General features: G+C 50.4%; 6 protein-coding genes, 2 long non-coding RNA genes and 4 other non-coding genes across 18 annotated transcripts; 4 read left to right on the top strand and 8 right to left on the bottom strand.

Annotated features, from left to right (window-relative positions):
- Positions 1–15122: 15122 nt before the first annotated feature.
- SMIM47 (small integral membrane protein 47) lies at positions 15123–15590 on the bottom strand. The gene is made up of 3 exons (XM_058426035.1): positions 15486–15590; positions 15335–15394; positions 15123–15218 (listed from the first exon to the last, which is right to left on the bottom strand). The coding sequence occupies exons 1-3, from the start codon at positions 15498–15500 to the stop codon at positions 15207–15209; spliced, it is 87 nt and encodes a 28-aa protein (XP_058282018.1). The 5' UTR covers positions 15501–15590; the 3' UTR covers positions 15123–15206.
- Positions 15591–19951: 4361 nt separating this feature from the next.
- ACP4 (acid phosphatase 4) lies at positions 19952–25006 on the top strand. Its single transcript, XM_032169038.3, has 11 exons — positions 19952–20245; positions 20314–20418; positions 20504–20590; positions 21378–21524; positions 21790–21888; positions 21961–22056; positions 23418–23550; positions 23623–23705; positions 24196–24320; positions 24525–24703; positions 24782–25006. Exons 1-11 carry the CDS (start codon positions 20135–20137, stop codon positions 24895–24897), a joined length of 1281 nt encoding a protein of 426 aa, XP_032024929.1. The 5' UTR covers positions 19952–20134; the 3' UTR covers positions 24898–25006.
- A 2121-nt stretch (positions 25007–27127) lies between these two features.
- On the bottom strand, positions 27128–33863 carry LOC116478155 (uncharacterized). Its single transcript, XR_009209141.1, has 4 exons — positions 33461–33863; positions 31033–31073; positions 28723–28786; positions 27128–28384 (listed from the first exon to the last, which is right to left on the bottom strand). It is a non-coding gene; the product is annotated as an uncharacterized LOC116478155 (transcript).
- LOC116479801 (small nucleolar RNA SNORD88) lies at positions 28459–28549 on the bottom strand. Its single transcript, XR_004251107.1, has one exon. It is a non-coding gene; the product is annotated as a small nucleolar RNA SNORD88 (small nucleolar RNA).
- Positions 28871–28963, bottom strand: LOC116479800 (small nucleolar RNA SNORD88). Its single transcript, XR_004251105.1, has one exon. It is a non-coding gene; the product is annotated as a small nucleolar RNA SNORD88 (small nucleolar RNA).
- Positions 31144–31234, bottom strand: LOC116479799 (small nucleolar RNA SNORD88). Its single transcript, XR_004251104.1, has one exon. It is a non-coding gene; the product is annotated as a small nucleolar RNA SNORD88 (small nucleolar RNA).
- Positions 33864–46024: 12161 nt separating the features above from the next.
- On the top strand, positions 46025–47823 carry LOC116478162 (uncharacterized). Of its 2 annotated transcripts, none has more exons than XR_009209147.1 (3): positions 46025–46470; positions 46845–46974; positions 47627–47823. It is a non-coding gene; the product is annotated as an uncharacterized LOC116478162 (long non-coding RNA). The 2 variants fall into 2 exon arrangements; XR_004250732.2 differs by lacking the exon at positions 47627–47823 and adding an exon at positions 47145–47172.
- Positions 47824–48121: 298 nt separating this feature from the next.
- Positions 48122–52860, bottom strand: KLK1 (kallikrein 1). The gene is made up of 5 exons (XM_032169069.2): positions 52776–52860; positions 50793–50952; positions 49249–49535; positions 48875–49011; positions 48122–48325 (listed from the first exon to the last, which is right to left on the bottom strand). Exons 1-5 carry the CDS (start codon positions 52819–52821, stop codon positions 48170–48172), a joined length of 786 nt encoding a protein of 261 aa, XP_032024960.1. The 5' UTR covers positions 52822–52860; the 3' UTR covers positions 48122–48169.
- A 1494-nt stretch (positions 52861–54354) lies between these two features.
- On the bottom strand, positions 54355–62531 carry KLK15 (kallikrein related peptidase 15). 3 transcript variants are annotated; one of them, XM_032169076.2, is made up of 6 exons: positions 62484–62531; positions 60401–60474; positions 56761–56914; positions 55983–56266; positions 55726–55862; positions 54355–55011 (listed from the first exon to the last, which is right to left on the bottom strand). In XM_032169076.2, the coding sequence occupies exons 2-6, from the start codon at positions 60441–60443 to the stop codon at positions 54859–54861; spliced, it is 771 nt and encodes a 256-aa protein (XP_032024967.1). In that variant the 5' UTR covers positions 60444–60474; positions 62484–62531; the 3' UTR covers positions 54355–54858. The 3 variants fall into 3 exon arrangements, with proteins under 3 accessions (XP_032024967.1, XP_032024969.1, XP_032024970.1); XM_032169078.2 differs by having other exon boundaries at positions 56761–56911; XM_032169079.2 differs by lacking the exon at positions 55726–55862 and having other exon boundaries at positions 56761–56911.
- On the top strand, positions 59476–72714 carry LOC116478166 (uncharacterized). Its single transcript, XR_004250736.1, has 3 exons — positions 59476–59510; positions 60044–60238; positions 72480–72714. It is a non-coding gene; the product is annotated as an uncharacterized LOC116478166 (long non-coding RNA).
- Positions 72715–76512: 3798 nt separating this feature from the next.
- KLK3 (kallikrein related peptidase 3) lies at positions 76513–82230 on the top strand. Of its 4 annotated transcripts, XM_058426028.1 has the most exons (6): positions 76554–76599; positions 77843–78002; positions 79621–79678; positions 79736–79925; positions 80171–80307; positions 81700–82230. In XM_058426028.1, exons 1-6 carry the CDS (start codon positions 76554–76556, stop codon positions 81853–81855), a joined length of 747 nt encoding a protein of 248 aa, XP_058282011.1. In that variant the 3' UTR covers positions 81856–82230. The 4 variants fall into 4 exon arrangements, with proteins under 4 accessions (XP_032024956.1, XP_032024957.1, XP_058282011.1 ...); XM_032169065.2 differs by having other exon boundaries at positions 76513–76599; positions 79621–79907; XM_032169066.2 differs by having other exon boundaries at positions 76513–76599; positions 79621–79907; positions 81253–82230.
- Positions 82231–104879: 22649 nt separating this feature from the next.
- Positions 104880–108311, bottom strand: KLK4 (kallikrein related peptidase 4). The gene is made up of 5 exons (XM_032169074.2): positions 108251–108311; positions 106829–106991; positions 106124–106374; positions 105904–106040; positions 104880–105204 (listed from the first exon to the last, which is right to left on the bottom strand). Exons 1-5 carry the CDS (start codon positions 108309–108311, stop codon positions 105052–105054), a joined length of 765 nt encoding a protein of 254 aa, XP_032024965.1. The 3' UTR covers positions 104880–105051.
- Between the last annotated feature and the right edge of the window lie 30898 nt (positions 108312–139209).

Genomic DNA, 139209 nt, shown 5'->3' with positions numbered 1-139209 from the left:
AGTCGGCGCAGGTAGGAGGTCACGATATTTTACCTATTAATTCTTTAGCCTGTATCTTCTAAGAACAAGGGCATTTTCCCTGTAAAATTATAATATTATTATCTCCCTCGAGAGCTTTACCATTGGTGTTATCTAATAAACAGGCCATATTCAAATTTCCTAACTGTTCCAATAATAAACTGCAGAGCAATTTTTCTTTTTGAGTCAGGGTCTTGCTTTGTTGGCCAGGCGGGAGTAGAGTGGCATGGTCATAGCTCCCTGCAGCCTTGAATTCTTGGGCTCCAGCAATCCTCCTGCCTTGGCCTCCCAAGTAGCTGGGACGACAGGCATGTGCTATCATGCCCTCGTTAAATTTTTTTTTGTAGAGACAGAATCTTGCTATGTTGCCCAGGCTGGTCTTGAATTCCTGGCCTCAAGCAATCCTCCTGCTTCAGCCTCCCAAAGTGTTGAGATTACACATGTGAACCACTGCCCTTGGCATGGAGCATTTTTTAAAAAGCAGGATCCTGCAATGTTATTCTCTGCCTCTCCTTGCCAAAAAAAAAAAAAAAAAAGAAGAAGACTATGCATTAGGTCACAAATAAAACATAGGTTGATTCCCCAAAGCAGAAGTAATACAGGCCATATTCAAATTTAGAATTTAATAACAAAAGATGAAAAAAATGCTTCAATTGCCTTGGACATTACAAAACACCCTTCTAAATAACATCTTGGTTCAACTGATAATTAAAACTGAAGTTCTACTTCATTTAAAGCACACTACATATAAAAACTTATGGCCAGGCGTGATGGTTCATACCTGTAATCCAAGCACTTTGGGAGGCCGAGGCAGGCAGATCACCTCTGGTCAGGGGTTCGAGACCAGCCTGGCAAACATGATGAAACCCCATCTCTACTAAAAATACAAAAATTAGCCAGGTGTGGTGGTGCACGCCTGTAGTCCCAGCTACTCGGGAGGCTGAGGGAGGAGAATCGCTTGAACCCTGGAGGCAGAGGTTGCAGTGAGCTGAGATGGTGCCACTGCACTCCAGCCTGGGTGACAGAGCAAGACTCTGTCTCAAAAATAAATAAATAAATAAATATTTTTAAAAAATCTTATGAGATGGGGCCAAAGCTGTGCTCAGAAGAAAATCTATAGCTTATTTATTTGTTTTGTTGTTGTTGTTGTTCACTTGAGACAGGGTCTCACTCTGTCACCCAGACTGGAGTATGGTGCCACCATCGCTCACTGTAGCCTCAACCTTCCAGGCTTAAGTGATCCTCCCACCTCAGCCTTCCCAGTATCTCCACCATGCCCAGCGATTTGTTTTATTTATTTATTTAATTTATTGGTAGAGATGGGGTCTTGCTATGTTACCAAGGCTGATCTCAAACACCTGAGCTCAAGCCATCCTCCCACCTTGGCCTCCCAAAGTGTTGAAATTACAGGTGTGAGCCACTGCACCCAGCCTTTAATTTAATTGTAATTAGAAGAGAGAGAGAGAGAGAAAGTCCGAGAAGAAATTGGCAACGCAAACAATTCAGGAAGAGAAAAAACAACTATAAAATAGTGCACTAAAAGTTGAAAGGAAGCATTCATAGAGATTAGAGGGAATTAATTTAAAGTAAAAAATTGTGGACAATAGTAAGAAGCTGGTTATTTGGAAGGAAAAATACTCTTTTCCATGTTCTGTCTCTCTCTCATGTGTGCACACAGGTACACACACACAAAACCAACAATAATATTCTTTTACATTTTTGTTTGTGTACTTTTGTGAATGCTTCAGGAAGGCAGAAGAGTACAATGGGACACAAGTTGCTTCCACTCTCCGTGCCTCAGTTTCCACCAATGTAAAATGGGGATAACGGCAGTAGCTCCCTGAGAGGGTCGCTGTGAGGATGACTTGCGTTGCCGTGGGTGGGGCGCTTGGCTCCGTGCCTGGCACCGAGGAGGTGCGATGTGTTTGCTGTGATCAGTATCATCCTCTGTTGCATAAATTCCTCCTGGGGAACTGCCGGGTTAGAGGGCGTGTTCGATGTCGCAGACGCCGCCGCGAGCGCTCTGCAAGCCTGTTTCCCACGGCTTCGCCAACGCAGCAACCGCCAAGTCAGCCTCTTTGATCTTTGCCTTCTCAGAGGAGAAAAGTGGGATCCCGCGGAGGTTTTTAATTTGCATTGATGTTCTAATGAATGCGGTTCAGCATTCTTCCAAGGAGGCTCTGCGGTTTTTAGAGCCGGCTGCAGGATCCTCCCTGGGGAGACGTGGTCTTTGCTGGGGCAGAGCCAGGCGCGGTGGTGGAGGTGGGTTTGAGTCTCGGGGAGCGCGCGGGAGCTGGGCACGGCCCCGTACTTGAAAGGATCTGGCATTTTCCTGGGCAGCCTCGGCGAGAGAGAGTCGTGGAAGGTGAGTTAAGCCTCCGGATTATACTCTGCCAAACAGTGACTAAAAATCCGTATCCAATAGAATTGCTAAGACAGCTGAAGACTGCGATTCACGCCTTCATCCCTTAAATAATGACAGCTCACAGGTATTGATCGTGACCTAAGTACCAGGCCCTGTCCAGAGCTTTCTAAACGTGTGAACTCCCAAAGTCAGCATCACAACCCCGAGGGCGGTGCTGCGATTATTCCCGTTGTACAGAGGAGGAAACTCGAGGCTCAGAGAGGTAAAGTCATTTACCGAAGGTCACACAGCTGGCTGGGTACGGTGGCTCACGCCTGTAATCCCAGCACTTTGGAAGGCTGAGGCGGGCGGATCACCTGAGGTCAGGAGTTCGAGACCAGCCTGGCCAACATGATGGAACCCCCGTCTCTGCTAAAAATACAAGCATCAGCCGGGTGTAGTGGTGCATGCCTGTAATGCCAGCTACTCTGGAGGCTGAGGCACGAGAATTGCTTGAACTCGGGAGGCTGAGGCTGCAGTGAGTCGAGATCGTGCCACTGCACTCCAGCCTGGGCGACGGAGTGAGACTCCGTCTTAAAAAAAAAAAAGGTCACAAAGCAAGTAAGTGTAGGTTGGGAACTTGACCGGTCTGACTCCATTAACCCATCCAGTTATGTTTACCGAGCGCCTGCCTGGTGAAGGTCACTGTTTTTGGCGTGGGAGAAAGGCAGAGAAGACAAAAATACCTACCTTTGAAGGACTAGCATTCTAGGGGGTAGCACTGACGTGCCAGGGGGAGGGGCTAACATTTAAGAGAGAGGGGCTAGCATTTAGGGGGAGTGGATAACTTTAGGAGGCGGGGCTAAAATTCCAAAGGGAGAAACTGATCTTCTAGGGAAAGAAATTGACAGAGGGGAGGGACTAACATCCCAGGGGGAGGAGCTAATATTCCAGGGAGGAGGAGCTAACATTTCAGGAGGAGGGGCTAATATTTTTAGTACAATTACACACTGTTAATCACTACTTCTGTTTCTAACATATTGGGGTAATTGCATGCTCTTAATCACTACCTCTGTTTCTCTCAGGCAATAAAGGAGGGGCCAACCTTTATGAGGGAGGGGGTAACATGCCAAGGGGAGGAACTGACAATCTCTAGGGAGAAATGGATCTTCTAGGGGGAGGAGCTAACAATGAGGAGGGGCTAACATCACAGGAGAGAAATTGACATTTCAGAGGGGAGTAGCTAACATCGCGGGAAAGAAATTGACATTTAAGAGGGGAGGAGCTAACATCACAGGAAAGAAATTGACATTTCAGAAGGGAGGAGCTAACATCGCAGGAGAGAAATGGACATTTCAGGGGCAGGAGCTAACATTGCAGGGGAGAAATTGACATTCAGGAGGAGGGGCTAACATTCAAATAAGGGTGCTAACATTCAGCGGGAGAGGCTAACATTGCAGGGGAGAAACTGACATTTCAGGGCAGGGCTGTCTATCCTTCAGAGCCTACAGCCTCTGCCTCCTTGCTATACCCTGTCCCTACAAGTGTTGGCTGAGCTCATAGTAGGTGCAAATCTCTGCCACCCTGGGGATTTAAACGTGCCTGAAAAGAATGGAGTCTCTGCCCTCATAGAGCTCGCAGCCTGGGGGCAGACAATTCTGAACGGAATGATTCCACAGAAAGACATTCACCTCCCAGGCAGGAGAGGTAATTACGCGCTCTTAATCACTACCTCTGTTTCTCTCAGGCAATACGGGAGGGGAGGCGGCGCCCCCATCGTGGCCTGGTTTGAGATGTTCCCAGCTGTAGGAGACAGACAGACTGTCATCAAGTTTCGGAAAATAGCTGTCATGGGAATCCTCACCTCCTGACACCTTCCCAGCCCTGTGCTCCCGAAACCCTCCCGCGTGGCTGCAGAGTTGTAGGTTCTGCTCCTGTTGACGGGCAATCCCGTAATCTCCAATGCTCACGGCAGCTCTGCTGGGGCACAGCAGCTCCTGGGGACCAAGGTCCCAGCCAGGACGTGGATGTCAGGGCCGAGATTGGAATGTAGAACCGTGGGAGTCCAGAGCCCAGGTCCTTCCCCACACACCACCAGATGTGGTGTGGGTTTCCTGGTTTCCGTTCTTGTTCACATGGAATAAAAGGAAAAGGCGGGGGAGTGACAGCCGCACCTAATGTTTCCCCACCATGGTGGGGGATTTTTGTCTGTTCCCTTTGCTGCTGTGTCCACCGTGCCTGGGATGTGCCCAGTGCTGAACGATGCCCCTTTGCACATATACAGTCTCGTGCTGATTGATCTGGGTTTACTAAGTGTCAGTGATTCACTCCTTTGAAAATGGGGGCCCCTGTGTGACTCCCATTGTGGTTGTAGGTTCTGGGGACCCCCAGAGGAGTCAGGCCCAGACCCTGATCTCAAAAACGCCTCAGAGGCTAGGTGCGGCGGCTCATGCCTGTAATCCCAGCACTTTGGGAGGCCAAGGTGGATGGATCACTTGGGGTCAGGAATTCAAGACCAGCCTGGCCAACATGGTGAAACCCCATCTCTACTAAAAATACAAAAATTAGCCAGGTGTGGTGGCACACACCTGTAATCCCAGCTACTCGGGAGGCTGAGGCAGGAGAATTGCTTGAACCCGGGAGACAGATGTTGCAGGGAGCCATGATCGTGCCACTGCACTCCTGCCTGGATGATGGAGACTCTGTGTCAAAAAAATAAATACATAAAATAAGAGCAGGGATTTTCCATCCAGTTTGTACCTGAAACAGTTTCCGGTTGAGAGTCAGTGCTCAATAAACATCGTTGACTGAATGGATGGGTGGGAGTGAGGGAGGGTCCCCATGCCCTTTGTGGTAGGTGGATTAATGGCCCCAAAATGTCCACATCCTAATCCCCAGAACCTGTGACTGTGTCATACCACATGGCAAAGGGAAATTAAAGTTACCAATGGAATTAAGGTTGCTTTCTTAACATCGGGAGATTAGCCTGGGTTATCTAAGCAGGCCTAACATAATCACAGGGCTTAAGTCAGGGGTGTCCAATCTTTTGACTTCGCTGTGCCACATTGGAAGAAGAAATGTCTTGGGCCACACATAAAATACATTAACACAATAGCTGATGAGCTAAAAAAAAATTACAAAAAAGTCTCATAATGTTTTAAGAAGCTTTACTAATTTTTCCTGGGCCACCTGCAGCCTGTGGGCCACAGATTGGACAAAGCTGCTTTAAGTAGAAGAGGGAGGCACACAGGTGAGAGTGAGGGAGAGATCTGAAGATCCTATCTAGATGGCTTTGAAGATGCAGGAAGGGGCTGGGCGCAGTGGCTAATGCCTGTAATCCCAGCACTTTGGGAGGCTGAGGTGGGCGGATCACCTGAGGTCTCAGGAGTTCGAGACCAGCTTGCACGGTGAAACCCTGTCTCCACTAAAAATACAAAAATTAGCCGGGCCTGGTGGTGCACACCTGTAATCCCACCTACTTGGGAGGCTGAGGCAGGAGAGTCACTTGAACCCAGGAAGTGTAGGTTGCAGTGAGCCGAGATCCTGCCACTGCACTCCAGCCTGGGCAACAGAGTGAGACTCCATCTCAAAAAAAAAAAAAAAAAAGAAGATACTGGAAGGGACCTCGAGCCAGGAAATGTGGGTGTCCTCTAGAACCTAGGAAAAGAAAGGAAACAGATTCTCCTTTAGAGCCAGAAAGACCTATTTAGGACTTCTGACCACTACTAAATTTAAGGTAATTTGTTACAGCAGCAAGAGGAAACTAATTACACCTATTTTATTTATTTATTTATTTATTTATTTATTTATTTATTTTTATTATTTTTTGAGATGGAGTCTCTCTCTGTCACCCAGGCTGGAGTGCAGTGGCATAATCTTGGCTGACTGCAACCTCCATCTCCTGGGTTCAAGTGATTCTCCTGCCTCAGGCCCCCGAGTAGCTGGGATTACAGGTGTGCGCCACCATGCCTCGCTAATTTTTGTATTTTTCATAGAGATGGGGTTTCACCGTATTGGCCAGGCTGGTCTCGAACTCCTGACCTCAGGTGATCCACCTGCCTCCCAAAGTGCTGGGATTACAGGCGTGTGCCCCCGCACCTGGCCTGCTCTCACAAAGTCGCTACGTTAAAGCATCGGGAGGAGGCAGGGATGCAGACAGACAACACTATACAGAAATTTCAAACAATGCAGGATCAGAAGTGCTCTGAAGGGGAGAAAAGGAGGGTTAAGGGGCGAGCAGGTGCTGAGGAGCTGCCACTTTACACCGGGTGGTCATGGAAGGCTTCTCAGAAAAGGCCTTTGGCCAAGTGCAGTGGCTCACGCCCGTAATCCCAATACTTTGGGAGGCCGAGGCGGGTGGATCACCTGAGGCCAGGAGTTTAAGACCAGCCTGGCCAACATGGTGAAAACTCATCTCTACTAAAAATACACACACACACACAAAATTAGCTGGGCGTGGTGGTGCACGCCTGTAATCCCAGCTGTTCAGGAGGCTGAGACAGGAGAATCGCTTGAACCCAGGAGGTGGAGGCTGCAGTGAACCAAGATTGCGCCATTGCACTCCAGCCTGGGTGACAGAGCGAGACTCTGTCTCAAAAAAAAAAAAAAAAAAAAAGCTGCCTTTGAGCAGAGACCTGAATGACATGAGGCAGCCAGGGGGTTCCATAAGGAAGGGTACTCCAGGTAGGTACAAAGGCTGAGAGGTGGGAGAGTGCTGGGTGTACTGAGGAACAGGGAGGAGGCCTGAGGGAGCCCGTTGGGAGGATCCAGTATGGCGATGTCTGCGGCGTGCCGTGCAGTGTTACTCACTCCCGAATTGCTGAAGGAGCCTTGGCCCCCACCTGAGAAAACTGGGCTCAGAAAACTGTGTGAGGAATTAGGTGGCACAGGGGGCTGAAGTAAGGTGAAGGCCAGAGGGTGGGCCATCTGTGGACTCCTAGTATAGTGCTCTCTCAGCAGTCCTGGCCGTCTCTACTCTGGAGAACCAGCCTGAGGTTCTGCGTCTCTTATCTTTGGGCTTTAGCCCTTCTTCCTCCTGGTCTGTCTCCAGATCATCAGCTCCCTATGCATATATGTCTGGAAGCTCCCTGCAGGCCTCCCCCTGAGCTGGGTGATACCGGGGACTCAGATATGAATCAGCCCTTGGGGGGCTCCCAGGCTGTTCATGACATACATAGGGCACATTCATTTCCAGCCTAAGGGGATCAAGGAGGTCAGGGGAGGGAAAGAGGTTGTAGGAGGACTCTACCCGGAAAGTCAAAGAGGGCTTCCTGGAGGAGGGGACATTTGAATTGGGAATTGATGTATGAGTAGGAGTTTGCCAGATGGAAATGGAAATACATTCATTCACTCATTCATTTACAGACATGTCCTCGGGCCTCGTGGGGTTTGATTGTGCAAGGATCATTCATTTATTCGTTCACTCAATATGTGTCTGGGCAGGATAATGCAACACTTAAGACTTCAGATCCTGGAGTCGGTCCACCTGGATCTCTTTCTCAGTTGTGGCCCGGTTACTTGACCCTGTTCTATGCCTCAGTTTTCCCCTTGAAAAAATGAGGACAGCAATAGTATCTTCCTCACAGTGTTCTTGGAATTAATGAAAATGGTGCATGTAAACGAGATAACACACTGCTCTGTACATAGTAGATACTTAGTTCCCACCCTTGGTGCAGGCTGAACTAACTCTTTCTCAGAGACCCTTTATACAAAGAAGGTGATACCAGACCCAGCCTGATGGGGTGATTGGTGGTTAGAGAAGGGGTTCCAGGGACGGTGGCACCCAGTAGGGTTTTGAAGGATGAGTAGGAGTTTGCTGTCTGCAGCGATGGGATAAAGCAAGCTACTCTAGGATGAAGAAACAGTAAGGACAAAGGCTGCATGTGTGCACAAGTGTGTGAAACTGTGTGGCTTGTTCTAGGAACCGCAGAGCAGAAAGAAGGGAAGTGGTAAGCTAAGAGGCTGGTGAAGGGGGCAGGGCCACAACCAGCAGGGCTGCAAATGCCAGGCAGAGGGGCTGGGACCTTATCCTGGGAGCAATGGGAAGACAGCCCTTGGGGGAATGAATGAGTCCTTCCGCTTTCAGAGGAGAAAACTGAGGTCCATGTTCAGACCCTGCTTGGCAGCCTCTCTGATCTCCAGCCAGGACTCAGCTCCCACTTCCTCTTCTCTCCACTGGGGAGCTGCCCACACAGTCCCTCTTTGGGTCTTCTGGGGAAGACCAGGCCACCAGCTCCTGCTCAGAAGCCCTTGAAGACACCTGCTCCCCATCTGCCAGTGAATTCCGGACACAAGGGAGCGGAGGCATACGCTGAGGCCCACAGACAGAGTGAGGGAACGGAGGCATAGGCTGAGGCCCACAGACAGAGTGAGGGAGTGGAGGCATACGCTGAGGCCCACAGACAGAGCAGGATCTGGGTGTGAATCCCCTGAGCTGACATCGAGCCTCTGAAGTCTCATGGATGTGAGTTTGAGTCCAGGCTTGGTCTCTGCTTTGCAGTGGGACGTGGAGCAAGTGAATCCCTCTCTCTGAACCTGAGGGGCGCAACTGTGCAGGGTAGCCACCTCATGGGGCTTTGAGGCTGAAGAATGCAGGTTTCCTGGAGGATGAAGGAGGGCAGCAGAGTTTAAGGGAGTGAGGCAGGAGAGAAGGGCTAGCTGTTTGGTGGAGGGAGACTTTGTCCAGGGGCACTGGGGAACCATGGGAAGGTTATGAGCCGAGGAGAGGCAGGTCAGCTCTGACGCCATGTGAGGGTGGACTGGAGCAGGGAGACTGGAGGCAGGGAAGCCAGGAGGAGGAGGAGGCCCAATCTGGGCCATTGTAACAGGGATAGAGGGGAGGCGACGGGGCAGAGTCAGTCGGAAGAGAAAGAATGGGGAGAGGATGGTGCCAGGGTCTGGGCGACTGATGGGGCCATCCCTGAGGCGAGGGACCTGGCCAGGTTGGGGGAATGGCAGTGGGACGGGCTAACCTGGAGGCCTGTGGGTCCCAATAGCATCGTCCAGCCATGGAGGACCCTCTGGAGACACGGCGGGTGGCACCCCTTGCAGCCCTGTGCCTGCCTTCCTCCTCCTCTCCTCCCTGGCTGCTATCACCTCGTACCTCCTGGACATGGCCAGCCACAGCCTGGTGATCTGGGCCGCAGGGCCCCTCCCGCCTCCCCCGCTGTCCGCCATCTGGTTCGGCCACCAGGCCACAGCCAACGCCATCTTCACCGCCCTCCTGCTGCTGACCCTCACCTGGACGCGCTCTGGCTGGCCCCTGGGTGGCGCCTTCTGCCACCCAGACCCCAGCCTGGCCTCCCTGACCTCGATGCCAGCGGCTGCCTGCTGACCCAGGCCGCGGCCACCTGCCACATTTCTGGGCTGTGGCTCTCCTGAGATTTGGGACAGCCAGTGCTGAAGCCAAATAGTTGTGTGCAAACAGAGCTTGCTGGTCCTCGCATGTGGGACAGAATGAGGGACAGGAGCAGGCCACCGGCTTTTCTGGTTCCTGAAGGAGTCTGTTGTGAAATATGCAAGTGCCTTCTGACCATGCGCACCAGGCCCTCTGCCCTGGGGAACGATGCGCTTCGCCTTCCTTCATTTTCAAGCTCCTGAATGTATCCAAACTGAAAGGTAAATTTGGCCCCATGTTTTGAGTCTTCGATGTATCCACAGAGCTCCCTCTGAAATGCACTCAGCTCCAAGAAGAGGAAAATCGACCTCTCCGTCTTCTGGGAACGCATTACAATGAGGGCTCGACCCTGGCTGCACAGCAGAATCTCTAGGGAGAGCTTTTAAAATAAAATCGATGCCCGGGCCCCATCCCCAGACCTTGCGGTTTAAGTGGTCCAGGGTGGAGCTCGGCTCTGGGAATTTCAAAACCTCCCCAGGGATTTCTGCGGGCAGCTGGGCTGAGACCCGTCTATCTGTGGTTGTGAAAATACAACCTTGGGGCCGGGCGCGGTGGCTCACGCCTGTAATCCCAGCACTTTGGGAGGCCGAGGCGGGCGGATCACGAGGTCAGGAGATCGAGACCATCCTGGCTAACACGGTGAAACCCCGTCTCCAGTAAAAATATTTTTAAAAAATTAGCCAGGCACGGTGGCGGGCGCTTGTGGCCCCAGCTACTCGGGAGGCTGAGGCAGGAGAATGGTGTGAACCCGGAAGCTGGAGGTTGCAGTGAGCGGAGATTGCGCCACTGCACTCTAGCCTGGGCGACGGAGCGAGACTCTGTCTCAAAATAAAAAAAAAAAAGAAAAAAAAGAAAATACAACCTTGGGCCGGGCATGGTTGCTCACGCCTATAATCCCAGCACTTTGAGAGGCCGAGGCAGGCGGATCACTTGAGGTCAGGAGTTTGAGACCAGCCTGGCCAACATGGTGAAACCCCGTCTCTACTAGAAATACAAAAGAAAAAAAAAAAAAAAAACGCGAGCATGGTGGTCAAGCCTGTTAATCCCAGCACTTTGGGAGGCCAAAGCAGGTGGATCATCTGAGTTAAGGAGATCGAGACCAGCCTGGCCAACATGGCGAAACCCTGTCTCTACTAAAAATATGGAAATTAACCGAGTGTGGTGGCGTGCACCTGTAATCCCAGCTACTTGGGAGGCTGAGGCAGGAGAATCGCTTGAACTCGGGAGGTGGAGGTTGCAGTGATCCAAGATCTCGTCACTGCACTCCAGCCTGGGTGACAAAGCAAGACTCCATTTCAAAAAAAAAAAAAAAAGAAAAGAAAAAGAAAAGAAAAGAAAAGAAAAAAAGAAATACCAAAATACCAAAAAAATTACCCAGGTGTGATGGCACCGGTAATCCCAGCTACTCAGGAGGCTGAGACAGAAGAATCACTTGAACCAGGAGGTGGAGGTTGCAGTGAGCTGAGATCGCGCCACTGCACTCCAGCCTGGGAGACAGAGAGAGATTCCGTCTTAAAAAAAAAATAAGAAAAGAAAATACAACCTTGATAGCTCCCAGAGGACTGAGAAAGGCAGCACTGAGCAGTTCAAACCCTGGGGTGCGGATGGAAATTGGGGTGAAACCGCAAAGACCAGCTTTGTTGTCAATATTCGTTAGTGGTGATGGGGGTGCTGTGGCTCATGCCTGTAATCCCAACACTTTGGGAGACCATGGTGGGGGGATTGTTTGAGACCAGGAGTTCAAGACCAGCCTGGGCAACATAGAAAGACCTCATCTCTACTAAAAATAAAAATAAAAAAAAAATTAGCCAAGCATAGTGGCATGCACCCGTGGTCCCAGCTGCTAGCGAGGCTGAGGTGGGAGGATCCCTTGAACCCAGGAGGTAGAGGCTGCTGTGAGCCATGATCCGCGCCACTGCACTCCAGCCTGTGTGACAGAGTGAGACCCTGTCTCAAAAAAAAAAAAAAAAAAAAGAAAGAAAAGAAAACTGTGAACTGTTGCACAAATGTAAGGCTTGATGTTATGTTCTTACACATACTGTCAACTCCTTAAGGGTGGGAATGGTGTCTTTTTTGTTGTTGTTGTTCCCTCCATGGCACTCCCCACCCCCACCCTGCTCTCAACACAGGACTGGGTGTAGAGATGACCTCGTAAAACACACTGCACAGTAACTTGCATGGTGGCTTAGCAAACAAGAGGTGCTTAATAAATGGTAGCTAACAACAATGAAAAAAAGTCTTTCCCAAACATTGACAGCCAAGCCCCAGCTGGGGGCTCACCAGGGGTCAGATGCTGCTCAGAGCGACCCCACCCTGAAGCTCCCTGTCACAACCAGGAAGGAGGAGAGGCAAAGTCGGGGCAGCAGACAGGAGAGACCAATTTTGCTTAGCATTCAAGGAAGCCTCAGGGGAGAGGTAGGGAAGTGACACAAAACAGACATGGGAGGCCGGGTGCAGTGGCTCCTGCCTATCATCCCAGCACTTTGGGAGGCCAAGGCGGGCAGATCACCTGAGGTCAGGAGTTCAAGACCAGCCTGGCCGACATGGTGAAACCCCGTCTCTACTAAAAATACAAAAATCAAGCTGGGTGTGGTGGTGGGCACCTGTAATCCCAGCTACTCGGGAGGCTGAGGCAGGAGAACCGTTGGAACCTGGGAGGCGGAGGTTGCAGTGAGCTAAGATCGTGCTACTGTACTCCAGCCTGGGTGAAAGAGCAAAACTCCGTCTCAAACAAACAAAGACATGGGAGAGGGCATTCCAGGCTGGGACCCAGCAGTGCAAACGCGTGGTGCTGCATTTGGGACTATTTTCGAGTTTGCTGTGGCCAAGATTACGGGCGCCCTGGTGTAATCTTGGCCACAGCAAACTCGAAAATAGTCCCAAATGCAGCACCACGCGTTTAAAGCCTGGAGGGGGTCGGGTTACATGCAGCCTCCAATGCTCAGTGGAGGGCCTGGGATTCTTATCTTGGGTGGGGGCGCAGGGCCACTGGAGGGCTGTGAGGAGAAAGGGACAGGATCAGCTCTGGGTCCAGGATGACCCCTCTGAGGACTGGAGGAGAGAGACAGAAGGCTGGGGTGAGGGTCCAATGGGGGAGGAAGCCCAGGCAGAGAGGAGGGAGGAAGCAGCCAGGACCCCCCACCCAGGTCTCAAAAAATTGTGGTTTTGAGCGAGACTCTGTCTCAAAAACAAACAAACAAACAAACAAACAAATTGTGGTTTTGCCAAAACGAACGTTTATTTCTTGCACTCAACCCTTAAGGCAACCAATTTCTGGCTGAGAAAACAGTGCAACACCGCCACTATGTGGTTATTTGGAGTTTTGCAGCCAACAACTCGAAAGTAAAGCCAGCCTCCAAATCGGGAAGCTTTTGAGAACTTCAGGAGGGCGCTATTGCCATTGACGCTAGAACATTAGCCTAAAATGTTGGTGATCCACAAAAATTCTATTAATTTGAGATAAAAGTACAGTGTGACTATGAATGTTTATTACTGAAATTTGTGGCCAAGCGCGGTGGCTCACCCCTGTAATCCCAGCACTTTGAGAGACTGAGGCAGGCAGATCACTAAGTCAGGAGTTCAAGACCAGCCTGGCCAACATAGTGAAATCCTGTCTCTACTAAAAATACAAAACTTAGCCAGGCGTGGTGGCGGGTGCCTGTAGTCCCAGCTACTTGGGAGGCTGAGGCACGATAACTGCTTGAACCTGGGAGGTGGAAGTTGCAGTGGGCCGAGATCGCACTATTGCACTCCAGCCTGAGTTTAACAGAGCGAGACTCCATCTCAAATAAAATAAAATAAAATAAAATAAAATAAAATAAAATAAAATAAAATAAAAAGAAATCTGTGAGGCCGGGCACAGTGGCTCATGCCTGTAATGCCAGTACTTTGGGAGGCCAAGACGGGTGGATCACCTGATGCTGGGAGTTCGAGACCAGCCTGACCAACATGGAGAAACCCCATCTCTACTAAAAATACAAAATTAGCTGGGTGTGGTGGCGCATGCCTGTAATCCCAGCTACTCGGGAGGCTGAGGCAGGAGAACTGCTTGAACCCGGGAGGCAGAGGTTGCAGTGAGCCGAGATTGCACCATTGCACTCCAGCCTGGGCAACAAGAGCAAAACTCCGGGAAGGAAGGAAGGAAAGAAAAGATGGAAGGGAAGGAGGGGAGGGGAGGGGAGGGGAAAGGGGAAGGGAGGGGAGGGGGCAGGGGAGGGATGGAAGGAAATTTGTTGGGCTTTTTCAAGAAAATCTAGCATGTACAGTCAACCCTACTCCAGAGCTGCCTTTTTCGACATTGAGCTGAAATGAAATTGTTTTTGACTAGATGAGAAGGTAGGTGAAATGCAACTGAAGGTGGAAGTGTCCCCTAGGGCATTGACCTGAGGATGCTGGAGATAGAGGCAGGGGGTGGGGGAAGGGCACTAAGCAAGGGGGCTGCTAGTGAACTGCCTATGGGGGCGGGTCTGCACACTTTTATAGGAAGGGACATTGCTGGTGGGTGTTGAAGGTTAAATAGGAGTTTGTTAAGAAGAGAAAAGAGGTTGAGCACAGTGGCTCACACCTGTAATTCCGACACTTTGGGAGGGTGAGGTAGATGGATTGCTTGAGGCCATGAGTTAGAGACCAGCTTGGGCAACATAGTGAGACCTTGTCTCTAAAAAAATTAAAAAGTTAGCTGGGCATGGTGGTGAACACCTACAGTCCCAGCTACTCAGGAGGCCGAGGCAGGAGGATTGCTTGAGCCCGGGAGTTCAGGGTTGCAGTGAGCTATGATCATACCACTGCACTCTAGCCTGGGCAACAGAGTGAGATCTCATCTCAAAAAGAAAAAAATAAAAAATAAAAATAAAGAGGAAGATGTGTTGATACAGCATGACAGTGATGAAGATGACGATGATAACTACAGACGCACTGAAGCTGATAAAGTGCATTCACATTTTGGATCTCAGGCTGCCCTGGCTGTGGTTTTCTGGGGCCCACTGGACGCAAATTTTCGCCTTTGTCTGATGGAGAAGAAATCGGGGGATCAAGGGAAATAACAAATCCGAAGTACACAGCAGCCTGTGTTGGTGCCGGGTGCTCAATCTGCCCTGCCTCTTCTTCCCCCTGTGTCCTTACACCAGGTTGAAATGTTCTTCCTCTTCTTGGAATGGCCCCACACAGACTCCTACTCATCCCTCAAAACCCAGCTCAGATTCTCAGCTCCTAGTCTCAAATCTGAGAGTGTGGGCCCTCACCACTCTCCTACCTCAAACCCTGGAGTCCGGACCCCCACCCCACTCCCTCTTGAAACACGGAGCCCCCAGGTGTGGTGTAGGCCCGAGGCCGGGCGCAGGGGCAGTGGGTCGGGGGAGCAGGATGTGCGGATTCAGTTACATTTATTTGGCCTCAGAGCGATGGTAGCCGGAGAGGCAGGGCCATTGGGTGGGGAGTTACTGCGTCTTCTCACTGCTGAGCCTGAGAGAGGAAAACAGGGAGATATACAGAGACATGGGAGAGAAAGAGACCAAGATGACAAAACTGGGCCAGGGAGACAGAGACTCAGCCCCCACCTCTGCCCTCCTCCCGCTCACCTTGTTGAAGAAATAGATGAAAGTCAGGATGGTAAACACGGCCATGGCCAGGGTCACATTCTCGGGGGGAGGAGATCAAAGGTCAGGACCCTTCCCCTCCCTGCCCTCTGCCCTGCCCCAGGCCTCCCTTCCCTGCCAGACCCCTCCTCACTTCCTGAAAGTTCATGGCCTTGGGACTCCAGCCACCCCTTGCTTGGTCTTCTCTCTCTTTCCTGGGCCTCTGAGCCAGAGAGGGGAGAAGCCACTGGAACCCCGAGAGGGGGTTGTCGGAGAGACCAGAATGGTGGCCATGGCAACGGGGAAAGGGCATTCTGATAGAGGGGACAGGCAGGGGCATAGGGCAGAGACAGACCCTGGTGTGGCCCGCCACGTGTGGTGTCTGAATGTGACATCGGGACATGTGAGATTGGAGAGTCTCAACCTCGAACACCACACTGAGGCGTTTGGGTTTTGCCCCAGAGGGTGCTGGGGAGCCATGGGCGGGTTGAGAGCAGGGGAGGGGCCAGGTCAGTTCTGGGTATAGAAATATCTCAAAACAGGAGCCTGCAGGCCAGGTGAACAGTTGAGAAGGCCCAGGCAAAATTTCCTCCTCCAGATGGGAGGATCACTTGAGCCCAGGGGGTGGAGGTTGCCATGAGCCAAGATCACGGCACTGCACTCCAGCCTGGGCAACAGAGTGAGATCCTGTCTCCACAACTACAACTAAAAAAACTAAAATAAAATACATGTGATACATGTGTGAGATACCTATTTACCTATCTATCTCTACCACAAAAAAGGGGACTATACGATCTGCTATTCAGGCAGCTATTTGCATTATTTGTGGCGGATATAGTCTTGCTATTTTTGGTAGTTATGTTGTACAACTGTGAACACCTATTGCGGACACACACACACACACACATATTTCCCCAATAGGTGTTCACAGTTGTATATATATATACACACACACACACACACATATTTCCCCAATAGGTGTTCACAGTTGTATATATATATACACACACACACACATTTCCCCAATAGGTGTTCACAGTTGTATATATACACACACACACACACACACACACATATTTCCCCAATAGGTGTTCACAGTTGTATACACACACACACACACACACACACACTTCCCCAATAGGTGTTCACAGTTGTATATATACACACACACACACATATTTCCCCAATAGGTGTTCACAGTTGTATATACACACACACACACACACACACACACATATATGTAGGGTTGGGTGCGGTGGCTCATGCTTATAATCCCAACACTTTGGGAAAGTGAGACAGTAGAATCGCTTGTGCCCAGGAATTTAAGACCAGCCTGGGCAACACAGTAAGACCCTATCTCTTTAAATATATATAAATATAGGCCAGGCACGGTGGCTCACACCTGTAATCCCAGCACTTTGAGAGGCCGGGGCAGGAGGATCACCTGAGGTCAGGAGTTTGAGACTAGCCTGGCCAACATGGCGAAACCCCATCTCTACTAAAACAAAAAACAAAAAAATTAGCCAGGCGTGGTGGTGCACGCCTGTAGTCCCAGATACTTGGGAGGCTGAAGCACGAGCAACACCTGAGCCCCGGGCAGAGGTGGTTACATTGAGCTGAGATTGTTCCACTGCACTCCAGCCTGGGCAACAGAGCGAGACTCCATCTCAAAATAATAATGATAATAATAATAAAAATAAATAAATAAATAGAAAAATATATACTTTTATTAATGAAGCAATGGGTCCTTATTTGTTGATTCAGTGGTCACAGTTATACAACATCACTACTATGAATAATAAGAATTGGTTGTAAAAACAATACCTCACGGCACTACCCAGAACATTCCAGAAGGCAACACATTCTGCAGAGCAAGTGGTACCATCTCTCCAACAAATCCATGCCACAATGCAAAACAAAAGCAAGTGGCCTTGCTATATTTGAAAAAATCCATTAAGAGACACAAGACCAGCTTTGATGGGTGATCCTGGACCGGGTTTTGGTTTGGACAAAACAAGTTATAAAGGCTTTTTGGGTGGGAGGCCGAGGCAGGAGGATCGCCTGAAGCCAGAAGTTTGAGACCAGCCTCGGCAGCGTGGCGAAACCCTGTCTCTACTAAAAATACAAAGATTAGCCCGGTGTGGTGGTGTGCACCTATAGTCCCAGCTACTCAGGAGGCTCAGGCACGAGAATCATCAGAACCCAGGAGGCAGAGGTTGCAGTGAGCCGAGATCGTACCACTGCACGCCAGCCTGTGTGACAGAGTGAGATCCTGTCTCAAAAAACAAAACAAAACAAAGTCTCTTTGGGGAGAAATGGAGGGACATTTGAATAGGGAGTGGGTATCAGACAAGATGAAAGCACTACTGTCACGGAGAAGAGGAGGTTACCTGAAAGACGCAGGTTACAAAATTGCAGGCTCTGTATGATCTCATTTTGGTAAGAAGTACATATATGAAAAACTGCATTTAAACATGAGGTTTCACTCTGTCATCCAGGATGGAGTGGAGTGACAGAATCAGGGCTCACTGCAGCCTCGACTTCGGGCTCAGCCGACGAGTGGCTGGGACTACAGGCATGCGCCACTACACCTGGCTAGTTTTTTGGTATTTTTAGTAGAGACGGGGTTTCACCATGTTGCCCAAGCTGGTCTCAAACTCCTGGATTCAAGTGATCTGCCCACCTTGGCCTCCCGAAGTGACAGGATTACAGGTATCAGCCACCATGCCTGGTCCAGTTATACTGATTTTAGACTTCCAACCTCCAGAACTGTAAGGGGATAAATGTGTGTCGTTTTAAGCCACTGAGTGGTAACTTGTCACAGCAGCCAATACATCAGTAGATATTAAAGTGCTGACATCTCCAGGGGCTAGAATGTGCTTTCTAGTTTCTTAACTTTGCTTCAGGGTTTTTTTCTCTTTTCTATTTTTTTTTAGAGACAGGATCTTGCTCTGTTGTCCAGGCTGTAGTGCAAAGGCACGGTTATAGCTCACTGAAGCCTCAAATTCCTGGACTCATGTGATCCTCCCATCTCAGTCTCTTGAGTAGCTGGGACTACAGGCACACACCACCATACCATGCCTGGCTAATTTTTGTTTATTTTTTATAGAGATGGAGTGGGGCGGGGTGGCAGGGGGTCTCACCATATTGGCCAGGCTGGTCTTGAACTCCTGGCCTCAAGCAATCCTCCCACCTTGGCCTCCCAAAGTGCTGGGATTACAGGTGTGAGCTGCCAGCTCCTGGTCTGGCTTAAGCCTCCAGCTCTTCTACTTCTTTATTCCAGGGGCCTCTACCCTATTTCAAGTACGAGGAGAGAGCGAGATTCACAAAACTTTTGTATCTGGTGCAGGGGCTCACGCCTGTAATCCCAGCACTTTGGGAGGCCAAGGTGGGAGGATTGCTTGAGCCCAGGAGTTTAAGACCAGTCTGGGAAACACAGCAAAACCCTGTCTGAAACAACAACAAAACAACAACAACAACAACAACCACCCAGGACAGGACTGGAGGCTGACTGTGCACAGTGAGGCAGGAGAGCCAGCCAGCCCCAGGTGGTACTTCGAAGTGTAAATTTTATTAGCATTGTGGGATGGTGAGGCCGCCTGAGCAGCAGCAGATTGCCATTGAAAGATGACTTGTTGGCTGGGCGTGGTGGCTCACGCCTATAATCCCAGCACTTTGGGAAGCCAAGGCGAGTGGATCACCTGAGGTCAGGAGTTCAAGACCAGCCTGGCCAACAGGGCGAAACCCTGTCTCCACTAAAAAAAAAATATATATATACAAAAATTAGCCGGGCATGGTGGCACGTGCCTGTAATCCCAGCTATTAGGGGGGCTGAGGCAGGAGGATCTCTTGAACCTGGGAGGTGGAGGTTGCAGCAAGCTGAGATCACGTCAGTGCACTCCAGCCTGGGCAACAGAGTAAGACTACTCTCAAAAAAAAAAAAAAAAAAAAGAAAAAAGAAAGAAAGATGACTTGTTATACTCACAGCTTCCTCAGAGGAGGGGGCATGCCACATGGGCCACATGGGGACGCACCAGGGGTGCCCAGGAGGCAGACCACGAGCAAGCAGCTTCCTTGTGTCTTCTGTGGGATAAGGTGGGGTAAAGAGTGGCTGGTTGAGCCATTTCAGCAGGCTCTGGGGCACAGGGGCTGTCCTGAGTTGTCCAGTACCCTGCCCCGAGTGACCAGGGCAGGTGTTTGGTGGCCTGGGTGGTTGGGGTGTGGGCTCTGGGTTGGCTGGTTTGTACAGGAGAGGCATGCGCTTGGGCCAGTCCCTATTTCCAGGAACTGGGAACTCTGGGAGGGGCGGTCCTTCTATGATCAGCAAGGCCCCTGGTGTCAAAGCATCAGAGTACAGAAAATCAAGCACATAGTTACTACTGTCAGCCTCTGCAACTCAGGGGGTCAAGGCTGTTGTTGAGACAAACAATGTGGGTTGGGGGTCTCTGTCCAAGTCTGCATCCAGGTTAAAGGCACCTGGGCACCTGGGTTCAAATTGCAGCTTTGTCTGAGAAATCTTAGTGTTTTCTCAGGCAAGTTAGGGAACCCTTCTGTGCCTCAGTTTCCCCATCAGCACAATGGGGATGGTGATAAGCACATCAGTGTCTCCTGGGGCAGCGGTGAAGATGAAATGAAGATGAAACGGGTTAATCCAAGGCTGGTGGAGGCACTTGGGAATGGGATCTGCGTCCCCTGGGGGAGCATGCCAGGGCCTGCTATAATGGGGGTGCTGAGTGCAGGGCTGGGACAGGCGTGGCTGCGGCCCAGACAGTGGGCTGAGCTCAGCGTCTGGGCCAGGTGGAAATGGCCGGCCTGGGGTTTTGGGGCCACCCTGCTGGACCTCTCCTGCTGCTGCTGCTGGTGGAGCTGCCACCCCGGGCCCTGCCAGAAGGACCCCTGGTGTTCGTGGCTCTGGTGAGGCGCCCCCACCCCGGCCTGCCCTCAGCTCCCCCAGGGCTAGCCCTGACCAGTCCTGTCCCCAGGTATTCCGCCATGGCGACCGGGCCCCGCTGGCCTCCTACCCCATGGACCCACACAAGGAGGTGGCCTCCACCCTGTGGCCACGAGGCCTGGGCCAGCTGACCAGGGTGAGAAGTGGGTAGGCAGTGAGGGCAAGGGTGGGAGGGGTAGGGAGGGGTAGGCTGAGGCAGGCTGAGGCTGTTCTGTCCCCAGGAGGGGGTCCGTCAGCAGCTGGAGCTGGGCCGCTTCCTGAGGAGCCGCTACGAGGCCTTCCTGAGTCCGGAGTACCGGCGGGAGGAGGTACTGCCATAGTGACCCCACCCGGCCCCCTGACCTCCCACCTTTGACCTCCACTGACTACAACGCTCTCTTTGGGCCTCCACTCTGGCCTTTGACCTCCATCAACCTGACTTGCCCTCTATCTCTAATCTCTGACCCCCGATACACTGACTAACCCACATGGACTTCTGACCCCATCTCAACCTGTCACATCTCGACCTCTGACCTCCATCAACTGACTTTATTTTCTGGCCGCCATCTCTGTTTTCTGAGTCCCACTGACTCCAATCAGACCTCTGGCCTCTGACATTTCACCCCAAACTTGATTTCGATCTTTGACCCTTGTTGACGTAACTTGCCCTCCTGACCTCTAACCTTTAACCTCTACACTTTATCAATTCTGACCTACCTTTTCTGTCTCTTCCTGTCTTCTGACATCCCCCAGTTACACAGTCCTCCTGACCTCTGAAGAACATGTATTGAACTCTGACTCCAAGTCCTCCAAGCTGCCCTCCTAAATTTGACCTCTAACCTCCAGCCTCCACCGATTCTGATCTTCCTTTTTGACCCTCATTGACTCAACTGACCCCCTAAATCCAACATGGCTGTCCAGCTTGGGACATCCAGCCCAACTGCTCCTGACATTAGCCTCTGGACCCTTGATTCCAACTTCCAACTTCGAAGGCCACATGATTCTCAATGTCTGACCCCTACTCCAAACTGAACCTGAGGCTTCTGATTTGCCACGACAGCTGACCTCTGTCCCCAACCACGACCCCCCGCGTGCCCTCTCTCCACCCCGCTCCAGGTGTACATCCGCAGCACGGACTTTGACCGCACGCTGGAGAGCGCCCAGGCCAACCTTGCCGGGCTGTTTCCCGAGGCTGCTCCCGGGAGCCCCGAGGCCCACTGGAGGCCGATCCCGGTGCACACGGTGCCCGTGGCTGAGGACAAGGTCAGGGGGCCGGACCCAGGTGTGGCGAGGGAGGGAGCGGGTGGAGAGAGAGGCAGCTCTGGGTCTGGCCGCCTCAGCTGGCTCCGAGAAGCAAGGCTGTCCTCGAGCCGGTCTGTCCAGACCAGGGTGAGCCCCGGGGCCCACACTGCTCTTCTGGATCTGGGAGAAACTGCGACAGACGCAGGGGCCGAGATCCCGGGTTCCCCCGATCCGCTGTGAGACCCAAGGCACACGGCTGTCCTCTCTGAGCCTCAGTTTTCCCCAGCTGCTGAGGTTCCCCATGCGCAGCTGTCCCCGATACCACGAGCTGCTGCGGGAGGCCACCGAGGCCGCCGAGTACCGGGAGGCCCTGGAGGGCTGGACGGTGAGCAGGGCGGCGGTGGGGGGCGGGGCGCAGGGGATGGGCCTGGGCTCACCCAGCCCCACGCGCATCCAGGGCTTCCTGACTCGCCTGGAGAACTTCACGGGACTGTCGCTGGTTGGAGAGCCATTGCGCAGGGCATGGAAGGTTCTGGACACCCTCATGTGCCAGGTGAGCCCTGCCCCTTCCCAGCCAAGGGTTTAAGGACACCTATTTCCAATCCCAGCTTGCTACTCGCTAGCCGTGTTCCCTCAGGCATTTGGTTAACCCTCTGTGCCTCAGTTTTCCCATCTGCACAGTGGGGATGGCAACACTGGTATCAACACCTCCCGAGGACGCTGTGAGGATTCGAATGGGTTAATCCGTGCACTGCGCTTACAATAGTGCCTGGTGTACAGTGAGGGCCTCGCCAGGGTTTGAGGCTACACATTTGGCAATTCCTCCCCACAGTCCTGTAATCAGAAAACCCAAAACCAGGGCAGCGGGAGCTGACCCGAAATGATGTGATGCCTTTTTTTTTTTTTTTTTTTTTTTTTGAGACAAGGTCTCACTCTGTCACCCAGGCTGGAGTGCAGTGGCATTATCATAGCTCACTGCAGCCTCCATCTCCCTGGTTATAGGAATTCTCCTGCTTCAGCCTCCCAAGTAGCTGATGCAGGCAGGTGCACACCACCATGCCTGGCTAATTAAAAAAAAAATTTTTTTTTTTTTTGCAGAGATGGGGTCTCACTATGTTGCCCAGGAACTCCTGGGCTCAAACAATCCTTTCGCCTCCCCAAGCACTGGGATTACAGGCGCAAGCCACCATACCCAGCTAGTACTCTTGCTAGTCTTTGCTCACTCCAGCTCACGGGAATGTTCCAAATCGCAGGGTGGGAGCAGCGATGTGTGTGACTAAGGGGGCTGCCCCAGCCCTTACTGTGTGTGTTCCATGCTGTGTGGTGTCAGTACCATCAGACCTTTCTAAAGTCCAGAATGTCTGAGCTGTGCAACACCTCTGGCCCCAGGGGTTTCAGATAAAGCCTTCTGGGCTGTGTAATGACGACGTCTATTATTAACTAATAATCACTGTTGGCTGGGCGTGGTGGCTCACACCTGTAGTCCCACCACTTTGGGAGGCCGAGGTGGGCGGATCACCTGAGGTCAGGAGTTCAAGGCCAGTCTGACCAACATGGTAAAACCCTGTCTCTACTAAAAATAAAAAAAATTAGCCGGGCACGGTGGCACGCACTTGTAATCACAGCTACTTGGGAGGCTGAGGCAGGAGAATCACCCGAACCTGGGAGGCAAGGGATGCAGTGAGCCAAGATTGCGCTACTGCACTCCAGCCTGGGTGATGGAGCAAGGCTCCGTCTGAAAAAAAAAAAAAAAAAAAAAAAAAAAAAAAATCACTGTTGTCCACATCATGATTTCCCAGCCAGATCCAGATCCAGCCCATGGGGGACTCAGAAGAGCAGGGGGCAGCACAGGCCTGCGGGGCCAGAGGCAAACTCGAGGGCTCACGATGGTCCGTCTGTCCTGTCTCCCCACAGCAAGCCCACGGTCTTCCACTACCAGCCTGGGCCTCCCCAGATGTCCTGCGGACTCTTGCCCAGATCTCGGCTTTGGATATTGGAGCCCACGTGGGCCCACCCCGGGCAGCAGAGAAGGCCCAGCTGACAGGGGGTGAGGTGTGGGGCCGGGAGACTGTGGTGCCTTCCTCTGGGAGATTCTAAGCTCTTTTTACCCCATCCTCAGGGATCCTGCTGAATGCTATCCTTGCCAACTTCTCCCGGGTCCAGCGCCTGGGGCTGCCCCTCAAGATGGTCATGTACTCAGCTGTGAGTCCTTGGGAAGCAGTGCCACGTGGCGCTGAGGCACAGGGATGAGGGTGACAGCAATTTAGGTGAGGACGAGCCTATGGTCCCAATGGACCCCAGCCCACTGCCTGGTGTAACCCATATCTCCAAACCCTACTCTTGGGCTGTATCATTAGTCTGGAAAGAGGTAGGTGATGGTGTTATGGGAGGAAGAACTTATGAATTAAATATAATCCCTTACTTGTTTTCATTAAGAAAAAATGATTGTACTAAGCAGTCTGTCCTTCCAGAGGAGACAGGCTGCTTAGTCGAATCATATTTTGCACCTATTGAGCAATCTTTATTAAGTGGCCGCCTGTAACTGTTGGTACTGCCTTCAGGGTGAGAGGAAGGAGGTTTGGGGGGTTGGTTCTAAGAAGCCTGGGGGACATCTGGATGCACAAGTCTAGTGTTCAGGAGAAAGGAGGCCTCCAGAGAGAAGTGCCGTCTCAGCCCTCGGGTCCACCTGCAGCATGACAGCACCCTGCTGGCCCTCCAGGGGGCCCTGGGCCTCTATGATGGACACACCCCGCCATATGCTGCCTGCCTCGGCTTTGAGTTCCGGAGGCACCTGGGGGATCCGAACGAAGATGGAGGGTGAGAATGGTTTGGTGCCCAGGGAGATGGGCGAGACAGAACTCTCAAATCAAGGGGTGATGTGCCAGGCAGAGGGCATGGCCAGGCGGGGAGCTGCATGGGATGGTGCTGGGAGGATGACAGGTGGGAGTCAGAAGCCCGTTTCTCCGGGCTTTAAGATCAATGACGGGAGGGAGGAGGTGCCACCATGTCCTCTCTCTCCAGGAATGTCACCATCTCCCTCTTCTACCGCAATGACTCCGCCCACCTGCCCCTGCCTCTCAGCCTCCCCGGGTGCCCGGCCCCCTGCCCACTAGGCCGCTTCTACCGGCTGACCGCCCCGGCCCGGCCTCCGGCCCATGGGGTCCCCTGCCATGGCCCCTATGAGGCTGCCATCCCCCCAGGTGACAGTCCTCTGTGTTGGGGTGGGAGTGGAGGGTTGCCAAGTCCTGGCACTCACACCCCGCATGTTCTCCCTGCAGCTCCAGTGGTGCCCCTGCTGGCTGGAGCTGTAGCTGTGCTGGTGGCACTCAGCTTGGGGCTAGGCCTGCTGGCCTGGAGACCAGGGTGCCTGAGGGCCTTGGGGGGCCCCGTGTGAACCAGAAACCAGGGCTTCCCTACCCCCAGCTGACACTGGACCCCAACATGTGTGCTCACTAGCTGCTCTGGCTTCTGTGACTTACTGTGCGCCTGGGTGCATGGGGAACGAGGGCTGGGTGGAGTCTGGCCTGGAAACCGGCGTGTGCATGTGCACGTCTGTGTGACGGTGGCATGAGTGTGCATGCACGCGTGTCACGTGTGAACAGTTTCTGCACTTAGACGCGTGCACAGGTGGTCTGCACGTCCATGCTGGTAAAAACATGTCTGTGACATACATTCAAGCACAAATGTGCCCACGTCCAAACAAGCAGGCATGCCTGCATGGCACTATTTTGGTAGAGACAAGGTCTTTGGGGCCCAGGCTGGAGTAGTGGCATGAGCATAGCTCACTGCAGCTTTGAACTCTGTCTCAAGTGACCCTCCTGTTTCAGCTCCTACAGGTGTGCACAATGCCTGGTTAATTTTGTTTTCTTGGCATGTTGGCCAGGCTGGTCTCAAATTCCTGGCCTCAAGCAATCCTCCTGCCCTGGCCTCCCAAAGCACTGGGATTAAAGGTGTGAGCCACCACACCCAGGTGGCATGTTTATGCACCTTTCCATATAAGAATTGCAAGCACGTGGGCTGGCTGAGGACATGGTGGACTCTGTATGTACCTCCACTTGCAGCTTGTGTGACAAGACCTTGCTCAGTGAGCCTCGATGTGGACCATGAGCCCTGTGGAGACCGGGCTCACAGGAGTTGGACCCTCAAGTCTGGTTATTTGGTGACCCCCCCACTAGCTCTCAATGCAACCATGAACTTGGGTAGAGTCAGGGGGATCTGGCAGCAGACCTGAGAAAGGTGCACGATTCAAAGCCTGGTTTCCGAGGCTGTGCGCCTCTGGGCAAGTGACAGGCCCTGATAAGTCTCACTTGGCAGAACCACGACTCTAACCCAGTGGACTCCACAACTCACAAAATTAACTTCCTGGGGACAGGCAGAGAGCAGGGAAAACCGATGACACTCTTGGCTGTGCACTGTAACTGCTGCAAGTGATGTGGAGGCGCTGGCCAATACAGTAGCCATGACCATGTGTGGCTGTTTAGGTTAAATAAAATGGAGTGTTCAGGTCCCAACCATCACACGGGCCACACGTCCACCACTACAATCATTTATCAGATGCTGATGACAGCTACTCCGCCCACTCATGCAGCAGCCACAAGGGCCACCTGCATACTGCCCTAGCCCATTTCTTCCCAGGGTCCTGAGGGCAGCCTCTCATGCAGACTGATCCCTGGGGAGTCCCCAGACCCGCCTCACTGCCCTTCCCGGCATTCCCTAGAAGAGCTGGGTGGTCACGGTCCACCCCAGATGGATGCCAGGAGCCATGACCCTGGGAAGGCTGAGGAATATACGCCCCTCACACTTTCTGGCCCTGGGAGGGAGCCTGGCTGCTTCCCTGCAGGCTCATGGAGACCCCAAGTGCCAGGTGGGGTTACCTGTGGCTGTGACCGACTCCCACCTGGTGGCAAGAACCCACTCTTTCCCGGCAGCCTGCTGGAAGGGCCCGTTCAGAGCTGGGGGCCTGCTAGTGGGCAGAGGCCTTGGTGGATCCCCCTGGACCCAGCTCAGCAGCTGAGCCCACAGAGGATTAAGCACCACAGTTTGGAGTGGTATGTCCACTGTTTAACAGGGGCCCCTGTGCCCAAAACCTCAGCTGTGAAGCCAGAACTGCCAGGGCTCAGTGAGTCCTCAGAGCTGTCACCTGTAATTCTGACCCCAACACACCCTAAACCCAGACCCAGAACTCAGACCATACAGAAGCCACACACAGCAAAACCAGACCCATCAGAAGGGACTGCCTGTCCACAGCACACAGCCAATGCATGCTTTCAGAGAGAAGGCATAGCAAGAGACCTTAAAACCCACAACAGGCCAGGCATGGTGGCTCACACCTGTAATCCCAGCACTTTGGGAGGCCAAGGCGGGTGGATCACCTGAGGTCATAAGTTCGAGACCAGCATGGCCAACATGGTGAAATCTCATCTCTACTGAAAATACAAAACTAGCAAGGCGTGGTGGCAGGTGCCTGTAATCCCAGCTACTCGGGAGGCTGAGGCAGGAAAATCACCTGGACCCAGGAGCGGGAGGTTGCAGTGAGCTGAGATTGTGCCACTGCACTCCAGCCTGGGCATCAAAAGCAAAACAGTCTCAAAAACATAAAACAAACCAATCCTACAAAAACGGAGTAAACGCTTCAACATGCTTTTATGTCAAGGGCGTGGGGTCACCCTGCTTGGCCTGCAGTGCTTTGGGGCCCCATGTGGTGGAGGGGTGGGCACACATGGTACCCACCTACCCTGCTGTCTGGGCAGAAATGTAACACGGCACATGATGCCTGGGGGATCACGCCCCCCACGGACTCATGGTAAGTGTCCACTCACGAGGCCTGCTCCCCTCATGATGTCTGGCCACTGACACCCACAGGGGAGGTTGGGAGCAGACACTCTTCTCTTCCGGGGTCCTTGAACATGGTATCAGGGTGTGGCTAGCTCGAGGAACGCCGAACGGCTCCATGGGGAGGGTAGTGCCCAAGGCTTTTTGCCTCCTCTACCATGTCCCACGCTTCCTGACTGCAGCTCAAACCAGGAGCAGCTCCCCCAGGATTTTGGCCTGCTTCACCCCTGGAGCACCAGGCCAGGTGGTGTCTGTCCTTGAGAGCCAGGCCCAGGTCTCACGGTGGCATATGGACAGCTCCTCCCCACAGGCCTGGTCACAATAGGGAAGCGGAGGTGGCTCCTCCCCTAGCCTGCAGGAAGCCCTTGGTAGCCCACTGATCCACCTTCTCCTGGGTGTGTGGCTCAGCAGCCGAGTCCCTGTGCACTGGGTTGGGTCCCAGCATGAGCCTGGTGGCCTGGCGGGCCCTGGCACCATGGAGAGCAGCCTGCTGTCAGTGATGGCCTGGATCTCCAGGACGGCCTCCAGCACTGTTATGCCCTTGACCAGCTGGCGCTGGTCCAGGACCCGGGTAACAGGCATGTCCTTGGGCGTCACTGGTTCAGGGGCAGAGGACAAGGTTGAGGAGGAAGCTGGATACCCTGTCCATGGTGGGCTGGGGCTGGAAGGGCGGCTCAGTGGCCTCGAAGTGCCGGGAGGACTCCCAGCTGGCACCAGGCCATCAGCAGCCGGGTGGGCAGTGCCGTGCTGCTGTTGCCCTCAGGGCCTTGCAGTGGTAGCTGAAGATGGCACCTTGTCAGGTTGGATCAGGTCACCCTGCAGCAGCAGCTCTCAAGAGCTGAGGCACGAGGCAGGGGCCTGGCCTTACACCTGCAGGACCCAGGAGAGCCTGTTGCGGTTCTTGCCCGAAGCGCCGAGATAGCCAGGAGCTCAGTGTCCCTGTAGCAGGAACAGTACCAGCTCCGGCCCAGGTGGGTGGGTGCCAGCACTTTCCTAGCCATGGCTGCAGCCACACCTAGGCAGGAAACAGCAGAGCGTCTGGAGGGATGCTGTCAGGGGAAGGACACAGAAAAGGCATTGAATGGGGGAAACGGCCACACCCCCACCATCATCTCCTATAGTGGGGCCCCTCAGATCCCCGGGTGTCAAAGGTCCCGGGGTGCACCGTGTCCTCAGGGGCAGTCGGAGCCCAGTGCTGGACATCATGGGGTCGCCAAGTGCAGCCCTTTCAAGAACCCTCACACTGGACATCTCACTGCAACCCAGCCCCAGCCCCCATCCCACCTCCGCCCCCCAAGACAGTTACTAAGAAGGTTAATGAGCCCAGTGCTTAGGGCAGCGCCTGACTCGGCACTTGCTGGGCACCTGTCTACGTCCGCCTTCTCACCATCGCCACGAGTAACAGGCAGCCTCCTCTGTTCTTACTGAGTGATGGTCAGGCCCTTCAGCACCTGGAGGCAGGAGGGCACAGGGGAGGGGAGAAGGTCAGTGGGGTGCAGGGCAGCCAAGATACCCACCAGCCCTCCCCAGAGCCAGGGCCCCTCAGACCCCCGGGTGTCAAAGGTCCCGGGGGGGGCACCGTGTCCTCAGTGGCAGTCAGAGCCCAGTGCTGGACATCATGGAGGCCCCAGTGCCCGCACCCCCTCCTGATGTGGGTCCCAGGACCACCTGCTGTCCTGAGGGGGACATCACAGAAGAGTGCTGAGAGATCAGGCAACAAACTGAATGACACTTGGTCCCTGGGGGTGCCAGGCTGCCCCCCCCCCCCACCCTTCCAGCTCAGTCTGGGTGTGGCTCCTTGTATGATCTAGGTGCACTGACCTCACCCCTCCCCACCCCCCAGCAGCAGTGTTTCTCTGGAAAACGGGACTAGAGATGCCTGCAGACAGGCACATCTGTGGGGTTCAGTGAGAGGACAGGGCCAAACCCTTCTGCTTGGGCCTCCCGTGCCCTAACGGGATACCCCTCAATCGCCTCTGCTGCCCCCGGCCCAGCTCTTCTAAGCTGCTCTGACTTCACCAGAACCTTCTGTGACATGGGGAAGGAGCAGCTGCCTCTCATTGGGACCCTGGCAGGATAAGTTCAGTTTATTCTTCGCAAAAGCACTAACACTGCGGGTGCTCGCTCAGTACGAGCTGCTGTTTAACAACCACAGAAACACCAAAAGTTCCATTTTGCATAGAAATATGCTTTGTACGAAGAGGGGGCTCTTATTTAAACTAATCAAGAAAAATTAAAAACCCAGCCCCCAGCCACAAACTAGCCACATTCCAGGTGTCCAAGAGCCACCTGTGGCCAGTGGCTGCCAGATTGGACAAGGCGAGGAACTTTCTATCTGGACAGTCGTAAGGAAGGCGCTGGCCCAGAATCCACAGATGCTACACGTCCCTTCTGTCTTCCCTATCCCGCACCAGCTGTCTTTTCATCTCTCACACATCCCTACCCACCTGGCACCGACCCCACTCCTTATGTCCCCAGGAATCCCCTCTAAGCCAGCCATGACAAACGCTCAGCTCCATTCACTACCCCACAGAGGATCTTGGATTAAGACCTGGCCAGGCACGGTGGCTCACGTTTGTAATCCCAGCACTTGGGGAGGCTAAGGCGGGTGGATCACGAGGTCAGGAGATCAAGACCATCCTGGCTAACACAGTGAAACCTCATTTCTACTAAAAATACCAAAAAAAAAAAAAAAAATTAGCCGGGCGTGTTGGCAGGCGACTGTAGTCCCAGCTACTCGGGAGGCTGAGGCAGGAGAATGGCGTGAACCCGGGAGATGGAGCTTGCCATGAGCCAAGATCGCACCACTGCACTCCAGTCCAGGCGACAGGGCCCGCAGAAAGATACTCAGGGGAACTGCAATCCCAGCCAACCCTGCCCAAAAGCCAGTTTCCTTGCCAGAAACAGCTGAAACCTCCAAGAACCCAGAGAACACACTTTCAGTTCTATTTCACTGCAGCCACAGTTCCAGCTCCTGACATCTAAGGAACAAATGAAAACCCTCCCAGAGCTGAGAACACCTGTCTCTTTTCTGATAACACACACTCACGCTTGTCTGATTTTGCTCTTTGAAACAATTCTCCTGATAAAGCCTGTTATTTTTATTGTAAAAATAGGAGTTCCTTGAATTGTATCAGTTTAACAGCAGTGAGGCGCAGAAGAGTGATGCCCTGGTGAATGTCTCCAAGCCTGTAAACAGCAGAGCTGGGATTTGGACCCAGTCCTGCCTGCCTAGTTTTCCACAGCTGTGAGATGGGTGTTTTTTTTTTTTTTGGAGAGGGAGTTTCACTCTTGTTGTCCAGGCTGGAGTGCAATGGCACAATCTTGGCTCACTGCAACCTCTGCTTCCCGGGATCAAGTGATTTTCCTGCCTCAGCTTCCTGAATAGCTGGGATTACAGGCATGTGCCACCACGCCTGGCTATTTTTTTGTATTTTTAGTAGAGACAGGGTTTCACCATGTTGGCTGGGCTGGTCTTGAACACCTGACCTCAGGTAATCCACCTACCTCGGCCTCCCGAAGTGCTGGAATTACAGGCATAAGTCACTGCGCCCGGCCTGAGATGGTTTTTGTATGTAAGCACTGAGTACAGTCATTGGCACATAAATTAGTTCCCAGAGATACGGTATGAAGTCAACCTAGACAGTGAGATATTTTAAACCCAGGTGAGTCAAGGAGCAGGAGCAAGGGTTCTTACCTGGATGGGCATGGTGGGTGGTCCTAAGCTGGAAGCTGCTCCTGTAACACAGAAAGACACAATGAGGGTGGGGGAGGAAATGGTCTGCAAGTCCACAAGCCATTAAAACTGGGGCCCCTCAGACCCCCAGGTGTCAAAGCTCCTGGGGTGCACTGTGTCCTCAGGGGTGATCGGAGCCCAGTGCTGGACATCATGGGAGCCCCAGCCCCTCTGCAACCAGGTCCTGAGGCCAGTTACCTTCAGGGACAGAGGCCAAGCTAACAAACAGAGCTTAAAGAATAGGAAACGCGGCTGGGCATGGTGGCTCACACCTGTAACCTCAGCACTTTGGGAAGTCGAGGCGGGCAGATCACGAAGTCAGGAGTTCGAGACCAGCCTGGCCAATATGCTGAAACCCCGTCTCTACTAAAAATACAAAATTAGCCAGGCATGGTGGCGCATGCCTGTAATCTCAGCTACTCGGGAGGCTGAGACAGGAGAATTGCTTGAACCCAGGAGGCGGAGGCTGCAGTGAGCCAAGTCGTGCCCACTGCACTCCAACCTGGGTGACAGAGCAAGACTTGTCTCAAAAAAAAAAAAAAAAGAGTAGGAAACGCAAAACCCACCCAGAAGGTAGGAATGACCAGTTTTGCTCATGGAGACACCAAGATGCCCTAACCTCCCCAGTATCACAGGTCCTCGGGGGACTGTCCTCATGGGATGGGTAGGACCCCAAAAGCACTACATGAAGATGTCCCCGGTGTTCATCCCCCACTGTTTGCAGGTTTCTTTAGCACTGGCTACACCTGCACACAACCCATAAACAGAGAAAGCTGCCAAGACACAAATCCCCTGGAAGAACTTATTGAGAAGGGAGAAGGAAGGGGGCTATTCTAGGAAGAAACAAAGCCAACTTGTAAATAATAAATAATGAGCAGAGACCCTCGACTGTGTCAGGTTTGAACATATCAGCTGTAAAAGACATTTCGAAGATGACTGAGGAAAAACAGGCAGAAAGCAGATTGTTAAATTGCAGTATTAAGGAATTAATGTCATTAAGGGTGACAACGCTAATAACATTAAGTAGAAAAATGTTACTGTAGGTACACATATTTGAGTGAAATATGAACCTTTCTTTCCTAAGAGTCTGCTCTGTTGCCCAGGCTGGAGTACAGTGGCGCGATCTTGGCTAACGGCATCCTCCACTTCCTAGGCTTAGGGGTTCCTCCCACTACCTTCATAAGTAGCTGGGACTACAGGCCCGCACCACCACGCTTGGCTCACTTTACTATTTTTTGTAGAGATGGGGTTTTGCCATGTTGCTCAGGCTAGTCTTGAACTCCTAGGGTCAAGCGACCCACCCAAAGTGCTGGGATAACAGGCATGAGCCACCGCGCCCGGCCATGAAACTTACTTTCAAAACACTAAGCACAAGGTTTTTGAATGTGGCAAGATGGTGCAAATGTTCAACTTTCCCATTTGTTGGTAGATTTTAACATTGCCAAAAGAAGACGTGCCAATGATGAATGCATGAGGAAAATACTTTCACTTGTGACATGAGCAAACTCAACGCTTTTCTAGGTGGTTGCATGAAGGAGGAAAGTCAAGTAGAGCTCCTTGCTGTGTCGTGGTGGGAGACAGGAAATCGGCTAGCTGCTTCCATGCTGAGCCTCCTTGGCAGGGGCATGGGCCCCGCTCAAGTCAGGAAACCGATGTTCAAGACCTTAACGGACCTAAGCGAATAACTAACGTTAACAAAACCCTCTCACGTGGCATGGACGGTCAGAATGACTCCCGCAGATAAACAAAGGACTCGTTTGCTTCCTTCTATATCCATTCCTACATGGTTCTCAAACCCGGCAACTCACCTAGAGACCTCACTCTCACTTCTTTGGTAACTCGATACCCTATCTGTGTCCCTATGGAACCCCCCAAAACCCTCTCCTCACCCGTTCCCTAGTCTTTGTTCAAGGTTGCACAAAAATGCCGGCCGTCCAGAATTTTAAAAGCAAGAGCGAATTCCTAAGGAAGCATCTGTAGGTAGCACGAGGATGGAAACACTCGGAAGAAACTCAATATCGCCTCCCAGGCCGCCCACCTCTCTCCCCTAACCAAACGGACAAGATGGCGGAGGCCCGCGGGGTGCGGGCGGCACAAGGGGCGAGCTCCGCAGAGGGGCAGACGGAGGGGGGTCCGCCCCAGCATCCCTGTTCGCGCCAGCTGTAAGAGTCGCCACCTTCCAAGCGCCCCAAACAGCTACCACCATCCCCGCAGAAAACTCCCAGACTCGTCCCGGAGCGCGCTCTCTGGGTCCCTGCAAACGCCCTGACCCTTTCCACGCGACTACACGACCGGTCTCATTGCAGCCTCGAGACCTTCAGGACACGTGCGTCCTTCACCCCAAAGCCCCGCCACACAGCCGGGAAAAAGTCACAACTTCCAACCTTACCCCAGCATTTCTCTCTCCAAAGCGGGAGCGGGTTGCAGCAAGCGCCCCTTTATAGCGCGCGCCGCTCGCAAGGCCGGTCCTCGGCGCCAGCCCGCGCTCGGTCCGAGGCGTCCAATACACACGCCTGTTTGGGAAACCCCATTTCATGCTTAAGGAAAGGAATACCGCATGCTTCCGCTAGAATCTTCCTGAACAAACGAGGAGGCGCTGTCTCTGGGACGGACAAAAAGGGGCCAGGATATGATGGAAACGATTGTCTTGTCACCTGCGTCCGGCAATTCTGAAGACAGCCCCAAAGATGCGCCGTGAAGAGAAAGGACCCCGAGGGCGGCCCAACCCGAGAGAGAATCCGCTGGGACTATTTGCGCGGCAGGGGCTTCAGCTGAGGCTGCAGAGGCGGGGCCCAAGCCGAAGGGCCGGAGCCAAATTAAGTCCCCGCCATGGGGCTGGAGGCGGGGCCAGTACGGAGATTGACAGGGAGCCGTCCTGGGAAAGCGCCCACGTGGCGCAGAATTAGAGGCGGAGCCTACACGGTGTGAGGCCGGGCTAGAACAGTGACGCAAGGGCCGGAAGGAGGGACCCTGGGTCTGGAGAAGCCGGGGACGGCGGCCAAGACTCCTGGGTCTGAGGGAGGAGGGGCGGGGTCTGGACTCCTGGGTCCGAGGGAGGAGGGGCTGGGAGCCTGGACTCCTGGGTCTGAGGGAGGAGGGGCTGGGAGCCTGGACTCCTGGGTCTGAGGGAGGAGGGGCTGGGGGCCTGGACTCCTGGGTCTGAGGGAGGAGGGGCTGGGGGCCTGGACTCCTGGGTCTGAGGGAGGAGGGGCTGGGGGCCTGGACTCCTGGGGCTGAGGGAGGAGGGGCTGGGGTCGTGATTCCCGTGTTTGGGAGAAGAGGGGGTTGGGAGCTGGGACTCCTGGGGCTGAGGGAGGCCTTTGGGGCTCACACCCAGTTTTGATGGTCTAAGGCCTGGGGGCCTGCATTCTTGGTAGGGTTGGAGATCTGAGGAGTGTCTTTCCGCTGATACGATTATACAGTCTTTCCACTTATATGATTATTTTGAAAATAAAAAAAATGAAACTTCTCTACTCCAAACTCACTTTCTAGGAGTTTCACTGTCAACGATTTGGTGTGGACTTTATTTATGTTTTATTTTTTTCAGATGGAGTCTTGCTCTGTTGCCCAGGCTGGAGTGCAGTGGTGTGATCTCAGCTCACTTCACCCTCTGCCTCCCGAGTTCAAGCAGTTCTCATGCCTCAGCCTCCCAAGTAGCTGGGATTACAGGTGCCCATCACCACGCCCAGCTAATTTTTTTGTATGTTTAGTAGAGACAAGGTTTCACCATGTTGGCCAGGCTGGTGTCGAACTCCTGACCTCAAGTGATCAGCCTACCTCAAACCTCCCAAAGCTCTGGGATTACAGGTGTGAGCCACCACGCCTGGCCTGGTGTGGACTACACACACACACACACACACACACACACACACACACACACACACACACAATGGATAAAGATACTTTTTTCCACTCTAATTTGTCCCATAAGTTTTTTCCCCACATGGGTACATACGGAATTATCTCATTCACTAAACAATGGCAAAGGGCTCCTTTGTGTGAATTAAACACACTTTGTTTAGCAGGTCCCTGGTCATTTGGGTTGTTTTCTTCTTTCTAGTGAGGAGACTCCTTTCATGAACCTTGTGGTCTGAAGTAAAAGGAAGAGACCTACATTCCTCTCTTAAGGAAATGAGAGACATTTATGTCACTGGCTGCTGCCTCACTTTAGCATAAAAGCAAAGTCCTCACTGTGACCCACGCAGCCCTTAGTGATCTGGCCCCTGTCCCCTCTCAGCCTGCATCTCTTTCCTCTCCTTTGGCCTCCCTGGTGCTCCTAGAACCTGCCAAGGACGTTTCTACTTCAGGGACTTTGCATGTACTGTCCTCTCTGCCTGGAACTCTTTTCCCCCATCTACATGGCTTTCTGCCTCCCTTGGTCCTGTCTCTGCTCAGATGTCATCCTGGAATGGAGTCTCCTGACCTCCTTGCTTCCACTTTATGTGACTGTGAGGCTCTCTTGTTCCCAATCCCATCTCACCTACCCTCCTATATTTTTCGTCGTAACATTCACCTCTAACTATTGTCTGCTTTATTTTATTTTATTTTATTTTTTGAGACAGCGTCTCACTCTGTCACCCAGGCTGGAATGCAGTGGCATCATCATGGCTCACTGCAGCCTCGACTTCTCAGGCTCAATCAGTCCACCCGCCTCAGCCTTCATGTAGCTAAGACTACAAGAGGACACCACCACGCCCAGATAATTTTTGTGTTTTTTGTAGAGACTGGGTTTCGCCTTGTTACCTAGGCTGGTCTTGAACTCCTGGGCTCAAGCCATCTACCCACCTCAGCCTCACAAAGTGCTGGGATTGCAGGTGTGAGCCACCATGCCCAGCCCTAACTACTTGTTTATGGCCGTATTTTGTTGCCTTGCTGAATGTCAGTTCCATAAGGATAAGGATTCGTGTCTAGTTTGATCAGTGCTATGCATCCAGTGTCTGGCATGTAGTTGCAGCTCCATCTGTGTTTAAAGACGAAATTTGCAGCGAGGAGTGGTGGTTTAATCCTATAATCCCAGCACTTTGGGAGGCCGAGGCAGGAGAATGACTTGAGCCCAGAAGTTTGAGACCAGACTGAGCAACATAGACCCCATCTCTAGAAAAAAATTTTAAAATTAGCCAGACATGGTGTCACATGCCTGTGGAGCCAGCTACTCAGGAGGCTGAGTTGGGAGGATTGCTTGAGCCCAGGAGGTTGAGGCTGCAATGAGCTGTTGCAGCACTGTACTCCAGCCTGCGTGACAGAGAGAGACCCTATCTCAAAATTAAGTAAGTAAATGAATAAATTTGGGAGCCTTTTGCAGGAGACAAGGGGGAGGATTATTGCAATAGTACAGAAAGAGCACACACTATGGGCCAGGCATTGTGCTAAATCCTACCTAGATTAAAGTACTATATTATCCTCATTTTACACATCGGTTCCACACCTTGTCTCTGGTCACAGAGCTACTAAGTGACAGAGCCTAGACTCAAAACCAGGTAGCTTAGCCACTGTATGAGAGGGAGATAGGTGGCAGCCCCAGGCCAAGGCCCTGTAGGACAATGATACGACTTTGTACTTGGCTTTCAACTCTGCCCTGTCCAGGAAATGGCTCTCTGTTAGCCCCAAACCATCTTCAAAGGGCCATTACACAGCCTTGTGCTGGGGGACTCTGGGGAAAAGAAAGACGGGGTGGTGGTAGGAGCTACTGGTAAGGGCAGGAGGTGAAGTGTGGGTGCAGGGGGATTTGCTTCCGGAAGGGTAAATTATTAAGGACTGCAAAAATAAAGGATGAAGCTAAAAGGGCTTGGGGAGAATGAGATATTCGGCAAACACTGATTAAGCACTATCTGTATGCCAGGGACCATTGGCTCGGCCTCTTTGTTGACCTTGTGCCTTGAGTCCCTTACTTAGGAATCCATTCCCTTCCCTATCCCTCTACCCCAGAGGGCCCAAAGATGGCCCCAGAGAGGGGTTTCAGTTCCACCAATGCTTCCAAGGCTCGGAGCTAAATTAAAGAATATTCTGGGCAGAAAATACAGATTATTTTAAAAGATAGATTATTAATCTGGATTGAGGTGGGTCAGAAGGGACTGAAAAAAGATGAGTCTTCATGGGATTAGGGGCCAGAGAGCAGGGTAGTCACACACTTGGCAGAGAGCTGTGGGAGCAGACCAGCGGTGGGATCATTCGCGTGTCTTAGGTCCGGATGGGCTGCAGCGCCAGGATAGACCAGAAGTACATGTAATTCAGATAGTACAAGAAGCCTTGTGGAGAGGAAGAGGGCACAGGAGATGAGACACAGAGTTCATCCGCCCAATCCCAATCACGGTCCTGTCCGCAGGCCCAATTGCATGCCCTGCTCTGCATCAAACCCCATCCCCAAACCTATTCTTAAACCCATCACCAATTCCATCCCATCCCCTAACGTATTCCCAAACCCATTCCTAAACCGAAACTCACCTTCATCCCCTACACTGTCCCTAACCCATACCCAAACTCCAACCCAGCCCCATCCCCGTTATCCAGCCCCATGTGCATCCCCAATCCCGCCTCCCACTTCAGTCACTTCCTATCTAGCCCTGTCCACAACCCCAGCCCTGTCCCAAATGCTATCCCACAAGATTCCTGTCTGCATCCCTGAACCCATGCCCAAACCCAACCTCATCCTCTCCCATACCAGTAATCAGGAAGAAGCTGGCCCAGGTCAGGTAGAAGCTGAGTGCCAGCTGGTAGGTCATGCCTTCCTGCAGGTGCTTGTGGGCCTGCAGCAGGTAGAACAGGATACCCAGCATGATGCTGGTTCCTGCATGAGCACAGGTGTTAGGAGGCTGAGAAGCAGGTATGTGAGGACTACTTCCCATAGTCATGTGGCTGCCTGGCTCTGGCTCATTATTTCCCCACTTTCTTTAACCTCCCAGACCCTGTACCTTTGCTCCTAAGCAGGAAGATGGGCTTCTGACCATGTCCTGCTAGAGGACACTGAAAGTGCAAGCCTTGGGCTTTAACCAGGCAATGGTAAGTCTGTAACCACGGGTTTTGAGGCCAACAGCAGGGATCTTCCCTGCCTCCACCTCTGGACTTAAGGCAGCCATGCCATATCTCTGAGCCTCAGTTTCCTCATCTGTAGAGTGGGCACAATCATAAGACCCATCTCCTTGGGCCGTCATGAGGAGTTACTGAGGTTGGCACATTTCCTGGTACACAGCAAGCCCTTAGGGATTGGGATTGATAATTTTCATTCTATTGGGTCTTTAGGGCTTCGGAAGAAATAGACAAGGAATTTAGTCATTCTGGATATATTGGAATGACATGAATTAAAGATAATTTGTGAATAGGAAAAGACTTTTTCCCCTGGACAGTGGAGTACTGGGTAGTTTTGTCTGATGTTATTGAAAAATAATATAGAAGGTATTTTCTGTTTAATTAAAAAGAGGAATAGACAGAAATGGTTTTCTTACAGAAAAATGTTCTGTTATAGATGGTTTAAAACGAAGGTGCTTTCTATACTTTTTAAAAAACTCATAGTTTTTTTGCACAATATTCTATACCTTGTACTTTATATTTAAACAATTAGGAAGAGCTACTAGATAAACTGGATGAACGCTTTTTTTTTTTTTTTTTTTTTTTTTTTGACAGAGTCTCAGTCTGTTGCCCAGGCTGGAGTGCAGTGGCGTGATCTTGGCTCACCACAACCTCTGCCTCCCAGGTTCAAGTGATTCTCCTGCCTCAGCCTCCCGAGTAGCTGGGACTACAAGCGTGCGCCACCACGCCTGGAAAATTTTTGTATTTTTAGTAGAGACTGGGTTTTACTATGTTAGCCAGGCTGGTCTCGAACTCCTGACCTCGTGACCCACCCACCTTGGCCTCCCAAAGTGCTGGGATTACAGGCGTGAGCCACCACACCTGGCCAAATGCTTTTTACTAACAAGGAAATAGAAAGTTGAATGTTCTCTATTCTCAACCTTATTATCACTCTGCAAGAATGTTTTCCTGAAGCAACTAAAAGTTGTGATCAATTACAAGGGACAGGAACACAATATCCCTAATCTCCAAATTAACCCCCCCGCTTAAAGTATGATTGGGCACATGCATGGAAACTAAGCTATTGTAATTTGACTATTAATTTTAAGTTATTTGGCTGGGGATGGGAGGATTATCATGATAAGAACTTGTGCACAGTTAAATAGCTACCAACGAGTACTGACATTTTCTTTTTCTTTTTTTTTTTTTTTGAGACAGGGTCTCACTCTGTTGCCCAGGCTGGAGTTCAGTGGCACAATGTTGGCTCACTGCAACCTCTGCCTTCTGGGTTCAAGGGATTCTCCCACCTCAGCCACCTCAGTAGCTGGGACTACAGGCACAGTCCACCACGCCCGGCTAATGTTTGCATTTTTTGGTAGAGATGGAGTTTCACCATGTTGGCCAAGCTGGTCTTGAACTCCTGACCTCAGCCTCCTCCGCCTCCCATAGTGCTGGTGTGAGCCACCGCACTCGGCCAAGTACTGACATTTCTAATTCAATCCTCAGTACATTTCCATGTGGTAGCAAATTTTGTCCTGATCCTACAGGTGAGAAAACTGTGGCTTGGACAGATGAAGTAGCTTGAACAAAATCACAGAGCTGCTGGTGATGGTGGGACAGGATTTGGGATGAGGTTAGAATGGGAGATAGGATTGGGTATTGGGTAGAGGTTGAAGTTTGAGTGATAGAGGACGAGGTTGAGAGTGGTGTCGGGAATGGGTTGTAGTTGGGATGGGTTGTGGTTGAAGGTGGGTCGTAGTTGGGGTGGGTTGTGGTTGGGGGTGGGTTATGGTTGGGGTGAGGATGGGTTGAAATGGGGTGGTTTGTGGTTGGGGATGGGTTGGAACAGAGATGGTCTGGTTGGGGGTGGGTTGGGGTGGGGATGGGTGTGGTTGGGGATGAGGATGGAGATGGGTTATGGTTGGAAGTGGATTGTTGTGGGGACAGGTTATGGTTGGGGGTGGGTTGTGGATGGGATGGGTTGTGGTTTGGGTTGGTTGTGGTTGGAGTGAATTGTGGTGGGGAAGGGTGGTGGTTGGGGGTAGGTTGTGATGGGAGTGGGTTGTGGATGAGGATAGGTTATGGTTGGGGATAAGAATGGATTGGATATGGGTAAGAGGATGGAATTGGGAATGGATTAGATTGAGTTTGGCATTGAAGTTCACAGGTGATAGAATTGGGTTGCATTTGAAACATACGTTGAGGATGGTTGGACATGATGCTAAGTTGGTTGTTGAGATGTTTGAAGAGGTTGGGGATGGTAATGAGACTGGTTTGGTGATTGGAAAGAATGTAGAATTGGGATGGAGTAGAGACATGAGGGAAAGGGATGTGAATGAGTTTGAGATTTGTTGGTGATGGAGATGGGAGTTGAAGTGGAGGCTGGTGCTGGGGCTGGAAATAGGGTTGGGCTGGTAGGTGACGTTTTTCACTGGAATGGGTTAGAGATTTGGAAGGATATGGGGTTGGGATTGCGGATGGTGAGGATGGCGATGGATTGGAGTGTGGTGGGGATGGGATTGGGTTTCATGATTGGCACTGGAGGAGGTACTCCTCGCCTTGGTTCCTGAGGGAAGTGCCATGCCTGTCAGGATGCTGGTGATGAAGGTGAAGAAATCCAGCATGGATGGGTTGGAGCCGGTAAAGAGGATGGTGCTTATTAGGGCCCTGCAAAGGCAGAAGCTGGTGATGCTGGAGAAGAGGAGGAAGGCCTAGGAAAGGTCCAGCAAGTCTGGGGAAGGAAGATAATCAGGAGCACTAATATTGGCCCAGGCTCTGAGCACGGGGACAAGGGTCACCAGTTGGTGTGGGAGTATTCTCAAAGCTCCTCCCTTGCAAATTACTTATTCTCATTTTGGGAAAATTTAAATTGGGCTCCAGAGAAGAGACATTGAGACTGATACTTCCAGCACTGAGGATCTACCTCTAGGTTGGTGAGGGCAGCTTCTTGGGCAGTGAGAAGTGGGGTGGGCAGTGAGGAACATTCCCAGAAGTGAGGACCACTCTAGGGCTGGGAGGACAATCCTAGGGCAGTGAGAACCCTCTGAGGCAGTGAGGACCATCCCAGGCAGTGAAGACCATCCCAGGCAGTGAGGACCATCTGAGAGAGTGAGGACCGTCCCAGAGAGTGAGGACCATCCCAGAGAGTGACGACCATCCCAGGCAGTGAGGACCATCCCACAGAGTGAGGATCATCCCAGGAAGTGAGGACCATCCCACGGAGTAAGGATCATCCCAGGCAGTGAGGACCATCCCAGGGAGTGAGGACCATCCCAGGGAGTGAGGACCATCCCAGGCAGTGAGGACCATCCCAGGCAGTGAGGACCATCTCAGGCAGGGAGGACTGTCCCAGGCAGGGAGGATCATCCCAGGCAGGGAGGGCCATCCCAGGCAGTGAGGACCGTCCCAGGCAGTGAGGACCGTCCCAGGCAGGGAGGACCGTCCCAGGCAGGGAGGACCATCCCAGGCAGTGAGGACCATCTCAGACAGGACCATCCCAGGCAGGGAGGACCATCCCAGGCAGGGAGGACCATCCCAGGCAGTGAGGACCATCCCAGAGAGTGAGGACCATCCCAGAGAGTGACGACCATCCCAGGCGGTGAGGACCATCTCAGGCAGGGAGGACCATCTCAGGCAGGGAGGACCATCCCAGGGAGTGAGGATCACCCCAGGGAAGTAAGGGCCATCTTGGGCAATGAGGACCACCCCAGGGTGGTGAGGATAATCCTGGGGCAGTAAGGATTATTCCAGGGCAGTGAGGACCATCCTGGACCAGTGAGTACTATCCCAGGGCAGTGAGAATCATTCTAGAGCTGTGAAGACTATCCCAGGCAGTGAGGATTATCCTGGGGCAGTGGGGACTATCCTATGACAATGAGTACCATCCCAGTGCTGTGAGGACCATCCTGGGGCAGTGAGGATTACTCTGGGGCAGTGAGGACCATCTCAGTCAGTGAGGATCATCCTATGGCAAGGAGGACCATCCCGTGGCTGGGAGGACCACCCTGTGGTGGTGAGAATCATAAAGTACCTGTGAAGATCATTGCAGGGAAGGAAGAAACCATTCTGTGACAGGTGGAGGGGTCCCTGGGATAAAGTGGAGAGATGGGTCCCATGAGTGGTGAGGGCAGGGCAGGCCTTCCAAGCATCCTAGTTGTACTCATTCAGGCAGGAGAGGTCAGAGCACTGCTTCTCCTCCCCCAGAAGTCTAGCTTAGAACTTGGCTTCCAGCCTGGGCCCTGTCTCATACCTGCCAGAATTGACCTCAATGGAGCTGCACAATGAGAGGTTTTGCATCTTGTCTAGAGGACTTTGGTTGAGTTCAGAGCTGAGCACACTTGCCTTCAGACTCTCCTGGGACTCCCAGGTAACTGATTCAATGCTTTTGATAGTGGGCTCGGGGCTGTAGGTAAGTGATAGGGGCACATTGACAATGGCCCGGGCTTGGAACTTGGGGGTTGGAACACTTAAATGGGCAGTCTTGGTTGTTGACAGGTAGTTTTGGCCATGATCTTTGTTGCTGGGGATAATTGATGATTAGTCAGGAGGTGAGAGCCTTGGATACTGAAGCAGTGAGCTTGGAAAATTGGTGAAGCACCTCACATACTGAAATTGTGGCTGTAGGTAATGGCTGGTGTTTCTGGGATACTGATCTGTTGACTGCTGATAGCTGGTGTAGGTTCTTGGATACTGACCTGGCGATTGTGAATAATTGACAAGGGGTCTTGGACACTCACCGGGCGATTGCTGCTGGCTGGTGGAGGCTCTTGGATACCGACCCCGTGACTGTTCCTGGCTGGTGGAGGGTCTTGGATACTGACCCGAGAATTGTAGGTTATTGGCGCCACCACGCCTGGCTAATTTTTTTGTATTTTTAGTAGAGATGGGGTTTCACCATGTTGGTCAGGCTGGTCTTGAACTCCTAACCTCAGGTGATCCACCCGCCTCCGCCTCCCAAAGTTCTGAGATTACAGGCATAAGCCATCGCTCCTGGCCCTTATTATTATTTTTTAAGGTACAGAAATCTAGAATTGTTTTATTTTCTGAGACAAAGTCTGGCTCTATCACCCAGGCTGGAGTGCAGTGGCATGAGATCTCGGCTCACTGCAACCTCCGCCTCCCAGGTTCAAGCCATCCTGTCACCTCTGCCTCCCAAGTAGTTGGGACTACAGGGGAGCACTACTATTCCCAGCTATATTTTTGTATTTTTTGGTAGAGGTGGAGTTTTTCCGTGTTGCCCAGGCTGGTCTTGAACTTGTGAGCTCAAGCAATCTGCCCACCCCAGCCTCCCAAAGAGCTGGGATTACAGGCATGAGCCACTGTGCCCAGCCTTAGAATTTTTAGGTAGTTTAATTTCTTCACCTTTGTCTCTGTGACTTTATTAATTGCTTCTTGGCTTCAGGAGGTTCTCCCTCCAGATTTTTGATGAACATTCAGTTCTGTTTTTTTAAGTTCTGTTTTTTTAAATTCTCATTGCTTATTTTTGGGTTTTGATTGTCATTTTGGAGTTCGTATGCAGGGAACATTGAATTCTGTGCTCCCTGCTGTCCTAAGGAAGGGACTTGAATTAGTCAGGAGTCTTTGGGTCACAAGTGACACAAACTCTTTTTTTTTTTTTAATTTTTTACTTTTTTAAATTTGAGATGGAGTTTCACTCTTTCACCCAGGCTGGAGTGCAGTGGCGTGATCTCGGTTCACTGCAACCTTCACCCCCCGGGTTCAAGTGATTCTCCTGCCTCAGCCTCCCGAGTGGCAGGGATTACAGGCACCCACCACCATGCCCGGCTAACTTTTGTATTTTTAGTAGAGACAGGGTTTCACCATGTTGGCCAGGCTGGTCTCAAACTCTTGACCTCAGACGATCCACCTGCCTCGGCCTCCCAAAGTGCTGGGATTACAGGTGCGAGCCATCCTGCCCAGTCACAAGTGACACAAACTCTAACTTGAACTAGCTTGAGTAAACTAGTTGTATTAGCTTGAGTGAACTAACTTGAACTAGCTAGGGGATCCTTTATGGGATCACCTGAGTGAAAAATGGCAATGGTAGGAATGCCTTCAGGCATGGCTGGATCCAGGGGCCCAAATGATAGTATCAGATATTACTGTTTTTTGGCTACTTGGATTGGCTTCATTCTCAAGGCTCTGTGTAGTGGCAAGTCAGAATCCAGTTAGGAAAATAAATCATTCCAGATTCTGGAAGCAAATACAGGGAATTGGTTCGTGAGTAACAGAGGAGCTGAGAAGCCAATAGGAAATAGTGAGGCAAACCAGGGGTTAGGAACTACAGGATGCTGCTACTTGGCCAGAAGGACAAAGGGAGGAGGTGGTATTACTACAGTCCAGAAACTGGAGCCCTCTGGAAGGCATAGGCTGATGGTTGGATTGCTCAAAAGTGGCTAGAATCAGAGAATAGATACAACTACTACTGAAGACCCACCACATGCAGAGATAGAGAGGCTGATAAATACCCTGGCTTGCCCTCTCCTCCCAGAACCAGTCTTCTGCCAGTGCCTCCCATTAGCCAAACACAGTGATAAGATGGTTAGCAAAGGAGGCTGGGAAATGTCCTTGCAGTGCCTAACAGGGCAGGGCAGGGAATGGATCTGAGAGCAGACAGACAAAAAACTGGCAGAGCTGTTAGCAACTTGGCAGAGTTGGTAATAACTGCCGAGTCCAGTAGAAAAAAGTTATCAACAGTTCTTGCAAGAGTTCTGTGTGGCTTGGGGCACATGAGCACCCCAAGCCAATTACATGGCCAGTGGAGTACAGTTGGCTGATTGGCTTATAACTGGGGCTGAGAATGGGGAATGGGCAGGAGGTGAAATGCATGGTGGGGAGGTAAGCTGCAAATGTCCATTCATTCTGACCAAATCACAGAGTGGGCTGCTCTCTGGGATGACGAGAGCCAGGGACTTGAGTGTCAGCTCAATGCTCTTTCTCTTGTCTGTTTTCCTTCTTAGTTTTACTCTCCCCATGAGGCTAGGTCCAAGGCTTAGGCAGCTTCAGGCTTGTAATCCTTGAGGAGAGACTGCTTTTCCCTGACAGCTTCCTAATGAAAAGTCTTGGGGCAGAGCTTGATTGGTTGGCTTTGGTCATGTGTCCATCTTTGGGCCAATTGCAGGGTCTGCGGCTGGGGTACTGTGATTGGCTCAGCCAGAATCACATGATTACTTCTGTGGCCCGGAGGGCAGCATATGTCAGGAGAATCCCTCAACCACGGTTATGTGAGTTGGGTGGAGGGTGTCCCCAAGAGATGTCAGGCTGCTCTTCTGGGCAGACCAAATTCACCATTCAAGGTCTTGGTTTCTGGCTTGGTGCCTTCTCCCTGACCTCTGCTTCTCGACTCTTCAATGAGCAGAAAGAACTAAGGGAACTGGCTGGGCATAGTGGCTCACACGTGTAATCCCAGCACTTTGAGAGGCCAAGGAGGGAGGATTGCTTGAGCTCAGTAATCTGAAACTAGCCTGGGTAACAGTGAGACCCCATCTCTATGAACAAAGCAAAACAAAAACAAAAAACCAAGGGGTCTGATATTTCCCTCAATTCCCAGAGTGCTGTTGCTGTTCTGTATATATGATGATCCTTTCTCTTTCTTGTTGGGTGTTAGAGATGTGCAGTTTGCCAGAAACAAAGCAGATGAGGTCTTGGCCTATTTGGCTAAAACAATTTTGCACTGTTGAAAAGTCGACAAAGTAGAAAAAGCAGGTGCCTGTAGTATCAGCTAATCAGGAGGCTGAGGTAGGAGAATTGCTTGAGCCCGAAGGCAGAGGTTGGAGTGAGCCGAGATCACACCACTGCACTCCAGCCTGGGCAACAGAGCGAGACTCCATCTCAAAAAAAAAAAAAAAAGAAAAAGAAAGAAAGAAATGATTGAGGTGATTCTGTGGGGTAGCCTTGAGGATGTGAGTGGGGTGACCTTTGGGGGGTCCTCTGTGGGGTGACCTTGGGGGTGTGTGGGATGGATTATGAGAGTGTCTGAGAATTGGGTTTGAGGTTAAGTAGGGGTGATTTGGGACAACTGTAAGGGTGTGACTGGGGGATGACTTTAGGGGTCCCTGGGGGTGACCTTGTGAGTGAGAGTGGAGTTACTTTGGGGTTTCTAGGAGGTGACTTTGGGGAGGTGAGTAGGGGTGATTTTGAGGATGTGCCAGACTTTGGGGGTGTCTTTCGGGCTGCTTGTTGGTATCAGCAGAGATGACTTTGGAGGGTGACCAAGAGGGGTGTCTGGGGGTGACTCTGGGGCCCCGTCCCCCTCTCCCCAGTTCTCATCCATATGAGCATAGGGCTTCATGTTACTGTGCCGAGTCCTCCTCCCGCCCACGGCCCTCTCCTCCCGGCCAGTGGTCCTCTGCCTGAACATGGCTGACTTCGTCTTCAGTTTCCTCTGCATCGGCATTGGTTAAGTGTTGGCTCGGGGGCGGGGGCCCTCCCTAACCCCAGCCCTGCTCTCTGGCTTTCTGGAGGTGTATCTAGACTTCCGTGCTGCTCCCCTCGGGGCCTCTGTCTTAGCATGTCTCTGGGGAGCTCTGACTCAGTTCTACTCTATCTGTGGGATGTCTCTCTCTCCCCCCCTCTCTGTTTCCCTTTCTTTTTTGTCCCCTCTCTCCAGGTATCTTTCTATCTGTTGTGAGGGCGTGTGTGTGTGTGTGTGTGTGTGTGTGTGTGTCTGCTTGTCACGGAGGGTGGGAGAGGATGCCTCAGTCCCTCTTTTCTTACTGGGGGTCACAGGGCTCACTGTCCAGCCTTCTGTCTCTGGCCCCACCCCATTGCAGGGCTCCTGATTTCTCTTCAGGCTGACGCTCTTTTCAGTTAACTGCAAGGCGGTGCACCTGAGTCCGGTGGTGTCCTAACTGGTGACCTCCTACCTGTGCCGGGACGCCAGCGACTTGATGCTGCACACCGGTGAGGGCGAGGCCTCGGGAAGCGGGTGGGGCCTAGGGTGGGACTCGGAGTAGAGCGGCCCACCTAGCCATCTCCCAGGAGCCGTGTCCTACCTAAGCCCAGTGGGCATGTGAAGCAGAGGGCAGCGCTTGAATGCGCGGCGGCTGAGCTATCGCGGGTGGGCGTTGTAGCAGGGCACAGCGAGGCGGACATCCAAACAGCGGAACTCAGACACAGACTCTGAGCACACCCTGGGCCTTCCCATTTCATACACCCTCGAGGATGAGACCCAAGCACCTCCAAGGAATAGCACCCGAGCTCTTCAGGACACTGACCGGTAGCCATGGCCAGATGCCAGGCCAACCCCTTCAGCGTGGCCACGCCCCGGATATTCGACCTCCCCTGAGGCCCCACCCCCTGATATCAGGCCACGCCCTCCGAGGGGACCAGTGGCAAACTCCAACCCTCGCTCTAGGGCCCGCCCTTTGTGGCTTTGTCCCTGCCCACTGGGTCCTCACAGTACCCCCACCCCATAAGTCCAGCATCCCCTCCCGTTCTGCAGACACTTGTCCAGCGTCCCTCTAAGCTCGGCAGTGTGGCTAGTTTGTGTGGCCCTGCCCCTGGTGCCCAGCCTTCCCAGGCCACACCCTGAAGCCACTCTTCACCCCCTCAGCCAGGGTGGTCTGCGTGGAACTTGCTTCCCGGAGTTCCAGCCTCAGCTCCGATGTCCACCCTTGTCCCCAGGTGGACACAGCACCGCCCAGCATTTGGTGCGACTCCACCCTTCTGCGGAACGGGCCCCTCCCTGGGAAGGCATGGCTTGCAATAACTTCCCTCTGTACCTTTTCTGGCTTCCCCGCCACAATAAAACACGGGCACTTGCTAACCTCTCAGCCTCAGACCCTCCGTTGCCCCCCACCTCCCCACCAGGGCAGGGTCCGTCCTAGCGTGAGTGAACTGTTCTGGCATCCCTGACTTGCCCTTTGGGATCTGAGCCTTTCCTTGCCTGTTTGTCTGCACCTGTCACAGCCCCTTCCTTTCCCCACCTGCTGGTGACCTCGGACTTCCAGGCATGAGATTGACACAGCTGGGATGGCCCCAGCCTCAGTCGAATGGGTCCAGGTGCACCACATCTGGAAAGATAGGTGATGGCAGAACGTGACACACATTGGATGCACATTTGGTTTTACTGGGGGTAGGGGACAGGGCTTGGCATTCAGGAGTTCTCGGCTATGGTGTCCTCGATCCACTTCACATAAGACAGCACTCTGACGGCGACAGAAGGCTTATTGGGGGTGCCACAAGGGACGTAGCCCCATGATGTGACACCTTGGAGCACACCATCACACATCAGCGGGCCCCCTGAATCACCCTGGGAGCACAAGGTGGGAGGGGAGAGTGAGAAAGGTCTATGGGGCCCAAATTCTGCCTGGGGAGCCCCAGCTCTCAGACAGGGCCTCCAGTGCCCACTGCCAGAGGAAGGTGGGCAGGGGTTCCCACAGAGGGGACAGGGGCTCCAGTCCTGGCCAAGGGGGAAGGGACTTCGGGGTCCAGCTCCTGCACATGGGGCAGGGTCCAGGAGGACAGTGCCTGCAGACAGGTCAGGGGGAGGAGGGGCAGGACCATCTGCAGGACGCTGCCCCTGCGGGCGCATCGCAGAGGCCACCTCTCCAGGACTACTCTCTGACTCGACAGTAACTACGCATTACCACGAGGAACGGTGAACTCTGGTGTGGGGGGTGAGATGCAGTTGTCCCTGGACGGGTGGGGGAAGGAGGGGGAGCTGGGGCACTGACAGGGCGAGTGGCTACAGCTAGCTGGGAAGCAGTGAAGCAGACGCCTGGTTAGCTCTCAGAAGCCCGTTCAGAGGCTGAGTCCCCTCCCCCAGCCCTTCCAGACCCTGGGGGCAGGGCTGCCTCACCACACAGGTGTCTTTGCCACCTTCCAGGTGTCCGACACACAGCATGAACTCTGTCACCTTCTGGGAGTGGGCTTTTTCGCACTCATCATGAGGCAGGATTTCGAGGCACACACACTGGAGATCATCTGGAAATGAGACTACGAACCCGGGAGAAAAAGGATTACGGCCCCTGTAGACCTTTCTCACTCTCCCCTCCCACCTTGTGCTCCCAGGGTGATTCAGGGGGCCCGCTGATGTGTGATGGTGTGCTCCAAGGTGTCACAGCATGGGGCTACACCTGCTTCCTGCAGTCCTTTCTGCTTCCCTGGCCCTTTCTCCCTTGGACGCAGGAGTCCCCATCCCCGCCTTGGGCTGCACAGTCTGCCCCCACATACAATTCTCTGGTTCGATGCTGCCCCAGCCGGAGGCCAAACAGGTGCTCCCCACTTCAGGTTCCTGGGTGGGCAACACCGCGACCTTCACAGCGTCTGTGATATCGGCAGGCTCCGTCAGGCGGAGCAGCATGAGGTCGTGGCTGTAGTCCTCATCTGCTTGGCTGGTGTGATTCTCCAGGAGGCTCATGTTGAAGCCAGGGTGTGGGAAGCTCTCACTGACATGAACAAACTGGGCTGTATTTTCGTCGTCAAACAAGTTGTGGCGACCCAGCCAGAGCTGGTAATTGCTGGGGAAGGATGGGAATGGAGGGATGAGAAGATGGGAAGGGGAAACGGGGATGGGGCAGGGGAGCATGGGGGAGGGTCCCCAAAGAGGGAACGGGAAAGAGAAAAACGTGGGTGGGCGGAGACAGAGGAAGAAAGATACAGTTATGGAGAAATACAGACAGCGAATGGGATGATGAAAGAGTTTGAGAGTGCAAAAGGCAAATGAGGAGACAGAGAACGAAAAAGAGCTCAAAAGGACAGAGGGGTGAGAAGGGCGGAGGTGAGGGCAGTGAGAAACAGGGTGAGCAAAAAAGAGGCCGGTGAGAAGGATAAAAGACAGGGACAGCAAGAAACAGGCCCAAGGAAGAGGGAGGAAGAGGGAACAGAACCCGGAAGGGAGTGTGAAGCAGACAAATGAAAAAGGACACGGGAAGTCAGCGAGAACTAGAAACAGAGGCAGAGAGGAAGGAGGAGTGTGGGAGAGAAAAGGGAGGGAGGCCCTGGGGGAGGGTGGGGACAGGTGGGGAGGGTGAGGGCAGGTGGGGAGGGTGGGGGCAGGTGGGGAGGGTGGGGGCAGGTGGGGAGGAGGGGAGGCCTGAGAGCGGCTCAGCTGCAGCAGCTGGGGCTGTGGTGTGGCTCCCCAGGGGCAGGTGGCCTGGCCCGAAGTCCAAGGTCGAGGCCCCCTTCCCTCCCCAGCACCCTGCCCCGCGTTTCTCGCCCCGCCTCCTCCTTCCTCCTCCCTCAGTTGCCCCACCCAGCTCCCGCTGAAACCAGCCCTTCCCTGTGTCTCTCCAGAGTGGAGGCATATCCTGTGGGGGGGCTGGACAGAGGGAGAGGCGCCCCCTCCCAGGCACACAAGTTGGGGATAAAGCCCTTCCTTTACTCTGGGGCCTCCCTAGGCCCATCTGGGTGTGTGTTTAGTAGGGATGAGGAAGCGGTGAGGTAGAGACCCAGAGAGAGAGACATGGGTAGAGAGATGGAGGGTGAGACAGTGACAGAGATGACACAGACAGACTCAGAGACAGAGACAGGGGAGATGCAGAGACAAGGAGACAGAGGACAGGAAGATAGAGACCAAAACCCAGTCACAGAGAGACACAAGCAGAACCAGATCCCAAGAGACCCGGGCAGCCTTGGGGAGGGGTGTCCAGCCCAGCTCTGCCCTGCCATGCGACCTGCGCCAGAGCCTTCCTCTCTGCCTCAGCCCCCCAGTCTTGCCTGAGGTTATCCAAGGGGAATGCCACTGGCCTGTCAATCCTGTGGCAGCATGGACTCACTCGCTGATGCAATGGGCAGCTGTGAGCACCCACTGGCGGTGCACCAGGATGCCTCCACACTGGAAGGTGCTGAAATGGTACAGAGCCGCCTGCCAGGGCTGGGAATGCTGCTTACACTCCCAGCCTCCCACAATCCGGGTCTGAATCGGGGGCGCAGCACCTGCAGAGGCGGTGCTGGGTCAGGAAGGGCAGGGTTGGCAGGAGAGGCCAGGGACAAGGCTAGGAGAGGGAGCTGGGCTGTGGGTCTGAAGGGATATTGCGGGTAGAGGACCAGGGCTGGAGGTTGGGGACATGGGCAAGGGGTGTTGGGAAGGGCTGGGACTCTGGACTGTTCCTGGGTTTTGGAGTGGTGGCTGGACCTGGTGGGGAGATTTCGTGCTCTGACAGTAGAGCAGCCTCCAGGGATCAGGGTAGGAGACATGAGACAGTCTGGAGCAGACACTGCATCTGGGCGTCAGGTCAGTTGGGGTCTGGGGCTGGGGGATGGCAGGTGGTGGGTTAGGAGAGTGGAAAGGGATTCTGGAAACCAGGGATCAAGGTGCAAAGGGTGAGACAGGATCAGAGGCTCACTGAGGAAGAATCTGGAGGGCTAAGGGGCTCCCAGGCTAGGGAAACAGGACCTAGGTTGGGTTTTGGGGGTTCAGGAAAGGATGCAGCTTTAGGGAACCGGGTCTGAGAGGTCAAGAAGAGCATCTGGACTGAAGAGTTTGGGGGTGACTTGGGGTCCCTACATTAGGGTTGGAAGGGGCCAGCTAGGCTGGGACAGTTAGATTTGAGGGCTTCCTGGTTAAAGGGTAAAAGAAAGGGCTATGGTTAAGGCTAGGGATGGGCTTCTGGGAGGTTTTGGGGTCCTCCCTATGAACCAGGAATGGCAATCCGAGGGGAGGTTGGGGCCCTGAGAACACAGTTGGGGTCAGGACTGGGACGGGGCTCAGGAGAAGGGAGGTGTGAGTGGCAGTCCTTCTCTGACAGGGTGAGGGATGGGATCTTCATTTCTCATGGGGATGGGGTTCATGGTCTGAGGGTACTGGAGGGATGTGGGGTCCTCTTGGAGGCAATCCCAGGAAGAGGATTGGAGAAGTGGTGAAAACAGGCACCAAGCAGCTGTGGGAATGCAATGCAGGACCCACTTGATGTGAGGTTGTAGAATCACATACTGGTGGACTTGGGGGAAGCCAGGGCAGAAGGGCTGGCTGAGAAGGCATTCAGAATCCTTGGGGTGTGATTCCAGAAAACCAGAGGTGTGCAGGAACAATTCAGGTGGAGAAGGGCTGGGGCCTGGGGCGGGATGGAACTTCCCCAAAGAAAGGAGCATGTGGTGGGAGGGTGTGGGTGTTTTTCCTGGGAGAGCTGGGGGTGCTGGGTGGGAAGGGACATTTGCAGACCCCCCATACCAGATGGGGGATCCCACATGCCAGTTTGGGAAGCAGGGTTGTCTGGTGAAATTTGGGGGACCCTGGAAGGATTGGGGAGACCAGATGTCAGGGTCTGGAGGACACAGTTGAGAGCGGACAGCTGAATGGAAAAAGTCACTGGAGTGTGGTGGGATTTGTAGACTCAGGAGCCAAATAGGTGGCCGCAGGGAACTAGGGGGCAGGAGGGGATGATCAGTCCTGTGGGGTGGGGGAAGCCCACGGGCGGGTTGGGGTCCTCCAGAGAGAGACAGAGATGGCCCAGAATCTGCCCCTTTGGTAAAGCAGTGGGACAGGGCGTTGGCTAGGGAAGAGGAGAAAGTACCGAGGCTTCCTGGGAGGAGCAGGAATCTGGTGTGGGAGTGAGGACTGCGACAACATGGAGGAGCTGGGGTGGAAGTTTAGGGTGGGGCCGCGCAAGATAGATAAGAGCTGGGGCATCCCGGACCAGGATAGACCGTGGGCTGGAGGGACGAGGGTGGGTTGTTGGAGGGGAAGGTCTTATCAGGGGGTTGAGGGCAGCAAGCGAATCAGGGCCCGTTCCCCCTCCCACATCCCCCCACTGTCTCACCAGTCCCCCCCAGGGACAGGGCGAGGCACAGAACCAGGAACCACATGGTGACAGAGGTGTCCAGGGGCCAGCAGGTGGAGGAGCTGGGGAACCTCCCTGGGGAGCCTTTTAAAAGCCCTTACCCCTCAGAGCCCCACCCCTGCCCTGCTGGCACCCAGATGTTGGCCAAGGCCCTTCCCCTGTTGCCTGGGGGCTGGACAATCGCCCCCCCCCCGATCTCCAGAGCTGTGGATGGGGAGGGAGAGCCAGCACCTGTTCTGCAGGCCCTGGATCACACTGGACGCATTCCTGGGGTTGAAGCCAGGTGGGGCAGGGCCTGTGGCTCTGGGGCTTTGCTCTGGGGAACAGCCAGTGAGGCAAGGGGGGAACTGAGGGGAAGCAGAAACAGGAGGGCAGAAGAATAAGTGACCCCCGGTACAAAGCCCCATATACCTAAGTCTCAATTAAGGCCCTGCACCCCAAGACCTGGTGCCCTCAAACAGCAGCAGTTAGGGCTCTGATTCCCTGCACCACTCGGAGCCAAGACACTAGCATCTCAGCTGCCAGTTCCCCCTGAAATATAAGCCTTGGCCTTCAGAATGCCCTGGTTCTTGCACTCCCAGACCCAGGACCTAGGTCCCCAAAGCTACTGTTCCTTTCATAATAAAATTTTGGGGTACACATCACCACATTCCTACTGCCTCCAGATCCAGGAATGTGAAGTTTCAGGGCTCTCCCAGGGTAAGTTCTTTAGCATTACAAAATCCAATGGCCCTCCCAAACAATGTTGGGGTCCCAGTGAGCCTCCCACTTCTTGCTCCCAGTTATGGGTGCTCAACGTCCTGCCCTCCAAAGTCCCAGAGATCTGGACAACCTTCCCTCCCAGGTCAAGATCAGGCTGACCACAGATTCCAATGACCCTCCCCCCATTCCACCAGTACAATATTTAGGTCTCACGAGCCAGGTTCATGTACTTCAACATTCAGCGACCTTGAACATCACATTTTGTGGTCTCTGAAGATAATTAGGAACTAGATTCCTGCAGCCTCAATGGCAAACCCATAGGCTTCCAACACATTATCTTGGCTTTTTGGTAAAATCAAAGCAGCTCTGAGTTCCAGCCTCTGCTGTATATCAGGGACCTGGCTAAGAAAAGGACAGTATTTGCCTTTTTGCCATGGCTACCAGGAAGCCCAGAACTAAATCTTTTTTTTTTTTTTTTCTGAGATGGAGTCTTGCTCTGTCACCAGGCTGGAGTGCAGTGGCGCAGTCTCGGCTCACTGCAACTCCTGCCTCCTAAGTTCAAGCGATCCTCCCACATCACCCTCCCAAATAGCTAGGATTACAGTCGTGTGCCACCATGCCCAGCTAAACTTTTTTTTTGTATTTTTAGTAGAGATGGGGTTTCACCATGTTGGCCAGGCCGGTCTTGAACTCCTGATCTCAAGTGAGCCGCCCGCCTTGGCCTCCCAAAGTGCTGGGATTACAGGTGTGAGCCACCATGCCCGGCCCAGAACTAAATCTTAAAGAAAAAGCCATTCTTGGTAATCTAGTGTCTGTTAGGTCCTTTGACTGGGATCCAGAGATCGAGGGTATTTACTCAGTGACAGACTATTTTAATCAGTTCAGACGAATCATCTCATTTAATCCTCAGAACAGCCCTTTGAAATCAGCAATAAGATGGTCTCATTTTACAGATGAGGAAACCAAGGCCAAGTGAGATTGGGCCTCTTGTTCAAGATCACACGGGTGGTCATGTGTGTTGAATGAATGGAGCCCTGCTTCAAGCCGCTTCTCCTTATCTAGGGATCGGGGTGGTGGGTGAAAAGGAACAGTGTACAGTGTCTCTGGGTTTCCCTTTGACCCCAGAAAAAAGTCACAGAAATTCCTACAGAGAATCTTGGATCAGTGCTTTGTTATCTTGGCGTTAAACAGGTGACCTTGAGCGCCAGCTTTGTCCTCAGGTGGGAAAGTCCTTGGCGAACATCTGGGCCTTGGACAGGGTCTTGGGTGATGGCTCCGTTCTGTTCCATGTCAGGCGGGGCTGCTGGCCAGCGGTGAGGGCTTCTGCTCAGTCAGGGGCACGGGAGATAGGCCAGAATAGTCAGTTCCTCTTCATGGTTTCCCTGATCCACTCCAAGTAGTGGCAGACTTTGGTATAGACACCAGGCTTGGTGGTGGTGTCACAAGGGACGTCACCCCAGGACACAATGCCCTGCAGGATGCCCCCACAGACCAGGGGTCCCCCAGAGTCACCCTGTGGGAAAAAGAGGAGGTCTCAGGTTGAGTGAAACCTCCTGGATTCATCCTTATCCTAATCACCATTTGCAATCTCACCCCAAACCCAATCCATCCCCATCCCAGGGAACCCCAACCCAACTCAACTCAATATAGCCCAGTTTCTCCCACACAGAGCCCCAACCCCAACCCCAATTCAACACAGCTCAATACAACTCACGCAACCTATGTCCAATCTCACCCCCATGCGACTCCAGTGCAACTGAACTAAATTAAATCCAACTCAGCCCACATCCTCACCATTCAAAATCAAAGCAAACCCATGCCCATCTCAAAATCCAATCTCAATCTTCATGTCTTCTGCATTCCAAACAAAACCTACCTCATCCCAATTCAATCCTGACATATTTCCCACCCAAAATCAAACCAGAAATTCCTACAGAGAAACTTGGATCAGCGCTTTGTTATCTTGGCGTTAAACAGGTGACGCATTCTCAACCCCAACCCATGCCATCTCAAACCAACTATCACATTATCCACCTCAAACAACACAATCCCCACCTATAACCCCAACTCCAACCTCACCCCTATTCTAACTTCTCTTCCTACTCCATCTCCAAGCCTAACCCTAGCATCTTCTCTGGCCCAAAGCAAAGAAAATCCAACCCCATCCGGACTCCCACACCTGTCCCCATCCCTCTTCTTCCGCCTGATGGCCCCTATGGGCTCTGACCTCACAGGATTCTGCGCCTCTGCCCTCCGCGCCTGCACACATCATGGTGTTCGTCAGGCGCCCTGGGTAGCTCTGGTCACAAGATGTGTCCGAGATAATGCTGATGTTGGCACAATGCAACGTATCTGGGAGACTCACTGGGGAAGACAGTGGACTTGGAGCAGATCCATAAATTCTGGCCCTTGTCCCCTCCACCCAAGAGCCCCGGAGCATAGGATTCCTTGAGGCCTAGCACCCAGCTCCATCCTTTCACGCACCTTGTGACTGGGGGCTCCCGGTGGTCCCAGGCTCGTTGTGGGACACCAGGCCCCAGCCAGACACCACACAGGCCTCCCCTTGGTGGGGGCAACGCGTGGGTAGCACCGCGGGGCGCACCTGGGGGGTCAGGCGTGCGGGCTGGACTAGACGCAGCAACATGATGTCGTGGCGGTGGCTGCGCGCTTCGTAGCGCGGGTGTGGGATGACCCGAGACGCGGTCCGTAGTTGCTCTGGGCCATCGCGCTTGCGCAGGTTGTGCTCTCCCAGGCGCACTCTCATGAAGCTGTGCGGGTGAGTGGTTTTCCCGCCAGTGGAGTGCGGGCCAGTGGTTACCCGCAAGTGGAGGACAGAAGGATCAAAGAGTGGGCAGCCCGAGGTTCCCTGACCCTTTAGAAATCTCAACATCCCTTTACCTTTTCCCAAGACCCCGAAGCCAATGGTTCCAGCCCCTGCTCCTCAAGGACAAACGAGTCTGAAGTCAGGCACGCTCCTAGAACTCCATCCCCTCCAACTACTCCCAGCCCCCTCCTGGTCTGTGCCCGAATCCAGGATGCTCACATCCCTAGAACTGAGGCTCAAAAGCTGGAACTAGTCTCCTTCCTCCTGCAGAGATGGAAGGCTTTGAAACACACACTCCCCGCTCACTCAGGGGCGTGACATCCAGCTTCCTTGTCTTTCAGAACCCAGGAGTTCTGGCGTCTGCCTCCGTCTTCCCCCGAACCTAGAAGCTCTTCCCCCCACCAGGCTCCCTCAGGACCCTGAACCCTGCCTTCATACCGGCTTTGGCAGTGGGCCGCAGACAGCACCCAGTGTGGGGAGATGAGGGAAGCGCCACAGTTAAAGCGTCCACGCTCATAGAGGGCCACTTGCCATGGCTGGGAGTGGGGTGCACACTCGTCACCTTCCAGCAACTTGTCACCATCCTGGGCTGCTAGGAGAAGGGGTAGAGGATGCCTGAGGACAGGGACGTTTGCATTGCCTCCTATACCTTCCTTGCACCCTGCCCTATCTACTATATGCTTATGCCTTTCCCTTCACTTCTCAAGACACCCTGCCCTGTTTTTTGTTTTGTTGTTGTTGTTGTTGTTTGTTTTGTTTTGTTTTGTTTTTTTGAGACGGAGTCTCACTCTTTTGCCCAGGCTGGAGTGCAGTCGCATGATCTCGGCTCACTGCAACTTCCGCCTCCTGGGTTCAAGTGATCCTCCTGCCTCAGCCTCCCGAGTAGCTGAAGTGCCCGCCACCACACCTGGCTAATTTTTGTATTTTTAGTAGAGACGAGGTCTCACCATGTTAGCCAGGGTGGTCTCAAACTTCTGACCTCCAATGCTCTGCCCGCCTCAGCCTCCCGAAGTGCTGGGATTACAGGTGTGAGCCACCACGCTCTGTCTGCCTTGTTGTTTATTTACAACCGCTGCCTGTTTTCTCCAGAACTCTAGCCCCCACCCCATTTGCTGTAAGACTCTGGGAGAGAGAGGAAGGGGAACAGACCAGAGGGCAAGAAGTCCTCTGTGGTTGGGGGTGGAGACAGGGGCACTGGATGCAGGTTCAGACAGGTGGTCACTTCAAACCAGTCATTCACGGTCACCAAATTGTCACAGATATCAAACGGATGTGGCCACTCAGTATGTGTGACACAGCCTTGGCCCCAGAGTCTGGACATGTCAGCCAAATTCAGTGTGCAGTATGAGTCCCAGATGTGGCCATACAATGTCATGGACATGCATACATGCACATCCAGCTTCCAAACTTAGGTGCAGCTATGGACAGGACTGGAAGCTGAAATTCACTTGCATGCACATGGATTGCAGCTTCAAGAATCACAGCACAATCCGGGCACAGTGGCTCATGCCTGTAATCCCAGCACTTTAGGAGGCCGAGGTGGGTGGATCACCTGAGGTCAGGAGTTCGAGACCAGCCTGGCCAATATGGTGAAATCCTGTCTCTAACAAAAATACAAAAAATTAGCTGGGCATGGTGGTGGGCACCTGTAATCCCAGCTACTCTGGAGGCTGAGGCAGGAAAATCGCTTGAACCTGGGAGGCAGAGGTTGCAGTGAGCCGAGGTTGCTCCATTGCACTCCAGCTTGGGTGACAAGAGTGAAACTCCATCTCAAAAAAAAAAAAAAAAAAAAGAATCACAGCACAGATGTTTATATGTCTATATGAATATGGATGGTTAAGACATGAATACACACATACACACACACACACACACACATACACAGAATTGGATATTGTTTAGACCTAAATTCAACATCTCTAGTGTGAGTCTTGGCATCCAGTGTCACAGACACTTGCATACAAGGTCTGGACAAAGAAGGGTCCTTAAGCCTGCGTTTGAATGTACTAGCTATGAAACTTTGAGTAAGTTTTTGACCTCTCTGTGCCTCTGTTTCCTCATCTGTAAAACGAGGATCGTTGTAAGGATGAGGTAGGAATGTGTATGTGTGTGTGTGCATGTGTGTATGTATGGTGAGTGATACACAGCCCTTGTAGCTACTTAATAAATATTAGTTGTTTTTTACAAATGACACCTGGATTTAGTCATAGGGACATACATGTGAAAGTTCAGGTCCATCCTGAAGATAGCGAAAGTAAGTCAGACATCTGCACAGACCTACATATAATAAATAGTCAAGATTGGCCAGGTGCAGTGGGTTACGCCTGCAATCCCAGCACTTTGGGAGGCCAAGGCCGAGGTGGGAGGATCACCTGAGGTCAGGAGTTTGAGACCAGCCTGGCCAACATCTTGAAAAAAAAAAAAAATTTATATATATATATACAAAATTAGTGGGGTGGTGGTGCCTGTAATTCCAGTATCGGAGTAGAGGCAATTCACAAGACATTTTGTAGAGTTAGAGCTGCAGACACTAATCCAGAAGGCCAACACTGGGATGTGGACTTGCTGTCTGGGGCAGCACCCAGACACGGGGCTGGGCCTTCAAGGTCAAAGACATGCAGCTGCAGCCAGAGGCAGCCAGGACAGGACGTGTTTATCCATCTCTAGATCAGCCCCCAAGCCAGATCTGCGGAGTCACTGATTGGGTTTCACATACGGGGATCTGGTTCATGCATGTGGAGAGGATGTGAACATACAGAGCCTTGTATACCCACTGCACACGCGCATGTACACACACACACACACACACACACACAGAATGGCATTATGCTTAAGAGCATGATTAGAGACATTCAAGGTCACAGGACCAGGACCCTCTCCACTGGGCAATGTGGATGCATCCCCTCAAGGTTGAAGCCATGCACACCCCCACCCACACAGGGGCAGGATTTGCACAGCCAGACCAAATGCCCACACTCTGCCCATCACAGGAACTGGGCCAAAGGTCCCTGTGAGACCAGGGGAATGCGGAAGTGGTGGACAAGGGGCTTAACAAACGAAGGGTGAGGTCGTCCTCCGAAGGGCGGAGGGTACAGGCTGAACAGCTGGGCACTGAGGCTGCACCTGGCCAGTCCAAGCCAGAGGAAGGTGGAGGCCCCAGCTGGGCACAGCCAGCAGGCAGGAGGCAGGTAGGTGAGTGCACAGAGAGCCGGAGGGGAGGCTGGAGGTGTGGGGGTCTGAGGGGCCCCCAGGAGTGAGGGTCATTTGTGGCAGAACGTTAATGAAAGTCTACCCCCCCAATTTCTCCAGAAGAGAGGCATCAGGTTACAATTAATTTCTTGGTGTGTGGCAGCTGAGTTCAGTCTGGAGTTTGCCTGCCACCCAGGGTGACCTTGATGTTGTGGCCGTCCCTCTGAGCCACAGCCCCTTCCCTTGTCAAATGAGGTCGGTGGTGCCCAGCACACATAGACATTGTATGTAAGCTCTAAGCACCGTGCATGGCTTGCACACCTGAATGGGCACTACCTGGATCAGGCTTATGCTTCTGCCTCACACACAACCATATTTAATCCCCTCAAAGACCCTGTAAGAGACAGGGAATGGCAGGCGTGGGACTCAAGCTGGAGTCTGTCTGTGCTCTTGGCCTTTCAGCACTTGTCTAATGCTTGCTATGTATATTACCTCTGTTATGCTATTGAGACCTCACTGTTATTGTCTCAAGCGGGTACTGTCTTATAGGGAAGGCATTCGAAGCCCAGAGAGGTGAAGCAGTTCCCTCAAGGACACACAGCAAGGAAGCGGTTGCCCCAGGACTCAGCTCAGGTTTGCGTAACCCCAGGACCGTGTTCCTTGTCATGAAAAGCGAGAGGCCCCAGGCAGCATAGCGACTCCAGAGCAGCAGCACCAGGCCCTGATGGTAAGGGCTTAGGGACATTGGCGCAGATGGAGGTGGAGGGTGATGGAAGGATCTTTAGTGGTCTCTGGGTGAGGTAGGGGCTGGCAGATCACTGGGCCCAGGCATGCTTGGGAAGGGGGCACCTGCTCCCACAGACCTGGCCCCCTCCTGGGGCCACCTCACCTGTGGATGCCAACAGGAAGGAGAGAGTGAGGAGAAGCCACATTGTGGAAGAGGGACCAGGGTTCGGCTGCAGTCTGGGGAGGGAGTGAGAGAATCCAGGTGAGGCAGGACCCTTCTGCCTCCACCAGGATCCCTCCAGAGGCAGACTTATCCCACCCACTGTTAATAAATTTCTTCTGACCACCGGCATCCCCTTCCCCCAACCCCACTCTGCGCTTCCACCTGGGTCCCCCATCTCTGGAAGGTTTACTTTTCCTCTAGGCACTGGGACAGACCCCGCCCCCCTCCTCCACCTGTCAGCCTCCAGCACCATGCCACCAGCCCCTGGATCTCTCCCCGTTACCAAGGACCCCTATCCCAACCTCGTTTTTGTTTTTTTTTTGAGAGGGAGTCTCACTTTGTCGCCCAGGCTGGAGTGCAGTGGCACGGTGTCGGCTCACTGCAAGCTCCGCCTCCTGGGTTCACGCCATTCTCCCACCTCAGCCTCCCGAGTAGCTGGGACTACAGGTGCCCACCACCACGCCCGGCTAATTTTTTGTATTTTTTTTTTTTTTTTTAGTAGAGACAGAGTTTCACCGTGTTAGCCAGGATGGTCTCAATCTCCTGACTTTGTGATCCACCCGCCTCAGCCTCCCAAAGTGCTGGGATTATAGGCATGAGCCACCATGCCTGGCCTATCTCAACCTCTTATCTGACCTTTTGGGTCCCCCTCCAGTCCAGTCCCCTCTACCAGCCTGCCCTCCACCTATGACCCCAAAGGGTCTTTCTATATCTGGAGCTGACTGTGCCCCTCCCCTGCTCACCACCCTCCATGGATCCTCAGCACCACCAGGATAAAGTCCAGCTCTTCAGCCTCACTTTCTTTTTTTTTTTCTTTCTTTCTTTTCTTTTTTTTTTTTTGAGATGGAGTCTGGCTGTGTAGCCTAGGTTGAAGTGGAGTGGTGTGTGATCTCTGCTCACTGCAACCTCTGCCTCCTGGGTTCAAGTGATTCTCCTGCCTCAGCCTCCCAAGTAGTTGGGATTACAGGTGTGTGCCACCACACCCAGCTAATTTTTGTAATTTTAGTAGAGATGGAGTTTCACCACGTTGACTAGGCTGGTCTTGAACTCCTGGCCTCAAGTGATACACCCGCATTGGCCTCCCAAAGTGCTGGGATTACAGGCATGAGTTGCCCCAGCCTCACTTTCAAGGACAAAAGTGGCTTCTTCCCTTCCAGCCCCTCTCCTGGGTCTCCCATGACCTTGTCCTAGACGCAGCCAGTGCTGCCATTTTCCCTCCTGCCATTTCATGCTCAGGTTGTTCCTCCCACCACATATCCAGCGCCATTCCCTTCCAGCCCCGCTTCCTCCTTGAGGCCTTCTCTGACCTCCCCTGACCCTCAGTGGTATCTGCCTCCCCTGCTAGACTGGCAGCTTCCCGAGGAGCTGGTCTGACTCCACTCTGGGTCTCCAGTACTGCAGGGCCTGGCCCGCGGGAGGCCTCAGGAAGCTTTGGGAGTGAATAAAAATCCTTCTTCCCCATATCTTCCAAATTCGTCTTTGTCCTCTGAGACTCTGCCCCCACCTTTTCTGGGAGGCCCCAATACCTAACAGGTGTCTCCCCTGAATCCCACAGCACCCATTCTGTCTCCATTACAGTGCAGATGCCCCATACTTGCTGAGGTCTGGCCTGTTCTTTTCTCCATCTGGGGGCCTTGAAGATGGGGCTCAGGGCAGGTTCTTTCTGTGTCCTCAGCACTGCCCCGCCTGGGGCCTGGTACACAGGAAGCCTCTGGGAGGTTGTGCTGAACTGACTTGAACCCGTGATCACTCCTGACCACGTTCTTGGCTCTGGTACAAGTGCTTCAGGGACGTCCTCCTGATCCACTCCATCCCCCTCCCTCCCCACCACTGCAGCTCCTTCTGGCCATTCCAGGACATTTTCTTGGTTCAGATTCAATTTGGGGCATTGGTAAAGGACACATGGATCTACCCATGCCCTTGACACTCAGTTCTCCAAGCATGGTCGACGTTTCCCCTTGAAACCAGGGCGCAGTGAATCTCCCCTTTGCCCCTCCCTCCAGTCTTGTCTCAAAGCTCTCACCTCCTCCAGATCCTCCAGCAGCATCTAGGGCAGCTTGGGTGCCAGAAGGGAGCAGGCACCAGGATGCCTGAATTTATAAGCTCCCAGTGCCAGCTGGGTCTGGGGGTGTGGTGGTGTAGGGTGGGGTGGGAGGTGGCTGAGAGTCAGGTTTACAGGCAGAGACGCCTTGGTGGCTGGTGGGGTGGGAGACTTGGCCTAATGAGCATTTATTAGGTTGAAGCTGTTGTCTGAGTCCACAAGGAGGAATTCTCCATCAGGAGCAGTTCCTCAAGGGGGAGGGGACAAGAGGACAAAAACAGAAATTAGGAGGAGATCAAAAGACAGAGTCTGGAATTTGGGGTCTGGAGTGTGGAAACTGGATCCTAAAGTCACTGTTCTTGGGCTTGGGGCAGAGTTCTGGATCCTGGGTTCTGGATCTGGATCTGGTTCTGGATCTGGGTCTTGGGTTCCAGATTTGAGGATCTTGAGTTGGAGATTAATGACCTGCAGTCTGGAATATGGATTTCAAAGTCTGAATTCTTGGGCCTGGGGTCTGGAATCTGGATCCTGGAATCGGGCCTTTGTCTGACAGATCTTGAACCTGGATTCTGGATCTTGGGGCATTAGAATCTAGAGACCAGAATAGGAGCCTGGAATCTGGTGTCTGGAATCTGGCACTCGAGGCTGGAAACCTTTGCACCTGCTATGAGAAGCCTGGGGCCTAGACTACAAATGGTAGACTTCGGATTTTAGATTGTGGGGTCTGGATTCTTTTTTTTTTTTTTTCTTTTTTTGAGATGAAGTTTCGCTCTTGTCACCCAGGCTGGAGTGCAATAGCGCGATCTCAGATCACTGCAACCTCCACTTCCTGGGCTCAATTGATTCTCCTGCCTCAGCCTCCTGAGTAGCTGGGATTACAGGCTCCTGCCACCATGCCCAGCTAATTTTTATATTTTTAGTAGAGACAGGGTTTCACCATGTTGGCCAGGCTGGTGTTGAACTCCTCATCTCAAGTGATACACCCTCCTCGGCCTCCCAAAATGCTGGGATTACAGGCGTGAGCCACCATGCCAGGCTTGGGGTCTGGATTCTACAGGGTGGATCTAGGCTCTGAGCTTTCAGGGGTAGACTTTGGAACATAAAGTCTGGAGTTTCAAATCTGTGTTTTGCATTTAAAAGCTGGACTGTGGCTGGGCCCAGTGACTCATGCCTTTGGGAGGCCGAGGTAGGAGGATTGCTGGAACTGAAGGGTTTGAGACCAGCCTAGGCAACATAGCAATACCTCATCTCTACAAAAAATCTAAATAAATAAATAAGTAAATAAATTTTTAAAAGGCTGAATTGAGAGACAGGGACCTGGCTTTCACGATTCTGAGATTGCTAGAATCGTGACTCTAGAGTCTGAATTTAGAGTCTGGGAACCTAGGGTCTCTATTCTGGTCCTGTAGTCTTATTTCTGGGTTCTAGAGCTTGAAATCTGGATTCTGCATTCCAAAGGCTGGAGATTGTCACTGAGATGACCCAAGGCTTTGGGTATTTGAGGCTGGCTTCCAATGTCTCAGAATCCCAGAGGGCCCCAAGCAATTGTCTAGAGTCTATTTTGGCTTAATTAATGAGGAGGTCCCGAGACAGGAGGGACTGACCTCACTCAGGTCACCCAGTGAAGGATGGGACGTGTTGTAAGCGTGGTCTCTCCCCATGTGTGTGTGGAAAGTCATCATCTTTATGGGAAGGAGTCGCATGGGATTCAGCCATTCTAGAACTATAGGCCCCTGGAATTTCTAGAATCTCAGACTTTCAGATTCTAAAAGCACAGGCCCTAAGACATTCTGGCAGTGGAGGACACTCTGGAACGTAAGATTTTAGAATAGCCTAGAACCGCAGAGCTCCAAACACTCTAGAACCTTAGAACATTGGGCACTCTGGAGTCCCCAGAAACCTCATGAATTCTAGAACGTTGGGTCTCCAGACATTCTACAAGCCCAGACAGGCAGACATAATAGATCCCCAGGTTGGAAGCTATTCTAGAACTCCTATGTCCCTTTGCCTCCCTCCCCACAAATTGATGCTCAAAGTCTGTGGGCCTCACCCTGGGCCACCGCTTCAGCTGAGCAGCCCTGTTTATGGAATGCGGCTGCAGGCCACTCCCCGGTGCCAAGTGCTCTCTTCGTAGGATCTCACTCAGGCTCCGGGCAGCCCTGTGAGGTGTTGATATTAATAACCTCATGGCTTCCTGCCGAATACGGAGGAAACTGAGGCCCAGACAGGAGGCAGCACAAGCAAGGTTCCTGCAGAAGCGAGAGGCCACGCGGGAGAGGAATCAGTGTTCCGACTCCGGAACGCCCGGTGGTCTCGTTCGCCGCCACCCCTGCAGCCGCCTCCCTCTGTTGGGGCGCGGTGGTGACGAGGGGAAGGAGCCGAGCCCCTGGGACTTCCTCGGTGCCAGGTCTGTGCTAAGCGCTTTCCGTCACGATCGCACGTGCTCCTCCTCCTAACCAGCCTAGGCAGATACTGATGAAGTACCCCTGATACAGACGGGGACACTGAGGGCGCTCCCGCCGCGCGGAACCCAGGCGCGCACCCAGTCTGCGCACCGCTCCCTGGAGGGCGCGCAGCCAGCCGCTCCCTCAGCCCCGCCCCCACCCTGTGACGTCAGCGCCCCCCCGCCCACTGTGGCTGGCTCAGGCCCGCGCGATCGATGTCCTCCTGGACGTGTCCGCGGACGTCCTTCACCTCCACCGCGGCCTGGGTCCCGCCCACCGCGGCCTGAGTCCCACTTTTGCCCCGCTCCTCCTCCTGATAACATTCCCTGGGAGTTTTTCATCAGCTCCCGTGGTTCATCCACCAATCACGCAGGTCTCCTCCATCTGACCCTGAACTCCGGCTTGGGCAGCCACCTGCTCCTGGGCGCCCCCTGCACAAATGTCCCTAGGCCGCTTTCACTTACCGAGTCCCAACTCATTGCTCTATTTCCCCAAACCCTCCTTCCCTGTTCTTCCACGTTCTCCATCTCAGGGGCAGCGTCACCGACCACCCAGGTATTCAGCCAGACGCCCTTGGCACTGACCTTGCCCCATCTCTCCCCTTATTCCCTACAGCCCATCGGTCCCCAGCCTTGTCCCTTCGGCCCCTGCCTCTCTCTGCCCCGTCCCCTCCTCTCTGTCCCCTTGGCCTGGCTCCAGCTCGGACGTCCTCCTCTTTCTCTGGACCCTCGCCCCTCCCGTCCGAGGGCACAGCCTCCTGTCGGTCACCACGTGGCCCCAGAGGGTCTCTCTGCACTTGGAGCTCACCCTGCCCCTCCCCTGCTCACAGCCTTCCCTTGCAGCTCCCCGTCACCCCTGGGCAAGGTCCCGGCTTCTCAGCCTGCAGTTCGAAGCCCTTTGAGATTCCCCCGCTGGAACAAGCCTCCCCTCAAACCCCCTTCTCGGGGGGACTGCAGACTGCCCACCTCAGGAGCAGGACTGGACTCGTGGTGCCGAAGGGCCTCCCCATGAGGTGCTGGCCCTCTTCTAACTTAGTCTCACCACGGCCTCCGTTCCTTCTGGAACCAGACAAGCTGCTGTTTCAGGGCGCTGGGTCTGGATCCAGACAGCATAGGCGCAGATCTCTGTTCCACTACTTACTATTTTGGGAGACCCTGGTAAGTGTCTTTTCTTCTCCGTGTCTGTTTCTTATCCTGAAAATCAGAGGATCCCCTCATAGAGTTTTTCGAGGAGTAGCGACTTAGTTTGTGTTAGGAGCTCAGAGCATATAGTAAATTATGACGATTCATTCATTTTACACATAAACAGACAGCAGTGCGGGGGCCATTGGTGAAGGTCACCCAGGCTGCAGAAGTGGAATCAAGAGAATGGTTCTCGGGGTCCTGGTGCCCCTTGTGAGAAGCGTCAGCTCTCTGGGTGTCAGGTGCTCATCTGTGAAGGGGTCTTCGGTTAGGGTGGGGTGGAAATGGGAGGGACCTCGCAGGAGTTGGATGAGGTCATACCCATGGAGCAGGTGTGCGAATCATAAAGTCAGGCTGACGCTTGCAAGACCGGTTAACACAGCACGTGATTCGGGTGTGGCCGCTGGAGCCAGGTGGCCCGGGTTTGAGTTCTGCCTCTGTCCCATAATACTGTGCACCCTCAGGCAAGTCACTTAGCCTCTCTGTGCCTCAGCTGCCTCATCTATAAAGTGGGGGTAATAATTGCTCCTCCCTCTTCTGTAGGAGTGTTTTGAGGTGTTCATGCTTGAAAACTGTGCCTGGCACTGAGTGAGTGCTGGGCCATTATCAGTCTGTCCTATTGCCCTTGGGAACTGAACGCTGGGGAGGGGTGGTTATGTGGGGTCTTTCTCAGATGACACAGTTGGGCAGCAGCAGATTTGGCACTGGAAGAAGCCACTGTGCTTTTTGTTTTGTTTTGTTTTCTGTTTTTTTGTTTGTTTTTTGTTTTTTTTTTGAGACGGAGTCTCCCTCTTCTTGTCCAGGCTGGAGTGCAATGGCATGATCTTGGCTCACTGCAACCTCCGCCTCCTGGGTTCAAGCAATTCTCCTGCCTCAGCCTCCTGAGTAGCTGGGATTACAGGCACCCACCACCACAGCCGGCTAATTTTTGTATTTTTAGTAGAGATGGGGTTTCACAGTGTTGGTCAGGCTGGTCTTGAACTCCTGACCTCAAGTGATTCACCCACCTTGGCCTCCCAAAGTGTTAGGATTACAGGCATGAGCCACCACGCCCAGCCAGAAGCCACTGATCTCCCAGATGTGGTATCTTTTTCTGAATCCCTGTGACCCGTTTATCAAGACCCCTGTTTTACAGATGGGGGAACTGAGGCCCAGGGAGAGGAAATGGATGTGTGAGACCCTGGTATGAGAGTTTGACGTCAAGCAAAGAGAATGTCACATGCAGACGAGTTCTCATCTGAGACTTTATTTCCTGGGCTGTGCTGGGTGAAGCTGGAGGGGAGGAGGCAGAAAAACCCACATCTTCTCTTCTTTTGTCCTGGGAGGGCCTTACCGATAGGTGGCATCAACTGTGCGTTTGTTCATAGGAGGTTTGCTCCTGGGTCTGAGAGAGGAGAGGCTGGGGGCCTGGACTCCCGGGTCTGAGGAGGGAGAGGCTGGTTCCTGGACTCCTGGGTCTGAGAGAGGAGAGGCTGGGGTCCCGGACTCCTGGGACTGAGGGAGGAGAGGCTGGGGTCCAGGACTCCTGGGTCTCAAGGAAGAAGGGCTGGGGGGTCTGAGAGAGGAGGGGGCTGGGGACTCGGACTCCTGGGTCCACGGGAGGAGGGGCTGGGGTCTGGACTCCTGTGTCTGAGGGAGGAGGGGCTGGGGTCTGGACTCCTGGGTCTGAGGAAGGAGGGGCTGGGGTCTGGACTCCTGGGTCCACGGGAGGAGGGGCTGGGGTCTGGACTCCTGGGTCTAAAGGAGGAGGGGCTGGGGAGTCTGAGGGAGGAGGGAGGTGGAGGCCCAGACTCCTGGGTCTGAGGGAGGAGAAGCTGGTGCCTGGACTCCTGGGTCTGAGAGAGGAGAGGCTGGGATCTGGGACTCCTGGGTCTGAGGGAGGAGGGGCTGGGGTCCTGGACTCCTGGGTCTGAAGGAGGAGGGGCTGGGGGGTCTGAGGGAGGAGGGAGCTGGGGAGACGTGTGTTTTCTCCCTCCCATGACTCCTGCTCACTTTCCCCATGTCTGTGTTTCTGCTCCCCTCTCCCCGTGATCCTGTCAGCTTCTTTTAGTTTTTATTTTTTAGAGTTGGAGTCTTGCTCTGTTGCCCAGGCTGGAGTGCAATGGTGCAATCACAGCTCACTGCTACCTCAAACTCCTGGGTTTAAGCGATCCTCTGGTATCAGCCTCCCGAGTAGCTGGGACTACAAGTGTGTGCCACCATGCCTGGCTAATTTTTAAGGTTTTTTTTTTGTGGAGATGGGGTCTTGATATGTTGCCCAGGCTGAGATTGTTTGTAAAAAGTCATCATGGAACACCTCACCTCCCAGTGCAGGAAAGCTGGCTGTGGTATTGCCAAGAATGATGTTTATTGCAGCACTATTCCCAATAGCTAAGATTTGGAAACAACCTAAGTGTCCATCAACAGATGAATGGATACAGAAAATGTGGTACATATACACAGTGGAACAGTATTCAGCCATCAAAAAGAATGAGAGCCTGCCATTTGCAACATGGATGGAACTGGAGGTTATGATGTTAAGTGCAATAAGTCAGGCACAGAAGATAAACTTCACAGGTTCTCATTTATTTGTGGGAGCTAAAAATTAAAACAATTAGCCGGGCACTCACACCTGTAATCCCAGCACTTTGGGAGGCTGAAGCGCGTGGATCACCTGAGGTCGGGAGTTCAAGACCAGCCTGGCCAACATGGTGAAACCCCGTCTCCGCTAAAAATACAAGAATTAGCCAGGCGCAGTGGCGCATGCCTATAATCCCAGCTACTTGGAAGACTGAGACACAGAAGTGCTTGAACCTGGGAGGAGGAGGTTGTGGTGAGCCAAGATCTCTCCAGTGCACTCCAGCGACCTGGGAGGCAGAGCGAGACTCCATCTCCATCACCATGTTGGCCAGGCTGGTCTCAAACTCCTGACCTCAGGTGATCCACCCGCCTCGGCCTCATAAAGTGCTGGGATTACAGGTGTGAACCACCATGGCTGGCACCTTTCTCACTCTTATTCTCTCACAAGCACAAGGTGGAATTTTCCAGAGCCTACATGATGTGATATTGTAGCAAATTAAACCCTGAAGCAGATATGAGAGTCCAGCTGTCTTCTATTAAGCCAAACATTTAAGAGACTTGCAAAAGTGTATAACATTTTTTCTCACTAGTTTTTTGTCTTAAAATATAGCTATTTTTCATTAAAATATGTTATGCTAACACATATTTATTATTGTTATTTAAAAATAAATTAATAACTGAATATTTTAAAGATTTCTCAGTTTTAGTATCTACTGTGGTGAGTATCAATAGATATAGTTAATATAAACAAAAACCCATGGAAGGCCCTCAGTAATTCTTTTTTTTTTTTTCCATTGAGTTTTGCTCTTATTACCCAGGCTGGAGTGCAGTGGCACAATGTTGGCTCACTGCAACCTTTGCCTTCCGGGTTAAGGTGATTCTCCTACCTCAGCCTCCTGAGTAGCTGGGATTACAGGTGCCTGCCACCACGCCTCGCTAATTTTTGTATTTTTAGTAGAGATGGGGTTTCACCCTGTTGGCCAGGCTGGTCTCAAACTCCTAACCTCAGGTGATCCACCTGCTTTTGCCTCCCAAAGTGCTGGGATTGCAGGCGTGAGCCACCGTGCCTGGCCCATTAATTCTTTTTTTCTTTTTTTGAGATGGAGTCTTGCTCTGTCACCAGGCAGGAGTGCAGTGGCATGATCTCAGTTCACTGCAATCTCCGCCTCCCAGGTTCAAGTGATTATCCTGCCTCATCCTCCCGGGTAGCTGGGATTACTGGCGTGTGCCACCACACTCAGCTAATTTTTTTGTATTTTTAGTAGAGACAGGATTTCACCATGTTGGCCAGGACGGTCTCGATCTCCTGACCTCGTGATCTGCCCGCCTCGGCCTCCCAAAGTACTGGTATTACAGGCGTGAGCCACAGCACCTGACCCCACCCCAATAATTCTTAAGAGCGTAAATGTGTCCTGAGATGGAAAATGTTTGAGAACCACCATTCTAGACGTTTTCCTGAATTCTAGAGTGTGGGAGTACAGAACCTGGAGCTTGGCTTCTGGAGCCTAGATTCTGGAATTTGAAGCTGAAATCTGAGGCCTGGCTGCAGCAGTGTGGGACTGGCTTCCAGAGCACAGATCTGACATGCTCATCTGCTGCGTGGGATTTGCTATCTGCTTTGAATCATAAAGTCTGCTCTTGAGGGGTTTGGAATCTGGAATCTATTATCTTTAGTTGAACACCTCCAGTCTGCATTCTGCTTTGCAGAGCTGGATTCTTAACCAGTGATCTGTTCTGGCATTTCAGCTTCACATAGAGTAGGCCACTTCATGGTACTGTTTTCAACCAATCAACCAAATGAATCATTAGAGCCCATTCTAATTCCCCTAGCTGCAATGTTAAAACCCAATATTTCTGTTTAGTGGGTCCATATTAATAAATTCAGCCTGATCTAACCTTATATTCCTTTCACCATTATTCCATACCCACCCTTAATATGCGTTCCCACATATATTTCCTGGATTTCTGTCTATATAATGGGTAATCCTGGCTTTGCCAGTTTCTAGTGACCTCACATCTCTGTGACTCATGTTATTCTACTTTAAAGTGGAAATAATAACAGTTCCTGTACAGAGTTTAGGGCTTCCCAAGATGACCCTCCATTGTGACATCAGTTGAGATTCCAGGAGAGTCCGAAAGATCATCCTTAAGGTTCAGTCATTTGCTAGGATGCTCACGGTTGTGGTTTATTACAGCAAAAGGGTACAGATGAATATCTGGCAAGGGAAGAAGTCAATGAGGCAAAGGCATGGAGAACTCAAAGTGCAAAGCTTCCAGTTTTCTTTTCCCAATGACATCGTGGAGAGCACTAACATCTCTGAGATGTGACAGTATTCACAGTGTATTACCTCCAGGGAACTCCACTGAGCCTCGATGTCCAGAGATTTTTTAGGGGGCTCCATCACACAGACATGTTGACCATCTTCATGGTTGACTTTTAGTATCCAGCCCCTCTAGAAATCTAGCTGATATGGTGTGGCTCAAAACCTTCAGTACAAATCACACCGTTAGACTATCTGGTGTGGCCCAAACCTTCAGGTGAACAAAGGCACTCTAATCTGGCAGGATATTCCAAAGCATTATAGATGACCTCTTGCAAAGAAAAAGAAATGGAAAAGAAAAAGAAAGAAAGAAAGAAAGAAAGAAAGAAAGAAAGAAAGAAAGAAAGAAAGAAAGAAAGAAAGAAAGAAAGAAAGAAAGAAAGAAAGAAAGAAAGAAAGAAAGAAAGAAAGAAAGAAAGAAAAAAGAGATGACCTCTCAGGCCCTGAGGGCAAAGGCCTGAGGTCTTTGGGCAAGGTCAGTCCTCTGTTGCACAGTCTCCCTCACAGGGCCATTGTGAGGATCAAACGTGGTGGCACGTATGAGGCACCAGCACATGCCTGGCTCTGGGGAGTGCCATGTAAGTGTGTGCTTGCACTGCTGAATGGCTGGGATGTGTCAGGGATTATCTTCAGCACTTACAGATGCTCATCTAATCCTCACAGCATCACTATGGGGTGGGTATTACTGGCCTCATTTGACAGAGAAAGTGGCTGTGGCTCAGAAAGTGGGGACCACTAGACCAGGGACACTCTGGATGCTGGGGACTCCAGAGACCATGACCACTCACCAACTGCAGAGAAATTAATTGTGACCTGATGTCCCTGTCCTGGAGAGGGTGGAGGTGGACCTTCGCTAACCTCCTACCTCGACCCTCTCTTTTAGGGCTCTTTCTGACCTCCACCATGATACTAGGACCCCACTGTATTCTGTACCCTCTTGCCTCTATGACTCCCACTGCCCACTGCATCCAGCTGGGTCCCCTCCTATCTCCATTCCCAGCTGGCCAGTGCAGTCTCAGTGCCCAACTGTTTGTCAGTAACTCTGAAGGGGCTGACATTTTACTGACCTGCAAACAAGCTAACTTGCCAGAGTTTCGTGAATGCTGGCAGAGTCCATGAGACTCCTGAGTGAGAGGCAAAGGGTTTTACTGCTCACAGCTCAGCAGACAGCATGAGGTTCATGTTCACATTAGTACACCTTGCCCCCCCCCGCCCAAATCTTGTAGGGTGACCAGAGCAGTCCAGGTGGATGCTGTGCACACAGGGTTTGTGCCACTGGTGAGAAACTTGAGATTAGGAATCCTCAATCTTAAACTGGGACAACTTGCAAACCTGCTCAGCCTTTGTCCCTGATGAAGACATTATCTTTATGATCTTGGATTGAAAACAGACCCACTCTGGAGGGACATATTGTATTTATTGTCCTTGACAGTAAACAAATCTGTCGTAAGAGACATTATCTTTATTATCTAGGACAGTAAGCAATCCTGGATCTGAGAGAGATATCATCTTGCAAGGATGCCTGCTTTACAAACATCCTTGAAACGACAATCCAGGAAAAAAAAAAGGTGTTGCTGTCTTTGCTCAGAAGACACACAGATACGTGACAGAACCATGGCGAATTGCCTTCCAACACTGTTCAGCCACAGCCTTCCAACTTTGTCCGCAGGACAATCTCAACGTTCCACCATTAAATACTTTTTCTATCACATCCCGCTTCTTTATGCCTAACCAAGGTTCTAGGTCCCGATCCTGACGGTGTCTGGCAGCACTCCACTGCCAAACCCAGAATAAGACAGTGCTCAGCATCCTGAAGGGGCGTGGCTGGGGATCAGAACTTCTGGGTTTGAGTGAGGAGTGGGTCCAGCCTCTTGAATTTCAAAGGAGGAAGAGGCTGGATGTGAAGGTGCTGAGGGAGGGAAAGTGTCAGTTCTGAACTCTTAGGTCAATGAGGGAGGAGACTGGTAAGGTCCCAGCTCCCGAGGTACTGATGTGGGAATGGCCTAAGAATCTCATATCCTCAGGAAGAAGGTGCTGGAATCCTGAGGGGTAGAGTTCTGGGTATATTTGTGGCTTGAGGCTCTCTTTGGCCCCTGAAGGGCAGAGGCTGGAACCATTGGGTCCAGGGTTTGGGGTGATAGTAATGTGATCTCGATTCCCCAGGAGTCCGAGGATCGTGGGTTGCTCATTCTTCCATCTTGCCACCTAATCCTTACTCCACTTGAGGGTATCACCAGCCCTTCTAGCTCCATGAAGGTGCCCCTGGGCGAGCACAATCTGAGCATGAACCATCTTCCAGAGCCCTTGGGTGTCATCCACTCATCATCCAGCGTCCACACTGTGAGGGTGTGGCCAGCGCCATGACGTCATGTTGCTGCGACTATCCCTGCACCTGCCAACTGTAGAGCTGCGCCTCTCCAGCCACCTGCCAACCGTAGAGCTGCCGACATCCTCCTGTGGTGGGAGTGGCCTGCATGGTGCCAAGCTGGGACCTAGTGTCAGATAGGGAGCCTAGAATCATAGGGATCCAGGACTTGATCCAGGACTCAAAAGTGCTAGAGAATGGCCGTATGTCGCCATCCGTGAAATCTCAAGGGCTTCTGGGTGGAGGGCACAGGGACCTGAACTTATGGGTTTTCCACAAGTCCACTGCTCTCCCAAGTGAGTCTCCCAGATACGAGGCACTGTGCCAGCATTAGCCTCATCTCCATCACATCTTGTAAAAGGGACTACCCAGGGCCCTGATGAACACCATGGTGTGTGCAGGAGTAGGGGGTGGAGGCACGGATTCGTGTGAGGTCACAGCCAGGGAGCATTATTATGGGTGGGGAGGAGGCTATGGACAGGCTTGAGAACTAGGATGTGGTTGTATTTGGTTTTCTTTGGTTAGATAAAGTGCTGGATATAGGATTGAGAGTGGAGTATGAAGACCAGTTAGAATGGAGGGTCAGTTTGGAGTTGGGTTAGAGATGGGGTAAAATTGTGCTTCGGATGAGTTTGGGATTGACACTGTGGAGGTGGTTTGGGATGGCATGGCTTTGGGATGGAAATAGATTTGTTCTGATGTTGGCTCAGAAATCCGTGGGGATTGAACTGGGGATAAGGCTGGGTTTCACTTTGGAAATAGAAGAAGTGGAAGTAGCTATCAGATTTGACAGTGGCCCTGAGTTTTGTTTGATGGGGAATCAAACAATGAGGGAAGACATCATAAGGGTTGGCTTGTTAGGTTAAGTTGCGTTGGGTTGATGGGGTCGGGGCTGTGAATAATGCAGTTGGATTGGTTTGTATTAAATTGGGTTGGGTCAGGTTTTGGTTGAGGATGAATTGAGGATACACTTGGGGACACTGGATCCATGAGGTTCTCACTGGAGTGGAGACAAACTTCCTTTCCAGGATGAATCTGGGGAAGCCTTAATTCACGTGTGGGGGAGGTCAGGCCACTGGCAAAGTATATCCTTCCACTCCAGCTCTAAGATGGTCTTAAATTGTGATTATCTGTATCCACTTCTGTCTCCCTCACTGTGCTTGGAGTTTATCTGATCACTCAACTAGAAACAGGGGAAGACTTTATCAAATTCTTTTTTTTTTTTTTTTTTTGGAGACAGAGTCTCACTCCATTGATTGCCCAGGCTGGAGTGCAATGGTGGCTGATCTTGACTCACTGCAACCTCTGCCTCCTGGGTTCAAGCGAGTCTCTTGCCTCAGCCTCCTGAGTAGCTGGGATTACAGGCGTGCACCACCATGCCTGGCTAATTTTTGTATTTTTAGTAGAGATGGGGTTTCACCAATGTTTGCCAGGCTGGTCTCGAACTCCTGACCTCATGATCCACCCGCCTCGGCCTCCCAAAGTGCTGGGATTACAGGCATCAGCCACCGTGCCCAGCCACTTTTGTCAAATTATTGAGACACAGCTCGGGCTGGATCAAGTGATCTACTCTGGTTTTATTGAACAGCTGAAATAACCAACTTCTTGGAAATTGATGAAATCTTATGGAGTTAACAGTGGAGGTACCAGGGCTCTTAAGAGTTCCCGATTCTCTTCTGAGACTACAAATTGTGATGTTGCATGCCACTTAATCCTTTTTTTTTTTTTAAATCAAGGTTTCGGTCTCATTCTGTTTCCCAGGCTGGAGTTCAATGGCGTGATCACAGCTCACTGTAGCCTTGAACTCCTGGCCTTAAGAGATTCTCCTGCTTCAGTCTCCCAGTAGTTAAGACTATAGTGGTCCACCACCATATCTAGGTAATTTTTAAATTTTGGGAGGGGCCGGGTGCAGTGGCTCACGCCTGTAATCCCAACACCATGGGAGGCCGAGTTGGGTGGATCATGAGGTCAGGAGTTCGAGACCAGCCTGACCAACAAGGCGAAACTCTGTCTCTACTAAAAAAAAAACTACAAAAATTAGCTGGGTGTGGTGGTGCGCAGCACCTGTAATCCCAGCTACTCAGGAGGCTGAGGCAGGAGAATCACTTGAACCCAGGAGGCAGAGGTTGCAGTGAGCCAAGATTGCGCCACTGCACTCCAGCCTGGGTGACAGAGTGAGACTCTGTCTCAATAAAAAAAAAAAAAAATTTTTTTTTTTTTGTAGGGATGGATCTTGCTTTGTTCCTCTGGTTGGTCTTGAACTCCTGGCTTCAAGTGATCCTCCTACCTTGGCCTTGGAAAGTGTTGGGATTACAGGCGTGAGCCACCATGCCTGACCTGTCGTTTAATCTTGAGGTACATAAACCTGGCTCCTAATGGCTAAATATTTTGCTGGAGAAGGGGCACTGGATTTTGCATGAGGATGATTCTGACCTGGGAGGGCAGGTCAGCAGGCATCTGTGTTGCACAGATAGAATGCACAGGTCTGGAGAACAAGGAGTGGAAAGTTACTGGAATTCCACATTGTTTGACGGACATTGGATTTTGAAATGCTGGGGGACTTTGGGAGACTCATATTTCTGGGCTAGAGGATCTGTGGACCACAAGATCTTTTTATGATGACAGTAGCAATGTATCTGTGGAACTGGATTCTGGGTTGGGAGTGCAAGGAAAAGAGTACTGAATGCCAAGACATCTATTTCAGGAGCATGAGAAATAAAAGTTCTAGTTTCTGGGCTCAGAGTGGTACAGGGATCAGGGAGTCTCACAATCCCCTGGGTGCTGGTGTTTTAGGGCACACTGGGTCTTGGAGTGCAAAGGATCTAGGCACGTGAGGCTTTGTATGAAGAATCAGGGATTGTACCCACCCCGTTTCTGTTTCATCCTGGGCCTGTCTCCTCTGCCTTTGTCCTGTAGATCAAGTCTCCATGAGCTAGAGGGCCTGGTGCATCCAGGGTGATCTAGTAATTGCAGAAGAGCAAGTGCTGGCTCTCCCTCCCCTTCCACAGCTCTGGGTGTAGGAGGGGGTTGTCCAGCCTCCAGCAGCATGGGGAGGGCCTTGGTCAGCCTCTGGGTGCCAGCAGGGCAGGGGCGGAGTCCTGGGGAATGAAGGTTTTATAGGGCTCCTTGGAGAGGCTCCCCAGCCCCAAGCTCACCACCTGCACCCAGAGAGCGGTGTCACCATGTGGGTCCTGGTTGTCTTCCTCACCCTGTCTGTGACGTGGATTGGTGAGAGGGGCCAGGGTTGGGGGGATGCAGGAGGGGGAGCCAGCCCTGACTCTCAAGCTGAGGCTCTTTCCCTCCCACGCAGCACCCCAGCCCAGACAGGGTACCGGGCTCTTTTCTGTCTCTCCCAGCCCCACTCCAAACCCATACCCCCAACGCCTCCATATTGCAACAGTCCTCACTCCCACACCAGGTCCCCACTCCCTCCCACTTACCCCAGAACTTTCTCCCCATTGCCCAGCCAAATCCCTGCTCCCAGCTGCTTTACTAAAGAGGAAGTTCCTGGGCATCTCTGTGTTTCCCTTTGTGGGGCTCAAAACCTCCAAGGACCTCTCTCAATGCCATTGGTTCCTTGGACCCTATCACTGGTCCGTCTCCTGAGCCCCTCAATCCTATCACAGTCTACCGAATTTTCCCATTCAGCTGTGAGTGTCCAACCCTATCCCAGAGACCTTGATGCTTGGCCTCCCAATCTTGCCCTAGGATACCCAGATGCCAACCAGACACCTCCTTCTTCCCAGCCAGGCTATCAGGCCTGAGACAACAAATGGGTCCCTCAGTCTGGCAATGGGACTCTGAGAACTCCTCATTCCCTGCCTCTTAGCCCCAGATTCTTCATTTAGTGGCCCACCTTTTCCTTAGGAAAAACATGAGCATCCCCAGCCACAACTGCCTGCTCTCTGATTCCCTAAATCTGCATCCTTTTTAAAACCTAAAAACAAAAACAAAAACAAAAACAAAAAAAAAAAAACCAACTCAGGCCAGAACTGTTTTCTCAACCTGGGACCTCCTAAACTTTCCAAAACCTTCCTCTTCCAGCAACTGAACCTCGCCATAAGGCACTTCTCCCTGGTTCCTAGCAACCCTTATCCCCTCAGAATCCACACCTTCTATCAAGTTTCCCTTCTCCCAGTCCAAGACCCCAAATCACCACAAAGGACCCGATCCCCAGACTCAAGATATGGTCTGGGCGCTGTCTTGTGTCTCCTACCCTGATCCCTGGGGTCAACTCTGCTCCCAGAGCATGAAGCCTCTCCACCAGCACCAGCCACCAACCTGCAAACCCAGGGAAGAGTGACAGAATTCCCAGCCTTTCCCAGCTCCCCCTGCCCATGTCCCAGGACTCCCAGCCCTGGTTCTCTGCCCCCATGTCTTTTGAAACCCACATCCTAAATCCGTCTCCTATCCGAGTCCCCCAGTTCCTCCTGTCAACCCTGATTCCCCTGACCTAGCACCCCCTCTGCAGGCGCTGCACCCCTCATCCTGTCTCGGATTGTGGGAGGCTGGGAGTGCGAGAAGCATTCCCAACCCTGGCAGGTGCTTGTGGCCTCTCACGGCAGGGCAGTCTGTGGGGGTGTTCTGGTGCACCCCCAGTGGATTCTCACAGCTGCCCACTGCATCAGGAAGTGAGTAGGGGCCTGGGGTCTGGGGAAGGGGTGTCTGTGTCCTAGAGGAATAACAGCTGGGCATTTTCCCCAGGATAACCTCTAAGGCGAGCCTTGGGACTGGGGGAGAGAGGGAAGGTTCTGGTTCAGGTCACATGGGGAGGCAGGGTTGGGGCTGGACCACCCTCCCCGTGGCTGCCTGGGTCTCTGTCTGTGTCCCTCTATGTCTCTCTGTGTTGCTTTCATTACGTCTCTTGGTATCTGGCTTGGGTTGTGTCTCTCCGTGTGACTATTTTGTTCTCTCTTTCCCTCTCTTCTCTGTCTTCAGTCTCCATATCTCCCCCTCTCTCTGTCCTTCTCTGGTCCCTTTCTAGCCAGTGTGTCTCACCCTCTGTCTCTCTGCCAGGCTCTCTCTCTGGGTCTCTGTCTCACCTATGTCTTCTCCCTCTGAACACACACAGGGGATGGGCCTGGGGGGACCCTGAGAAAAGGAGGGCTTTGGCTGGGTGCAGTGGCTCACACCTGTCATCCCAGCACTTTGGGAGGCCAAGGTGGGTAGATCGCCTGAGGTCAGGAGTTCAAGACCAGCCTGGCCAACTGGTGAAACCCCATCTCTACTAAAAATACAAAAAAAGTAGCCAGGCGTGGTGGCACGTGCCTGTAGTCTCAGCTACTCAGGAGGCTGAGGGAGGAGAATTGCTTGAACCTGGGAGGTGGAGGTTGCAGTGAGCCGAGACAGCGCCACTGCACTCCAGCCTGGGTGACAGAGTGAGACTCCGTCTCAAAAAAAAAAAAAGAAAGAAAGAAAGAAAAGAAAAGGAAGGGTTTTATCCCTTATGTGTGTGGGTATGAGGGTATGAGGGGGCTCCTCTCACTCCATTCCTTCTCCAGGACATCCCTCCACTCTTGGGAGACACAGAGAAGGGCTGGTTCCAGCTGGAGCTGGGAGGGGCAATTGAGGGAGGAGGAAGGAGAAGGGGGAAGGAAAACAGGGTATGGAGGAAAGGACCCTGGGGAGGGAAGTGGCGGATACAACCTTGGGCCTGCAGGCCAGGCTACCTACCCACTGGGAAACTCATGCCAAAGCCACATCTACAGCCGAGCCACTCTGAGGCCTCCCCTCCCCGGCGGTCCCTACTCAGCTCCAAAGTCTCTCTCCCTTTTCTCTCCCACACTCCATCACCCCCTGGATTCCTCTCTACTTGGCTCTCATTCTTCCTTTGACTTCCTTCTTCCCTTTCTCATTCATCTGTTTCTCACTTTCTGCCTGGTTTTGTTCTTCTCTCTCTCTTTCTCTGGACCATGTCTGTTTCTCTCTGTTTCTGTCTTTTCTTTCTCATCCTGTGTATTTTTGGCTCACCTTGTTTCTCACTGTTCTCCCCTCTGCCCTTTCATTCTCTCTGTCCTTTTACACTCTTTCTTTTTCCCTTGGTTTCTCTCAGTTTCTGTATCTGCCTTTCACTGTATCATACTGCTATTTCCCAACTCATTGCCTGTATTTTTGGCCCTAACTGTGTCTTCCCCAACCCTGTGTTTTTCTCTCTGTTTCCTTCTCTCTTTTGGAGCCTCCTCCTTGCTCCTCTGTCCCTTCTCTCTTTGCTTATCGTCCTCGCTCCTCATCCTGCATCTTCCTCCCCAGGAAAAGCGTGATCTTGCTGGGTCGGCACAGCCTGTTTCATCCTGAAGACACAGGCCAGGTATTTCAGGTCAGCCACAGCTTCCCACACCCGCTCTACAATATGAGCCTCCTGAAGAATCAATTCCTCAGGCCAGGTGATGACTCCAGCCACGACCTCATGCTGCTCCGCCTGTCAGAGCCTGCCGAGATCACGGATGCTGTGAAGGTCATGGACCTGCCCACCCAGGAGCCAGCACTGGGGAGCACCTGCTACGCCTCAGGCTGGGGCAGCGTCGAACCAGAGGAGTGTATGCCCGGGCCAGATGGTGCAGCTGGGAGCCCAGATGCCTGGGTCTGAGGGAGGAGGGGACAGGACTCCTGGGTCTGAGGGAGGAGGGGACGGGACTCCTGGGTCTGAGGGAGGAGGAGACGGGACTCCTGGGTCTGAGGGAGGAGGAGATGGGACTCCTGGGTCTGAGGGAGGAGGGATGGGACTCCTGGGTCTGAGGGAGGAGGGGCCAAGGAACCAGGTGGGGTCCAGCCCACAACAGTGTTTTTTCCTGGCCCGTAGTCTTGACCCCAAAGAAACTTCAGTGTGTGGACCTCCATATTATTTCCAATGATGTGTGTGCTCAAATTCACTCTCAGAAGGTGACCAAGTTCATGCTGTGTGCCGGACGCTGGACAGGCGGCAAAAGCACCTGCTCGGTGAGTCATCCCTACTCCCAAGATCTTGAGGGGAAAGGTGAGTGGGGACCTTAATTTTGGGCTGGGGTCGAGAAGCCAACCAGGCATTTGCCTTCCCTGCTCCCCAGCTGTAGCCACGCCCCCTCCCTGCGCTCATCTTCTTCCCTCCTTCCCTCTTCTTTGACTCCCTCAAGGCAATAGGTGATTCTTACAGCACAGTCCATCTGTTCCTGCATTCAGCACACGGTTACTAGGCACCTGCTATGCGCCCAGCACTGCCCTAGAGCCTAGAATACAGCAGTGAACAGACAAAGGGCAGCCCCTCCCTTCTGCAGCCCCCATGCCAGTGAGGGGCACAGGCAGGAACAGGGAACACAACACAGAAATGCTGGAGGGTGTCAGGAGGTGATCAGGCTCTGGGGAAGGGAGGAGGGGTGGGGAGTGTGACTGGGAGGAGACTTCCTGCAGAAGGTGGGAGTGAGCAAACACTTGCTGCAAGGGAGGGGAGAGCCCTGCGGCACCTGGGGGAGCAGGGGGAGCAGCACCTGCCCAGACTTGGGAGGAGGGGCCTGGAGGGCCTGAGGAGCAGTGAGGGGGCTGCCTGGCTGGAGTGAGGGATCGGGGCAGGGTGTGAGATGGCCTCGCACAGGGAATAAAGGACCCCTCCTGCAGGGCCTCACCTGGGCCACAGGAGGACGTTGCTTTTCCTCTGAGGAGTCAGGAGCTGTGGATGGTGCTGGACAGAAGGGGGACGGGGCCTGGCTCAGGTGTCCAGAAGCTGCCACTGGCCTCCCTATGGGATCAGATTGCAGTGAGGGAGGGCGGCAGGGGTGTGGGGGGAGTGATGATGGGGTTGACCTGGGGGTGGCTCCAGGCCTTGTCCCCACCTGGGCCCTCACCCAGCCTCCCTCACAGTCTCCTGTCCCTTAGTCTCTCCCCTCCACTCCATTCTCCACCTGGCCTCAGTGGGTCATTCTGATCACCAAACTGACCATGCCAGCCCTGCCCACGGCCCTCCATGGCTCCCCAATGCCCTGGAGAGGGGACATCTAGTCAGAGAGTAATCCTGGAGAGGTGGCCTCTGCGATGCGCCTGTGGGGGCAGCATCCTGCAGATGGTCCTGCCCCTCCTCCCACTGACCTGTCTGCAGGGACTGTCCTCCTGGACCTTGTCCCCCGTGTGGGAGCTGGACCCTGAAGTCCCTTCCACATAGGCCAGGACTGGAGCCTTGTTCCCTCTGTTGGACTCCCTGCCCATATTCTTGTGGGAGTGGGTTCTGGAGACATTTCTTTCTGTTCCTGAGAGCTGGGAATTGCTCTCAGTCATCTGCCTGCGTGGTTCTGAGAGATGCAGTTGCCTAGGCAGATATTGGGGCCAATCTTTCTCACTGGGTTTCTCCCCCTTTACCCTTAGGGTGATTCTGGGGGTCCACTTGTCTGTAATGGTGTGCTTCAAGGTATCACGTCATGGGGCCCTGAGCCATGTGCCCTGCCTGAAAAGCCTGCTGTATACACCAAGGTGGTGCATTACCGGAAGTGGATCAAGGACACCATCACGGCCAACCCCTGAGTGCCCCTGTCCCACCCCTACCTCTAGTAGGAGGACACTGCACACCATGCAGGATGACATGGGGGATGCGCTCTGGATTGGCGTGAAGAAGCAAGGACTGTTAGCGGCAGGCTTTCTAGTAACAAGACGGTGCGGTGAACTCTGATTTCCATGGGGGAATGTCATGGTCTTGCTTTACTAAGTTTTGAGACTGGCAGGTAGTGAAACTCATTAGGCTGAGAACCTTGTGGAATGCAGCTGGCCCAGCTGATAGAGGAAGTAGCCAGGTGGGAGCCTTTCCCAGTGGGTGTGGGACATATCTGGCAAGATTTTGTGGCACTCCTGGTTACAGATACTGGGGCAGCAAATAAAATTGAATCTTGTTTTCTGACCTTATACTGTGTAATTGTAAGTGGATATTTAGTAACGTATAGGGGGTCAGGGAAAGACGGGAGATAGTGAATGCATCTGTGGGACTGGTTTGGTTTTGTGATTGAGTAGCCCATGGAGTTATCTCTGCAATGATGAATTGTTTGAAAGAAACCTGATTGATTTTATATTGAATTAGAAGTTAACTTAATAAGCATGCTGAAAGATACGAGAAGATATTAGGAATATTGAGCAAGACTAACATACATAAAATACGAGAAAAAGTAGGTAGGAAATATTAGGTAGGAAAAATATGATAATTGAAAAAAGTAAAAAAAAATGGATTAATAGAATTGAATAGAGGTGAAGAACGCAATAGTGACATTTTAGACCACATTGAAGAAAAATGTCAAAGAAATAATTATGTGAGTGCTGGACATGCAGATACTGACACTAAAGACTCAGGAAGAGAGAAAAATAGGAGAAGAGGAAACACATGACTAAACACTGAAGGCAGGTTTTTTTGTTTTGTTTTGTTTTTCCCACGGAGTTTCACTCTTATCGCCCAGGCTGGAGTGCAATGGCTCAATCTTGGCTCACTGCAACCCCTGCCTCCCGGTTCAAGTGATTCTCCTGCTTCGGCCTCCCCAGTAGCTGAGATTACAGGTGCGCACCACCACACCCGGCTAATTTTGCATTTTTAGTAGAGACAGGGCTTCTCCGTGTTGGTCAGGCTAGTTGCGAACTCCTGACCTCAGGTGATCTGCCTGCCTTGGCCTCCCAAAGTGCTGGGATTGATTACAGGCATGAGCCACCACGCCCAGCCTGAAGGTAAGTTTTATGGAATTTAAAATATCTGAACAACCTCTGATCAATAGAATCCATAGAGTGTGATTGAGTCGAAAGAAGGAAAGGCTATGAAACAAAAAAGAAAACTAGAATTGTCATTGACAAAAAATGTCATTGACAAAGCCCTGGAGAGAAAGGATGGCAGAAATATGGAAGGGAAAGAATGTAGAACTAGAATATAAATTCATTTCCACAGTTTGGCAGTGTGTATAAATAGCCTTTTTTAGACAATGCAACATTCTCATACGTTGCTTAAGGGAGTATAAATTGGTATCCTCATTTTAGAAAATGATTTAGCAGTATGTGTTGCAGCTGAACATATGCATGACCTATCAGTATCAATCTTAGAAATATACCCCCTAGAAACCCTAGAAATACTTCATATTTTCATAAAAATCCTCATACCAGAAAGTTCATAGCATCCTCAAATCAGAAACCACCCAAAATGTTTATCTATAGGAGAATGGAGAAATAAATGGCATATTCATACCAACGAATAGTGTGTGTAATGAACAAGGATTATGTTTCATCCAAGACAGAGATGGGGCTTTAAAGAGACTGCCACAGGAACATAAAGAGAAAACCAGAGACGGAGAGACAGCAGGGGAAATAGAATCTGAGATAGACAGTGACAAAATTGGGAAGAGAACAAAAAGGTAGCCGGAGACACACACAGAGACACAGACAAACAGGAAGACAGCATCCCCTCGTGGTTAACATCACAGCTTCTGTTTATTAAGCACCTAATGTGTTACAACTGCACAGATCCCGTTGAACCATGGGCCCTCTCCCTCACCTCCCCAAGGAGGCAGCATGCAGGAGCTCAACCAGGCAGAGAACCCAGGAGTCCTGAGGTGGTTGCATGAATGGACAGCATACACTAGATGAAGAAATGCTAGACCTGCCCTTGTGTACTGAGCACGAGGGATTTAAAGGCTTTAGGTAATGGGAACACGATCATACATTCATCATTATGACCTGCACACCCACCCTGCGAGGCTCCAGAGGGCGCACCTTTCACTACAACAGGAGAAATGAATTTGTGAGGAGAGTACCAGCAACCTTGAAGAGCTCTGTGATCCCTCTTCTCTGTAGGTCAGAAATTATGTGGAAATGGCTGACACTGAAGTAGGAAATCTCAATTCAGTGAGGATAATTGGATACCAAGATGGTTGGGGCCAAGTGATGCTAATTTCACCAAAACATGGGCATGGTTAGTACAATAGACAGCATAGTCAACCCAGTAATCATGATAGTCTGACTTCATAGACCTATGGTGCTGGCTAGTTGATCACGGTGTTCCTGGAAGAGAAACAGATTGGAAAAGACTAAATTATTTCTATGTAATCAGAAGAATTCTTGGGTCCAGTGAACAGAAGTATAATTTGAATCATAAAAGCAAAGAATCCTGGCCCATCGTTCAATTTATAAACTTGAGTCAGTTATCAGAAGTTTTGGAGATTATTGGACACTGGTTCTTAACTGACACTAATTACAAGAGACCCAAAACACCACTGTAGTCCAACAATCAGTGTAGTGCCTGGTGGAGGTCAGGAGTTGTGGCTGAGGCCCATCTCACAGTGGGTCCCGTGGGTCTCTGAACCCACCCTTTGGGTATTTCACCAATTGCAGAATAGTGCATAACTGGGACAGGCATACTGAGAAAGTGACAGAATTTCCACATGGGCTTCCAGACCTGTGGATGAGGGATGTTACACCAGACAAGTCCAGGTGGAAGTCACTAGGACTTAGCCCCACCTAGGGAAATCATAAACTAAAAGCAAGACTGCATTCCTGCAGGGATTACGGAGGTTGGTGACACTGTCAATGACTGAAGGATGCAGGGGTGGTGGTTCCCACTACATCCACATCCAGTTCACCTATTGGCCCATGCTGAAAACAGACAGATCTTCAGGGATGATAGTGGGTTATCCTAAATATAACCAGGCAGCGAATTTCATTACAGCTCTTCATGTGGCTTCATTGTTTGAGTAAATAACACATCTCCTGGTACCTCATATGCAGCTATTGACCTGGTTAGTGTTTTGTTTCCACCTCAATATCTGTTAATAAAGGCAACCAGCAGCAGTTCGTTTTCAACTGGCAAGGCTTTATTATCAATCAATATCCTCTTAGTTCCTCAGTGACGATGCATCCACTACCGTTTCTGATCTTACTAACATGTATCTTCTGGTTTTTTGGTCTTTGTTATCCTGGCTAGAGAATTATCAATTTTATTGATCTTTTAAAATAAACAGTTGTTTTAGTTGATTTTCTCTATAGGTTACTTGCTTTTAATTTCACCAATTTCTGCCATAATTTTTATTATTTATTTTCTTAGGTTTGCTTTAGGCTTAAATTGCTCTCTGAGTCCATGGGAGGTTGGACTGGAAGCTGGGATTCAGAGTAGGAGGCTGGGAATGGGTCCAGATAGAGGGTGTGGCTGGAGGCGAGTTCTTTGGGGCTGGAGAAGATCTAGGGGCTAGGGGATGTGGCTAGCGTCTGATGGGCTGTGGGGCACCCAGGGGTCTGACCTGGTGTCTGAGGGAACAATAGATCATCTGGAGATGTGAGATAGGAAAACAAAGAGGAAGAATATGTTGGGCAGGAGAAAACACAAGGGTGGTAAAAGGAAGTTTTTTTACATAGCTGTTGGGATGAATTTGTGTCTGGAGAGATTCAGGTGGGGCCAGGAAGGTTCAGCTTCGTCCTGGTTTACACTCCCCACAAAGGAGGGATCAGGGGTTACACCAAGCCCCGGTCCTTCCTTTATCATGTGGCTGCACCCAGCTGAATCCCGTCCTAACTCTGTCTCCGGCTCTCCAGGTGCAACCTCAGTGCCCACGTGTTTGTCAAGAACTCTAAGGGGCTGACATTTTATCAACTTAGAAACAAAAAAGTTGGCCTGCCACACCTTCATGGGTATTGGCAGAACACACCAGAACCTGGTCAGAGACAAAGGACTTGATTACTTGGCACAGCAGGCAGTGTGAGGTTCATGTTCATATGGGTCCACCTTGCCCGAGTCCTATAGGATGACCAGAGCAGTCCAGGTGGATTTTGTGCTCAAAGTGGTTTATGCCACTGCAGGGGATACTGAGTTTCAGAATCCTCAGTCTTATAAGGGGGCACTAGCAAACCTGCCCAGCATTTGCCTTCTGCTTTTTGAAGAGACAATGTCTCACTCTCTTGCCCAGGTTGGAAGGGAGTGGTGGGATCATAGTCCACTGCAGCCTCAAACTCCTAGACTCAAGCAGTTCTCCCACCTCAGCCTTACGAGTAGCTGGGACTACAGGCTTGCACCATCACACCTGGCTAATGTATGTATGTATGCATGTACGTACTTATTTTGTAGAGAGGGAGTCTTGCATTGATGCCTAAGCTGGTCTTGAACTCCTGACTTCCAGCGATCCTCCCGCCTCAGCCTTGAATCTTTGTCTTTAGTGGAGATATTATCTTTATTACCCTGAACCACAAACAGAATTGCTGCACAGGGGCATATTATATTTATTGTCCTGGGCAGTAAACTAGACCATTCTGGGAAGACATTATTTTTATTATCCTGGACAGTCAACAAACCTGCTCTGATGGAGATACCATCTTGAAAGACTGCTCGTTAGCCAGACACCCTTGATAGATATTATCGAGTAAAATGGTGTTAGTACCTTTGCTCAAAAGCCATATAGAAATGTAAGAGACTCGTGGAAATTTGTCACTCACTACTCAGCTCCTGGCCTCCACCCTTCTCTGCTGGAGAGCCCCCCGCTTTCTTCCCTTCCACCTCTCATTCACTGCATGTTCCCCCAGTTCTCCCAGTGTTCTGGGCCCCGTTTATGCCCATTTTAGATAAAACAACGGTAATTCCATCTGGATGAGCAAACCCTGCCCTACTCTTCGGTGCATATGTGTGTGTGACTTTGACTTTGAAGGTCCTTTGACTTTGAAATGTCTCTGTTTGGTATCTGTGCATAGTGGAGCTCCGTGTGTGCGTGTACATGGGTGGCGGGAGTGTGAGACTCTGCCTGTCCATTACCTGCCCATATGTGTGCATTTGTCCCCAAATGCAAAACCCGATGAGTCACCTTCAACACCAAGTATCTCTGACATGGGCACTGATCCAGAGGTAGATTATTTCTTGTCCTGGCTACCTGTACCCCTAGCTATGCCTTTGAGTTTGAACGGCCAACCCTGTGTCTGGGTGCTGCCCTGGCATCTGCTCTAGTGGGTCCATATCCGAATGCTTGGCCTCTGGGTCTGTGCCTGCAACTTTCAATCACCGCTCACTGGCTTCTGCATGAATCGCAGTGTTGACCTTGACTCTCATATCCGGTCGTGTGATTATGTCTGAATTATTTTGGCCATATTTGGTTCTCAAATCTGAATATCCACAGATGCTACGTATCTCCCACCCATCTAACCTTTACAGCAACCTCCAATTTACAGATGAAATGGAGGCACAGTGAGATCAAAGAATTTTCTCAAAGTCTCAAAGCTGATATTTTTAATGCAGGTGGTCAGACTCTAGATATAATCACCATACTCATGCTTGTGAATCAGTGTCTGGGACTCTGAGTGCATATCCCTGTCTCCTCCCTTTGTAATCTTATTAAGGACCCAAATTTGTACGTCCAGACCCTGTGTGCAAGTGTGTACCCATGTGACCTTGCACACCCAGAGCCACACTGGAGGTTATGAATTTAGGTTTGAGTTCTTATGTCCAAATCTGTGTCTATGAATGTGTATGTGTGTGTGTGTGCTCACACCCATGCCTGTCCATATTTATATGCACATGTGATCACTTGGGCTGTTATTACATAAGCCACATGTACATGCATATGAATTTCTGCTTAAAGCACACTGTCTACCTATGTATCCAAGCCTGGAAACCATCTTGTGCCTGTATGTATGTCCATGACTTTGTGTGGTCACATATGTGTCCTTCCCTGGCATGCTGAGTTTGGCTTAGATCTCCAGATTCTGAGGCCAAGAATTCTACCATACAAATTGAATGGACACGTCTGTTTGAGGTCTCTGACATATCAAAGCAACCATCTGTCTAAGTCTGTATCCAGTGAACCTGTCTCCATCTCCAATCACAGAGGGGATTTTGCCCTCTGGTCCTTCATTTCCCTTCTGTCTGTCTCTCTCTGTCTCTCAGGAAACTATTGCATGTGGGGTAGGAGATGAAGGGAGAAGTTCTGGAAAAACAGGCTGCAGCTGTAAAACCTAAAGAGAAGAGAGCGCTTTAAAAATAACAGAGGCTGAGCACAATGTCTCACTCCTGTAATCCCGAGATTTTGGGAGGCCGAGGCAGGCAGATCACGAGGTCAGGAGATCGAGATCATCCTGGCTAACATGGTGAAACCCGGTCTGTACTAAAAAAAAAAAAATACAAAACATTAGCTGGGTGTGGTGGCATGCACCTGTAGTCCCAGCTACTCGGGAGGCTGAGGCAGGAGAGTTGCTTGAACCTGGGAGGCAGAGGTTGTAGTGAGCCAAGATCGCGCCACTGCACTCCAGCCTGGGTGACAGAGCAAGACTCCATCTCAAAAACAAAACAAAAAAGCAAATAAAAATAACCCCCCAAAAGCCAGAGACTTCTGGAGAAATTGTGGGGAAAGCATATGTGAATGGTTTTCACATATGTAGGTACTGCAGGGCACCGGGAAGGGTGGCCATATAGGAAAAAGTCTCTGTTCTCAGGGATCCTCTATTCCCTCCCGCAGATGCTCAGGATGGCCATGAGGAGGTGTGGGGAGGGGTGAGACAGAGACTCAAAAGACACACACACACACACACGCAGAGAGAGAGAGAGAGAGAGAGAGGCAGAGAGATGGGGACTGAGACACACAGTGACAGAGATGGCCAAGAGAGATGCAGAGAAAAACAGAGACAGGGAGACACAGAGACAAGGCGACAGAGGAGACAGCGGGAGATCAAGACCAAAACACAGCCACACAGAGATGCAGCAGAGTCATATACCAAGAGACACAGAGAGACCAGATGGACAGAGATATGGTGAGAGACCGAGGCAGTCCCGAGGAAGGTGGTCCCCACTGCCTGTTTATGCAACCTGAACCAGAACCTTCCCTGTCTCCCTCTGTCCCCAGCCTCATCTGAGGGGAAATGCCCAACTGTTATTCCTGTGGGGCACAGACACCCCTCCCCAGACCCCAGGTCCCCACTCACCCAGTGATGCAGTGAGCAGTAGTGAGCACCCAGTGAGGGTGCACCAGGACGTCCCTGCATTGGAAGTTGCTGAAATGGTACAACCCTGCTAGGATTGGGAATGCTTCTCACACCCCCAGCCTCCCACATTCTGGGACTGGATGGCAATCACAGCATCTGCAGAGGGAGTGCTGGGTCAGGGAGGGCAGGCTTGGCAGGAGAGGCCAGGGACTGGGCTAAGAGAGGGAGCTGGGCTGTGGGTTTGAAGGGACATGGGGGCAGAGGACTGGGGCTGGGGATCCAGGTACACAGAAGGGCCTGAGATTCTGGACCATTCCTTGGGGTCATGGGTTGGTGGCTGTTTGGCTGTTCCTGGTGGGGAGACTTTGCTGTGAGAGCAGGGCAAACCCCAGGGATTAGGGTAGGAGACATGAGACATCGTCTGGAGCAGGCATTGGGTTGGGAGCAATGTATGTGGGGTGACTTGGGATATTGTCTAGGAGGCTGTGGTGGGGAGGTAAAGGATAGAGCGCTTGTGGGCTTATGAGCTTCTTGAGTCTGGGATGTCCTGCCCCTATGGACAGGGGACATTTCCCCAAGTTAGCAGTTTTTTCAGCCAGACTACCTAATCTGATGCTATACCCAGATCAGGGTGGCAGGAGAGGAGTCAGGAATGGGAACCTAGGGACAGATACCTGATCCAGTCCCTGAGGCTTCTCCCCTTCTTGGTCAGCACTCTCTGAAGACAGTGGGTCTCTTCTCTACTGGTTCCATGTCTCTGCCATTAGCTCAGATTCCATCTTCTTGTCCTCGTCTTTCTGTCTCCATCTCCGTCTGTCTCTTTGCATGTGTGTATTTGTGTGTGTGCATCTTATTTTTTTTCTGTTTCTCTAAAAAAAATCCTGTCTGAGACAAACTTTACTAGTTCTTCTAGAGGAAGGAAGTCTTAAGGATGAGCTTTCTGAATTAGTTCTGGCATTTCTAGTTTTTGGAATTGGTTCTGTAAAGCGAATAGATTTAAAGGCACCAATAACTCTATTTTCAGTAATACAAAGAGAAATAAAAGTCCATGGTGTGATGTGGCAATAGAGATATGCAAAATATCACCACTGGATATTCCTAATCAAATAAAGGAGCAATGGCCAGGTGATCATGTATATGATACTTTAGAATATTTTTTAAAGTAACAAGCATAATGAAGTTGGATAATTGCTTCTAGTTGTGTTGGCAAAAGTGGAAAAAGAAAAGAATGAGCACAGGACTTTAAATTTCCAGATCTCAGACTGAAGAAATAATCTAAAGTTGCTATGTCTATGACTATGTTGAAAGAAACCTTTATCTCCTGTAGCCACAGAGCTGAGATTTCTGAAAATTAAACCTAGAATCTTATTGTGTGAGTGGCTAAATTACAGTGCTAATTAAATCCTCAGCATACATGCTGTCTGCCATTAAAGTGAAGGCATAATTGAAAGGGTAGGGATCCCAAAAGTCGGAATGAAGACATACGGGAAGACTGATTATGGTCAGGAGGCTGGGGAAAGGGTCTAGTTAGAGGATGTGGCCTGAGGCTTAAAAATGAAGATCCAGGGGGCAGATAGAATGTGGCCAGTGTCTGGCAGGATGTGGGGCACTTGGCATCTATCCTGGTGCCTGAGGAAGCAGTGAACTCTCCCAAGAGGGAGAACCCAAGAGGAAGAGCATGTTGGGGAGGAGGAGAGACAAATGGCGAAAGGAAATTTATTATGCCAAAGGTGGGATGAATTTGTGTCTGGAAGGATCCAGGTAGAGCCAAGAAGGTTCAGCTTCAGCTTGGCTTACACTGCCCCCAGAAAAGTTCAACTCAGCCTTGTTCCCTCTTCTGTCATTTGGCTGTGCCCAGCTGGGGCCCCCTCCTAACTCCAAGGGCCAAGAAGGTTCAGCTTCAGCTTGGCTTACACTGCCCTCAGAAAAGTTCAATATAGCCTTGGTCCCTCTTCTGTCATGTGGCTGTGCCCAGTTAGGGCCCCTCCTACCTCCCACCCTTCCATCTCCAGCTGGACAGGTGCAGCCTTAGTGCCCCAATTGTTTGTCAAAAATTCTGAAGGGGCTGATATTTTGCCAACTGGCAAACAAATAAGTTGGCCTGCCACAGTTTTATGGATACTGGCAGAACACACTGGATTCTGGATCAAAGGCAAAGGACTTTATTACTCACAGCACAGAAGGCAGCATGAGCTTTGTGTTCACATCAGTTCACCTTGACCCTAAGTCCCACAGGAATGATCAGAGAAGTTTAGGAGGATCCTGTGCACGTGGTGCTTTGACCCACAGCTGAGAAACCTGAGCTTAGAAATCCTGAATCTTATGAGGGGACTATTAATATTTGTCCGAGAGGGAGACACATTCTTTGTTATCCCGACCACAAACAGACCTGCTTTGGAGGAACATACTATATTTATTGTACCGAGCACTAAACAAATCTGCATTAAGGGACACATTATTTTATTTTATTTTATTTTATTTTATTTTATTTTATTTTATTTTGAGACAGAGTCTCACTCTGTCACCCAGCCTGGAGTGCAGTGGCGCGATCTCGGCTCACTGCAAGCTCCGCCTCCCGGGTTCACACCATTCTCCTGCCTCAGCCTCCCGAGTAGCTGGGACTATGGGCGCCCGCCACCACGCCCGGCTAATTTTTTTTTGTATCTTTAGTAGAGACGGGGTTTCACCATGTTAGCCAGGATGGTCTTGATCTCCTGACCTCGTGATCCACCCACCTCGGCCTCCCAAAGTGCTGGGATTACAGGTGTGAGCCACCGCGCCCAGCCTGGGACACATTATTACACTGGTCGGTAAGCAAAGCTGTTTTGTTGAAAATACTATTTGCAAGATGGCTTGCTAGCCAAACATCCTTGATAGTCCAAAGCAATTTTTTTTTTTTTTTTTTTGCTTTGAAGACATGTAGAAACATGAGAGGCCCATGGAGAATTTTCTCTCAAAATCATAATTTAAATTCTCTAACCTTCCCTGCAAAACAAACTTATACTTTCTTCCTTATACCCCTTGTCTGCCACATCTGTTACCCTAGCCTCACCAGTGTTCCAGGCCCAGTGCCCAATGATGGCAGGAAAAATATGGGGATCTGATCTGGATGTGCCCTATTGTTGCTGTTTGTTTATGTGTGGATTTGACTTTGGGGGGACGTATCCACATTTCCCAGTGTAGAGGTTCATGGTCTTCTGACTGTGAAAAGTCCTTGTTTGGTACTTGTGTGTAGTGCAGTTCTGTGTGCGTGTGTGTGTGTGTATGTGTGTGTGTGTATGTGCATGCACTTGTGTATGTGGTAGGTGTGCAAGGCCCTATTGTCCACTACCTGCCCACACATATGAGCCATGTCCCCATATGGGAAAACTGATGAGTAGCCTTCAACACCAATTGTCTGACTTGGGGGATGATCTAGAGATGGATAAATCTTTCTTGTCCCAGCTGCCTGTGTCTCCAGAATATGTCTTTCCCCATAAATGCCCAACTCTGTGTCTGGGAGTTGCCAGGAATCTAACCTATGAGCCTGTATATGAATGTCTGGCCCTTGGGGTTGGTGTCTGCAACTTTGGATCACCACTAAGTGGCTTTATGGATGAGTCACAGTATTAGCCTTGACTAACTTTATCTGGGTCTGCACATATGTCTGATTTTGGCCATATTTGTTTTCACAATCTGAACATCCACATGTATGTACCATAACTAAGTCATGTGTCCTTGATGAAAATAACTGATTTATTACTATGCATTAGAGCTACTGTGTGCCAGGCATTATCATGCACACCCACACACATGCATATACACAAAGACACATTTTTCTACTTAAGTCTTAAGAAAACCCCCATGAACAAATGAGGAAATGGAAAGACACTGAGGTCAAATAATTTTCTCAAAGATTCAGAACTAATATGTTTGATCCCAGATGGTCATACTTTTGGATACAACCACCATACTATAGACCCATGTCTGTGAATTGCTTTTGGGGGGGCTACTCAGGATATGTCCCCTCAAAGTCAAACCCAACACTGCATATCAGTGCCTCTCCTGTGTACCTTTACTAAGGCCCCCACCTTGTACGTTCAGACCTTGTGTGCAAGTGTGTGCATCCTGGAACATGGGATATCCAGACCTACAGTGGAGTGTAGATTTTGGTCCAAGCTTCTATGTCCAAAGCTGTGTATGTGTGTGTGTGTGTGTGTGTGTGTGTGTGTGTGTATGCACACGTACACCTATGTCTTTTTTTTTTTTTGAGACAGAGTTTCGCTCTTGTTGCCCAGGCTGAAGTGCAATAGCACGATCTTGGCTCAAGTCAACCTCTGCCTCCCAGGTTCAAGCTATTCTCCTGCATCAGCCTCCTGAGTAGCTGGGATTACAGGCATGTGCCACCATGCCAGGATAATTTTGTATTTTTAGTAGAGACAGGGTTTCTCCATGTTGGTCAGGCTGGTCTTGAACTCCCAACCTCAGGTCATCCACCCACGTTGGCCTCCCAAAGTACTGGGATTACAGGCGTGAGCCACTGTGCCCAGCCACGCCATGTCTTAACTGTCCACACTTACATATAAACATCAATGTCCATACATTGATCCTCGAAGCTGAGACCTATTTATATGTTACGTGAAGGTAAGCTGTAAGTGCTGTACCTACCAATACCTAAGTTTGAAAGTCTGTTTGTGCATATATGTAGGTACACAATCTAGTATGGCCACATCTGTGCCCTTGTTGCCCTTGTATGACCCTGAGTTTGGCCGAGATGCCCAAACTCTGGGACCAAATTTGTGTGTCATACATACTGAGTGTCACATCCATTTAATATCTGTGACAGATGAATGACCCTGAATGACTGGCTCCAAGTGACACCTGTCCGAACTCACTGTATCCAGTGACCTTATCTTCATTCCCAACCACAGAGAACTTCTTGCCCTCTGGTCTTTTCCCCTTTCTCTCTCTTTTGGGAACCTATAACACATGAAATGGGTTGTGGGAACAAAAAAGGATACAGTTCCAGGGAAAAGAGGCAAAAGTTTTTTTTAAAGCTAGAGAGCAAACAGTATTTTAAAAACACATCAGAGACTCCTGGAGAAATTGAGGGGAAGGCATAAGTGAAGGATATGTAGGTTGATAAGGGCACAGTCAGGGAACAGGAGGTGAGAAGGACCCTGTCCTCATGGATCCTCTACTCCCATCCCAGAGGCCTCGGACAGTGACTAGGTCCTGGGAACTGAGGAGTGTGTGCTCTGCTCCCAATCTTGGCAAGTGATTCTCTTTGAATGTGGACATTTTAACTGTGGTCCTTCCTGCACTGTCCCCCGCTGTGAGGTGTCTGAGGCCCACTACCAATCCTAGTAAGAAGGCAGGGGTCAGGGTCCTGAAAAATGTGGCTGGGAGTAGGAACCCATGGGTTCTGTACCTGGAGTTGGAGAAGGCAGAAAGCCAGGAGTCCAAGGTCTTGGAGAAGGAAAATGTTGGGACTCTGGACCCTTGTATTTTAATGGGTGGGGGAGAGAGTCCTTGACACCTCTGAGGATAAAAGTACTGGAGCTTGGGGACTACAGCCCAATGGAAGGTGTGGGTTGCATTGAGGGGTGTGATGGTTAATATCAAGCATCAACTTGAGGGGACTGAAGGATGGAAAGTACTGTTCCCCAGGGGGGTCTGTGAGGGTGCTGCCCGAGGAGATTAACATTTTACTCAGTGGACTGGGAAAGGCAGAGCCTCCCTCAATCTGGGTGGGCACCATCTAATCAGCTGCCAGCGTGGCCAGAATAAAAGCAGACAGAAGAATGTGGAAAGACTAGACTGGTTTAGCCTCCCAGCTTACATCATTTTCCCGTGCTGGATGCTTCCTGACCTCAACATTGGCCTCCAAGTTCTTCAGCTTTGGGACTTGGACTGGCATCCTTGCTCCTCAGCCTGCCAACAGCCTATTGTGAGACCCCACCTTGTGATCACGTGAGTCGCTTCTCCTTAATAAACTCCCCTTTATATATACATCGATCCTATGAGTTCTGCCCCTCTAGAAAACCCTAATACAGGGGGGAAAACATGTGCAGGGTATCCAGGTCTGCTTTTTGGGCTGGGGCATGATGAGGCTAAAGGACATGTCAGTTCTTTTTTTTTTTTTTTTTTGAGACGGAGTCTTGCTCTGTCACCCAGGCTGGAGTGCAGTGGCGCGATCTCGGCTCACTGCAAGCTCCGCCTCCTGGGTTCACGCCATTCTCCTGCCTCAGCCTCCCAAGTAGCTGGGACTACAGGTGCCCGCCACCATGCCCGGCTAATTTTTTGTATTTTTAGTAGAGACGGGGTTTCACTGTGTTAGCCAGGATGGTCTCGATCTCCTGACCTTGTGATCTGCCCGCCTTGGCCTCCTAAAGTCCTGGGATTACAGGCTTGAGCCACCGTGCCCAGCCAGGACATGTCAGTTCTAAACCCCAGGCCCCTGGTCTGTCCCTCCGACACCTCCTCCTACACCATCCTCAGACACACAATTTCTTTTCTTTTCTTTTCTTGTTTTTTTTTTTTTTTTTGAGATGGAGTCTCGATCTGTCACCCAGGCTGGAGTGCAGTGGTGCAATCCTGGCTCACTGCACTTGAATCTCCTGGGTTCAAGCGATTCTCCTGCCTCAGCCTCCTGAGTAGCTGGGACTACAGGTGTGTGCCACCTTGCCCAGCTAATTTTTTGTATTTTTAGTAGAGACAGGGTTTCACTGTGTTAGCCAGGATCATCTTGCTCTCCTGACCTCCCGATCTACCCACCTTGGCCTCCCAAAGTGCTGGGATTACAGGGTCTCCCAGCTAATAAATGACAGGGCAGGGCTTTGAACCCAGGCAGGGCAGCTCCACAGCCTATTTCCTTAACCACTGTCCCATAGGGCCTCCCAAGGCCCCAGTGGGCAGGGCATGACTAAACATGCAGCTACACGTCAGAACCCTGGAGTCAGGCTCAGGGACACAGGACCAGGTGACAGGCACAGGGCACAACCTCCCATGTGACATCACACTCGGCTACACACACTCTTGCAAAGCTGCAGGGTGACTCATACAATGTGGTCACACCATGACACACACAGCACATGACACTGAACCAGATAGGTACAACCACAAAGATTCCGTCACATGGTAAATTATAGTGATATCATAATCCAGAAACAGCCTCGGATGAATGGAAATGCCTGTTCACCCTAATACACAAAAATCACACAAGTACAGCCACACAAGCACCCCCATATACACGTCATACGGGCATGCAAACATAGAAGCAACCCTGTCTGCTTGAACACGGTGACATTTTGGGACATACACATCACACACGCAGAGCCATGGACCAAATTGTGTCCCTCCCTCTCCAGACTTTTATGTTAAAGTGCTAAGCCCCAAGATAGTGGCATTTGGAGCTGGGACCCTTGGGAGGTGAGGAGGGTTAGCTGAGGCTGTGAGGGCGGGGCCTTCATGGTGAAATTAAGTGCCCTAATGTGAAGAGGAAAAGCGGGAGAGAGAATTGATACCTGCTAAACCTCAGACTTGGACTTCCCAGCCTCCAGAATGGTGAGAAATAAATTTCCATTGTGGAAGCCACCTGTCTGTGATACGTTGTTATGGGAGCCAGGGCAGACTAAGAAACACACACTTACACGCCTCTCCCACCACACACACACAACACACACCTGTGACATTGCGCACGACATATCCCAGGTTCCTGGTGCAGGCGGTTTCTGCTGTGATCATCGGGTTGGCACCTGGTGGGGAGGGGATTCTGGGATTCTTTAGCCGTCTCCCTTCCCCACCCTCCCACGGAATCTCTGGGCAGCAGCAGCCATAAGGGATCCTCTCCACCTGAGGCGGTGAGGCCCTGAAACCATAACCTAGGGCAGAGTTTCTCAACCTGGCCGCTACTGACACTTCGGATTGAATCATTCTTTGCTGTGGGCACTGCCCTGTGTGCTGTAGGATATTACGCAGTATCCCTGCCCTCTGCCCACTAGATGCCAGTAGCACCCTCCTTGCCAAGTCATAGCAACCAAAAATGTCCCACTGTCGTGTGGTCTCTGGGAGAAGTCAGTGTTAGCAACATCTGGAATGAGAGGGAGTGATGGGGAGCTGGAGAGATGGAAGCTGAGTGCGAGAAAGGCAAAGAAAGTCAGTGACAGAGACAGAGAAAGTTAGATAGGGATAGAGACACAGAGACACTGATACAGAGACACCAAGACGGAGGCTGGGGGAGACAGAGTCGGAAAGCTAGGATGGGGAAGGTGGAAACACAGGCACAAAGAGTTCTCAGGGTAAGTGAGTCCGAAAGGTACGGAGATGGAAATACAGGTGTTGACAGCAGACACAGCGTACAGCCTCTGTGCCCAGGCGTTGTTCTAAGCACTTGACATGCAGTAATTCACTTTCATAGGAACCTTACCTGGAAGATTGGATTATTAGCCCCATTTCACAGAGTTAAGAAACAGAGAGGTTAAGTAACTTGCTGAAGGTCACACAGCCATTGGCGGTTTAGTCCATTTTTACTGCTGAATAGGATTCCATTGTATGGATGCACCATAGTTTATTTGTCCACTCACCAGTTTATGGAACATCTGTCACTGCTTGAACACTGCAAACTTCCCTCTCCTCAATCTTCCTTATTGTTTAACTTATTGTGTATGATTTGTATGAATTTAAAATATTATACTGACACATACAAATATATATCTAATTCATTATTTATTTTACTGGATTTATTTTCTATTGTTTGTATCTCTCAGCTACAGCAAGGACAAGAATCTTTGCCAGTTTTGTTCACTGGTCTATCCAAAGCCCCTAAAACAGTGCCTAGTACATAGTAGGTACCTGATAAGTACTTACTGAATAAATGAGAATGAATGGATGGCCACAAACTCTTTCTATCACTGTATTTCTCAGTTGAACTTCTCGGTCAGGGTACTGCCTGTCTGGCTGTTTCTGTCTGTCTTTGAGACAGACAACTAACACACACACATTCTCTCTCTCTGTTTATATCTGTCTCTCTGTGGCTGACACTGTCTCCGTTACTCTTTCCTGTCTCTTTCAGTAGATCTCTCACTGGAGAGATCTCTGAGTCTCTGGAGGGTGGTTGAGGTCTTGTCAGGGGTCTGGGGTTGGGAATCTAGAGCAGAGGAATGGAGTTTGGAGCCTGGGTCTGAAGTCTAGAGTGAACCTTCAAAATCTCCAGTTTGTGCTGTGGAATCTAGAGCTTGGAATCTGAATTCTGGGATTTTGGGGTTTGGAGTGAAGCATCTGGAATCTAGATGAGACATCAGCAAACTATTTCTGTAAAAGTCCAGAAAGTAATTATGTTAGGCTTTGTGGGCCAGACAGTCTGTGCTGTAATTGCTCATTTCTGCTGTCCCAGCATAAGAGCAGTCATAGACAACACATGAAGGAATTAATGTATGTTCCAACAAAATGTTATTTACAAAAACACACAGCAGCTGGATTTGGCTTGCAGGCATAATTTGTTTACTTCTGATTAAACTGGAACCTGGAAAATGGAATCCAGAAATGGAAGTCTTGGTTCTAGAGTCCAAAGACTGGTCTGATATCTAGAGCTTGGACCACCAGTCTGGTCTCCAGGAAGATGAAGCTCAAAGTCTAGAATCTGAATTTGGTGACTGAGGTCTTCATTTTGGAGTTAAGATTTTTGTATGTAGATCACAAGAGACTGTCACTTCATTGCAGGACAATTTAGCCCTGAAATTGGGGTTTAGCCCAGGAGGGTTTTTGGCTTCACCCAGGAAAGGATTCAAGGGTGCTGGTGGTGTGAGACAGCAATCTTCGTTGAATGGTAGCTGAGACTATGGTAGCTGAGTAGCTGAGGCTATAGGTGCACACCACCACACCCAGCTAATTAAAAAAAAAATTGTAGAGATGAAGCCTTGCTATATTGCCCAGGCTGGTCTCAAACTCCTGGCTTCAAGCAATCCTCTTGCCTCAGCCTCCAAAGTGCTGCAATACCTGGTGCCCGTGAATTTTTTTTTTTTTTTTTTTTTTGAGACGAAGTCTTACTCTGTTGCCCAGGCTGGAGTGCAGTGGCGCCATCTTGGCTCACTGCAACCTCCACTTCCTGGGTTCAAGTATTCTCCTGCCTCAGCCTCTCTAGTAGCTGGGATTACAGGCACATGCCACCAGGCCTGGCTAATTTTTGTTTTTTTTTAATAGAAACAGGATTTTGCCGTGTTGGCCAGACTGCTCTCGAACTCCTGACCTCAGGTGATCTGCCCACCTCGGCCTCCCAAAATGGGCTAGGTTTAGATTTCTATATGTAGAAATTGTACAAATAGGTTAATAGTGTTATGCAAATTTATATCCTCATTCTTTTTTATTGTGGTAAAGTACACAAAATATAAAATTTACAATTAGTGTCATTTAGTACATTCACGATGTACAACCACTACCAGTATTAATCCAGAACATTTTTATTACCCCAAAAGGAAGCCTTGTACACATTAGCAATCACTGCCCACTCCCCCCGGCCCCCAGCTCCTGGCAATTACTAATCTGCTTTCTGTCTCTATGGATTTGCCTATTCTATATTTCATATACATGGAAGCATAATTCAGCCACAAAAGATTGAATGGAATAATTCAGCCTTTTGTGGCTGAATTATTTCACTTAGCATCATGTTTTCAAAGTTCATCCATGTTTAGTATTTCATTCCTTTTTGTGACTGAATATTCATTGTATGACTATGCCACAAATTACTTATCCAATTTACTAGTTTTACCTGTTGGATTAATTGTTTCCAGTTACATGCTGTTATAAAAAAAAAATTTCCATGAACATATATATAGGCGCACATATATAGAGTCTAAATCATTATATATATATATTATATATATTGCAGACATGCATAAGTTTCTTTAGTGCGTATACTCGGGAGTGAAATTTCTGGGCATTAGATATGCACATCTTGGCCAGGTGCGGTGGCTCATGCCTATAATCCTAGCACTTTGGGAGGCCGAGGCGAGCAAATCACCTGAGATCAGGAGTTCAAGGCCAGCCTGGCCAACATGGTGAAACCCTGTCTCTATTAAAAATACAAAAAATTAGCCGGGCGTGGTGGCAGATGCCTGTAATCCCAGCTACTCAGGAGGCTGAGGCACGAGAATCACTTGAACCGGGGAGGCAGAGGCTGCAGTGAGCCGAGACGGTGCAACTGCACTCCAGCCTGGGCAACAAGAGCAAAATTCCATCTCAAAAAAAATAAAAAAGATATGCATCTTTACCGTTTCTACTTGAGGTCATGGAAATATTCTCCTAAATTATGTCCTAAAAGTTACATTGTTTTGCCTTAATCAGGTCTAATCTGCATGGAAATGATTTCTGTGTGTGGTGTAAGGTAGGAGTTCAATGCCATTTTTTTTCCATACGGATACCCGATTTTCCCAGCAATACTTACTGAAAAGGCATTTTCTCCACTGCTTTGCAGTGTCATTTCTGTTTCATATAAAGTGCCTATAAATGCATAGGTCTGCTTCTGGCTCTGGGTTCTATTCTATTGGTACGTTTGTCTATGCCTGTGCTAATATCACACTTCTTATAATAAGTTACAAGTAGAAAAGGCTACCCGCCTTGCTTTTCTTTGGAAGTGTGCTGGCTGACCTTTGTCCTTGCCCCTTGTTCTTTTTCATAAATTTTAGAAACAGTCTGTCAGGCTCAAGAAAAATCCTGCTGAGATTTTGGTTTGGCATACATTGAATTTTAAAATAAATTTGGAGATAATTCTCCTCTTCACAACATTTTCTTCTGCATGCACATGGAACAACACATCTCTCCATTTATTTTGGTCTTTCTCTTCTTTCTCCCCTCCCCTCTCCCCTCTTCCCCTCCCCCCCCCTCCCCCCCCCCCCCCTCCCCTTCCCCCCCCTTCCCTTCCCTCCCCTTCCCTTCTCTTCTTTCGAGCTGGAGTCTTGCTCTGTTGCCCAGGCTGGAGTGCAGTGGCGCGATCTCAGCTCACTACAACTGTCGCCTCCCGGGTTCAAGGTATTCTCCTGTCTCAGCCTCCCGAGTAGCTGGGATAACAGGCATGAGCCGCCGCACCCAGCCTTTGGTCTTGTTTAATATCTCTCTATGGTATTGGATATCTTTGAAGGCTTATTTTTAGGGTCTTCATGGATTTTACATTTTTTTATTTTTTAAAATTTCGTGGCAGTTACATAGAAATGCAGTTGATTTTTCGATTTGCTTCCAACAATCTTGCTAAATTATATAATTATTTCTATAATTATTTATTGATTATTTGGAGCTTTCTGCATTCACAATCATATCAACTAAAATATATATATATATTTGAGACAGCCTTTCTCTGTTGCCCAGGCTGGAGTGCAATGGCGTGATCTTGGCTCACTGCAACCTCTGCCTCCCAGGTTCATGTGATTCTCCTGCCTCAGCCTCTAGAGTAGCTGGGATTACAGGCATGCACCACCACGCCCAGCTAATTTTTGTATTTTTAGTAGAAATGGGGTTTCACCATGTTGGTCAAGCTGGTCTCAAACTCCTGACCTCATGATCTGCCCACCTCGGCCTCCCAAACGGCTGGGATTACAGGTGTGAGCCACTGCGCCCGGCCAGCTCTTTTTCTTTTATAATTATGTGTTTATGGCTACATGTTTCTCTCCAGGCACTGTAGTAGGCACATACAATACATGTGTATACATCTTGTATTTTCCTTAGCATTTAATTCCAAATATTTTCTAATTTCCATTATATTTCTTGTTTGAACTGTGCGTTCTTTAGGGGGGTGTTCCTTTAAAATCGAAACACACAGTCCTAGGTGAGATAATTCTGAAATAGCCAGTTAAATACCACATGTTCTGTCTTATAAATGGGAGCTAAACAGTGGGTACAGACAGGCATAGAGTGAAATAATAGACACTGGAGACTCCAAAAGGTGGAAGCATGAGAGGGGGGTGAGGCGAAGGAGGAAAAATGACCTGTTGGGCACAGTGCACACTACTTGGGTGATGGGTACAGTAAAAAGCCCAGAGTTCACCACCACACAACATATCCCTGTAAGAAACCTGCACTTGCGGGCCGGGCACGGTGGCTCACGCCTGTAATCCCAGCACTTTGGGAGACAGAGGCGGGCGGATCACGAGGTCAGGAGATCGAGACCATCCTGGCTAACACGGTGAAACCGCGTCTCTACTAAAAATACAAAAAATTAGCCGAGCGAGGTGGCAGAAGCCTGTAGTCCCAGCTACTTGGGAGGCTGAGGCAGGAGAATGGCGTGAACCCGGGAGGCAGAGCCTGCAGTGAGCCGAGATCGCGCCACTGCACTCCAGCCTGGGCGACAGAGTGAGACTCCGCCTCAAAATAAATAAATAAATAAATAAAACTGCACTTGCACTCCCTAAGACCATTTGAAAACACATGAGGGTTTTCTGGTTATCATGATTTCTAGCTTAATTACATTGTGGTCAGACAACATACTCTATATAGTCCAACTTGGAAATTTGTTGAGACTTGCTTCGTACCTCAGTAACAGGTTCACTTTTGTAAATGCTATGTGTGGTTTTTAAATTGAGGTAAAGGTTTTACTGAGGTATGCACAGTGTGGCATTACAGTTCCATGAGTTTTGGCAAATGCATACACTCACGTAATCCTCACTCCTGTAAAGTTATGGAAAATTCCCATCACCTGAGAACGTTCTTTTATGCTTCTCCCCAGTCTGTTTTTTTTTACTTTTGTTTTTGAGATGGAGTCTCACTCTTTCGCCCAGACTGCTGTGCAGTGGTGTGATCTCGGCTCACTGCAACCTCTGCCTCCTGGGTTCAAGCAAGTCTCCTACCTCAGCCTCCAGAGTAGCTGGAATTACAGGTGCCCACCAACACACCCATCTAATTTTTTTTTTTTTTTTTTTTGAGATAGAGTCTTGCTCTGCCACCCTGGCTGGAGTGCAGTGGTGCGATCTTGGCTCACTGCAACCTCCACCTCCTGAGTTCAAGTGATTCTCCTGCCTCAGCCTCCTGAGTAGCTGGGATTACAGGCACCTGTGACCATGCCTGGCTAATTTTTGTATTTTTAGTAGAGACAGGGTTTCACCATGTTGGCCAGGCTGGTCTTGAACTCCTGACTCAAGTGATCTGCCCACCTTGTCCTCCCAAAGTGCTGGGATTACAGGTGAGCCACTGCACCTGACCCCAATCTGTTTTTATACCTATTCCCCTCTCCCATCCCAGCAACCAGGCAACATTGAATAATTTTGCCTGTTCTAGAATTTCGTGTAAATGTAATCATATAGTGTATCATATTTTGTGTCTGGCTTCTTTCACTCAGCATAATGATTTTGAGATGCATGTATGTTGTTGCTTATATCAATAGTTTATTTCTTTCTGGTGCAGAGTAGCAATCCATTGTATGGATATATCACAGTTTGCTTATCCGCTCACTTACTGATAGACATTTGCTTCATTTCCAATTTCATTATTATGCATAAAGCTACTACAAACATTCTTAGGGAAGTCTTTTCTATGGCTGTTACGTAAACACCTATGAGTAGAATTGCTAGCCACCATGTGGATGTATGCCTGTCCTTCTAAGAATCTGCCAAGCTGTTTTCCGAAATGGTTGTACCATTTTACCCCCTACCCCCAGCAATGTAGGAGAATTACAGCTGCTGTAGATATAACCGAGACTTGATGCTGTTATTCTTTTCAGTTTTAGCCATTCTGGTAGCTGTATGTCTTTTGAAATGATTCTATATTTTTCAGGTACTGGGTGCAACATTCCATATATGACCATTAAATAGAGTATGTTAATCGTATTGTTCAAATTATCTATCTACTTATTCAATCTCCCATCTCCTTGCGCCTCAGTTGCCCCATTCTGCCCCTCAAACTTCCCTCTTTCTACTCCTTGGACTCTGTAGCTGTCACTCATAGTAGCCCTCTCCACAGTTCTCCCCACCAGACTCCAGCTGCAGCAGCCAAGTCCTGAGACAGATGCAAATTAAAAATTCTTGAAATGCAGTTAAGAAGACAAAAATGAATATAGATCAACTAAAGCTGAATAGTTAAACTAAGCAAGAAAATCTCTACAGTTACCATTTGCTGACTTGACTTTTCAGAAACTGGACAACATCCACGGCACTGGTTTCTCTTAACTACCCAGGGAACGGCCCCTCCCTCTGAAACCCTGTGGCCCTCCGGGTCAAAGCTCCCATTTCCCAGATAGGGAAACTGAGATCCATGGAGGGAAAGCCATTTGCTGGAATCTCTTGAATGGACGGGGAAGCAAGGAGGACACTACAAACAGAACCTGCGCTTCTCTTAGACTTTATTTCTGGATCTGGGGGAAGGGACAAAAAATGAAAAACCAACTTTAACACTGGTAAGGTTGGGTCAACGTGCTACACGGGGGCGCTGTGCACAGGGAGAGTCTAGGTGGCATTGGACCACTGGGTCTGAGGGAGGAGGGGCTGGCGACCTGGACTCCTGGGTCTGAGGGAGGAGGGGCTGGGGGCCTGGACTCCTGGGTCTGAGGGAGGAGGGGCTGGCGACCTGGACTCCTGGGTCTGAGGGAGGAGGGGCTGGGGGCCTGGACTCCTGGGTCTGAGGGAGGAAGGGCTGGGGGCCTGGACCCTGGGTCTGAGGAAGGAGGGGCTGGGGGCCTGGATTCCTGGGTCTGAGGGAGGAGGGGCTGGGGGCCTGGACCCTGGGTCTGAGGGAGGAGGGGCTGGGGGCCTGGACTTCTGAGCCTGACAGAGGAGGGGCTGGGCACAGAGATTCCTGAATTCCTTCCACAGGATGTATTTGGGGGTCAATTTCATGGGTTCCCAGTCCCCATAGTTAACTGGCCTGGACAGTTTTCTCTATCCACTCAGTGAATTTGCAGAGGTTGGTGTAGACACCTGGCACGCCAACTTGGCCACACGGGGCTTTTCCGAAAGACACAAGGCCCTGCAAGTACCCGTTGCAGATCAGTGGCCCCCCAGAGTCACCCTGTCGTGAAGAGAGGGAGTGTCAGAATCCGAAACACAGAGAGGTGGAAATGGATGTGGGATCAGAAAGGAACTGAATGAGACTGAGAAACAAAGACAGAACCATCAATAACAACACAGCCCAGCAGCATGTCTGTTGGAAGTCCCATTCCAGATCCCTGACCTCATCTAATCCTGCTTCCCGATGTCCTATGTCCTGAATACTGGCTGCTTCTCTTGGGCTTATTATCTATCTGTTTCTGTTTGTCTCTCCTTCTTTGTAGCTTAGAAATATCAAAAAATTCCAACAAAGGTATATCATGAATGCATAAAACATATGCATAAATCGACTATTTATGTTATTGGTAAGGCTCCCCATCAACCGTAGCCTATTTCTAGTTTTTGGGGAGTCAAAAATTATATGAGGATTTTCTGTTGGGTGGAGGTCACCGCCCCCAGGCCCCGTGCCCTTGGAAGGTCAAGCACATTTCTCTGTGGGCGTGTTTCTGCCTCCCCACGTCTCTATTTCTGTTTCTCTCTTCCTTTGCTTCTCTTCATTCCTATGTTTATTTCTCTGTGTCTCTCAATTTCTCTCTCTAGTTGTCACTGTCTCCCTGTGTGTCTCTCCATCTCTGCATCTCGCCATGCGGCCTTGTGTGTCTCTGTCTCCCCCTTCTCCACCCTTCCCTGAGTCGCCTGCCCTCCCCTTCCCGTTTCTCACGTTGCAGGAGTCCTTCTGGTCTTGCCCTCCGCCGGCGCAGAACATGCTGGGGTGGTACAGCGGGTCATAGAGCTCACTGCAGACCTCCTCCGACACCACCGACACGTTCACGCACTGCAGCACGGTGGGCATTCTGCCTGGGACGCAGAGCTCTGGGTCAGCCCCCGCGACTGAGCAGAGGACCCCCTTGAAGAGGGCAGACACACACCCGTGAGCTCACCGTTTGCCAGCAGACCCCAGCCAGAAACCAGGCAAGAGTTCCCCGCGGTAGGGCACTGCGAAGCAATGCTGATGTTCCGGATGGTGTCAGACTCGGACACGGATTCGTCCAACTTGATGAGCATGAGGTCGTTGGCGAGCAAGGGTCTGTTGTACTCTGGGTGCTGTACGGAGTGGCTGGCCTCCACCATCTGGCTCCCTGGCTCTTGGTCGGCCTCAAGACTGTGCAGGCCCAGCCCGATGGTGTAGGAGCTGAGGGCCACGGAGGGCAGGTCGGTTTCGTGGCAACTACATCCTTATCTGCATTCTCATCTTCAACCCCATTCCCATCCCCATCTCCTAACCCCAACCCCGCCCTCTTCGCTAAACACCCTAAGAGCTGCTTAACCATGGTTTCAAATCCTCATTCACAAAAATTCAGGGACAGGAACTTGCCTTAGTTCACTAGAGACTCAGCACTGGCCTGAGTTTTCAACTCAGGGCTCTCACTCTTTCCGAAGCAAGGTTCGGAAAGGACCCTCCCAGCCCTTCCCTCTAGGCTCCCCGGATCCAGGCTCATTCCGTCCTCCTCCCAGAGCCTTCACCGCTGTTTCCCCCTGAGCACCCCAGGATGAGCCTGATATTAGGCCCCTGCCTTCAGCCACGGTAACGTCCAGGCCCCGCCCCCGGACCCAGGCCCTGCCCACTCCCCTACCTGTGAACTCACTTCTGGAAACAGTGTGCGGCTGACAGCACCCACTGCGGATGCACCAGGACGCCCGAGCAGAACAATTCGTCTTCCATGACCAGTGCCACCTGCCAGGGCTGCGAGTGCGGGCTGCAGTCCTCACCGTTTATGATTTGGCCGCCGCTACCAGAGACTAGCGATCCTGAGAGCGGAGTCAGGGATGGGATCGGGACCAGGAGGCGGGCCCAGGGTTCCTGGGGGTGGGCTTACCGAGCAGGGGCGTGGTCAGAGGTTCAGGAGCAGTCAGGGCTCCTCGGGGCGGAGTCAGTGCTGGGATCGGGACCAGGAGGCGGGCCCAGGGCTCTTGCGGGAGGGGTTACCGAGAAGGGGCGTGGTCAGGGCTTCAGGAGCAGTCAGGACTCTTGGGGGCCGAGTCAGGGCTGGGGGCTGGCCCAGGGGGCGGACCCAGGGCTCCTGGGGGTGGGGTTATGGTGCAGGGGGCATGATCAGAGCTTCAGGGGCTGGTCCAGGATACAGGCCTAGGGGTCTCAGGGGCGGTGATCACGGTGCAGGAGCCTGGTCAGGGATTCAGGGTAGTCGGGGCTCCTGGGAGGAGAGTCAGGGCATGGGGGTGGGCTGAGAAGGCGGGATCAGTGCTCCTAGGGTTGGGGTTACAGCGCAGGGGCTCCATCAAGGCTTCAAGAGCTGGGTTATGGCTAGGGGCAGTCTCAGAAGGTGGGACCAGGGCTCCTGGGGCGGAGTCAGGGCTCTGGGGTGGGCTCTGGAGGTGAGACTGGTGCCATCGCAGTGCAAAGCCACGGTCAGGAGGGGTTCAACAGAGGAGTCTAAGCTCATAGCGGTAGGATCGGGTCCTCTGGGGTGAATTAAAGCTCAGGGGGTGGAGTTGTTGCTTGGGTGCAAGGATCAGGTCACTTGTCTGCGCAGACTGATGCTCAAAGAGTCGGTCCTGCGCCGAGTCACTCCTATCCTCTCCCAGCCTTGCCCACAGTCACACCCAGCCACAAGCCCGTTCACACCAAAACGCCACTTTATAGTCCTGTGAGGTGAGTTCCTTGGGGATGGGAGAGGGGGATCTCAGGACTGACCCAGGAAGCAGGCACAGATTCCCAGCAATGGATCACTCCCCAGGAAGCACAATCTCCTGCACCCTCGGCTTCCCCTGTCCCCACATCATCATTACGCTGTTGTCACTCCACCAGATATTCAGAGGCACAAATTGTCAGAGTCTCACAGGTACAACCACACACCCAGGCACACTGCCACACACAAATTACCGGGATATGAGGAGTTGCAGGGGGACAGCCATGGGGGACAGATAACATGGTACCGTCTCACATTCAGCTTTGCAGTCACAAGCAAGAGGACACCGAGTCATGCCTGAACACTAACAAACACTGTGCCCCCAAGCACAGACAGACATACACGCGCATACTCAGATACCTGTGACACCAAGGATGAGGTACCCCAGGAACCAGCCCCAGGGGTTTCCTGCTGTGGCCATCACGTCAGCACCTGGGGATGAGGACTGAGACTTAGCTGTGTCTGGGGATCTTCAGCCCAAGTCTCTCCATCCCTCTCTTTGTCCCTTTCTTCCCTCTGGGGTGTTATTAGGTAGAAAAGAGTCTAGACCATCTACCCCCACTCCCATCCATGGACCCAGAACCTAGAGAGACAGATTTAGAGACTAAGAGAGAAAGAGAGAGAGAGATGGGAAAAGAGAGAAAACTAGGTAGAAAGGAAAGTTTAGAGAAAGCATTCAGCCATCTATGAGTGGGGAGAGATGGTGTCTAGCCACCCATGAACAAGCACGGAGGGAAGACACACAGAGAATCAGAGCCAGAGAGACAGAGTGTTTGAGAGATACCCTCAGAAACAGTCTGAGAGTTAGACGTGGAGATATAGATACAGAGAGACAGAGAGGCTAAGGGAGACCGAGAGAGAGAGAGAGAGAGGGGGGGGGAGAGACTCCTAACTAGAGACAGTGAGACATCTGTCTAGAGAGATGTGGAGATAGAAGGCACAGAGGCTGAGAATCCAGCGACATGGAGCTGTAGGGAGAGTCGGATCACGAAGACTGCAGGCTTTTAGTGGAGGACTACCGGGCCTCTTACCCAGCCACCTCTGGGCTCCTGGATTCCTCTGCTGGGCTGAGCTCCAGCCTGCTGCCTCCCGCAGGGGCCTCCTTGGGGCTTATAAGCGTCCTCAGCCTGGGCTGGCCTGCCCCCAGGGGATGCGTTCCAGGGGTCAGGTGCTGCAAGCTTCCAGCTCAACTCTCTCAGGCTGCCTCAACTCTGACCAGGCAGTGGTTGGGGGCCCAGATGGGGCCGGCAGCAGGGTCCAGGGACCCAGGGGGGAGACCCCTGCCCAGATCCTAGACTCCACTCTCCCTTTTCTTTCTCTCTCTCTCATTCTATCTCTTTTCATGTTCTTATTCTCTCTCATGAGATACCTCTCTTGCGCCTGTATCTCTCATTTTCTCTTTCTCTTCTTTCTTTCTCTCATTCTTTCTCTCGTGTTTTCTTTCATTTCATCTCATTCTCTCCTGTTCTCTCTCCTGTTCTTTCTCTTTTTAAATTAAATCTCTCTCTCTCTCTCTCTCTCTCTCTCCCCTCCTCCTTCATCCCTCTCTTTCTGTGCATCTCCAGCAAATTTCCCCGGGTTCTAATCCAGCCTACATCACGCACTATTTTTGGAACCTTGGGCAAGTGACTGCACCCCTGTGAGCCTGTTTTTCCAACTGTAAAATTGGAGTGACCATTATGCCCCATTTCCCAAGTGGATTCAAAGATGTAATTTAGGGAAAGGCACACGGTGCCAGGCACATCATAGGCTCCCGGTGAGCGGGAGAACTAAAAAGTGTTCTCTCAGTGAAAAGCAGCTGAGCGCCCACCACACTCCAAGCTCTGCGGCAGGTGCTGGGGCCACAGGAGGAACTAGCAAAGTCCTCGTCACTGGGGATCGCGTCCTACCGGGGGGCACAGACCATAAAGGAAAACTGGAGGGACCAGCATATAAGGTGGTGGTTGGGGAGACTCAGAGAAGGGGAATATTTAAGCTGAGAGCCCAGGGAAGAGGAGGAGGAGGGTCCCCGCAGCAGGGGAGGTTGCGGGGTGCAGGGGAGAACTTGGATCCAGCCAGAGGAGGGCAGGGCGGGCCGGAGGGCAGACCGGGAACCGGGCAGGCCTGCAGGAGTTTACGTACCAGGATTAAGGAGCTTGGGTTTTACTTAAGTGCAATGGATTTTAAGCACGAGGATGGAGTGACATAATCTTATTTACTTTTTAAAAACTTCCAGTGTGGAGAGTGATGGTGGGGGCGGGGCGGGGGGCGGTGGCAACAGCCCAGGTGGGAGGTGACCGGGTCAAGGGAGACGAGAGGTGAATGGACAGGGGGTCCCCTCTGCATGTGGAGCCAAGTTACTGCCCGATGGATGGAAACTGGGGTGCCAGGAGCAGAGGGGCCAAGGATGGCGTGGAGGCTTGGTCCGTTGGCTTGCGCTCTGCGGATCTTGTGGAGACGCATAGGTGCGGGAAGCGGGGTGTGGGGTGGGAGGGTGCGGTAGACCGCGGAGGGTGCACGGAGGGGCAGGCCGAGGTCAGGACTGCCGAGAAAGAAACAGTGGGGACTCATCAGGGGAGAGGTGGTGTTTACAGCCACGAGGCAGGGTGAGATCACCCAAGGAGTGGGTGGGTGTAGACCGCGGAGCCGGCACGGGTGAGGCGCGGTGCCCGCAGATGACCGCGACCAGGCAGGAATGTCTCTGTGTCTCTCTGTCTCTCCTGGGTCTCTGACATTCTTTCTTTCTCTCTGTCTGTGGCTCTGCACCTGTGTCTCTGTTCATCTTTCTCTGTCTCCGCTTTCCTCCTGTCTTCTCTCAAGTCGCTCTGTCTTTGTTTTCCATGCGCTTCCAGCACTCCTCCCTTCGCTCTCTTCATTCTGTCTCAACTCAAATGTTACTTCTTCAGAGCCCTTCCCTGAGCCCTCCCCCAGTCTGATTCTGGGTCTTCACTCCCCTATTTGTTTTTTCATCTTATAGCATCCTACGTGCTCCTTTAGAGCATTTGGTACAATGTATACACGTATTATTGTGTGTTTCTTTTTCTTTTTCGTTTGTTTGTTTGTTTGTTTCTTTGAGATGGAGTCTCACTGTGTCACCCAGGCTGGAGTGCAATGGTGCGATCTCTGCCCACTGCAACCTCCACCCCCCGGGTTCAAGCGATTCTCCTGCCTCAGCCTCCTGGGTAACTGGGATTATAGGTGCCCGCCACCAAGTCTGTATAATTTTTGTATTTTTGGTATAGACAGGGTTTCACCATGTTGGCCAGGCTGGTCTCAAACTCCTGACTTCAGGTGATCCGCCCGCCTCCGCCTCCCAAAGTACTGGGATTACAGGCGAGAGCCACCGCGCCCGGCTTGTTGTTTATTTTTCTAGCAGCTGTTTCTTTCATTAGCGTGGGAGCCCCTTGGGGACAGGGCTGGTGTCTGTTATGTTCACTGATAAAAACTATTCACTGCAGATGTGTTGAGTGGATGGATAAAGGGAGATACAAAGATAGAGACAGACAGGAGAGGGAGAGATGAAGGCTGACAGAGAGAAAAAATAACAACAGACAATAATAGTAGCTTACTATTAATTAACCTTTAGAATATATTAAATTAATTGTAAGGAGGTCAAGAACTTACCATATGTCTGGCCCTCTTTTAAGTATTTTAAATGCAATAACACATGTATTCCTCAAAAAATATAAGAAGTAGATGCCGCTATGAACTTTGTTTGACAGATGAAGAAACTGAGGCACAGAGCGGGTAAGTAGTTTACCAAGGTCACAGAAAGACTCAGGCCAAAAGAGAAGAACAGACAGAGGTGGGTAGATGGAGAGTAGGAGAGAGCTGGGAACACACTGAGAGATGTGGCCAAAAAGATAGGAACACACGGAAAGAGAGACATGTCTCAGGAACTAGGAATAATCATCATTTTAAAAATAATAAAATATTGGGTCGGGCGCGGTGGCTCATGCCTGCAATCCCAGCACTTTGGGAGGCTGAGGCGGGTGGGTCACCTGAGGTCAGGAGTTTGAGACCAGCCTGGCCAACATGGCAAAACCCCGTCTCTACTAAAAATACAAAAATTACCTGGGTGTGGTGGCAGGCCACTGTAATCCCAGCTACTTGGGAGGCTGAGGCAGGAGAATTACTTGAACCCGGGAGGCAGAGCTTGCAGTGAGCCGAGATCACGCCATTGCACTCCAGCCTAGGCAACAAGAGTGAAACTCTGTCTCAGAAAACAAACAAATAATAATAATAATGATAAAATATCTAACATTTATATATCACCTCTCTTCTAGTTGTCATGGTAAGGGTTTTATACAAGTTAACTAGTTTTAATTTTCTTAACTCCCTGAGGTACTCGTCATTGTTTCCAATGTGATGAAAGAGGAAATGAAGGCACAGAGAGGTCAAGCTACTTATTGAAGGTCACACAGCAAAGCAGCCATGCACCTGGGCTGCCTGACCCCAGAGCCCATATCTTGAGCTGTTATACCACCTCTCTCTACAAGTCAGGAAACAGAAGCTGAAGCCAAAGGACAGGTGGGCCTTCCTGAAGATACACAGGTCATGGGGGCCCACCCTGGCCCACTATCCGTCACCTGAGTCATCTGAGTTCACCCCCACCTGCGGATGAGATGCAGGCCTCAGCCAGAGAAGCCAGGGAGGATTGCTGGGGAGGGGAGGGAATGTGGCCACAGACGGGGCCACCCGCCCACCCAGAGAGCCCACTCTTACTGTATAACTGGAACAACAAGCCCCTTCTACCTCCTATCCCCCTGGGGGCTGGCTGAGCCAGAAGAGGCATGGATCTCTGGATGCAGTGGTGTTGCTGCACTAAGGCCCCAAGGCAGCCCCAGCCGTCTCTGCTGCGGTGCCCAGTACAGCCCTTAGGGAACTGACCCCTGAGTTTTCCTCGGTAATCTCAGGGAACTCCCGTAGGCTGGATTTGAACAAAGCTCAAGGGTGGAAGAAGGCATCACTCTTGCTTTTTTTTTTTTTTTTTTTTTTTTTTGTGATGGAACCTCGCTCTGTTGCCCAGGCTGGAGTGCAGTGGTGGGATCTTGGTTCACTGCAACCTACTCCTCCCAGGTTCAGGCAATTCCCCTGCCTCAGCCTCCCAAATAATGGGGATTACAGGCACACGCCACCACACCGGCCCATCCTTGCCTTTTATTCAGTAACGTAAGGCTACCTTGGGGCAGATTATATTACACAAGAAAAGTCTTTTCCTTCCTTAGTATGGACAATGGGGTATTCAGTAGGAAGAAAACTCAGAAGTCCTGGTGTGAGTGGCTCCTTTTCCTGCTCCTGTCTCAGAAGAGAGAGGCTGGGACTGAGTGGTGCGATCCTGGGATCTCCTCCAGAAGTGGGGAGGATGGAGAGAGGGACTTCGGGAGAAGGAGAGATGGAGCTCACTCCAGCATGAGGGAGGTGCGGGGAGGCAGAGGGAACGCGGCCCGTTTGCTGGCAAGATGGGAGGATGGCTGTGGGCTGGGGGGACCACTCTGGGGAGGCTCTCCTAGACCCTCTGCAGCAGCAAGTAGAAGAACCCCAGTAAATAATAAAGGAGAGCTGGGCACAGTGGCTCATGCCTGTAATCCCGGCACTTTGGGAGGTTGAGGCAGACGGATCACTTGAGCTCAGGAGTTCGAGGCCAGCTAGGCAACATAGCAAGACCCCGTCACTACTAAAAATAAAAAAAATTAGCCAGGCATAGTGGTGCACGCCTGTCGTCCCGGCTACTCGGGAGGCCAAGGCAGGAGGAGGATCGCTTGGGTCCAGGAGTTCAAGGCTGCAGTGAGCCAAGATCACAGCACTGCACTCCAGCCTGTGACAGCAAAAACAAACAAGGCCGGGCATGGTGGCTCACGCCTGTAATCCTAGCACTTTGGGAGGCCGAAGCGGGTGGATTACCTGAGGTCAGGAGTTCGAGACCAGCCTGGCCAACATGTCGAAATCTTGTCTCTATTAAAAATACAAAAAATTAGCCGGGCTTGGTGGCACCTGCCTGTAATCTCAGCTACTTGGGAGGCTGAGGCACGAGAATCACTTGAACCCGGGAGGTGGAGATTGCAGTGAGCCGAGATCGCGCCACTGCACTCCAGCCTGGCGACAGAGTGAGACTGTCTCACACACACACTCACACACACACAAAAAAAATCACCCCAAAACCCCACAAATACCAAAGGAGCAGAAGTTATGATGGTGGCCTCATTAACCAAGAGCCTGGGCATCCCCCATTTTTCTAGCACCAACCAAGCTGAGTCATCAGACATCACTCTACAGAGGATGGAGGATGGGTGGGACCCCAAAGTGGCTGTGACATTTCTTGCCAGGCAGATGGGGACAGGGGCAGTGGGCCTGGAGCAGACTGAAATCAATTAAGATCTAATTGTGCAGGCCATAGTGGGCAGGTGTGATCAAGGGACTGGCTTTTAAATTTTATTTAGTTTAGTTTTTTTTTTTTTCCTTTTCTTTTTTGATGGAGTCTTGCTCTGTCGCCCAGGCTGGAGTGCGGTGGTGTGATCTCAGCTCACTGCTACCTCCACCTTCTGGGTTCAAGCGATTCTCCTGCCTCAGCCTCCCGAGTAGCTGGGAATACAGGCACACGCAACCATGCCCGGCTAATTTTTTTTGTACTTTTAGTAGAGATGGGGTTTCGCCCTCTTACCCAGGCTGATCTCGAACTCCTGACCTCAAGTGATCTGCCCACCTTGGCCTCCCAAAGTGCTGGGATTACAGGTGTGAGCCCCCGCGCCCGGCCTTGTTTAGTTTTAATTAATTTAAATGTAAACACCGACACTTGATTCAGTTATTGGGAGAGTTTTAATTAAGTACGTTTGGAACAACCTGGGTGCGTGAATCATCTTTTTCAACTCTAAACTTTCTGGGCTCTGAATGCAGATCAAATATTTCTGAAAAAAACTTGGCATCCAAATTGCGATGTGCTGTGAGTGTAAATATATACACTGGATTTCGAAGAACTGGTGTGGAATAAAGAATGTAAATTCTCTTACTGGTTTTTTTACATTGGTTACATGTGGAAATGACAAGTTTGGATATATCAAGTTTAATATGTTACTAAGATTAATTTTACCTGTTTCTTTTTCCTTTTTAAATTTTTTTATTTATTATATATTTTTTATTTTTGTAGAAACAGGGTCTCACTAGTTGCTTAGGTTGGTCTTGAACTCCTGGGCTCAAGTGATGTGCCTGCCTCAGCCTCCCAAAGTGTTGGGATTACAGGCGTCAGGCACTGCACCTGGGCCAGGTTTCTTCTTAAACGTTCCCTCCTGACTACCTGTCTAGAATGGCTCTACCTCTTTACCCTGATTTTATTGTTATCAAGTATATAAGTCTGTATTCGTTTCATTTCCCATTGCTGTTGTAGTAATTATCACACACTTAGTGGCTTAAAACAAAAGAGATGCATTCTCTTACAGTTCCAGAGGTCATAAGTCCAAAGTGTCTAAAGTGGGCTAAAGTCAAAGTATCAGTAGAACTGATTCCTTCTGGAGGCTTCAGAGGAGGCTGTTTCCCCCTTGTTTCCAGCTTTAAGATGTCACCTGCATACCTTGGCTGGTGGCCACATCCTCCATCTTCAAAGCCAACAGTCGCCTGCATCATCCTGACCTCCGCTTCATGTACTCACCCTCCTTCTCTGACTGACTGTTCTGTCTCCCTCTTATGGGTGATCAAGGTGATCTTTGTGGTCACCTGGAGCCCCCTCAGGTAATCCAGGATCATCTTCCCATCTCCAGATCCTCCACTTAATCACATCTGCAAAGTCTGTTCTGCCACATGAGGTCACATATGCACAGGTTCTGGGGATTGGGACATGGACATCTTTGGAGGGGGGGCATTATTCTGTGTACTCAAAAATCGCCGCATATTCAGTGATTTGCTCGTTTATTGTGCCTGCCTCTGCTGGACCATAAGCTCCATGAGGAACAAAACATGACCCTGTCAGGGTCACCATTGTATCCCCAATGCCAAGGACGACGCCTGGCACATAGTAGTTGATCAGTAAACATTCACTGAGGACTGGCTGGGCACGGTGGCTCACGCCTGTAATCCCAGCACTTTGGGAGGCCAAAGTGGGCAGATCACGAGGTCAGGAGATCGAGACCAGCCTGGCTGACACAGTGAAACCCCGTCTCTATTAAAAATACAAAAAATTAGCCAGGCGTGGTGGCAGGCGCCTGTAGTCCCAGCTACTCTGGGAGGCAAAGCTTGCAGTGAGCCGAGATCGCGCCACTGCATTCCAGCCCGGGCGACAGAGCGAGACTCTGTCTCAAAAAACAAAACAAAACCATTCACTGAGGACAAATGTTCCAAGGACAGAAAAATTCATGCTCTTAGGAACAAGTGATTTACAGTAACAGAAACCGTTTTGAAATTGGCATTGCGTTTTACACTGATTAAGAGACAGACTCTGGAATGAACACTGTCATAGTTCAAATCTCTGCTCTGCCATTCACTAGCTGGGCAACCTTAGGCAAATTGTACTGTCTCTGTGCCTCGATTCCTCATCCGTGAAATGGGGATCGTTACAGTACTTGTCTCATAGAATGTTAGAAGGATTAAATGAATTAGTACATACAAGGCAGTTAGAACTCTGCCAGGCGCAAAGGAAGTGCTTCATAAGCGTTAGCTTTCATTGTCATTATTAATATTATTCTGCAAATATCTGAAATGATATTTAACAAAACATGATGCAAACCCAAGCATAGGGGATTCGTTTGTAGTTCCAAATAGATTAAAAATCTCAGCAACACTTTGGAAGATTCTTATTGTCTCCACCTTGAGCTCACCATGAACTCAAGGAGCGAGAGAATACAGTCCGTAGAAGTTGTGAATCCTGAAAATCTGAGACAGGTCTCAGATTTTTTAGAAAGTTTATTTTGCCAAGGTTGAGGATGTGCGCCCATGACACAGCCTCAGGAGGTCCTGACGACGTGTGCCCAAGGTCAGCAGAGCACAGTTTGGTTTCGTACATTTTAGGAAGACATGAGACATCAATCAACATATGTAAAATGAACATTGGTTTGGTCTGGAAAGGTGGGACAACTCGAGCAGGGAGGGGGCTTCCAGGTCAAAGGTAGATAAGAGACAAACAGTGGCATTCTTTTGAGTTTCTGATTAGCCTCTCCAAAGCAGGCAATCAGATACGCATTTATTTATTATTTTTATTATTATTTGAGACGGAGACTTGCTCTGTCACCCAGGCTGGAGGGCAGTGGCGTGATCTTGGCTCACTGCAACCTCCACCTCCCGGGTTCATGCCAATTCTCTTGCCTCAGCCTCCCGAGTAGCTGGGACTACAGGTGCCCACCACTTAACCTGGCTAATTTTTTTGTATTTTTAATAGAGACAGGGTTTCACCATGTTAGCCAGGATGGTCTCAATCTCCTGACCTCGTGATCTGCCCACCTCAGCCTCCCAAAGTGCTGGGATTACAGGCGTGAGCCACCGTGCCCCGGCCAGATACGCATTTATCTCAGTGCGTAGAGGGTGGGTTTGAATAGAATGGGGGCCTGGTGGGCTCTAAGCAGTGCCCTGCTGGACTTTTCCCTTTAGCTTAGTAATTTTGGGGGCCCCAAGATTTATTTTTCTTTCATAAACTCATTTCAAAACTGAGTCTGGATTTCATTCTCCTAGCTTGACAAATTCAGCTGCCAAATTGCTGATTAAAAGCAGATTTCCTTCTTAAAGAGGAAAGCCGTGGTTTCTTTCTGAAAGGAGAGGAGAGAGCCTTATCATTTCTGTTTCATAAAAGGAAACTTTCATGAACTGCTTCCTGACTTCTCTGGTTATGGAGTGAAATTCATTGCAATTTCTTAGGATCTCTACCCGGCCACCCATAGAGGGCTCTCGAACAACGTGCAGGCTGCAGACACACCTGGCCTGTCTCGTAGAGTCTGGACTTTTTTGTTTGCTTGTTTGTTTGTTTGAATGGATCACGAGCATTAAAAGGTCAAGAGATTGCAAGTTTCTCTTGAAAAGGCCACGGTATCTGTCAATACCACACTTGCATTCCCACGTGGCCATAATCCAGCATCAGCAGGTGCCGAGTGGACACCCTGGGGGCACCCTGCGGTTTTCCTTAGCCCACACACAGTCAGCTTCCCTCATTTATACTTCCTGCCTGGCCCCAGGAGGTGGCTGAGTTTGTGACCTCGGTGGAGAAAAAAGCATGGACACACAGAGACATGGATATAAAGAGATCAGAGGGAAAGAAAGTCACAAATAAGGAAACAACACAACAAAAGGAGTCATCCACCTTCCTGACCACCAACATCATCGTCATCATAGCTACTCTTGTAACGTCCTTTATCTTGTGCCAGGCATTATTCTGAGCACTTTATAAATGTGAACTCATTTAATCTCCTCAACATCCTATGAGGTAGGAACTATTATCACCCCCACTTTATAGATTTAAACAAACAGTCACAGAGAAGCTCCCGGGTTGTTTGCAGAAAACAGCGGGCAGGTGAGAGCGCCGGGGTCTGCGCTTCCCAAGCTCGGAGCAAGTGCGCCTACCACTGTGCAATACTGCCACCTAGTGGAGCCGGAGAGACATACTGGGAGAGGACTAAAGGTTGTGGGCCCAGGGTTCTCTTGAGCCAGTCACCCTGAGCCGCAGCATCCGGCTCTGGCTCCAGAAACGGGAGCAGAGGTGGCAGGAAGCAGGACTGGCCGCCACCAGAGCTTTCCATCTGGGGACACCAAGTCCTGGTCCTGACTTTGGGTGTCTCAGATCTAAAGGGAGGGGTGCAAGCGTGACATCAGGCAAGGGCTGAGTGTGTCTGGCCTCAGGGTCGGCCTTCCTCAGCTGAGGATAGCGACGTCGCATGGGTTTATGTGAAGTTTCAATGGGGACGTCCACACAACACGTTGGACACACAAGAGCCCAGCAAATGGTATCTCCAATTATTGCTATGAATACAATGAAGTCACGTGGTGACCTTGGTTGTCCTTCGCCATCTCCTGCTCGTCTGTGCACCCATATACTCAAATAACAACCATGCAGATAATAATAATTAACTTCTCACATATATTGAGTGGCTATAGTCATTTTTTTTAAAATAGAGACAGGGTCTCACTACATTGCCCAGGCTGGTCTTGAACTCCAGGCCTCAAACAGTCCTCCCAGCTCGGCCTCCCAAGTGCTGGGATTACAGGTGAGTCACCGCACCCAGCAGATTCTTTAACTTGAGTCATTGTACTTAATCTCATAGGATAAAATCGTAAGCCTGTCTTAAAAAAAAAAAAAAAAAAAGGTGCAGGGCCGGGCGCGGTGGCTCACGCCTGTAATCCCAGCACTTTGGGAGGCCGAGGTGGGCGGATCACCTGAGGTTGGGGGATCACCTGAGGTTGGGAGTTTGAGACCAGCCTGACCAACATGGAGAAACCCTGTCTCTACTAAAAATACAAAATTATCCGGGCATGGTGCTGCATGCCTGTAATCCCAGCTACTCGGGAGGCTGAGGCAGGAGAATCGCTTGAACCCGGGAGGCAGAGGTTGCGGCGAGCTAAGATGGTGCCATTGTACTCCAGCCTGGGCAACAAGAGTGAAACGCCATTTCAAAAAAAAAAAAAGGTGCAGATCCCAGCGCTCTCACCTGCCACTCTGTTGTCTGCAAACAATCAATTTCTGAATTGATTTCTTTCTCCATTTGAAAAGGAAATCAGCTTTTCTCAGGAAAATTCTCACTGGCTAGATTTGTTAGATTGGGGAAAGGTGAGAAGAAAGCAAATCTTTCTTTGGTTCCACGCTTACTCAAGGGGGAGAACACTGCCACTAATTGGTAACACAAGCTAAGTGTGTGCTCTGTAAAACAGTTTTAAGGGATTTGCAGGAATTAACTTGTTTATATTCCCAGTCACCCTACGAAGTTGCTACTGTTTCTATCGCCACTATAAATAGGGAGAAACTGAGGCAAAGGGAGATTAAAGTCATTTTCTAAGTCAAGGTGCCGTGGTTCACACCTTTAATCCCACCTTTAATCCTGGGAGGCGAGGAGAGAGGATTGCTTTAGTCCAGGAGTTCGAGGCCAGCCTGGGCAATATAGCGAGACCCCTTCTCTATTAAAAAATTTTTTTAAGTCATTTTCCAAGGTCACACAGTAAGGAGCAGCCAGGTTTGGACCCAGGGACTCTGGCACAAGTGTGTGTGCGTGTGTGTGTGTGTGTGTGTATAACATCATTTCTATTTAGTTTTTTGAATAGAAAATATTTTCGGCCAGGCACGGTGGCTCATGCCTGTAATCCCAAAACTTCGGGAGGCCAAGGTGGGTGGATCACTTGAGGCCAGGATTTCAAAACCAGCCTGGCCAACATGGCGAAACCCTGTCTCTACTAAAAATGCAAAAGTTAGCTAGACATGGTGATGCGTGCCTGTAATCCCACCTACTTGGGAGGCTGAGGCAGGAGAATCGCTTGAACCTGTGAGGCGGAGGTTGCAGTGAGCTGAGATCGCACCACTGGACTCCAGCCTGGGCGACAAAGTGAGACTCCATCTCAGAAAAAAAAAAAAGAAAATATTTTTACATGGCAATAAAACAAAATATGTTTATAAAAAATACACAATGGTAAACCTCCACCTAACTTTGTTCCCCACCCTGTCCTGTCTCCATCCCTCTGCAAAACACAAGAACTAGAATATGTTTTTTTGGGTCATCTTCCAGGGTTTTGTGGCACATGAACAAATGCATACAAAGATGTGTTTTTATTATTTTTTTCTCTTGGTTTAGCCACCAGGCTGGGTTCCACACCAAGAGAGGGTCTCCCGGAGCTTAGACCACTTGGTGAATTCTCTTTCCTGTTATGAGCATTGAAGACCTGTAATGCCTAGTTAGTGTCAAGGTTTGTGAAACACTGTTTGGATAATTACACAAGTTATAAAACAATAGCTGGTGTGAAAATTACAGATGATTCATAATTACACATATGGCTGTCAAGCTTTCTGCTAGAGAGTCTTTCAGCCTGGGAGAACTCAGTGGGAGAAACCTTTTTTTTTTTCCTAAAGGGATCTCATTGCTCATTCTGCAATGGTTAGAGCTGGCCAGAAAATAGACACTGGCAATAAAGCAAATAAAATCGAAGGGAAAATGCAGTCAGAGAGATCTAGGGGGATGACAACATTTTTTACTGAACACTTCCGATATGGCAGACACATTTTTATTATGACATTTTATTTTGAAATAGTTCAAAACTCACAAAAAGTTGCAAAATAGTGCAGAGAATGCCCATGTACCCGTCATCCAGATTCTCCCAATGGTAACACTTTTTATAAGGATAGCACACTGTCAAAACTAGGAAAACGACGTTGATACCATGCTGTTAACTCACATGGAGACCTTATTTGGATTTCATCTTTTTTTACATCTCTCTCTCTCTCTCTCTGTCTCTCTCTCCACCCCATCCCCACTGTCTGTTTGTCTCTGTTTCTCTCTGTCTCTCTTTTCATGTATATAGTTCTTATAGCTCTATGGATAAAGGTAACCATCACCACAGTTGGGATACAGAACTATTTCATCACCATAAAGAAATTTTCAGGCTGGGCGTGGTGGCTCATGCCTGTAATCCCAGCACTTTGGGAGGCTGAGGTGGGTGGCTCACTTGAGGTCAGGGGTTCAAGACCAGCCTGGCCAGCATGGTGAAATCCCATCTCTACTAAAAATACAAAAAATAGCCAGGTGTGGTGGCACGCACCTGTAATCTCAGCTACCTGGGAGGCTGAAGCACGAGAATTATATGAGGTACCTAAAATAATCAAGTTCATAGAGACAGAAAGTAGAATGGTGGTTGCCAGGGGCTGCTGGGAGAAGGAAACGGGGAGTTGCTGTGTGAATACAGATTTTCAGTTTTGCAAGATGAAAAGGTCTTGGAGATTGGTTGCATAACAATGTGAATACACTTGACAATACTGAAGTACGCACTTAAAAATGAATAAGGCCAGGTGTGGTAGCTCACGCCTGTAATCCCAGCACTTTGGGAGGCCGAGGTGGGCAGATCATCTGAGGTCAGGAGTTCGAGACCAGCCTGGCCAACATGGCAAAAGCCTGTCTCTACTAAAAATACAAAAATTAGCCAGGCTTGGTGGTGCATGCCTGTAATCCCAGCTACTGGGGAGGCTGAGGCAGGAGAATCACTTGAATCTGGGAGGTGGATTTTGCAGTGAGCCGAGATCATGCCACTGTACTTCAGCCTGGGCAACGGAGCAAGACCCCATCTCAAAAATAAATAAATAAATAAATAAAATAAAATATGGGAAATATTTTTAAATTACAATTTTAAAGATATTTTAAGTTCTGTGGACTATATGGTTTCTGTTATCAACCAGTCAACTCTGCTTCAGTGAACAACTCATACTCAATACCTAAATGAATGAGCATGGCTGTGTTCCAATAAAACTTTATCTACAAAAGCAAAACAAAACAAAACAAAGGACCACCTTTGAGTTGGTTACAAACTTTGTGAAACATCATTTAGTCAGTTGCGTAAGTTATACAACAGTGACTAAGTGTGAAAACTAGTGATGACTCCCTTAATTGTTATCAGTGGAGATAAATGATGCAGCCCTGGCTTATTTCTTAAGGTGCACTGTTTTAAAAAGCTACAAAAACTCAGGACAAGCTCCTAATTGTGAAGATGAACAATTTCACTCATCTTGGTCTACTGCCTTGCAGGGGTGTTTTGGTAGAATGGTTTCTCCACAGTTTTTCTTGAAACCCAAATCCTAATCCAAAGCTTTGACGAGTAATCCATTATCCTTGAAACAACTCTGTGAGGTTGTACTATTATTCTTGCATTTTGGCTTGGAAGACTGTGTGCTTAGCTCCTCTGCTATTCTGTCTCTGTCCAGCGCGCGCGCGCACACACACACACACACACACACACACACACACAAATGTCAACATTGGTTTCCTCTGGTTGGTGAGATCATGGGGTGTTTTTTCATTTTTGTTTTTTGAGACGGAGTCTTACTCTTTCGCTCAGGCTGGAGTGCAGTGACGTGATCTCAGCTCACTGCAACCTTCACCTCCGGGGTTCAAGCGATTGTTCTGCCTCAGCCTCCCCAGTAGCTGGAATTACAGTCTCCCGCCACCATACCTGGCTAATTTTTGCATTTTTGGTAGAGACAGGGTTTCACCATGTTGGCCAGGCTGGTCTCGAACTCCTGGCCTCAAGTGATCCGCCCACCTTGGCCTCCCAAAGTGCTGGGATTACAGGCATGAGCCACTGCACCCACCCCAGGCTGGGGTTTTTATTGTCAGAAATGCTTTCATGGAATTTAAACCCACCTTTTACATGTAGAGGGAAGCGGGAGGGGCGGTCAGCTACCCCGTAAAGGGGAGGCCCCTGTCCAGGCTAGAATTCAGTTTCTGACCATGGTGCTGAGTGTGGGGCTTCCATGACACAAGCTCACAGACACACACACAAACACACACTCACATACACTCTCATGCTCACTCACGCACGTCTCACGCTCACACACAAAATCACAGACCTAAATAAAACACACACCTATAAGCACACACTCATACTCTCACAGCGCACTAAGACATGACCTCACACTCATCTCCACATACACACATTCACACTAACTCGCCATGAAGACCCACAGCTTTCGGGGCCAAGATCAGAATCAACCTGCCTCTTTCTTCTGTACTATTTCAGAGGTTCCTGGATGACCCCTGGGCTGAACTTTCTATTTTATTTTGGTCCCAAGGAAATATAACACTGTAAGATCCAACTGCTGCTTTAATCCAGGCTTAGTTGCAATGAAAGAAAACCTCAGGCCACATGCTAGGATGGGACTAATGAGGAAGTTTAGGAGGGAAAAGGTTGACTAAGCGCCTTGGGAATATGGAGCGTGGGCGTCCTCCTTTGTTGAAAAAGATAAGGTAGATGGTTGAAAAGTACATTCAAACCAGTTGTTAAGATTCAAAGAGAAACAACGGCAACAATAAAACAATTTCACCAAACGGGATGAAGATCTTGGTTAAGCTGGATGTATTTATATTCAACGTCTTGCCATCACAAAATTAATTCCTGGATCGTTTATTTGTTTGAAGCTCCCTGGTGAGCGTAGGTTTATTATTATCATCTATGAAATGTGAATGATCAATAATGATGGGGCCTGGCACGGCTCACCTCTGTAATCCTAGCACTTTGGGAGGCCGAGGTGGGTAGGTCACTTGAGGCCAGGAGTTCAAGACCAGCCTGGCCAACATGGCAAAACCCCATCTCTACTAAAAATACAAAAATGAGCCAGGCGTGGTGGTGGGCGCCTGTAATCCTAGTCAGGGAGGCTGAGGCAGAATTGCTTGAACCTGAGAGGTGGAGGTTGCAGTAAGCTGAGATCACATCACTGCACTCCAGCCTGGGCGACAGAGCAAGACTCTGTCTCAAAAAATACTATTACTACTACTAATGATGGTGATTATGAAAACTTTGTCAGCATGCTCACTTTAGATAAGGACTTAACTGCTTGTGCCTCAGTTTACTCATCTGTACAATGAGCTTTTTCATGGTATCTTATTCTACAGTTTTTAAAGTGATGGTTTTACAATATTTTATATTTTCTGAAAGTTAACTATGTTTTTAAGCTAGTTTTTAGCTACTTAAAAGTGAAAAGAGCCTCAAAATCCTGAACAATCAGAGAAATGCGAGTTCAATACAGCAGAATATTACTTTACATCTGTTAGATTACAGTGGAAAACTGGGCAATATTATGTAGTAGCAGAGACGTGAAAATTCACATGTAGAAACCTAACCCCCAAGGTGATGGTGTTAAAGATGGGACCTTTGGGAGATGACTGGTTATGAGGGTGGGGCCCCCATGATGGGATTAGTGCCCTTAGAAAATAGGTCCCAGAGGCCGGGTGTGGTGGCTCATGCCTGTTATCCCAGCACTTTGGTAGGCTGAGGCAGGCGGACCGCCTGAAGTCCAGGAGTTCAAGACCAGCCTGGCCAACATGGTGAAACCCTGTCTTTACCAAAAATACAAAAATTAGCTGTGCGTGGTGGTGTGCGCCTGTAATCCCAGCCACTCAGGAGGCTGAGACAGGAGAATTACTTGAACCTAGGAGGTGGAGGTTGCAGTAAAGCCGAGATTACGCCACTGCACTCCAACCTGGGCGACAGAGGGAGACTCCATCTCAAAAAAAAAAAAAAAAAAAAAAGACCCCAGACAGCTCTCTCCTCCTGTCTACCATGTGAGAACACAGGAACACAGTGAGAAGGTGTCATCTGTGAACCAGAAAGTGGCCCTCACCAGACACTGAACTTTCCAAATTCCAGAACCATGAAAAACAAATTTCTATTGTTTACAAGCCACCCAGATTGTGGTATTTTGCCATGGCTACCTGGGCCGACTCAGACAGCTGGAGAAGTGAGATGCTAACAGGGCCCAGACCACGTCAGCCCCTGAAAACTGCGGTGTTCGGTTTGGGCTTTATTTTAAAAGCAGTGGAAAGCCATCAAGAGCTTTGAAGCAGAAAAGGGACTTCCTTCAACCCTTCCCCTAATCCACATGAGATTGAAATCCAAGCCTCCCACCCCTGGCCACCTAGAGCCCTTCAAAATCCTGCTGTCACCGAAGGAACACCCTTTCTGATTTCCAGACGAAATGCACCTCCAGCAAGTCCCAAATGCAGGTGGACGGAGGTGGCAGGGGGTGGTGTTTGCCAAAAACGGTCGACTTTGAAGTAGGGACTTTATTCTTGACCTCTCAGCATTCTGGTTCTCGAAAGACAGTCCATAGGTAGAGTCCTCCCTTTCAGCCCTAGTGCCGCTTCTTCTCTCCTCTCCCGCATCCCTCTTTTCCTCCTCCACCCTGCCCTCTGTGAAAGCCCCCAAGAAATTTGCAGCTCTTCTCATTATTAAGCGGAGTGATCCAGCCTTTTCCAACCCCATCCCCACTGCAAGCCCTACTGAGCCAAACACCCCCTGCTGTTGACAGTCACAGCAAAAGGCGCCTCCTTCCCCAAGAGCAGTACTCACCCTCCCCTGTTTGCTGTGTAGGGAACAGCTGAGGGACAGAGTAAGGCAGGAGGAAATAGAGACCAGTGCAGGAGCAAGGGGAGAGGTCTTGCAACTGTCCAGCGTGTCTGCGTTTGCTGTTCCCTCTGTGCCCTTCCCTCTATTACCTGCCTAACCTTCTCCCTTGATGTCTGCAGTCTGTGATCTGATTGACCTCCCCACCTGGCCTCTCCTGACCAGCGGATGTAAAACAAAACCCCTTCCAGGCACTCTCTGTCCACGTTTCCTGCTTTGTTTGCCTTCATGGCATTTAACACCACTGTTGAGAGATAACATATTTATAGGTGTTTATTGTCTTTTTCCTCCACTACAAAAAAAAAAAAAACCCTATATGAAAAAAGGACTTTCTCTTTCTCACCCGACTTGTTCAGTGTTGTGGTCAGGGGAGCTAGTGTGCCTGGCACATAGTAGGTGCCCTATAAGTATTTGTTAAATGAAGGTGTAAGTAAATGAATGTCCAGGGGAGAGAGGATAGTGGCTTGGGCTAAGGTGGTGGAAATATTTATTTATTTATTGAGACGGTCTTGCTCTATTGCCAAGGCTAGAATGCAGTGGTGCAATCTCAGCTCACTGTAACCTCTGCCTTCCGGGTTCAAGCGATTCTCAAGCTCCCGCGTAGCTGGGATTACAGGCGCACACCACCACACCCGGCTAATTTTTATATTTTTAGTAGAGATGGGGCTTCACCACATTGTCCACGCTGGTCTCAAACTCCTGCTCTCAAGCCATCCGCCTCCCTCAGCCTCCCAAAGTGCTGGGATAATAGGAGTGAGTCACCGCACTTGGTCTAATGTGGTAGAAATAAAGGTAGGCAGAACTCAGCCACTGCGACGCAATCAGACACATGTCCGACTTTTTCCTTCGACATTTGATTGTGAACATTTTCAAATATACAGCAAAGTGAAAGAAATGTACAGTGAACACCCATATACCTAGATTCTACCCCTAGCATTTTACTGTACTTGCTTCGTCATAGTTACTCTTCCATCATCCGTCATCCATCCATTTGTCCATCTGTCTGTTTTAATTTTGATGCATTTTAATGTGAGTCACAGACATATGTACACATTACATTAAACTCTTAAACTTATATCATTTATTGATATAAAAACCACATATCATAAATACCAAATTAATTCTTTTTTTTTTTCTTTTTTTCTTCTTCTTTCTTTCTTTCTTTCTTTCAGATGGAGTCTTGCTCTGTCACCCAGGCTGGAGTGCAATGGTGCAATCTCGGCTCATTGCAAGCTCCGCCTCCCGAGTTCAAGCAATTCTCCAGCCTCAGCCTCCCAAGTAGCTGGGATTACAGGCACCGGCCACCAAGCCTGGCTAATTTTTGTAGTTTTAGCAGAGACAGGGGTTCACCATGTTGGCTAGGCTGATCTCGAACACGTGAACTCAGGTGATCTGCCCGCTTCGGCCTCCCAAAGTACTGGGATTATAGGCATAAGCCGCCGCGCCTGGCCTAAGTTGCACTTTTCAATGAATTTTGACAAATACTTACATCTGTGTAACCCAGACCTCTGTTACCATGCAGAACACTGACCATCACCTTCATACTAGTTCCCAGTCAATCCCCACCCCTACTGCAAGAGGCAAGCAGCATTCTGATTTCTGTTTACCGTAGGTTAGTTCTTCTTGTTCTGGAGCTCTATATAAATGGAAAGATGAGTATGTACTCTCTTGGTGTAAGGTTTCTTTCACCTGGACATTCACTCATGTTTTTCATTTAGCAGCAGTAAAATTACTGGCAATGACTGAGGCAGATACTATTATTTGACTACACCGCAATTTGTTTCTCTGTCTTCCTGTTGGTGGACACCTGGGTTGCATCCAGTTTGGGGCTGCGGCAAACAAAGCTGCTGTGAACATTTGTAACAAGTGTTTGTGTGGACATGCCCTTTTTTTTCCATTGGAAAAATGCCTGGGAGTGGGCCATAGAGTAGATCGTGTTTAACATCATCAGAAACTGATAGACTTTTTCCGGAAGTGGTGTACCATTTTACACTCCCTTCAACCAGGTATGAGAGTTCGAGGTGCCCCACCAAGTGTGCAACATCTTGGAGTTTTCATCTTATTTATTTTTTGAATTTATTGTAGTTTTTTGTTATTTAGTTTTTATTTCATAATCATAAACTTAACTCAACTCTGCAATCCAGCTAGGCATGGAAGGGAACAAGGAAAACATGGAACCCAAAGGGAACTGCAGCGAGAGCACAAAGATTCTAGGATACTGCAAGCAAGTGGGGTGGAGGGTGCTCTCCCGAGCTACAGAAGGAATAGTCTGGTTGTTAAGATAAAATACAAGTCAAACTTATTAGAGCTGTTCACAGTCAGCAATGGTGATCTTCTTGCTGGTCTTGCCATTCCTGGACCCAAAGCACTCCATGGCCTCCACAATATTCATGCCTTCTTTCACCGAGCCCCACCTGCTTCCCATCCAACCGCTCCGTCTTGGCAGTGCAGATGAAACACTGGGAACCATTCGTGTTGGGGCCAGCATTTGCCATGGACAAGATGCCGGGCCTGTATGCTTTAGGATGAAGTTCTCATCATCAAATTTCTCCCCGTAGAGGGACTTGCCACTGGTGCCTTTATGGCATGTGAAGTCACCACCCTGACACATAAACCCTGGAATAATTCTGTGAAAGCAGGAACCCTTATAACCAAATCCTTTCTCTCCAGTTCTCAGAGCACGAAACTTTTCTGCTGACTTTGGAAACTTGTCTGCAAACAGCTCGAAGGAGATGCGGCCTAAGGGCTCTCCGTCAACGGCGATGTCAAAGAATACGGTGGGGTTGACCATGGCTGATAGTACAGGGCTTGCGGCGGCAGTGTCTGCAAAGCCTATTTTAATTTTTTAAAGCCGATCTGATGGGTGGGTGGTAGCGTCTAATTGTGGTTTGAATTGGATTTCCTCTCATGACGAAAGAAGTTGAGCATTGTTTCGTGTGCTTCATGGCCCTTTGTATGTCTGCTGTTGTCAAGTGGACCTGTGTACACCGAGAGCTGACCCATTCATGTGTATCAGTTCCGTGGGGCTGCTGCAACAAAGTACCACAAACTGGGTGGCTTTAAACAAAAGAAATGTATTCTCTCAGAGCTCTGGAGAATATAAGTCTGAAATCAAGGTCCCCACGGTGTCGGCAGGGCCACACGTCCTCAGGCTCTGCGTAGAGTCTTTCCTGGCTTCTGTTGATGGCTGCCGACCACTGACCTTCCCTGGCTGGCAGCTGCAATACTCCAATCTCTGCCTCTCTCTTCACATGGCCTTCTCCCTTTGTGTCTGTCTTCATATTTTCTTCCCTCTTTTTATAAGGACACCAGTCATACTGGATTAAGAGTCCACCACACTCTGGTAAGACTTCAACTATTTATACCTGAAATGACTGTATTTCAAACTAAGATCACATTCTGAGGTCCTGGGGATTAGAACCTCAACATATCAGATGATATCACATATCAGGGCGCAGTGGCTCACATCTGTAATCCCAGCACTTTGGGAGGCCGAGGCGGGTGGATCACCTGAGGTCAGGAGTTCAAGACCAGTCTGGCCAACATGGTGAAACCCCATCTCTACTAAAAAAAAAAAAATACAAAAATTAGCCAGGAGTGGTGGTGGATGCCTGTAATCCCAGCTACTTGGGAGGCTGAGGCAGGAGAATTGCTTGAACGTGGGAGGCGGAGTTTGCAGTGAGCCGAGATTGCACCATTGCACTCTAGCCTGGGCGACAAGAGTAAAACTCCATCTCAAAAAAGAAAAGAAAAAACTTCAACATATCTTTTTGCAGGGGAAATGCTTCAACCTATAACATCATGGATTCAGTAGCCTGCCCTTTAAATAATGGCCAGGCTCTAGGCTACATCTCAGATGCATCAGTGATGCATCCCGAAAGTGGTAGTGTTACCATGCAACCAGTGGGCTCACAGCCCCATGTGCATAGAGGCCAATACCATGGCACTGGCTTTTGAGAAAAGAAAAACTTAGTTGCATGTTGACCAGCAAAAGGACACAGGAGGAAACACCTGAATCTGTCTGCCTGAGCTGGGGGCTGGAGCAGGTTTTATAAGCATGGAGTAAGGAGATGTGATCTGATTGGATCAAATCTTATTGGATCCTGGATCCTGCCGTGCAGTGTCCGCTTCTTAATTCAGTCCCTGCTCCTCCATCCAAGCACTTTGGTTCCCCCTGTGGTTGCACGCATGGTTCATCTGGGTGTACTCAGGTTATATGACCTGAAATACCATGGCAACTGAAAAACAACTCACAACTTTGTTACATAAAAGTGGAACCAGGCTGGGCACGGTGGCTCACACCTGTAATCCCAGCATTTTGGGAGGCCGAGGCAGGTGGATCACCTGAGGTCAGGAGTTTGAGATCAGCCTGGCCAACACGGTGAAACCCCGTCTCTACCAAAAATACAAAAAAAACTTCACTGGGCATGGTAGCACACACCTGTAATCCCAGTTACTCGGGAGGCTGAGACAGAAGAATCGCTTGAACCCAGGAGGTGCAGGTGGCAGTGAGCCGAGATCGTGCCACTGCACTCCAACCTGGGTGACAAAAGCAAAACTCTGTCTGAAAAAAAAAAAAAAAAGCGAAACCAGATCGGTCTGTGCCAACTCCGGGGCAGGCACTGTGCATGAGGTGGAATCGTCATCTTGGTGTTACAGGTGAAGAGTGAGACCTATACACCATGGCTCAGAGAGGTCAAGGACCTTGCCCAAAACTAGACAGCTGGGAATGGCTTGCAGGATTGTAGGACTCCAAATTTCTTTTTCTTTCTTTTCTTTTCTTTTTTTTTTTTTTTTTTTTTTGAGACGGAGTCTCGCTCTGTCATCCAGGCTGGAGTGCAGCAGCACGATCCTGGCTTACTGCAACCCCTGTCTGCCAGGTTCAAGCGATTCTCCTGCCTCAGCCTCACAGGTAACTGGGATTACAGGCGCCCGCCACCACGCCCGGCTAATTTTTTGTATTTTTAATAGAGACGGGGTTTCGCCATGTTGGCCAGGCTGGTCTTGAACTCCTGACCTCAAGTGATCCACCGGCATCGGCCTCCTAAAGTGCTGGGATTACAGGCGTGAGCCACCGCGCCCGGCCCTGGACTCCGGATTTCATGCCCCTCCCACAACTTTCCCATGTCCCAGCTCAGTTCTTTCAAAGGCCTCCAGGTGGCGCGATAGAGCAAATGGTGGATTCCGCTAACTTGGGTTTACAATTTCTTCCCGGGAGGCTTGCAGGGTGGGGCACTTGAACGTGCGCACGAAACACCGGGGGATCTTATGGAAATGCCGCTTCTGGTTCAGTTGGTCTGGAGTGGGATTGTGTTTTTAATATGCTCCCAGGGCATGTTGCTTCAGCTTTGAGCAGCAGGAGCTTCATTCAGTGGGATCAACAGCCCTCGCCACACCTGTGCAGGCAGCCAACTGCAGAACAGTAACTAATGACGTTCATTACAATCACAAAAACAACGATTTCCACATGTTTATTCTGTGCCGGCCTCTGTGTTCCTGTCTTTGCCTTCGTGCGCATTCTCTCCTTTAGTGCTCAAGGCAGTCTTAGGAAGTAGCATCATTTTACAGAATAGGAAACAGGTAGGATTGAACCAGTCTGTGTCTATTGCCCCCCTTCCCTTTTTCCTACAGGATAGATGCCATCCCTGGGGCACTCAGCCCAAGGCATGGGGGAAGAGAGGCCCGGGCTCTGGGGGGTTGGCTGCAAGGCCAAGCGGTGGGACGAGGTCGCTCAGGCAGCGGGATTGTGGGGATTAGGAGGAAGAGTGAGATCAATAATATGCAAAGGGCCGGGCGCGGTGGCTCACACCTGTAATCCCAGCACTTTGGGAGGCCGAGGTGGGCAGATTGCTTGAGGTCAGGAGTTCGAGACCAGCCTGGCCAACATGGGGTAACTCCGTCTGTACTAAAAATACAAAAAAATTACAGGTGGTGAGCATCTGTAATCCCAGCTACTGGGGTGGGGAGTGTTGCTGAGGCAGGAGAATCGCTTGAACCCGGGAGGCGCAGGTTGCAGTGAGCCGGGATCATGCTGCTGCACTCCAGCCTGGGCAACAGAGCCAGACTCCTCTCTAATAGTAATAATAATAATAATAATAATATAATAATAATAATAAAAAGAAAAGATCTGCAAAGGAACCCCAGATCCCGCACTACCTCCCTTACAACTCACCAAAGGAATCTTTTCTCTCTCTCTCTCTCTTTCTCTCTCTCTTCCTCTCATTTCTCCCTCTCTGTTTGCCCTTCTCTTTCCAGATCTCTCTCTGAGTCTCTTTCTCTTCATCTGTCCTCCTCCCTCCCTCCTTTCCTTCCTCAATCTCTCTTGCTCTCCCTGTGTCCTTCTTCTATCACTTTCTCTACGATCAGTGTTTCAGTCTCTCTCTTTGTTTCTCTCTCTCTCTTTGAATGTCGCCAAAGCTAGCTCTTCCTCTCTTTCTGAATATTTCTCTACCCTCCCCACCCCCAGTCTCTTTAAGCTTGAGTAAGGTGGTATGAGCCTACAGTCCCAGCTGCTCCAGAGGCTGGGGTGGGAGGATCTCTTGAGCCCAGGAGTTTGAGTCCAGCCTGGGCAACATAGCAAGATTCTGTCTCAAAAAAAAAAAAATCTGAGTCTGTTTGTCTCTCTTTCCCCAAGTTGCTCTATTTAAGTCTCTCTGAGTCTATCTACCTTAAATCTATTCCAGTATATCTCTCTGTTCCTCTCTTTCTTCCTTTTCCTCCCTTCCTCTCTCCCTCCTTCCTCTCCCCTCCAAATCTGTCTCTTTCCATCTCTCTCTGAGTCTGTCTTTACATCTCTTTGAGTCTCTCTTTCTTTTCTTTTCTTTCTTTTTTTTTTTTTTTTTTTTTTTTGAGATGGAGTCTCGCTCTGTTACCTAGGCTGGAGTGCAATAGTGCAATCTCAGCCCACTGCAACCTCTGTCTCCCAGCTTCAAGTGATTCTCTGGCCTCAGCCTCCTGAGCAGCTGGGATTACAGGCATCCACCAACATGCTCGGCTAATTTTTGTATTTTTAGTAGAGACACGGTTTCACCATGTTGGCCAGGCCTGTCTTGAACTCCTGACCTCAAGTGATCAGTCCGCCTAGGCCTCCCAAAGTGCTAGGATTACAGGCGTGAGTCACCGCACCTGGCCGAGTCTTTCTTTCTTTAAAGTTCTCAGAGTCTCCCTCCTTCCCCCTTTCCTACCCCTTCACCTCACATCCTTATGGCTTTGGCCCTATGTACCTATGTTTGCTTTCGCTGGCACAATCTAGTGTTGTGGTTACCGGCACGGGCTCAGGACTCCTACGCCCTTGACTCAAATTCCAGTTCTGCCAAGTACCAGCTGCAGAAATTGAGCCAAATTCACCAAACCTCCCTGCTCGTCAGCCTCCTGGCTGGCTGAGGGCCTCCCTCCTAAGGTTTCTGTCAGGACCAGGAGAAATAAGCATGCAATGAATGCAGTGAGGTGTCTGGCACTGGGTGAATGGTAGATGTGGTCATCATCATCATTATTATTATTACTAATAAAAGGTAACCCACAGCCAGCCTCTCTGTAGCCAACAATTAGATGCTTATCTGTTGTGTGGAATGCATGGGGGGAGGGCCCTCCCACCAATAAAATTGGGGCCACTCCCTGACCTCGGTTTCTCGCCAGGATCAACCACCCCAAACGCGAGGACCGGGTGGAGGATGTGCCAGCTTTCTGAGCCACACCCACTGACACTTTTCGCCCTCAGTCAAAGCCTATCTGAGATCCTCAGTCAATTCTGTGCATTTCATGTTTTTTCTTTTTTAGAAAGTGATTTATCTATTTCCCTTTTTATTTTAGAGACAGGTCTTATTATGTTGCCCAGGTTGGTCTTGAACTCCTGGGCTCAAACGATCCTGCTGCCTTGGCTTCCCAAAATGCTGGGATTACAGGTGTGAGCCACAATTCTGTGCATTGCAGAGAGATATGTATTCAAGTGAGAATCAGCCACTGCTGGGTTACATTAAGTGTCTGGTTTAACAAGGCAGGGATAAAAAACAGCATCAGAAGGTGGCCACAATGAGCAGGAACCACAACACACACACACACACACACACACACACACACACACTAGTCTCACAGGGGGCTCAGCCCCAGGTCAACATCCATGCAAGCTATGGCTTGACAATTTGACAAGCTACTTTTTACTCTGTTTATAGCTTAGGTGAAGAGGTTGAGTATTAAATGCATTATTATCATCACTGGTTCACACAGATTCCTTTCTTCATTTTCTTTTCTTTTCTTTTTTTTTTTTTTTTTTTTTTTGGGGATAGAGTTTTGCTCTTGGTACCCAGGCTGGAGTGCGATCTTGGCTTACCATGACCTCCGCCTCATGGGTTCAAGCGATTCTCCTACCTCAGCCTCCTGAGTAGCTGAGATTACAGGCATGTGCCACCACGCCTGGCTAATTTTTTGTATTTCTAGTAGAGGTGGGGTTTCTCCATATTGATCAGGCTGGTCTTGAACTTCTGACCTCAGGTGATCTGCCCACCTCAGCCTCCCAAAGTGCTGGGATTACAGGCATGAGCCACCATGCCCGGCCCCTTTCTTCATTTTCTCTCTCTCTTTCCCTGCCTTCTTTTCCTCCCTCCCACTCTCCCTCAGTCTTACAAAATGTGCAGTGTGGTTCTTATGTATGTGTGACTTTAATTTACGTAATTGGCATTGGATGATATTCCTACACTATCCTAAGCCACTTTGCAAATAGCACTGTGTTTTTAAGGCCCATCCGTGTTGTTACGTGTTCATACATGTGTTCGTTGCATCTGACTGTTACATAGGAACTTCATGGCGGGACGTCCACCACATTTACACAATTCCCCTACTGATGGGCACTTGGTGGCTTCCAGTTTCTGGCTACTGCAAAGAACCCTGCAAAGCACAAGCTTGTACGTGTCCCCTTGTGGGTGTGTAAGAATTTCTTTGGGATGTATAGCCAGGAGAGAAATCGCCGCGTCATTGGGTGTGTGTATACTTGTTTGATGAAATAGCATCAACTCCATCTTCATAATTGGAGACATCACACTCAACCCAGTTGTACTTGAACATTCGAATGTCTACACATCCCTGACAGCCCTTGACCTGGTCTGCCCTTCTCAAAATGAGAAGATACTTGATGTAAAGTCACATCTCAAGTTTCAGTATCTAAAAAGTTTGAACATCTCTCTCTCTCTTCTTATTGAGACTGGGTCTTACTCTGCGATCACGGCTCACAGCAGCCTCTCAGGCTCAAGTGATCCTCCCACCTCAGCCTCGAGAGTAGCTGGGACAACAGGCTGATACCACCATGCCTGGCTAATTTTTTTTTTTTTTTTTTTTTTTTTTTTGAGACAAAATCTCACCCTGTTGCCCAGCCTGGAGTGCAGTGGCGCGATCTCGGCTCACTGCAAGCTCCACCTCCCTGGTTCTCGCCATTCTCCTGCCTCAGCCTCCCGAGTAGCTGGGACTACAGGCGCCCACCACCATGCCTGCATGCCTGGCTCATTTTTAATATGTTTTTGTAGAGGCCGTGTTTCGCCATGTTGCCCAGGGTGTTGTTGAACTCCTGAGCTCAAGTGATCCGCCTGCCTTGGCCTCCCTAAGTGCCAGGATTACAGGCACGAGCCACCGTGCCCGGCGTTGAACATCTCTATGTGCATGTTAGCTTTTGGAATTCTGCTTCTGCAAATCACCTCTTTGTAGCTTTTATCAATTTACCTATAATGATATCCATCTTTTTTCTCATTAATTCACAGGTGCTTCTTGCATATTATAGGTTCTAGTTCTTTGTCCATTTTAGATGTTACAAATAACTTCTCCCATTCTGATAAATGCCTACTAATGGTGCTTACCTTCTCTTAAACCAAAGTGTTTAATTTTTAAGTAATCAAACTACTCAATGTTTTGTCATATGATGTGTGTTTTTTTAGGTCTTAAGAAGTCATCCCCTATCACAGAGATTCAAAAATAGGCCGGGTGTGGTGGCTCATGCCTGTATTCCCAGCACTTTGGGACGCCAAGGTAGGCAGATCACTTAAGGTCAGTAGTTCGAGACCAGCCTGGCCAACATGGCAAAACCCCCATCTCTACCCAAAAATAGAAAAAGCAGCTGGACGTGCTGGCATGTGCCTGTAGTTACAGCTACTTGGGAGGCTGAGGCATGGGAATCGCTTGAGCCTGGGAGGCAGAGGTTGCAGTGAACCCAGATCGTGCCACTGCACTCCAGCTTGGACGATAGAGTGAGACTCTGTCTTCAAAAAAAATAAAATAAAATAAATAAATAAATAAATAAATAAATAAATATATGTTCACCATGATTTTTTCTATTAATTTTATAATATTATCTTTCACACAGTGGTCTTTAATACAGCTGGAATCCAATTCATGTGTAGTATTAGAAATCTAGGTTTCTTTTTCTCTGCACAGCAGACCAGTTTTTCTAATGCCACTTACTAAATATACCATCATTCTCCCATTAATTTGTGTTGATATTTTATCTTACATTAACTCCCTAATATATTATATGATGATACATCAATTTCCTATGATTCTCTTTCTAGGACCTCTCTCCTGCCTCTCTGGTCTACTTGTCTGTTCTTGCACTGATCCCACCCTTTTTTAAAAACATTAATTTTGTTTTGTAGCATGTCTTAATATCTAGTAGGGCAAGGAGCTTATTTCTTGCACCACCACAGCCCTATTTTTCTCACCACTTACATCACCGTGCAGGAAATACCCTGATCTCCTCCACCCTTAATGGGAACAATTGACAGACATCTGTCCCCTCCTGGTTCTGGATCCAGCCTCCATGTTAAAAAGACATCTTCATCCAGGAAAAGAAAGTCGAGGCTGCCCAGGAAAATCTGCACGATGTCTTAGCTCATCTTTCAGTTTCTAGAAGCATCATTTCCCATGCCATCCTCTGTATATCAGCATATAGAAAACCAATTGCGGTAGCCCAGACACCCAAGATTGTATTCTGCCTGTTCCAAGCCCAGATGTAGGATGTCCGTGCATGGAGTTCTTAAGGAAATCATCAGATATGTGAGCTACTTTGTGTAGTCCCATCTTTATCCTGCGGCTGTTATTCTCATCGTGCAAGGTGGCTGGTCCGCCTCCAGGCACCCATATTCCAGGTGAGAAGAGGTGGAAGGTCCAAAGGTCCAAACATTACTCTCTCTCTCCTATTTATTTATTTATTTATTTATTTATATTTTTTATTTTTTTAAGATGGACTCTCGCTCTGTCGCCCAGGCTGGAGTGCAGTGGCGCGATCTTGGCTCACTGCAACCTCCGCCTTCCGGGTTCAAGCAACTCTCCTGTCTCAGCCTCCCAAGTAGCTGGGATTACAGGTGCCTGCCACTGTGCCCAGCTAATTTTTGTATTTTTAGTAGAGATGGGGTTTCATCATGTTGGCCAGGCTGGTCTTGAACTCCTGACCTCGTGATCCACCCGCCTCGGCCTCCCAAAGTGCTGGGATTATAGGTGTGAGCCACCGTGCCCAGCCTACTCTCTCTCTCTTTTATCAGCAAAACAAAAACTTCCCCAGAAACTCCAGCTTTGTCTTCTTGCTTATAACTTGATGACATGGCCACCCGGACGTATCCAGGTCATGTGCCTATCTGAGCAATACTCGGGCTCGCCAGTAATGCAGTGGGAAGAATGATAAGTACATCTCAGTTGCACCCAGCTTGCCCTGTGCCAAGTCAGACAAGTCACAAAACACCAACCTCTGCCTCTTAGTCCACACACATCTCCCCTCTGTTCGCCTGTTTGCCCTTGAGCCTGAATTTGATGGGAAAATGCATCCAGGCTCTGCCATTAGCAACAATCAGCATGGGGATAGTGCTTGCATCTTTGGTGGGCAGAGAACCAAGCACACTGCTTCTCCTAAACTCTTGGTTTATTTTTCTTGAGACAGGGTCTGGCTATGTTGCCCAGGCTGGTCTCGAACTCCTGGGCTCAAGCAATCCTCCTGCCTCAGCCTCTGAAGTAGTTGGGATTACAGGTGTGAGCCACCATGCCCGGCCTCTCTTCTTTTCATCACAGTTGTAGCAATTGTTCCACAAGCGTATTACCTTTACAACTGTTAAAGAAACTAGAAACTACCCAAATGTCTCCTCATAGTAAAAAAATGGATCAATAAATCGGAGTACATTTACACAATGGTATACTGCGCAACGATGAGAATAAAACATTTACAACCACAAACAAAAACCTGGGTGAACCATACAATATATAATACTGAGAAAAAAAAAGCCCAACACAAAATAATATAAGTCACTTTTTTTTTTTGACGAAGTCTCACTCTGTCGTCAGGCTGGAGAGCAGTGGCGTGATCTCAGCTCACTGCAACCTCTGCCTCCCAGGTTCAAGCGATTCTCCTGCCTCAGCCTCCCAAGTAGCTGGGATTACAGGTGCACACCACCACGCCCGGCTAATTTTTGTATTTTTAGTAGAGATGGGGTTTCACCATGCTGGCCAGGATGGTCTCGATCTCTTGACCTCGTGATCCACTCGCCTCGGCTTCCCAAATGATTTTTTATTTATATAAACTTATTATACTTCTATATGTCTATGTAAATAAATTTATATTTATATGTTGTTCACAAATGGGCAAAATTGATTTATGGTGATAGAAGTCACAAAACTTGCCACACTTGGGGAGAAGTCATGGAAGTCGCTACCCTTGCAGGCGAGGGAGTTAGGTAGTAGTGGAAGCGGCTACACTTGGCAGGGGAGGTAGTGACTGCAAGGAGGACCCCGCTGGTTTTTCTGAGGAGCTGCTTATGTTTCGTGGCTCCGTCTGAATGCTGGTTACAAGGGTGTGTTCTGTTTTGTGAAAATTGGCTGGCATTTATGATACTTCTGTGCATGTTTCTTTCTTTTTTTCTTTTTTTTTTTTCTTAAGACAGTCTCATTCTGTCATCTAGGCTGGAGTGCAATGGCACAATCTTGGCTCACTGCAACCTCCGCCTCCCAGGTTCAAGTGATTCTCTTGCCTCAGCCTCCCGAGTAGCCAGGATTACAGGCGCGCACCACCGAACCCGGCTAATTTTTGTATTTTTAGTAGAGACAGGGTTTCGTCACATTGGCCATGCTGGTTTCGAACTCCTGACCTCAGGTAATCCGCCCGCCTCGGCCTCCCAAAGTGCTGGGATTACAGGCGTGAGCCACCATGCCCGGCCCTGTGCATGTTTCTTTATACTCATTATCTTTCAATAAAAGTTAATTTAAAATATTGCTGCAAGGGCACCCATGGGGCAGACATCATTGGTTGTTCCTCCTCTCCTTTG

The sequence above is a fragment of the Hylobates moloch genome, unplaced genomic scaffold, assembly GCF_009828535.3.
Source record: "Hylobates moloch isolate HMO894 unplaced genomic scaffold, HMol_V3 SCAFFOLD_12, whole genome shotgun sequence".
In the NCBI taxonomy this organism is placed as follows: domain Eukaryota; kingdom Metazoa; phylum Chordata; class Mammalia; order Primates; family Hylobatidae; genus Hylobates; species Hylobates moloch.
Note: the sequence above shows the minus strand (reverse complement) of the source record. Positions and strands in the feature narration are given on the sequence as shown.

Coding starts and splice junctions, on each gene's coding strand:
- ACP4 (XM_032169038.3), top strand. CDS start 20,135: ATGGCCGGCCTGGGGTTTTGGGGCCACCCTGCTGGACCTCTCCTGCTG. Junction 20,419..20,503: donor GCCTGGGCCAGCTGACCAGG/GTGAGAAGTGGG, acceptor TTCTGTCCCCAG/GAGGGGGTCCGTCAGCAGCT. Junction 20,591..21,377: donor CGGAGTACCGGCGGGAGGAG/GTACTGCCATAG, acceptor ACCCCGCTCCAG/GTGTACATCCGCAGCACGGA.
- KLK1 (XM_032169069.2), bottom strand. CDS start 52,821: ATGTGGTTCCTGGTTCTGTGCCTCGCCCTGTCCCTGGGGGGGACTG. Junction 49,012..49,248: donor CAGCATCGAACCAGAGAATT/GTATGTGGGGGC, acceptor CCGGGTTCGTAG/TCTCATTTCCAGATGATCTC. Junction 48,326..48,874: donor GTGGCAAAGACACCTGTGTG/GTGAGGCAGCCC, acceptor TTGTGCTCCCAG/GGTGATTCAGGGGGCCCGCT.
- KLK15 (XM_032169076.2), bottom strand. CDS start 60,443: ATGTGGCTTCTCCTCACTCTCTCCTTCCTGTTGGCATCCACAG. Junction 56,267..56,760: donor GCGGCCCACTGCCAAAGCCG/GTATGAAGGCAG, acceptor TCACCCGCACAG/CTTCATGAGAGTGCGCCTGG. Junction 55,012..55,725: donor GAGGCGCAGAATCCTGTGAG/GTCAGAGCCCAT, acceptor TTTTTCCCACAG/GGTGACTCTGGGGGACCCCT.
- KLK3 (XM_058426026.1), top strand. CDS start 76,554: ATGTGGGTCCTGGTTGTCTTCCTCACCCTGTCTGTGACGTGGATTG. Junction 78,003..79,620: donor GCTGCCCACTGCATCAGGAA/GTGAGTAGGGGC, acceptor CTTCCTCCCCAG/GAAAAGCGTGATCTTGCTGG. Junction 80,308..81,699: donor GCGGCAAAAGCACCTGCTCG/GTGAGTCATCCC, acceptor CTTTACCCTTAG/GGTGATTCTGGGGGTCCACT.
- KLK4 (XM_032169074.2), bottom strand. CDS start 108,311: ATGGCCACAGCAGGAAACCCCTGGGGCTGGTTCCTGGGGTACCTCATC. Junction 106,992..108,250: donor CCTCATCCTTGGTGTCACAG/GTATCTGAGTAT, acceptor CTCCGCTCTCAG/GATCGCTAGTCTCTGGTAGC. Junction 105,205..105,903: donor ACCAGAAGGACTCCTGCAAC/GTGAGAAACGGG, acceptor TCTTCACGACAG/GGTGACTCTGGGGGGCCACT.